Raw genomic sequence first — 143363 nt, forward strand, 5'->3', positions numbered from 1 at the left:
GGTGGAGCTGTTGAAGGAGTGGAGGAAGAGTGTTGGAGCTGAAGCCCAAACACAGAAGCTGATAGAAGTCCTTAGAGCCTGCCAATTTAACTTGACTGCTGATAAAGTGGAGGACAAACTGAAAGAAAATGGATATTGATGGAGATTTACTAGTCAAATAAGGCTGGGATTAACTCTGGGAATCTAAATGACAATGTGATTTAAAGTATTTAAGGAGTGGAAAAACTGTTTGAATATGAAACTGTGCAAAAATAAATGGTCTTCTAAATGTCTGAACAACATGCAACATAGATTAAGAAAATACAGTATGTTTGAAACGTTGATGTCAGCTTGTTTCAGTATTTCAGAGTTGCACTTTATTGTCATTCTATTTTGCTCATAAGTCATGTTTCTATCTGCAGATGAAAATAGAGTCATGGACTCATTTTACTTCTTTCTGGGTCCTGGTCTTTGTACATGGATTAACCAGATAATGTTGACGATTGGTCCTTATCCAAAATCTGTTGGTCCTTCTAAAGTCATGTCGAGGTTGTTGTCCTGGCAACAGATCCACAATCTAAGAGCTGCTCGGGAGCAGGTTTTGTCAGTGTCAACAAGACAACACATTGGATTTAAACGTTGTTGGACCAGGAAGTTGGACTATTGAAGTGTCCTTCCTGGCAATTTTTTCAGAATGTTATCCAGGATTCTATAGCATTGCTCGTTTGATCCTGAATCCGTTTAGTTATGTACAAAGAACAGCCAGAAACATGGACACTTTTGCAGGTGGTGGTTAACACAGATCAGAAATATTAAATGTTAGTCAAAACATCTGCCTTTTAATGATATTCTCCTACATTAAATAGTTTTAAATGATTATTAGAGATGTTACAGGACATTAACACATCATTTTGTCCTGATTAATCAGATGAGTTTGACTTTTTAGGAAATCGGGTAGTTAAATAAAAGGCTGCAGTAATGGTGAATTATTGTGTTGACATTTTGATTCCTGTTTGGATAAACATAATAAATATGACATGTTAGAGGAACTTGAGAGGTGCTGCTACCCACACTTTGCAGCATAGCTAGAGCCGGGCTGGCTGTTCCCACTAGACTTTGTGAGAAATTAAACTAAGTACCTGCTGACTGTATATTGTACTATACTTATAATTTAATAAGTTAATTATAAGAAAAAGTGGTTCTAATGTTTTGGACACCCTATTTAAAATGAATGAGGTGGATAAAACATTAGAAACATCTCTTCCTATAATGCACTCCAGTACGACTCCACAACCCAGAATGACCTCAATAATAAACAGAGAATTATCACCTTTCTGACAGTTTCAACTTAAAGTCTGAGAAATTATAACATCACAACATCCCTCCATGTCCACCATATGCAGTTTCTGCAGAGGACATATATGTCATTAGTGGAGCTGTAATTGGTTGACGTTGTAAGCATTAGAGTGACATATATCATTCTTTTGGTATAATGGTGTGAATATTCTATTTACAGACAATATGTCAAGTGACACATTTTCTAACAGCCCAGCGTGTGCTGCAAAAATCCTGCTTTAACTTACAGTAGAAATTTTAGAAAGTCCGTCCTAAAACAAAACTCGTATATACATATTGGATATGTTTGTTTCTTGTTGGAATCTACTGCCCACAGTGTAAAGACTTCCTTCACGTTTTGTTCTGTGCATAATGTTCCAACAGTCAGGGATGGACAAATTAAGGTAATCTCCAAAAGCTCTTGTCCTTTCTGTCCAAAAGCCCTTGTCTCTGTGTGGAATTAGACAGCAAGTCCTTGAAACCAGAGGCATTTTCTACATAAGCCAAAAACTGCAATGGATGCTGTTGCTTGGATGATTTTTTGTGCTGTTACACTGTGATAATGGGATAATTATCTCATTAGTTTAGGGTAACAACTTCCATTTACCATGATAATGAGATAATATATCTCAAGTTTTAAGAAAACAGGCTTTATTGTTTCAAAATATGAGAAAAATTATCTTGTTATCGCAAGAAAACTAACTTACATGAGAAATTATCTTGATGTTTCTTTCATCCAGCTAAGATCATGCACTTACAGCACTTGTACAATCTGTTCAGCCTATTAATGTCATTGTTGCTCATCTCTGCACTTATATAGCACTTTTTTTACCTATGGGCACTCAGAGCACTTTAGACTGCTTCTTATTCAACCATTCCCACCTGCAATCACACGCATACACCGATGGGGGAGCTGCTTTCAGCTGGCCAACACTCACCAAGAGCAACCAAGTTGGGGTTCAGTGTCTTGCTCAAGGACACTTCAACATGTGACTGGAGGAACTGGGGATTGAACCAACAACTGATAGATTGGCGGTCAACCACTCGACCTTCCTTCCTGATACTTCTGATGCTTGTGGTTATTTGGGGTATATATTCTATTTAATAGTGTTTATTAGCAGATTTACATAAGTTATTCTATCACTGTTGGCATCCTTAATGATCACATTGCATGACAGAGTTGTAGTCATAGGGAGTTCCCTGGTTCAGGGTGTTTCATTTCCATGAAGATGAACTCAGTAAGTGAAGGGAAAAGTCAGAATGGCAGAATCCTTTTCCAAATTGCTGTTTTAATCATGTTCATGTATGATAACCAAATGAGACTACCAGGCCCAGAGGCCTGTGAGTGACATGATTGCTAACTTTTGTTTTAAAGTCACAGACCTCTGTTAAAAGCCAGAAAATGACAAATAGGAGAAAAATAATAATCACCAGAAAGACGCACAAAATGCTTACTAACTACAGAAAACTTATCAAAAATGACACAGGTACAATGCAAAAACTCAAAAAGAGACTGTGAATCACTGTGATTGCCTTAACTGTGGTTGGGTTGTGTCTCTTTTAGTCTGGGGATCCTATATACCAGGACCTTTTATCTTTCTGCATCCAGGGGCCTTTTAGTTTTAACCAATCAATACTATTTCTGTGCCACTTTGCAACTTCCCCTATTCACTACTGTACCTCAACACCATCAGTTCTAAACACCCTAGGGCAATCTCAGAATGGATGCTACCTGTACAGTTTTCAGTTTTTTCTTTTGTTTTTTTTACGTTGTTCATTCTTGTTACGTTTTGATTTGGACAAGAAAGAATTGTGGGGAGATTGAAAAAATGAACACCCTTTCAATAGCTTAAATACAATTAAGCTTTGTCCATATTTTTGCATGATTGACAGATGCCTCTGCCTATCAATGTTCACAATAGATGTTGTTGCTCATCCTGCCCTTTTTTCCACTGGATGACTACTTAAGAATTTGTTTTTCAGCACTATATTCTAGCAGCTCATCAGCTGTTGAATTAGTAGATCTTGCACTGTGCGACTGGAAAATTACGTAACCACTGTAGTGAGCACAGGTAAACAGATCAGGTAAACCAAACGGGTAAACAGAAACATCCTGAAAATAAAGTTGTACTTCTTTAAAGTATCAGAGTTTAAATTCTGATATTTAATTTGCAAATTTATGTTTAAAATTCTGAAAAAAGCTACATTTTAAATTAAAAGGTCAAATGCATTTTTATGACAGCCCTAACCGTCACCCATAATTACAGATATAAATTATTGAAGATAGAATTCATTGAGTCCTAGATAAAATTTGGCATCAGTGAGTATAATTTTTCTAGTCCCCATAAAAAGGAAGAAAACAGTTGACGCTTACAGAAGTGGTTGGCGATGTAGTAAGGTATGTGTACCTTCCTATCACTCCACTTCCCCCCACAGACAGCCAGAAGCTGTGCAGGGATCAGCGTTTCTGTTGGCCTCAGACTTGACAGCAATGTCTCCTTTGATCAGAGTGGGCTCATCCAAGTCAGGGACTCCAAAACCAACACATGGTGATGAATGTGATTCACCATATGATTTGACCTTTGACATTTTACAGGTCAACAATGATTCTGATTATTTGTGGGTCTGATGCTGCCTAAAGCCTTTTCTTCTTATGACAGCATCAAAGTAAGAAAATCACTGGACACTATAAGTCTAAGGTAATGATAGCACTATTCATACTACTGTATCACTTCTGTTGTTTGTCAATGCCTGTGCTACTGTATAGATAATGAGAAATCTGTAACAGATATCGAACCTTCTTGAAGAATCCTTATGAATAACATAATGAATAATATAATGTTGGTATTATAGTCAGTGACAACATTTGTGAAATATAGTTACTCTAAAACCATCAGGGATCTAAACAAAATTATTAGGAGGTTAGGTTAGGAGAAGCTCTGCTCACTGCGTTCTTTTGTTGTCTCTCTGTAGCAGTTCACCAACAGAAAGCTCCCTGGATGTGTCCTCCTTTATGGTAGCAACCTCTTCACATCACCTGACATGTATATAAACAAACACATCAAATATTTAAACACACAAAAATTCAAACCAAAAATTAAGCTGGATGAACTTATAATTTTGTTCTTACCTTCCTGCTTTCAACCACGACATAGAAAAGAAGAGAAAAAATATTGTTAAAGCTCATTGACAAAGACAGGATTCAGCTCTGAACTTTAATATGTGTAGTTTACTGTAGTTTCATAATGTTAAAATTTGAGATGTGATGAATGATTTTAAATCACTGATGGTCATGTTTTTTATGTTAATGAACACAAACCAAAACTCCCCATTAACCACCAATTTGTGTGGCAGTAATCATATATTTTATTTATTAAACGAAGCCTAAATGCCTTATTTTTGTTTCTCATAATTAACTTTTACTGGCATACAGTATCCAAGCCAACATTTATTGTTAAGCTTTAAAAGTTTTAATCGGCTTTAATCATTTCTTTGATTAAGACCTATTTGATATTTGAATATTATATATTATAAGATTATTCAGGATGTTTGTAAGGACGTAAGATGACAAATCATAGTGAGAGAATCCAAAAAACCGAAATATCCATCCAGGAGGTATTGTTCTGTATATAAAAATCAAGGTAAACACCACTTAAACTGTGACTGACACTATAGTTTGTATCTTAGAGCTTTTGAATATTTTTGTGTCACCTGGAGATTTTTCATACAGTTCTGACAACAACCTGTGCAAACACAACAGCTACATTTTTTTCATTCTAAATGGAAAAATCCATTTCAACCTGTGTGAAACACTGCATCTGTCACAGGTTTCAGTTCTGAACCCGAAAATGGTCTGCACTTATAAAGTGCTTTACATTGCTTTTTAATCACAACCACATGGGGAAGCTGCTATGCAGATCGCCAAAGCTCACTGGGAGCTACTAAGTTGCCAGGGATCGAACCAAGAACTGCGGGATTGGTGGACGACCACTGTACCTTCCTGCGCTACAGTCACCCTGTCTACGCAGAGCTCCTTTTTAACTATTAAGGAAAGTTTTCTGAAGAAACTATAGACTTTTATGGTCTTGTTACCATGTTACCTTACATGGTACATAGGGTGAGGGCAGGGCTGATGCATCCCCTTAAGCAAACCTCTGCAAGGACAGCAACATGTGGACCAAACGACTGAAAAACTATCACCTTCCTCAATGTTTCCCATAGATTAAATTAGAGTATGTGGCGACCACTACATACCATCACCAAAGTTTACTTGTGATTAATTTTTTCTTTATAATTTAAAATTGTTAAAATTTAAATAAAAATCAGTTATTTCAATTCCTATCCCCTCCACACACACACCGACTTGTCTGTGCACAGCCGTCAATGCTGACAATTGTGGAAATCCAAGTCTTCAAACAAGTTATTAGCAGACTTGTAAACAGTTTAGCTGCGAAGAACAGAAACACTAATGTTGATCGATCCAGATGAGTATCAAAAGCCATTATTTAACAATCAAAAGGGCAAATTCTGGGGAGGCTGAACAACATTGACAAAACAAAGTTAGAAATGTAAAAGAGGTGAATAGTCTGACTGATTTATCTTCTAATTAATGTTCCAAATATTTCCAATGTGTCTATGCAGCAATCTGAAGCATCAAGATAAGGTCAGGAAGCAATAGATGTAATGAAGATAGAGACCAGATAGAGAAAGAACCAGTTAGTGGAGAAGCAGCACATTAATTTAAGATTAAGTAATTAGGCGGGTTGTGATTATTTTATGTGTGTGTTTAGCAAAGGGGAAAAGTGGTGTAGCTGTTGGAGAGATTTGGGTAATTAATAAAATAAAATAAAATAGTTGATCTGGTATAAATCTGCTGTAAAATTATTAAAACCATGTTATTCGATTTATAATGTTTGGTGTAGGATTTGTGAAATGTTGTATCATGTTATTTTCGAGTACACTAGTGTTGCACAAGACTATTTGTGTAAAGTTGTTGGCATTTTGACTTCTGTGTGTTCTTACTGGGTGCTGGTGTGGTGCTGACATCTTGGAGCCACATACTATAGGACACGTTTAGATCTCTTGTAGAGACCATGTCTTGACAGGTCAGAGGTGGTTTTAAAGCAGAGGAAGTTGGTTTTAATGTGGCTGATGCTGGTCCTGTGTACAGGTTTTATATTTTCATCAGCAATGTTATATAATGGCCTTACGGGAAAAGACCATGACGCTACCTCCACTGTGTTTCACTGATTACCTTATGATCATGAGTAGACTATTTCTTTCTCCAAACTTTGGCCTTTCCCTCACTTTGGTAGAGATTCATATTAGTCTCATCAGTTTATAAAACTATTCCAGAAATTTAGTGGATCATATCTGTAAATACTTAGTCAATTCAAGAATGTACATATCTGTAGTTTAGCAAATTCGCAGAACATTCCAAATTGTATGTTTCTGCAATGTTTGTTGTCCTTTTTCAGATTAGGGACTGTGTAACAAAGGCTGGTTCACCAACAAGATAAAGTGGTCAACTGCAAATCAAACCAATGATTTAGAATCTGGAAGAATTTGAAAGGCTTTGCTGAGCCTTAGATGGAAATGAAATGATTCATGTACTGTTACAATTTTGTTCAATTTGTAACATTCATTCAATTCGGTTTTTGCTTTTTTGTGATTAATTCTTAAAACTGAAAAAAGGAAAAGAAGTGCTTGTTATAAATATATGACTGATTAAACCATTTTACTTTTAGTTTGGATTTGATGAGAGAATAAAAAGTGAGTAACTTTTTTGGATGCCCATTGACTATCATGCTGATGACTTTCAGGTCTGGAGGTTCTGATGATTAGTGACCACAGAGAGACAGTCTTCCTTGTTGAGTTGAGTGTCAAAATAAACCATAGAAAGGTGTGTGTGTTTGTGTGTATACTGAATATATAGTCATAATGTGCTTCTGTGGACACTCACAGCATTTGTAGAACTTTTTGACCCTGTTGATGTCATTGCGGCTCATGTCCTTGGCATTGCCAAGGGGCACATTGGGATTAGGGATAGGAACCATGGTGGGCTGTTTGTTTTTGGAGAAGGCATACCTACAACAGAACAGCTGGAGTTAACCAAAGACCATGCTGTTTAAAGCAAGTAACAACTAGTTGCTCTTACTTGCTGTACTGCATGACATAGTTGTAATCGTAGGGAGTCCCCTGGTTGAGGGTTGCGATCTTCTTGAACTAAGTTCATTTTTGATAGATCTGAATTCAATATGTTGAGGCTTGGCAGAAAGGAGTCCAGGTGCTGGGGAAAGTTCCCAAACTGCACAGCTCTGTGATTTAATTCTGATGGGTTCATGTTCCAAAATACTGCTAAGCTTGTATTTCATGTAGGATCAGGGATTTACCAACATTGTTATTTGGGTTCTTAGAGCTATTTATGTTCATTGGCAGGTACACAGGAGCCACCATACTTAAAGCTAAAAACAAGATGAAAAACATCTAATTTGTCTTTGAAGTGAACCATTCTTCCTATGATCTGTGTCTTTTTACCAACCTATTCATTATCTAAACTGCTTAACCTGTTAAGGGTTGTAGGGGTGTTAGGACCAGTGCAAGCTTTCATTATGCAAGAGGTGGCCTACAGCATAGGCCACCTCTTGCCAGGTCGCCAATCCACCAATCTATGACACCGATCTTTAGCATTAATATTAACATTTTACCATCCCAAAACTCAGGCAGATGTGATCAGTCCCCAGCTTTAACCCTTAGGGTTCTGAGGGTTAGGGTTAGAGTTAGGTTATGGTTAAGTTAATGCCATTTACGGACATTTGTTTTGGGATTATTGTTGCTCTCACCAACTGAACCTAAAGCCTCTTAAGCCTCTCACAGCAGGCCTTCCACCCATGCCTTCTATATTGGTCTACCAGTTTGAGATACTTAACCTTTGCAAGTTTATGTGCCTCTTTTGTCTAATTTTCCCAGAGGATAGTGAGTTCCAACATGGCTACTTTTTATAGAAGTCAGATCTTATGACCAAATCTGGCCTGAGAGTCTTCCTTGCAATGTTACAATTATGTAGCTCAGATATGGCTCTGGGCTCCACCTGAGGTCTTTCTCCCACCCTAACAAAGGTGGTGTTATAGAGTTTTATTAAGATGATTTTCTGTCAGCTTGTGTTATATGTTTTGCATTTAGAGTAAATGTGAAAATGGGCCTTACACATCTTAAATAAAGAAAAAGTAAGTATCTTTCAGCTTTCAGTGAGCATCCCACACATCTCAGCTTCTTGAAGCTGCTACAAAATACAGCATGTTTGGGCCTCCTAGGCCTCCACCTGACATCCATCAGATGACTTTCCCCATTTGCAGTTTTTGCTGGTGCAGGGTTCAGCGTTTTACTCGACCACGCTGTCACTGTTTCCTTGAAACCTGCTCAAGTGACTGAAATAATTAGAACAAGTTGAAACATCAATAGTGGTGATGAGGATGTGGTGTCTGCAGGATCTCACACTCACTCTCAATACTCTTGGCTCTTTCCAGAAGCTCAGAGACAGAAAGCTCTTCTGAGTCATCCTCTGCTCAGTGACACAAACAAAACAATTTTATTTATTAAAATACACAATCCTAAAACTGTGCATGTTCATAAAATATACAGTATCTGATCATTTAATAGATTAAATACCTGTCTGCAAAAGAGGAGAAAAAAAAGGTTAAAGAAAATTGTAGTCAAAAAACACCAAATTACAGCTGGAAGTTCCAAACAATGTGTCTTTCACTTTAGCATTATTGAAACTAAAATGTTGTACAGTTAAAGAGCAAGAGTTTATACATAGTTTAAATGAACATTTATTTCTAAAACATACTTAAAATATGCTCTAACATACACACTGTGACTTTAGGGGCCCTGCGGTGGTTTTACTTAATTGTCAGCCCAGCAGCAGCCACACAGAATCAGCAGAGTCAGGGCAGAGAACCTGAAAACAGACATGTGGCCCGTCCCAGCAGACCTCTAAAAACTGCACAGCTACACCTTCTTCTCAGAAAATAGATGTTTGTACATAAAAACAGACACAACTTTATATATAACAAGAAAGCGCATATTTGACCCTTATATTATGCTCCACACATTTTCAGCTTGTACTTGTGCCACTGAGGCTTGGTCCAGGTTTTTATTCATGTCAAACTTGGTCTTTAAATGCAAATATAGCTTATCTGGGTATTACGACATCTGAAAAATCAGCTAAACTAAAAAAATTCAAGGACAGGTAGAGGCACAGATGGGTGGCAAGTGGAAGCTTCCCACACATTAACCTTAGCATACAGTGACCGGTCTGATTGTAGAGTTTTCTGTTCTATGGGCTGGTGGCTAGATGGGTAGAGCATTGAGTTGGGATCAGAAGGCAGCGGGATCATATTCTACCCCACGAGATGTGGCCCGGCAAAGCCACCAAAGGCCACCTTGGTGCTGCTCCCAAGCCTGAAAAAAATAGGAACTATGTAGTCTTTTACATTTATATTTAGTCATTTGGCTGATGTGTATGTCATTTCCCTAGACTTATGCCTCTAAATATCATGGACAAAATTAATACAAATAAAAAATTTAATGGTCTGTTGATTTTCTTTATTGCCCTCCAGAGTGTGGAACCAGACTTACCTCAGGGCCCATGTTTGTTTTCTAAAGTTGCCAGAAAAGAGGAATATAGCACAGATCCCAAGCCCAGTAGAAATGCAGCATAAAAACTCACATGTGCCAAATCAACATGCAAACAAATGATCCACTGTGGTGACCCTGAACTCACGGGATAAGCCGAAAGGACAAAAATAAATAAATAAATTGCCTTATATAGCAATACTACATTATGGATTATACAATCCCCATTTTCACAAAAGGTAGTCAGTGTGCAACAGTTTTTTTAATGTTTTTAATGGAAATGTGGTGGGCTTTCTTAAAAGACAGAGACAGTAGTTTTACCCACATATCTGTTTTCTTCTTTTATTTGCCCTGTTTAAAAAAGCTGTAAAACATCCACACATATAACTAGATAAAACACTTACAACATCACATTAATTTGTGAACTCTGTTAGTTTGCACATGTTTCATCTCACTCCCAAGTAAAATAGGCAATGTTTCAGAAAAACAAAAACCTGCAACAGTTTCTCACAAACTCTTACATCAATAGCCATGTCACAACATGAAACTCTATTTAGACATTTCTTGGTTTTTTTCTTGCAATATGGTGAAAAATTGTTGCAACAGACTGCATCACATAAGCACAGCGCAATGTCAAACTAATGCTTTTAACTTTTTTGTATAAAGATTTTTTACAAGAACATTATTAAACAAAAGCAACTTCCTAAATATGGCATCCTGTAAACATTTTTTTTGTATTTGTCACATTTTTCTGTATATTTGCTTGTATTCTGTAAATACAGTGTTTTCTGCATTATGTTATGGTTTTTGTATTTACATTTTTTTGCCTGTGCTGTAAAATAAAAAAAAGGGAAGGTTTAATTATTTCAAGATTCAAGATTCAACAACTTTATTGATTCCATATCGAAACTGTGTTGCCTTCTTATAGTTGCTCTCCACATGAAAGTAAAAACTAAGGACAAAACTTCCACCAAACCAAGACAATAAACAAATACAAACTACTGATCAATAAGTAAGAAAAAAACAGCTATAGGAGTAAAAAATAAGTGAAATAAAAAATAATAAATACAAATAATTAAAAACAATACTAAGGGTCCATCTGTTGGCAGCATTTAAGAACATTAGGTCCAGTGTCTTCTCCCCCCGGTGTGACAATCCTCATACTGTGTGAAGTCTGGCTGCAGGGTCTGGCTGTGTATAAAGTCACATGCGCCGTCCGGGGAGGCAGAGGGAGGAATATAGATGGCGATCAGTATGGCGTGTGAGAACTCTCTAGGTATATAGTATGGACGGAGGCCCAACAGTTCATGTCCGGGCAGCACTCAACACTCTTTCACAGTAACATGACCAGTATGACACCACCTGTGGTTATTACATGACAAGGCCCCCTCCTTTCCTCTTTCCGCTTTCCTCTCTCCTCCAATCCGCCCGCACTGTACTAATTCCATCAATACTGATTCATGTGTCAGACATACAGTCCTACAGCCAAGTATCTGTGAAACACATTAATCTACAATCTCGAGAGATATTGTCCTTCCTCTCCAGTGCAGTCAACTCCTCTACCTTGTTCAGAGACCTCACGTTGCCTATAATCAGAGATGCGGCCAGAATCTTCTCTCCCCCGCTCGTCTATTTTCTTTTCCACCCCTGCGCTTTTTACTAGCTCTGCGACATCTCGCTGTTTTCATTCTTATTTCGCCCGGGATGTTTAAAGTCCGAAAGAAATTTAAATTCACGATTTCGATCTGCTGCAACCCGATCAGCTGTTGCGCGCTGGTCACAGCTTGAAGCAAAAAAAGTTCCACGATGGCAAAAACAAACAAACACAAAAAAAACCTCCCTCCATTATCAGAGACGCTTTACACAGCAAATACTATTTATACTATAGTAAAATACTACAGTAAAAATAAGAAAAATGAACAATAAATTAAAGAAAATGAGAGCAACTGCAACAGGCTGCAGCCTGCGCATTTGTTGCAGTGCATTCAGGAATCACATTCAATGTGGATCAGAGATATACACTTTTAAAAAAAAGTAAATACATGTCTCTGTGTCCTTTTATATGGCTAAATTAAAACAAGAGAAAAAAAAATCAAAATCACCTTTTAGTGTATTTTTGCAGTAACCGACAGTGTTGCCAGTAGGTTTAGAGGGCTGCTATGCAAGGCCACTCTTACAGTTGGGAGCAACTTGAAAGACTTCTCTGCCTCCTGAGCCACAGCCCAGCTATTAAGTTAGTTTTCATTTTACTGTAAATTTTTCACTCTAACACACATCTAGTGTGTAAAAGTGGTGACATTATATAACAACAGTAGCACTCTAACATATATGTTTACATATATATATTTAAAGATGATTATTAGTAAGTTCTTGGGCATTTAATTTTAGGTCTCTGGCAAATTACAGCAAGGGATAACAATGTAGAACCAAATTCACCATGAATGCAAAGAACATACAGAGTAAGAAACTAGTTGGACTGTTATAAATTAAAGATTTAAAAGTCAGTGGCAGTGGCACTTGAATCACACAACTAGCAGCACAAACAATAAAAACATGTGTAAAATCTGAGCTGCAGAGTTACAAAACCTATTTGAGGTTTTTATGACTTCTCCAAATTGAGTGCACAGTTGCAATGTGTGTTTGGTTTACACACATTGTTGCAAAGTGTTGTCAGGAACATCAGCCTGGGTAAAATCAGGGAAACAGAGATGTGTCTCTATAAACTGCTTAGCTAACATAGCAAACTGATACAAATAAATTGCAATCTGTCCAGATTGCGCATTTGTTTGACACATCTGTGGCATTTCCTGAATGTGGCACATATAGTAATTTGTGTAAAAACATAATAAAAATCATTAAAAGAGGGGGCACTAACTTTTGCATGTGGCTGTACAATCAAATAAAGAATTTTTTGATCTCACATAAGTGTGTAAATCATTGTGTAGTATGTAAATTATTACCCATCAATAAACAAACACCAACACACACCCACACACACAGTATGTTAATCACTATAATACACATTACTGATGTGTAAAACTGTGCAATAACATGAACTGTAGTGCAATTATTTGATAATTGTACTTGTATTGTTGATTTTCTCTACATTTACATTACATCTAGTCATTTAGCTTTTATCCAAAGCGACTTAAAAGTAAGGTACAAGACAAGCAAAAATCTAAGTCAAGGAGAAAACATCAAAGCGAAGTCCTTTTAGAAAGGTGTTTATATTTCATGAGGTTGTGAGTTTGCTGAGCGTGCAGAGTTTAGTAGCTCGTTCCACCATTGTAGGATCATTGGGCTGAAGAGTTTTGCTTGGTGTCATCTGTGCGGTGCTGGGAACACTTGTTGGCAGACCACAGCGGACGAGAAGAATTGTAGACCTTCTCTTTATTTATATACATTTTTTTAAATACTGTTCAAAAATTTTTGCCTCACATTTTACTGCTGTAACATGGAAATTTCTCCACGGTTGGATGAATAAAGGTTTATCTTATTTTATACACTGGTCCCTGTTCTACAGATGAAGAATTCCCCCTAACAGCTGTAAGTGATTACACAACTTGCCAACAGATAGTAATTCTCCAAGGGTCCAATTAATTGCTCACTATTGATTGAAATATGTAGTGCATATTGTATAGGGGGCAAGGAATGAGTGAGTAGTGGTGATTTCAGACATAGCCAAAGTTATTTGGTCAGGCTTGTAGTTAACAGAAAACAAAAAAATGCACAGAAATATTACACAAACTGTGGTCTGTTTTAGGTAATACCTGCCTCTTCCTGCTTAGGCGGATGTGGCAATTATTATTTCTTGGTAAATAGTTCTATGTTTAGCTGTATGCCATATTAGGAAGAAGGTTAGTTGGCTTTTCCCTTGTATAAGTTGAAACGTTTCTTACTGTTTGCCTCAGGTTGGTTACAGCTGTCCAGTAGCAAAAATGATCTTCCTTTTTGCTGCGCTCAGTGTGCTCCTCTGCTCTGTGCACAGTTATCCCATAGAGGTAAGCATCACATTCTAAAATTATACACGCCTGTTTTTCATAAGTAATGATCAGCTGTGAAGATGTCTTTTATTAATAATAAAAATGATCCGTTTCTAGGAAGACAATTTTGCTTAACTGTGAGAAAAATGACATGGAATGTGTAAAATGCAAAAAGTGAAATGTTATTTAAATTAAAAAAAAATAAACACTAGTTTGTATATTATATTTAACCAAGTTTTTTTTTACGCTGTGTCTCATTACAGGGTTTGCTTGAAAAGAATGATGAATACTATGGTAAGATTTGGCTGCTTTTCGTATGGTAACATGCTGTATCTCTTACATTATGTAACTACAAGCTCTGTTCTGTTCCACAGGCAACACCGTTGAGGATGATGATTTCAGTGTCTCCACACTGATAGAGAAGGCCAATGTTAATGTTGGTATGGTCATGTCCACTGCAACTGTTTTATTTATTTCCTTCTGTGAAATGAAACCAGCAATACATATTAAGATGATCTAATCTTAAAAACTGTACTAAATCATGTTATTATTGCAGGAAAGAACTTGAGCGAACCTCTGGTTATGTTTGGAGACATAGCAATGCCAACAGGTTTACAAAATGCTGACCCCTGCACAGCGCGAGGCTGCCTGTGGCCTAAATCCTCCGATGGCAACGTCTATGTACCATTCCGCATCTCAAACCAGTATTGTAAGTTACATACAGCACTCTGATTTTTTTAATATTAGGGTTCTGTAGAATTGACTATAACTCATGAGGTGCCTGTAATTCATCAACATTGCATGCACACTTGGTGGTAGCAGTACTATGTAGTTGGCCAGTGGTTTTAGTAATTGGTTGCCTACTTAAGAAAGGCTAGTGGTGCTTATAGCTTCACAGTAAACATAGGAGCCACAGTGCTAGTAATTGCAGAATTATTACCAATAGTAAACCAATAATAAAAGTAGTAGTAATAGCATTAGTAATATTAGATGTATTATTAATTCTATGCTTTACATGTTTTTTTATGTTTTATTTTTGCTTTTAATCTGCTTGTGTAGTACTTTGAGATTTGCCGACAAATGTAAAGTGCTTTATAAATAAAATGAATTATTATTATCATTATAATAGCAGCAGCACCACTGGTACAAGTAGCATTAACAACAATGGCATTAGCAGTAGTAGCAATAATAGTTGCATTGCTTGCAGTGGTAGCATAGGTTAAGAGTAGAATCAATACAGCAATAGTATTGTGATGAGTTATATAATTGTGATACTAAATTTTTGTCTTTGTGTGTTTTACCTTTCAAGCCCAAAGAGAAAGAGAAACCATAACCCAAGGTCTTCAGTCATTTGCAGAGTCCACCTGTATCCGCTTTACCCCCTTTAATAGACAGAGGGACTTTGTAGACATCCGGTCTCTTTCAGGGTATGGACTACACAGTGCACATACCACATATAGTCTGCATAGATGAGAAATATACCCTGTTTACACACACAGCTGGATGTTTCATTAAAAAGGTGGGATATTCTCGATGGAAAACTGTAAATGTTCTAGTTGTATTTACTCTGCTTTTCCAGGTGTTACTCATTTGTGGGGCGTCGTGGCCGCGGCCAGACAGTATCATTGAGTCGCCAGGGCTGTGTCTTCCGGTCAATCATCCAACACGAGTTGCTCCACGCCCTAGGCTTCAATCATGAACAGACCCGCTCTGACAGGGACCAGCATGTTCGCATCCTGTTGGAGAACGTTATTCCTGGTGAGTGGTATCACATTCAGTGTCCACCAGCAATTTCATAAATGTTTTTATCATGTAGAACAGACACGGAGCTTTTGCAAAACACATATAACTTTTATTAAATAAAGAAAAATTGATAAATAAAAAAAATCTTTTATATCATTTTAGAATGTATCTGAAGATGTAAATGATGTTCATGACTCTAGAAAAAGCAATCATACATGCAGAAATAGTGCAATATGCAGTTTCTATCATTCACTTCAATTACTTAAATTACTGCATTGTAACAAAACAATGTCAAAAGATGACTGAGCTGTCTGATCTCCTGCAGGAATGGAGCATAATTTCAGGAAAATCCAAACCATTAACCTTGGCACTCCTTACGACTACAACTCTGTCATGCACTATGGAAGGTAGTGCCTCAATTCTGTCATTAAATGTGGATTTCTGTCCCCATCATTTACAAGCATATAACTGCCAGTGACTACAGTCTAGAAAGTTGGGAAATTGTACTCTTATTTGCTAAACATTTAGGATTATAGCTTTTGTATAGAACAGATTGTTATATCTTTAAGCCTCCATTAAGGCAGTGCAAGCTGTACACAAATAAAATATTATCAACTTAACCTGTCATCTAGTGTCTGAATGGGTCCATCTGCTGCTCAGCAAGCAGACAAAGTTAGGAGATGTACACCTGAAATGTCTTTTAATCATCACTGTGTGTTTCTACCATAGGTTCGCCTTCTCTAGTAACAGAGAGCCTACCATCGTTCCCATCCCTGACCCCAATGTAGCCATTGGTAGGGCTCAACAAATGAGTCCTACTGACATCCTTCGGGTGAACCGCCTTTACAACTGCAGTATGTCTAATACTCAGTGCCATACATCGCACCTCTCATCTACATAACTACCTTATTGTTTCAATTTCTATCTGTGCCCTGTTGTTCTAGTCCACCCATTGACTTACACACTGTACTAACAGTCCCCATACCTCTACTTTACTGAGCAAATAAAAACCTATGTATGTTGAAGACTGCGTCTTTATAGAGAAATCAAGCAGCTTTTACAGATGTTGCTTTCTTTTTAAATTCATTGCAGATTCATCCGCTTCCAGAAATGATATACAACCCGTGCAGCAAAACCAGTTCCTCTAGAAGGTGAGTGGGTTTAGATGTTTTTTTTAACTTATTATAATATAAGTAGCTGAACCCAGTTGTATAGTCTCCAGATGGATTTTTTCTTCTCTTACTTTAAACAGATGCAGACAAGAAACACAGGAAAGGTAAATGTACATTTGTGAGTATTCTGATGGGTTACAGCTGAGTCACAGTATGTTAAATTATAAAAGAAAGTTTTATGTAATTGATTCCGTTAAAAAATAAAAGGTTGCAAACGGTACCACACAAAAAGTAAAAAGGGGAAGTAAGAGAGGGGTATAACAGTGAATGAGTGAGGCTGTGGTTATGTGACCTTTGTAAATGTCCTATCAAGGACAAAGCAGTAGTAACCTCTTTTACTGCAATTCCCAATGTAGTTTCTGAAGTAACACACCTGTAGCTTAAGGACTTTACATATTTTAATCTCTGTGCATGTCTGTGTGTGCACATTTACATTTTTGCACTCTTTTCCCAACAGGAAATGAAGAACAAGAAAGCAAGGCTGATGCAGTAATTTCCTCGATGTAAAAGCAGAAACAAATTCTGAGTTTAATTCATGTGCTTCAATGAAATAAGGATCTTGATAAATAAACTATCCTAATTATCCTAATGAGAAATTAAAAGTTTTAGCAATGCGGCTGTCCAGTGACACCATTAACTGTAAATTCATGCTTACATGAAGAACAGATTGCAAGCTTGATGGAATACTAAAAATCTAATAAAAATATATATCTTAGCCTCATTTCAGTCTCTTTATGTGTGCTACTGCCCATAAAAGTGTTTAACTTGGTAAATAACTTTTATGCTTTACCAACATTTACCTCATCAAAAGACTTGAAGTAGAAGTCACTGTAAAACTACACAGGTGATCAGCATCAACAGCTGCTTGGTAAAACACACTGCAGGTGTAGTAAATGCAATTGTAGCACATACTGTTGATAAGCCTTCCCCTGGCCTTGCTCTGAATCACAGACTCAGCATGTACCATATACATTTATGCCTCCAAGCTGGTGACAACCATGGCATAATTGTTGCAGGTGAACTGTACATAAACCTATTTGTCCTATGTTAGATTTGTGCCTCAAGGGAATTTTCTAATTATGCAGAGATTTCCACTTTGACATATGGATGAACTGATTAGATTTTGGTGGTCAAAGGCTACTGTGAGCTTACATCTGGCACAAATATCCACTTGGACTTATCAATGAACTGATTACAATACGAGTCTTGACAGAAATGCATGTAAACTTCAGCTTGAATGATTCGCCAAGGCATAGGACTTTGAGCTGGTAATTATTGCGTTAGGTCACTTTGCAAAGTTTAACTAAATAAAAAATGTATTACATAATGAATTAACCTTTTTCATATTGTTTTGCTTCCTCTGCTCATGTGGCTCGTCTCACCTTGTCTGTCAATTAAAGCAGTCTAGTATACCAAACAGAACCATTTTTTAAAAAATATTTCATAAAAGAAAAGAAAAAACACTTCATCTGTTGACATGAAGGGGGAGGGATTTGTGACTTATACAGCACGATTACCTTATTTTCAGAGAAGAATCATGTCGTTCGTTTTTGATGCTACAGATTAATGGGAAATATGGAGTTGGGGTTTTTACAGCTTTCATTCATCATTAACATATGGCAATTACCATGTTTCTGAAGCTTTTGGTAGTTACATTCCACATTATTACCCATGTGATGTTGGCCTTCTATTAACAAGATGAATCCATTGCTTATATTAAATTATATATATTTGTTTTTTCTCTCAAAATAATAACATTGTTACATCATTAATACTGAAATATTACCCCTCCTCCTTCCCAAAATTACCTGGTTAAGAAAAATGTTATACCCCTTATTAATATTCTTAAACCCCAGTTATTACTTTAGTTATTACTAAGACTTATTACTATTAGTTAGATATTGATTTAGTATTTTGTTGTTAAGATGATATATATATTTATCATAGTACATTGTTATTACAGAAAAATTATAAAGCTCTCCACAGACATTTTTTTATTGTACTTTGAAAAATGTTTGCGTATTAAACATGCACTGTGTATTCAAATAATGTTAAATTAAGTAATGGTTGCACCACTTTCGTAATAATGAACGCAATGATGAAATGTGTTGAACTCAGTCTCTACCACCACGCAGTTTTAATTTACTAAAAGTAAAACCACACCAATTTTCAATGGGAGTTGATTCAATATAAGTCAAGTAGTTTTTACGAGCAAAGGGCCCTGTATAAATAAAGTGAATTATAAATGAGGCCAGGTTAAAGCCCACAGCTCAACTTTCTGCATCTGTGGAAACATAACATTTCCTGTTTCTGTTCTTACAAGTTAACACTTTTAATATTGAGTGTTTAATAATTTCTAAAGATCTAGAGATCAAGTTGTGTAGAAAAGTTAAGTTATTAAGACTTAAGTTATTAATTTGTCACTATTTGAGGGGAAAATGGCATGGTTTAGGATAACCCAATTTAATTCTTAATTCTGAATTTTATTTAGTCAATTTAAAGACTTACTGAATATGATCTTAAGTATGAATTGAGTATGAAAGCAAAAATTACCTGTAAAAGATTTTACGACATATTGTTGTGAACTAAAAACAGCTATTTACTGGCAACTTTAATTGCAAGGAATAGAATACAAGGTAAAGTTGTAGACTAGATTACAATTAGTTATTGTTTTTCTGTCAGAAAACAATATATTGCTGTAATTTTAGATACAATAAAACCCTGTAAAATATGTCCAATTGTATACTGTAATTCTTTTTCCAGTAATTAAGTGCAAATTTTACAAGCCAAGTAATTCCTGTAAATTCTACAGGCAATTTGTTACAGTGTTGTGTTTTATGTTTTCTACAGTACTTTATGATGGTGAGTGCAGCAAGTGTTCTTTTTCCCACCATGATGGTATGGAGGGACTTCTGTCTATGTATGTGGCTGTACATTATGCAACTGATAAGCCAGCAGTTTTTGCTGATTCTTCAGGTGTCGTAGTATTCAGATAAGCCATATTTGGATTTACAGACCCAGTTGGACAAATATAAAAACCTGGAGCCTGTCCTCAACTGTACAGTTCACACAGAGGATCGAAGGTAAGTTTAGCTGCAAATGTAAAGAAGAGGAATGCTGTGTTTTCCAGTGTATTAGGATTTATTGGCCTCTAACTTCATAACCATGTATCTTTGCTCTGAGAAGAAGCTGTAACTGATTTGAGTCGGTGTCCTGCAGGTCTGCTAGGATGGCTCGCATTTCCCTTTTCAGGTTATCAGCTGTAGCTCTGCTGCTTCTTTCTGCCTACTGCTGGGCCGACAATGAGGTAGAACAGTATTAATGTAATAGCATGTTCAAAGCATCTTGTTTCAGACGTTACTGCTCAGTTAGACTCCCTGTCTAATTTGCACTGTCCCAACAACGATAGTTGACAGTATGCTGAAAAAGTAGACAGCTGTAATTTCAGGTTGTTTCTATACATTAATAATTTTATTTTTTTCCCTTCTCTTCCACACTGAAGCTGCAGACAGGTATTCCATTTATTTGATTGATCAGATCTATTTTTTAAACATGCACAGTTTTAGGATCATGTATTTGAATACCAAGTGAAATTGTGTTGTTGGTGTCACTGAGCAGAGGACGACTCAGAGGAGCTTTCTGTCTCTGAGCTTCTGGAGAGAGCCAACAGTAATCTAAGTAAGTGATCGTTGTTAATATTCCAACTTATTATAATAATTTCAGAGACAGGCCATCAGGTTTTAAGTTTGTGTAAAATGTGTTTCAGTCCGTTCAAAAGATGATCCTATCCTGACTGAAGGAGATATCGCCATAGACAGCGGGGCAGAGAAAAACGCCGACCCCTGCACCAGCCAGGGTTGCAAGTGGGGCAAGTGGTCTGATGGGAAGGTCTACATTCCTTATTACATCACCAATCACTTTTGTGAGTGTCAGATAAAGAAAACAAAACTCTTAAAATGAGCGAACAGAGCTATTCTTAATTGAAAAAAAAAATACTTTTAATAGTTGTGAGAGGATAGAATATTAAATGCTGTGTGGCATCAACTTGCCAGCATCACGTGAAAAGGCTATCATCACCCGTGGACTGGAGTCTTTCTCCTCCTTCTCCTGCATTCGCTTCAGGCCTACCCAAAGCAATGACCGCGACTGGCTGAGCATTGAATCCCAGAATGGGTGAGAGACTGATGTGAATGAAGAGTATGAATTGAAAGATGACTTCCCACTCAACTGTTCCTAAACTCGTGTCTGATCCTGTGCAGCTGCTACTCCTATGTTGGCCGTCGTGGTGGGAAGCAGGTGGTGTCTCTGGCCCGCAGTGGCTGCCTTTACCATGGCACCGTCCAGCATGAGCTGTTACACGCTCTGGGATTCAACCATGAACAAACACGCTCTGACAGGGACAACTACATCAAAGTCTTGCTCCAGAATGTTCAGTCAGGTAATTGAGCTGATTATTATTCACAGTGGTATATTAACATGCAGACATACAATATGAGTCAGTCTCATTATGGCAGCATCTGGGGCATCCTAGGGGACATGCAATGCTCTAACAACACAAATACACATTTGGGTATATCAGAAATAACAGAAACTCACTAGTTTGACAGCAGTTTTGTGAACATGACAAGAGCTGGACCAATAAAGTTCTGCATTGTATTGTGAACCTTTCTGTCCAAAATCAACATCTTGAATCCTAATTATTAATATTTTTATTATAAATTTCGTTTCTCTCTTCACATTCCACTCACCCCAATAAGTCAAGGCTGATGGCCGCCCACCCTGAGCCTGGTTCTGCTGGAGGTCTCTTCCGTTAAAGCGAGTTTTTCCTTTCTATTGTTGCCTAGGGCTTGCTCCAGGGGGAATTGTTGGGTTCTCTCTACACATCTTTATAGTCTTGACTTTATTCTGTAAAGGGCCTTGAGATGACTTTGTTTTGAATTTGCGCTATATAAATAAACTTAAATTCAATTGAATTCAATTCAATTATTAAACAAATATCAATTTTGTTCTCTTTGTGTTTAAGGAATGGAGCACAACTTTAGGAAGATTGCAACCCTCAACCAGGGCATTCCCTATGATTACAACTCTGTCATGCAGTACCACAAGTGAGAACAACTGGTTCACCTCAGCCCTGCTATGTGACACCATGTGTGTGGAATATGTGCTGTGGTTCACTCTAACCACTATGTGTTGCATTGTAGGTACGCCTTCTCTAAGAACAACCAGCCCACCATGCTCCCCATCCCTGACCCCAATGTGTCCTTTGGCAATGCTAAGGAAATGAGCCGCAATGACATTGCTAGGCTTAACAAACTCTACGGTTGCTGTGAGTGTCCACATTAGCCTATTATGAATATATACACACCTTGTTGAGTTTAACCTAATCCACATCTGTGTTGTGTTGTCCACTGTTACAGAGGAAAGCTGTCCACATGTCATTCTCTGACAGACAGATCAGAGGGAGGATTTTCTGAGCAACAGATGTTGCGTATATAAACACACCAGTATGACAAAGATTATCTAATAAAATTACTCTGACTGAAACATGGCACTTGCATTTGATGATCTTTCAGCTTCCACTTCATTTAGTTAGCTGATCAAAGTGTATTCACAGGCTTCGAGAAGGGGGTGCACTAGCCACTCTTTAGAAGCTTTATGGATTTAAACTTGCTTTTGAATTAATACACACTGTGAATTTCTAGGCAGATAATGTTAAATACTGCATCTGGAATAAACACATGACTAAACGTGTGCCTATTTGCAGCAGATGTTGAGTAAATATTGTACATGCTGATCTTGCCCAGCTGACTGACTTTGATGGTAAATGGTAAATGGTCTGCACTTATATAGCGCTTTTCTACCTATTGGCACTCAAAGCGCTTTACACTGCTTCTTATTCACCCATTCACACTCACAATCACACACACATTCATACACCGATGGGGGAGCTGCTATGCAGCTGGCCAACACTTACCGGGAGCAACTAAGTTGGGGTTCAGTGTCTTGCTCAAGGACACTTCGACATGTGACCGGAGGAGCCGGGAATTGAACCAACAACTGTGAGATTGGTGGATAACCGCTCTACCTTCCTGCGACACAGTCGCCCACTTTGATCTCTTCATTAAAAACACAGTTCCTTCCTTTTTTCATATGAGCCACTCCATTAATACAGTAAGGATGCCTACACAGCCCTGCAATAACTTCCAGAGTTGTCCAACAAAGAGGCAGTACCAGTCTCTACTGTTGTTGTAACATATTATATTATTATAAAGATATAGATATTATCCCAGAAACACTTCATAATTTGCCAGAAATTAAGCTGGTATTTATGTAATGATTTCTAGGGATTTCAAAAGAAATATGTATTTGAACATGGACATGTGGAAATGTCCATTTGAAAATGTTGATCAGATCATTGTATTTATGATATTTAGGAAAGAAAAGAGATGTAAAAAAAAAAATCTAATGTGTGACCACCACAAGTGACCATTTCCAATTGTCAAGAGATTCCAAGAAAGACTAAGAATACAGAAAGTGTGTTACACTCATTCACAGTATTTCCCAGTTCAAGTTTGTAAATATTGCTGCTAAATGGGTAAAGATGTATAGCATGAAGTGTACATTTTAGTTGCAGGTAATTAATAACTAAATCAAAACTGACCTTTAGAAAGGTATATGAAAAGTTTCCAGTAAAAAATCTTGAAAATACGAGACCTGCAAACTAAAGGATGACTTAAATTTTATGTAATAATCATCATGATATATGTTGTTTTTTTGTGTGTCATTGTTTTTACTGTCTTTTTTTATTTTCTTATCTTTCCTATCTTGTCTTCTCATGGTACTTTGTTTTATTGTCCTCTGCCTGAGTTACATAGATTGTTTGCTTGCTTTGTACTTATAAGTCATTTTGGATAAAAGCTACTGACAAATGAAATACAGTCACAGTGAATATTACAAACAATTTTTATCACTTGTAAATTTAAATTTGTCTAATAAATATCTAATGTTTAGTTAACATTACCTGTTTAAGTATCTCTCTGTTATTCTTATTATTTTCTATAGTTCAAGCTTATTGAGGTCAACTATGAAGCGTCTATACGGTTGTAGACACTAGATGGCGCTACCACCATAATCCGATCAAAGTTGAGCGCTATCAGCTCCTCATAAGCAAGAACAAAGAAGAGAACTTCCTATCTCCCCTGTCTCTCCAAAAATGGCGGACACGTATGGTCAAGTATTGCTGGGATCAGGACTCACCGTCCTTTCCCACCCTCTCATGTACATAAAAGTCCTGATCCAGGTGAGTGTTTGTGCAGACGCTGGTTACACGGTGTTTATGCAGGAGCTGCTCTGGTCACTGTTAGCTAGCGTTTGAAAATCCAGTCTAATTCCACTAGCTAGTAGCCTGAAGTAGCTGCCAAAGTCCATTACAAATAACAGGTTAATGTTGCCTAGGCTGTTAGTAAATAGATGTCCAGTTTAGAAGCTGCTTTAAGAGTTTTGTGAGTCACTATCATCGGCTCTTTGATTTAACATGCTAACAAACCACAGACATAGCAGAGGATGTTTTGATCAATAAATCGCTACATTGTAGCTCCGTCCGTTGTCCCTATGACCTTCTGTTTCCAAAATACTCCTGTGAGCCGAAGCGAGGAGTCCTTGCTGAACTGTAGTGAAACCTGTTAAATTTCTGTATGTATAATATACTTGGACAGGATACGGCTTTGATAAATATTCACAAATAATTAAGGTTTATGTTTTCTAACGAGCTAATCTGCTATATACTGATGTTAATCTGGTCAGTTGCTAGAGATAAGAGCTAACGCCGTTTGAATTATAATGTAGCTAGTTAGTTTGACAGCAAGGGACACTGTTAGCTCGCAGTGTTCACATATTTTAAATATCAAAATATTTTTATTGCGTGAGTTGCGAGCAAAGTATTCGGGGACGTGTCATTTATTGGCTGGTGCCCTTTAGCCCAATTAAACGGCTAATAGTAGCCATCGCTAACTAGCTAAAGTCAGTTTGAATTTAACGTCACTGTTAAGCTTGAACTTGTTTTAGCTAACTACAGTTAAGCCCTTATCTGTTTACATTTTTTTTATAACTCATATTTGTGGTTTATTAAGATAAAGATGAAGCTACAGACAAAATGAACAAAATTGAAAGGGAAAGTTTTCATGAGTTAAAAAGGAATCCGGAAGCATTGAAGAGCCACAGTGTGCTGAGACATATTAAAAATACAGTTCCGATTGTTTATCAATTGTTGTTATAGATATTGTTATTGTGTGGTACTGTTAGGTAGGTCATGAGCCGCTTCCTCCCACCCTGGGGAAGAACCTGTTTGGGAGACAAGTCAATCAGCTACCTGGTCTGTTTGCCTATGGTGAGTCTGAATTTCCCTTTTTCTGAAATAAAATATGTAATGTCCGTTGCAACAAAACAAATTAACAATTATTATTGTCCTGGGAAAACAAAAAGTAAACAAAAACAAACCACGCAGTGGATGAAAACCAAATATTTTCTGTGAAATTTTCACAGTAAATTTATCTCAATGTAACTAGTAGCCAGTGATTACCTTGGAACTTAAACAGTCAAATATTTATAAAAACAGCGTTTGGGTGGGAAAGGGACTGAATTTAGTTGAGGAAAAAAGTTCATATTTAGCTCTGCTAATGCAAATGTGCTTTTGTGCCTTTTTTGTTTTAATATTACTGTTCTGCCTCAAATATTTCTGCTTGAAACGTTTATAAAATATGCTGATGTAAAGGCGAGAGGGGCTTTTTTCAAGCACGGGACCCACAATTCTGTCAGATGTTTGTTTGTTTTTTTGTTTTTGGTTTTTTTTTCCCATCAGGTTTTTCCAAAACAGAACCAGAAGACATTACAATTGCTTATGTTTTGTGTGAATGCCACAGTAGTTTCTTCTGTTTGTCAGGAAGAAAATTCTCTCTAATGATGATAAATGGACGAGTAATTTTCAATCCCTGTGTCCTGAATCTGAGTTTCTTTCTAAACAAAATTATGTTAATATTCACTTTCTAAGCATTGTGTGTTTCTCTGTCAAGCATGGCTCCTTGTTTTTCTTTCTTGTCTTTGTGTTCCCTTTTGGCATGTTACTGTCACTTACTGTGGATTACTGGATTAGTATAAAATCAGCTCCTCAGCCACATTCTGTGCATACTAACAAAACATTGCTCTAGTAGTGGTCTCAAACTCCACATGGAACTTGTGCCAATGGTTTTATTCAGTGCCAGTCAATTTCCAAAGCATGTAGGGTTAGATCTTCAGAACTTCTCTACTTTTAGATGTTGTGGCATCTGAAGTACACCTCTTTTGCAAGCATCATGTTTGTGGTTTGATAGGATAAAGATGAACTGCCTTTAATAACTTATGATGCTCTATTGTCTGAATATTTCAGCAAAACACATCATCAAGATAGATGGAAAAGCAGGTCTCTTCAAAGGTCTTGTTCCACGGCTTTGTGCCGGCACCATTGGGACTGTTGTGCACAGCAAAGTTGTGCAGGTAGGCACCCCCCCCCCCCCCCCCATCACTTCAGAGGAGTAATCACAGCCCACACCTACTTTTGTGTTTGGGGCATTAGAACCAGTTGCATAGAGGCAGTCTTGTGGATAAACACATCAAATCCCTTTTGTTGAAAGTGCTAATTTCTTCAGCAAAAGGTGAACTGAAAGTACCTATCACAAATCTATTATGAGCCCCTGTGGTACTGGAGTGCATTATAAGAGTGGGTTCTAATGTTTTAGCCCCCTCATTTTAAATAGGGTGGCCAAATAATTAGAATTACCTCTTCTTATAGTGCAATTCATTATGACTCTACCACCCACTATGACCTCAATAATAAACTTATAGCATATTGTTCACCTCTATGACAGTTTCAACCTAAAAAGAGAGAAATATTGTCAAAGTAACATTGTAAAAGTAGAATTCATGACAGAGTTGCTGTATTGGAATGCATTATATTGCACAGGTGGTCATAATGTTATGCCTAATCAGTATAAATGTATGTAAGTACACTGAGTATACAGTTGGAAATTTAAAATGTCATGAATCTGCTTTCTTCTAGAAATGTCAGGAACAAGGCACACCTCAGGTAAGAAGGTTTTTATTATTTATCTATTTTAAATTACACATCACAACTTACAATATATCTGTTATTACAGATATAATTACTACAAAAAATAAAAAATAAAGTTTAAAGTATTAGCGTTTTTGATATATAACTTACCCATAGCATGTTGAGAGAATCCAAAAATGTGCAAGATAATATTAGGATGATTCAAGGAATGTTTTGACATCAGTTTAGTTAGAAGTCAAAATCCCAAACTAGAATAAAACAGGTTTCTAAATAATTACCGAAAGTGGGCATAACCTGAAGCTTTCACTCTGACTAGGGACCTCTGTTAGTTTCCATCCCCTGTCTCTCCTGTCATTTTGCATTGTCTGTCTACTGTGTCTAACAAAGGCAAAAATGGCAATCTGAGCTTTGTGTCTGCTGTCCAGGTAATGGGTGGCCAGCAGAAGGCATCTGAAGGCTCCCTAGAGCATGTTGTTAACGAGGTAAGGAATTGGTTTTTTTTTTCTTGCAGTTACTAGCACAATTGCACTTTCATCTGCTTCAAAAAATCAGCATCATATTAAATTTGCAAATGGGGACTTCAAAAGTTAAACTGTAATTACAAACAGGAAAACTGAAGGATGAGCATTTGTGTACATGTCAGTGATTTTCTGTCTTCTCCATAGACGACCAAAGAGATGGTAGCTCGTGCCTGTGCTACCATCGTTACACATCCTTTTCATGGTAGGTCCTCACTACATGGTGCCGTTTCCTATCGGAAAGCTGTTCAAGTGGTTTTCAGTTCATTTGCACACGTCAGAATATCAAGAATGTTTTCCTCAACTTGTTTTTCAGTGATTACCTTGCGGTGTATGGTCCAGTTTATTGGGAGAGAAACAAAATACAGGTAAATTTTTCATGTTTTAGTCATAAACCCAAATTAGAAATGGCCTAATAATTATTTAACAGTGTAAAAACATCCTGTTTTTAGTGGGGTGTTCGATTCTATCATTACGGTCTACAGAGAAGAAGGCATATTGGGCTTCTTTGCGTAAGTTTGACTCCTTTGTATCCCTCTTTTCTCTTTATTTTCCTAGGTATTAGGGTATTGCCTTAATGGTTAGATTTAAATTATTTTGGTCTCAGGTTCTTGAATGAAAAAGCAAATCACCATAGTAGATGATTTAATTTAATATTGCATAATTTAATTGTTTAAAAATAATAAAATGTACAATTTTTACTTCACTAATTATATTGGAAATTAGGGCATCATCAACATGAACACATGGTATGAAAAACAGTATTATTGAGTTGTTTGTATAAAGCTGAGACAATGATACTGTGTGAAGTGACAAGGACAGCGTCTAAGAACAGAGAAAGACATGCAGCATACGCATGTTTTTCTCTGCTCTTAGACGCTTGTTTTGGGAAAAACTGACTCCTAAACAATAGGCAATAAGCGGAATTTGAAGACTCTCCCGGAATAAAGGCAACAAGTATATTATGTCAAAGTCCAAATCAACCTAATAAAGGTGATATGGTAATCACAGCTCTCACCTAGTTTTGTGTTTGGGGCATTAGCACCAGTTGCATAGGCAGTATTGTGCATAAACATAATTACCCTTCAAAATTTCACCCAATTGCACAGTTCGCATCCTTCTCTTTCTTGAATACAGACATAAACCAAATATTTTTAGATTCAGTATGAATTACAATTCTATTTTAAGAAAATGTGTATATATAATTTCTTTTTACTAGAATTGTAACTTCATGTATGAATGATCTGTTATTTTTTTTTTTTGTGTTTTTTCTCCTACTCCAGTGGTTTAATACCTCGCCTGCTCGGTGATGTCCTGTCCTTGTGGATTTGTAACCTGTTGGCACACCTCATCAATACATATGCTATTGATGACTCGGTATGGCATTTCTTGACTACCTCTCAGTGGTTTTGAATTAAATACCCTATTATATATCTGTCAGGCAGGAATTGTGTGCAGGGCTGCACCAGAACCCTGATATAGACATAATCTAGCACTTCCCCCTCCGTACTGTTTGAATCATGCTGGGGTTTGTATTTTCCAGAATTAAAACTGTGAATCTGTTCCTCTTACAGATGAGTCACACAGGAGAAATCAAGAACTGCTCTCAGGCTGTGACAGGGGTGAGTCAGTGAGACATCAGCAGCACACCAGTCCATCGGTTTGTTCCCTGTTTGATCACATTCCTCTTCTGTTCTTTCCTCCAGTTCTTTGCCAGTATGCTCACCTACCCCTTTGTTTTGGTGTCAAACCTCATGGCTGTCAATAATTGCGGGTGAGATGACCACTTATTTCCTATTGTAAATCCTATGTTTGATCAAGCACACTCACGTTTCCACTGTCCTCTAGGCTTGCTGGAGGCCTGCCTCCCTATGCATCAATATATCCCACCTGGGTAGACTGCTGGAGGCATCTAAGCAGAGAGGTAAATAATATACTTACAGAGGGCTATCACTGAATATTCTAAATTAAAATATAATCAAATATTTAAAAAATTACAATTAATAAAAAAAAATAAGGCAGCTGGCTGACTTTCACTGCATGATGGACAGAAGTCACACAATGTCACTTTCAGTGATCAAAATGAGCAAATATTCATATGGTAACAATGGTTCACAACCTAAGTCGGCTACAATATGATACAATTCTTTTTAATAACTGATCAATCAAGCTTTTTGGATTTGACTCAGGCACAAGAACTGTAAAACCTTGAGATAAAGTTGTGACGGCCACCATTTCAACCCCCACACTCTAAGGGCAAATATTGAAAAGAAGCAACAGTTTGTTTCCTTTTTCAATATATCCATGTTCATCGCAGCACAGCTAACAAGGAGTGTGAATGTTCTGTAATTTGTACGTTACAAGTTACATAACCAGAAATTACCCAAGTTGTTCATTTTGTAATATATCGCTAGGCAGGTTTTTTTGTTTTTTTTTTCCTGGTACTTGCAGTGAAGCATTATCAACAAAGGCAACTGTTTTAATCTGTTTAAAAGCAGCTGCAATCCTTTTACCAATAATATACACATATATACAGTCATGGTGGGCGACTGGTGAGCAGGAAGGTAGAGTGGTTGTCCACCAATCTCACAGTTGTTGGTTCAGTCCCCGGCTCCTCCGATCACATGTCCTTGAGCAAGACACTGAACCACAACTTAGTTGCTCCCAGTGAGTGTTGGCCAGCTGCATAGCAGCTCCCCCAGCGGTGTATGAATGTGTGTGTGTGTGTGTGTGTGTGTGTGTGTGATTGTGAGTGTGAATGGGTGAATAAGAAGCAGTGTAAAGCGCTTTGAGTGCCAATAGGTAGAAAAGCGCTATATAAGCGCAGAACATTTTACCATTCATGGCCAAAAATATTGGCACCCTTGCAAAATTTTTCAGAAAATGCAACCTTCTCTCAGAAAATTGTTCCAATTGCAAATGTTTTAGTATTCAACAAAGGAAAAAAAAAATCACACTGAACTCAAAAATGGAATGGACAAAATTATTGGCACCTTGTCAAAATTCTAAGAAATAATCGCTTTTCAAGCATGTGATGCTCCTGTAATTTGTATTGAGACACACCTGTGGCAAGTAACGTGTGGGCAATATAGAAACCACACTTGCAACCAGTTCAAATGGAGGAAAGTTGACTCTGTGAAAGAGGTGTCTGTGGATTTGAGAGAGATAAAATTGTGGAAAAACAGATAATCTCAAGGCTTAACGTTAATCCTCAGAGATCTTAATGTTCCTGTGTTCACTGTGCGGAATATCAAGAGGTTTATAGACCATGGCACTGTAGCTAACTTCCCTGGACGTGGATGGAAGAGCAATTTTAATAAAAAATGACAACGAAGGATTGTTCGAATGGTGGATAAAGACCCCCGATTAACTTCCAAACAAATTCAAGATGATCTGCAGACAACGGGTACAAGTGTCAGCTTGTACTATCCGTTTCCATCTAAATGACAAGGGATGTTATGGTAGGACACCCAGTCTTGACAAGAATGCATAAAAAAGCAAGACTGGAGTATGACAAAACTTATGGGACAAAACTACAATCTTTCTGGGATATAAAAAATATATATATATATTTTTTATGTTTGTTTTTATTAAGCAGTTCTTGGTATTCCTGCAACACCAGTTACCTGTAAACACTCCTTTCATCTCTTCTTTCTAGGGCAACATGAGCAGAGGCAACAGTTTATTTTTCCGCAAGCTTCCAGCAGGAAAAATGTACGTCGTTCACCAGAAGAGATTTTTTTAAGGTCTGAGAGGGGGGAAAAAAAAACATTGCCTTGTCTGGGAAATGGATAGTTGGAACTTGATCTTTTTTTTTTGTATACACTTGTTTACTACAAAATTAATTCTTTAACAACCTGCCATTATGTGAAATAAAATGGTAATTTAAGCAGGTTTTGTTTTATTAACAAAGCTACACGTGGAAATAACAACATGGAACTTTAACGTGTTTGTCCTTTTTAAACCCACAAGTGCAAAAACTACTAAGAGGATGGTTGTAGTGATTTTAATGATCTGTCAGTGATTTCCCCTTAATCCATGTGATGGGATTTATTTGTTGAAAAAGCACTACAGTCTGCATGTGCTAATGTTTAGTAATTCACACGTCAATGACCAAGTGGGACCTCTTATGTGGTATTGTCTTGCTGTGTTAATTCTTGTAAAGTTCACTGTTGGGCCGGCGCCTAATGATAATGAAAAGAAGGCGGTTGTCCAGGAGCAGGTGTGAATGTAGGGAGGCATGGCAAGGAGCCTGAGCTGACCAAAATCTCTTTGGCACTCTGAACAGTCATTCTGACAAACCCAAATAAAAACTGCTTTTTTTTGACTTTGTCCTTTATTTTAGAAGTGTTTGACCTATTTGCAGTGTGTGGGTGGTTGATTGTGTAAAAACATAAGAGAAAAAGGAACTTGCACACAAACAGAGTGGGATGGCAGGAGCTGTGCAGAGAATTGGAGGACAGGGCTGCTAATGCAGGGCCTCAGTGAGTCCAGTGACAAATGTACATCAATCTGCTGCTAAACGTAGTCTAATACAATGCTTCTTCCTGGTTTATTAAAGTACAGCAATGATTTTTTTCTAAATTTACATGTTAACTAGAAGTCTTCAGCTTGATAGCTATATACACAGGTCATTTTCAGACATTTAAGAAAAATTGAGTAACATCAAATTCAAGGTGCAGTTAAACCATAAGCAGCTGACATGGAAGTGTTCAGGAAGGGTTGTAAACATAACCTGCAGGAATTATCATGATACCAAAGTAGTACCAGAGTTTTAAATAAGTGTTTTAACATTTGAGTCAAGAAGCTCTGTCCAATTTCTCAAAGCAAAAATCCTTTTGTTTTACCTGCAGTTATGAAACTGTTTCCTGAATGAGAGCTCAGTCTTAGCTACTCTCACATTTTGATATTACAGTTCAGAAATCAACCAGATGAAACTGTGCAGTGAAGCCCAACCTGTGTCAGTACTAGACAGTACTGGTCTAGAGCCTCTTTTCAATGTGACAGTAATATTTTTAATGCTGTTTAAAAAGGATTGCCCTTTTTTGGTCAATACTCAAATATTAGAGACTAACATTATTACTGTAGGTGCATTATGTACTGCCACTGTGGGACACTAAACTGAGTGTGAATCATTAGCTCCAAATATGATACAGCAGTCTGACAATGTATGAAAGGTTACAATATACAACTGGAAGCAAAATGCAAAAATTAAATGCTTTGTGGAAACATTTAATGCAGGCTCAGTGCTGCAGGCTCATAAATAATAATTTAAGAGCTCGAGGACAACTGACATTTTTTTTCAAAAAACTACACACGTCCTCCTGCCTCCACACTATGTGTTTGTAGCAGAGCTCCCCGTGTCCTCTACAGGTTTGTTACCATTGTGATAACTGTTGATGTGTTGAGTCATCTCCTTGCGGTTGGTTGCCGTCTGGCCACACTGCACACATCTGTAGCGCCCTTTGGTATGTTCCCAAAGGATGCGCCTGTTGCAGGCCATAACTAATTTAGGAAAAGATAAATTCATGTTAAAATAACTTTACTAACAATTTCAAAGTATTTTATCCCTGTGTGAAGGGAAAAAAAGGCACAAAAGAAAGACCAGGCAGCCACTTATAGTTGGTTACACTTAAAGTAAAGTGAGGCTCACCTTGATTCTTCTTCCAGACTGCTGCAAATCCAAGGGGAGAGTGAGGAGCTGATCCTGAAGCAGTGTAGACAGGCTCAGGTGACAAGGACTGTGTCCGCTTCTGATCCTGGACATCAATAGGGGTGGGAGCAGCTGAAGGGCCATCCAAGTTTAAAGGTGGCAGCAGATTAGAGGCTCTGGTCCTGTGCAGGGGAGCTTCCTCTGTAAGCTGCTGGGAAACAAGCTGGGCATGGGAGGACTCTGGGTGGGATAAGGAAGGGGGGCCAATGAGAGGGGATGCAGGAGAGTTTGGCTGAAGAACACTAGGGAAGGAACCCTCTGGGTTTTGGCTGGGTTGCAAATCCAGCTGAGGGGGGTCCAGGTCCTTGGCCATTAAGGCCATGTTTGTGTTGGCCGCAACAGAAGGCAAAGGGTGGGTCGGTTCTGATGGCTTAGTCTTGCCCCTGGGAACTTTGGAGCAGGTGTGCAGGTGAGTCAGGAGGCCACGGTAGGATCGCAGCTTAGTGCGGCAGCTCTCACACCTGAAGAAACACAAATAAACAACTAAAGAATACACTATATCTGAAGGTACTGTGACTGCAGGGACTGAAAGAAAAGGCAACTCACAGGAAGAAGATGTTGGGTTTGTGATGATGCCTCATGTGTTCCATCAGTTTCTGCATGCTGGGAAAGGAACTGCTGCAGCCAGCAGTGGAGCACAGCAACACTTTTCCTGAGCACAGAACAGATTTTAACACCTCTGGTCAACTCCAATCACATCAGAATAAAACATGCAGTTAGTAAACTACCTCCACAATGAGATATTACTTTTGCAAATGTCAAAGAAAAACCTGAAGCATTACTTCACAGACTCCAATAAGCCCAGTTTACTTTAGGTATTGCAGTGTCTTGTTCAAAAGTAGTTATGTTATCTTCATCAACATCCAGCCAGAAGTTATACTGACTACACTCAAGTTGTGAAAGTTTACAGCTAGCACTGCTGTTGTCTTGTGTTACTGTGTAAAAAAACACACGGTGTAGTGATTTGACTTTTACAATCAGAGTCAGTTTGCAATCTTTTCTATGTGATAATCACAACAGTGAAAATGTTTCAATGTTGTCCAGAAGAATGCATGTAAAGATAAAAAAAAAAAAGTCAGTTTACCAGGCAGCGACTGAGCTGGGATCTCATGGTCTTTTATGTGGCTTTCCAGGGTGCTCATGTCTGTGTACACCCGTTTACAGCCGTATAACGGACACGGTGTCCTCTTGTTTCCTGAAATGAAAAAGCAACACTTAACACATAATAACACACAGATACATAACACAGTAGTAAGTAGTACAAACAAAGCCAGTGACGTTATCTACTAAATTAACATGCTAACCAGCTTTCCGAGTTTCTATTTTAGCAATTCAAAAAGAGTGTAATTTAGCCCAGTAACGTTATAAATGCATCATCTATATGCAGTGTTTGAGCCAAATTACAAACCTCCGTTTCCACTGTCATTGTCCTGCAGAACTAGGCCGCTGGTAGCCATGACAGGCACAACAACGGAAGCTAGCGTTAGCTATGTTTCTCTCCACAATAGAGACAGTCACGACGTCATTTCCAGGACTGCAGCTGCTCTGTTAGCTTCCGTAACAACGGAAACTCTAATTTTCTTTAATTCTTTAGTGAAAATGAAGCATATGCCAAGAGATAACTTTCCTATTATTAAATAATTCACCCACCAGCCCCACAGACATTTACCAATTTATTTATAACGATTGGGAAACTACATCTCCCATGTAGCCACAAGAACGGTATTGCGAAGAACACGTGTATTTCCGTCAAGCTGTTTTTTTTGCAAAGACATCAAAGGGCGACTTCATCAATGGTCAATTTTGTGTTATAAAACGTGAGTATGTTTAACAAATTAAGAAGTAATATTTGACCAAAAAAACCAAATACAATAATATACAATAATAATACAAAAATTATACATATTTTTAATTCAAAATAATAAATAATAAAGAGACTGAAGATCCTCATCAATTCCAGTCTACCAAACACAGCTATATGCAAAGATCACTTGACAGGATAACATGACCATCTGTGCTTTGTACTGCATCTAGAGGCCACAGGTAAATACCCAGGGAGTGGGTGTTTCAAGTGGGGAGAGCTTAACAGGAGCCTACATTACATTCATACATATATTACACATGTACTGTACCTGCAGAGGTTAGTTGATGTAACATACAAATACCTAAAAAAGATACTTAAGCATAATACTTGAGTAAATCTAGAGTTTGGTGCCACTATCCTATGTGTGGTTTTAGATATGCAGTTGTAGCAGAAAACAGCAAGCTGGACATTTGTTTTCAATGTGGAATTTTTATTTGTCTAAATTTTTACATTTGTGCATATAGTTAAAAAAAAAAACGTTTTATACATTATAATTTATTTAAAGGTTGACTTCACCAATTTTCAACTTGCTTTCTTTGGCTTTAGTTTACATTCACATTTAGTCATTTAGAAGATATTTTTATCCAAAAGGGAGCTACAAGTGAGGTACAAGGCAAGCAAAAATGTAGGGTCTACATTAATACTTTTAAACTTCCCTATATCAAAATATTTCTCTGCTTTTATCTGTAAAACTCTTTCAGATGAGTTCACCCAGAAGAGTTCATCATTTTCAGAGGAGATCATCTGGGGATCTCCGGAAAAGCCAGTTGATTCATAGATTTCCAGATTTCATAGTAAGAGCAACAAAACCAACTAATCTTAACTGAAGGTTCGCCATGTGATGTCATCTGGAGGCAGGTTTCAGCTAGAAGTAGAGAGATATTTTAATATAATATAGTCAAAAGGAAGTTTAATGTCCTACCCAAACTAAAACCAAAATAGGCAAATTCAAAATCATTAAAGACGTCATTTAATATGGGGTTGGAGACCAGCCAGGCCTTTTAGAAAGTGGTTTTCTGCACAGAAAAAAAACCCCTAAACAAAACATGTTTACACAACTCATCCTCTTAACATGCTGACATGTAAATCAGTAATGATTATATAAAGAGGTTATGCATACATTTATTATGCATAAATGTAAGGAAGAAAGAAGAGCTGGTATTATGGCCATTGTGACAAACGTTTATTAAAAGAACATCCATCATTATAAACAGCATAGATTCACCTCTGTTCTCCATCAGGCTGTTAGACTATTAACATAAAGTGTGCATTATTTATGAGCATCTGCTCTGACAATAGAAACACAACCTAATGTATAATCTATATTTTTGTATGCAGAATTTAGAACTGTGTTATGGCAGTGGAGTAAGACACTAGTTACACAGCGACCTGTTAACTGGAGTCTGATCCTAGAAATGAAGTGGAAGAGTCTCCTGTTCACGTTTCAACAGGAGGGAAGTTTCAGAATGTTAAGACATTGATATTCCTTTTATTATATTAATATTGCTCCTTTTTTCTTACAGGAGGCAGTTAGCTCAGCTTTGGTACAGAAAACATACTGTATTCATTCAGCTGGGTAACACACAAAAAACACTTCACAGCAGTGTTTGTTTTAGAAGTTCACTAGGTGTTCACCAGGTAGTCACCTCTTACCTTATCTTTTGCCTCTTACCTTGCGTTACAGTTTTTGCGATGATGTTTCTGAGTTTAATCAGCAAAAGGGAGAGAATACAGTTAGTGTTTAAAGCACTCTTCCAGCATTGTTTCTTGCTTCAAACTAAGCTGAAATGCAAACTTGATCTACAGTAAAGTCTGATCAACATTGATCTCTACAAAGTTTCTGCATGCTGCTCTGTATGGACTCAGTTTTGGGCATGGTGGGCTAATCCCTGCATATCTAACTTTACGGTTGGGTGTGACATCCCAGTCGGTGCAGTTTCAATACCACTCACTCTCTAGGTAAGTGGTGTTGAAATATATACAAGATATAATTTTAATTAGGGAAACAATTTTCCTAGTTAGATTTGCGTCAGAGAACGCCTATGTCTTTGCCATGTATGTGTGTAACCTGGTTTCAAATCGGCTTTCTCCAACTGTGTATGTAACAAAAGCTTCCACGCAGCAGAGTGAAAAGCTGAATAAAAGATAATTTCCCCCCTGCTGATTGTTTTAATTCAGACAGTCCTCAGTATGTATAAGCTACCTGTGTCTCCCCCCCACTTTTTAACTCTCTCTCCCCAAGTGCTGTCACTGATACCTCACGAACACACACAAAAAACAAAACAGTGTTTTCTGTCAATATACAGTTAAAATCTGTGCGGCTGGCTTCTAAAATAAGTCTGAGGTGGAGGGGGAATCAGATTACTCATCTGCTGCATGTATACACAGATTTACAGTAACCACGTTTCTTAAATGTGTGCACCGTTCCCCGATTACGCAAGAAAGCTGAATTCTCAGAGTACCCCGGCTACTTATGTGGATTGAAATGTTACTGCACATTTTTAAATTCCAAAACTGTCCTTTATATGTCACCGAGATAAGCTGAGGACTGTTTTAAACAGATTAATCTTCTTGTCATTCTAATGGAATTGATTTGACATTACACTCTCTGTCTACAAACAACAAGACTAAATGTAAGACACAGGTTATAAAACAACATTTTTCATTAAGGCCACCAAATCAGTTTGCATAATCTCATGTATCCTGCTGTGAAGTCTACCTGCCAGCTTTCACTTCCTGCTGCCTATCCAGTCTTCATATTGATGATCAGAGAGTGTCAGGAAAAGTAATTATTTCCTAACAAATGTTAGAATGATCATGAGCTGCTGGACAGCACAGTGGACCTTAGGAGATAGAACACATTGCCACTGCTGATGCTGTCCCTGTGAGATGCAGATAAAGTCATAATAAAAGACACCATTTACGCACAGCTGCTTAAGAACAACTGCATCCTATGCAGGTGCTATATTGGGCATATTGTAGTGGAGTACTGGAGATGTAGTCATGGAGACGGCCCAGAGTCGTTAAGAAATGTTTAATCTGTGTTTTAATTGTTATGACAATTTAAACAATATGAGGCAATTGTAAACTACTGTTTAGGAACATAAGATACATGTTGAGTGCCACTTGAATGAAACATTGCATAAAGTTGTCTTAAGTATTAAGTTGAGTAGGCATGGGAAGTGGAATGTAGTAGTACATGTAGTACCAATACATTGTAATGGTTACACAGCCCTTTGTGTACAGAGATACAGTACGTGAAATGTCAGCTGGTGTTCACTACATGTAGAAAAATTGTTATTTTACATTTTCACCTGAAATTGTACAGGTTCACATCCATCTTTCTGTCAAATATAAAAAAAAAAAAAAAAAATTCAGAACACTCAGTAATATGTAAACAGGTCATGCCATAGAAAAAAAATAGTAATTCAAAGCTTTATTCTCATGTGAACTGAAACCTTGGCCTTGTTACGTCTTTGTTGTTGCTCACAGAGTTGATCACATTGCAGAGCACATTTTAAGAGAGCTGGTCTCTGCATTTGCCTTCTGCCGGATGGTTTCTGCAGGATTAAAACAACCAGACAGGGCATCATGCACCTCCACACATCAAACAGTGTCATTAAAGGAAATAGAGCAGAACAAAGCCAGTGCCAAATGTAACATGACTGAGTCCTTGCATGTACACACATACTAAAGTATGTAATCATCTATGTAGTGTACAGTAACACTGATTAAACAATTACAGAAAAATATAAAAATAAAGCAAAACAGGCCGTACCTGCCAAATCTGTGCGTGAGATTTCCACCAGCCCTTCGTATAGGCCTTTGATTGGATTCTCTCCTGCCATCATCACTCCATGAAGCCAGATTAATAGCATCCGGTGACCATGCTCTTTAAAGCTTTTCATACCTACAAGTACAGTTCAGTGTTACATACAATGGATTATATCCATCAGTTTTCTAGATGAGACCCAGTCAGCTTCCCCTGGTCTCAGTTTTTTCATGCTCCAGTAAGTAACTTGTGACTCCATTTACGTACAGACATACATGAGAATCATGAGTCAAGTCAGGACATAATTTTAAAAGGCACAGTATTTAAGCACAGTTAAGGGCAGTGTTTCCTATAGAATATTTTTCAGCCATGGAGGCAAGAGGATAATAGGAGTTTTGTGCAACTACACATAAAAAATTTCTGGGGTGTAACTTATGCAGCACCTTTCATTTGTATATTCCACGGTGAAGTAAAGGGTAAAGTAAAACAAAGTCAATATTAATAACATGTATTTATTGCACTCAAATCATTTCTCCTGTATGTCTCACTGGATGTAGGACATGTAGTGAAATTTGGGCAGTTTGGATTGGTTGTGAACTCACTATTGAACTCATCACTAGATATAAAAATATATATTTTTGCCTGTCTTTTAGGCACGGCATGCTTGTACCAATGTAGGAGAAACACTAGTCAAGGGTGTAACACCCCAAGCCGACTGCTAGCCATTGACCAGTGAGCATTTGTGACTCTAGATTTTGCAGTGTTTTTGAAGTCAATTCAGCATAAGCGCTAAATTTTTAATGTCGGCTTGTGTCTCTGCTCTAATAGGTATGTTTCCAGAGTTCTGCAAAACTCACCTGTCCACTGCTGTTCTATAGATCGTATATGTGGGTCGCTGAAGTCCCAGTGTTGTGCCAGTATCTTCCACTCTCCACGGCAGAGGTGTTTGTTGGCCAGGCTCCACAGGACAGACCGTAGGTGCTGTGTCTCTGGCTGGTGGTCCTGCTTAAAGGTCAAAGGCCTCCCCACCCAGGAGTCCTGCTCACAACCTATTTGATCCTGAAGACAAGAGGAGCTGTTTTCCATACATAAAGGTGATATTTAACTATTAAAAATCTGAAGTTACACAGATGATCCACAACTATTATATGAAAATCAGCAAAGTTTAAGCTAAATTTTCCTGCAGAAGCTGGATGTCAATATGAAAAAGAATCCACAAATCCAAATGACTATGATTACTTAGGAAAGACATGAAAGCAAGTCTCCAGCAGTGAAGCAAAAGGCAACATTGTAATGCCAACATCACATTTACCACCGCCATCATGTTGTACCTTAGAAATCCTTTGGAAATTTTATGTTCTACTATTTTTTTTCAGTGCAACTCAGTATCACTAAGTCAACTGAGGTGACAGTGCAGCACAGCTCTCCAAATAGTGATGATAAACTCACCTTCCCCAATTTATAAAAGCGGTCAGCTTTGATGATCATATCAACCAGGATCACATGGTTTCCTCTGGCTGCCACCTCCAGACATGTTTTACCCTGCTGTGTGTATAGATATAGATATGTAGAGATATATGTAGATAGAGATATATAATTTATCTTCTTCAATCTAGTAAAGTAAAGAATTTGAAAAGATACTACTAGTAGTGCTTTGTTTGTAAAATGATACTGATCTGTTTAAACAATAAGGTATGTTTTCTAACTTTTCCTGTCTTTTGTTACCCCTGTTTATGACACAAGTTGCTCGTATCTAATGAATAATGATCAAATAATTTTAAAGGAAATTTAATTTCTCAGTTCCACTAATTGATATATTGTTTGGTACTTTTTGCAAATAAGGTTAGCACTTTGTAGACAAGTATTGTAACATGACAGAAAAAGCCGGTCAGCCAATTAACAATTAATTGAATTACTTCTTCTACTACTGCACATAAAATAATAATAAAACAAACTAATAATAAATAAAGGTGCAATAACTTGAAAGTACAAAAGCAGTATGTGATGAAATACTTTCTTCTGACCTGAACAGGACTATGTACTGTGTCATACCTTGTCAGTCACATTGAGGTTAACACCAGATATCAGCAGAATCTCGGCCAGGTCTTGCCAGCCATGCTCTGCTGCTATGTGAAAAGCGGTCTGCTGTCTCTGCATGACACAAATCAGTTATGCGTCACTGTAACGGCCCAAAAAACAGATCACTGTGAAATGTGCAGCTGTAGCCTCTAGTACTCACGCTGTCAGTGATGTCCAGGTCGCAGTTTGCATCTACAAGCAGCCGGACAACCTCACTGTGATTGTTGAACACTGCTATGTGGAGCGGTGTGTTATGTTGCTGTTTTACATACAAAGAAACAAGACAAGCAACAGTATTGTATAAGAACATCAAAATTCCAACACCTATCATCTTATCGGTCATCCTAGCTGTTATTACTGTTAATACCTAGCAGTATTTAAATACGGATTAAGCCGTTTATGAGCACAAAGTGTTTAGTACTGTTTTAATTCACAGTTGACTATCTGAATAGGAGCCAGAGCAAGAGTTGTGTCTGTATTCTTCGCAGTAAGTCTAACATATTCCAAATTAGCGCTGGCCAGGAGGAGAGTGGCCCATTTGCTTTTTGCAGATGATGTGGTTCATTTGGGTCCAGCAGAATGAGACCTTCATGCACTGGGACAGTGTGCAGTACTGTGAAGGGGACTGGGATGAGAGTCAGCACCTCCAAATCTGAGTTTATGGTGATCTGCTGGAAAACAGTGGATTGACAGCTGATCTTCTCAGGTTTGGTGTGACTTGTTGCCCAAAGTGAAGTATCTTAGAGAAATGTTCACAAGTTGGGGTAAAATTGATTTGGAGGATCAATAGGTTTGTTGCAGTGTCAGCAGTAAAGCAGACATACATACATACAGAAATCTGAAACAAGCGAAAAGGAGGAATAATAAACTCACTTAATGAGGACAGGCTGTTTATTCAGAAAAACTAAACATATTACATAACATATTACATAAATTATAAGCGACTATTCACCAAATTAAGCTTGAACAGGAGAACTAAAGTGTCAGAAAATAACTCAAAAACCTGATCTCAGAGAACCTTACCCCGGGGTTAGGGAAACCAAGAATCCAAACATGAGTTATGGAGGTAAACCAAGGCTTGTTAAACAAAAAGTCTGGATCTGAGTGGGAGTACAAAAAAAATAAAAATAAAAAAAACCTAGGGAATGGAATTGACAAAGCAGGTAAACCAAAGGATGGCCGTGAGAGATTTATATATTTAAAAAAAAAAAAAAAAAAAAAAAAAAGGCGCCCTCCCTTTTAATTTTGTTTTCAGAGCGGAGGGCAAAAAACAACTAGATCTGCAAATAAATACGACACAAATCAGGAGAAAATAAAACACAAGACAGGAATAACCAAAAACCGGCCAAGCTAGATTCTAGGCTGAGACAACTAAAGAACAAGTATGAATAAGGGGAAGCGGAGCACAAACAAAAGAAAGGGTGGGAAATTGGAAAAACAAAACGTAAAAGGTTTAAACTAACTGAGCAGGTCACAGGGCAGACTAGAAACAAATGTGCACATAAAACACAGCAGGTCGGGCACAGATATGAGAACTAACCAGGTGTGTGGAAATCCAGGAGATATAAAGAACAGCTGTAACAACAAAACAAACAGTGCATACAACAAAGCCAACTAAGGAACATGACACCAAATCTGAGACCAAAAGGTAACAGACAACATATATAGTCCATATATCCAAAGTAAGGAGTCCAAACAACACAGGTCAGGTAAAACCAGAAGGCATGGTGTTCCATTTGGGGGTTATAAAGAGGATCTGGGAGAGAATTGTGGGGAGTACTGGGTCTAAATAGGCAGGTGAACAGGTGTAAACAATTGTGCACAGTGATGAGGGGTGATGCTGGAGGAATGAACTTGGTATAGGAAGTGGGGAAAAGGCCTACAAATTAGAAGTCCAGAATAGGAAGTGAAGCTGAAGGGCCGGATCTTAACAACAACAGTCTGAAATGAGCTTTCTTCATTAGGTGACTGGGAACAGTCTTAGAAATGGGGTATGGAGATCAGACATATGGACAGAACACCGAGTAAAGTCGCCTCTCCTTTGTATATGTCACCCTCGAGTGTTTGTTTAATTTTAGTATGACCCAAAAGAGAAGACGGCGAGGGAAGGTGTTATGGTTTAAAGAAGGTTTAATTAAAAAAATAAATAAAAATTAAAAAAAAGGGCAAACAACTCAAAATCACTCCTTAAGGAGGGGAGGAATAATACATCAAGTGATAACAAAATAAAGTTAAACAGAACATGAATCTAAACACTCTGGAGGGAAAAGATAAACTAAGTAACTGTGTCGGGGAAGCACGGGAACTAACTCAGAAACTAAGGGGAGGCAAAACCAGGGCCAAACAGGTGGAGATAACTAAAGCCAAAACCTAAACACTGAAAAAAAAGCAAGAAAGCAAACTTCAGAGTCCAAACACAAGGTTCAGGTGAGGCATGGAAGGGGAAAGTCCAAAAGCATAGAATATCATAGGAATGTTCTCAGAGGAGGAATGCGAGACAATCTGGCAGCAAACAGTGGGGAGAGCTGGGTATAAATACAAGGGGCCACAGGTGAAATCAAGGTTAACAAGAAACAAGAAGCTAAAGAAACTAACTGGGAAGTGGGACAGAGGAATTAACAAAATAAAAGCCAGAAGCAGGAAGTAAAGCTAAAGAAAACTAGAGTCCAAAAACGGGGAAAGGAGGCAGAAAGTTAGAATCCAGAACTATCTGAAGAGATTATGTACATGTCTCATCTGACCTAGAAATGCCCCAGAATCCCCTAAGGGGGGGCTAGAGAATGATGCTGGGGAAAGGCATGTCTGGGCTACCTTACCAAACTTAGTGCCAACACGAACCCACTCCGAATTGAAAATGAGTGGATGGATAGAATAAATAGGACTCTTCACACAGAGTTGTACCAGCAAATCTATATTATGCTCTCTTATACCAGCTAATAAATGTTCTCTGTGCAGGTATTTTCAGTTTTTGTTTGGTTACTTAATGATTCCAGTTTTTCTTTAGTCTATTGAGGGCTTTTTAAATGTGTGAACTCAATAAAAAAAAAAAAAAATCTATATTTAACTGCAGAAAATCGTCAGCTCTAGGGCACATTTTAGCGTAGAAGACTTTGTTTTTTTCAGTCATTCATTATTCGTTCAACCTCACATTTTGTTTTAAGTTGCCCTAACTAATTAGGAGACAGTGATGCAAACCATCTGTCCTTTCTACATGTAATAGCCTTTACAGCTGCCTCAGTCTTATCCACAGATGTAACAATTTTTGTGTCTCTTTTTTATTTGTAGGCAGGAAGAAAGACGACGCTTCCAACTATCTACAAATGAGATATGGTGTGTAGACACCATTTAAGATATATACCCACAATCCACCCCAAAGTTTATCACTTACATTGTCTACTGCATTTATGTTGATTCCTCCTTCTAGGAGCAAGCTGGCCTCTCTGTCAAAGCCACGGTGAGCCGCATAATGGAGAGCATTCATATTTTTCTGCAGACCAGAGAAAGTTAGGATTTAAACCTTCACATAGTTAAAAGGTAAAAAATGTCCCATAATCTTGTGTTTACTTAAAGTGATGTGTGACTTAAATTGAATAAGGCCTACTTTTGTTTGTGCATTGATGTCACAGCCAGACTCCAACAGCAACTTGACACATTCATAGTGACCCCCATCAACTGCCAGGTGCAATGATGTGAGACCATCCTAAGACACAACAGGTGCACATCAAGGTGAACTTAATTCTAAACTTTTGAATGCACACAATCTAATCTTTTTAACAAGGTGATTAACAACAAAACAAATCACAAAGTGATTCTTGGATCGACCACTAAATATTCTTGTTCAATGAAAATTTGTATTTGAACATTCGTCTCTTCATCACGCTGTTCAGATTTTGATACCATGAGACCAAGATGACACCTAAAATTGACAAGTTATTACCATTTTTTGTTGAGGTATACCCACCACTGTTGTTAGCTTTTGTTTCCAAATAAGAAGCAGTGTAAAGTGCTCTGAGTGCTAATACGTAGAAAAGTGCTATGTAAGTGCAGACCAGTAGCATGTAGTGTTCCAGATTGTTGGTGAGGTCTAGACCAAACCATGGATTCAAGGATAAAATAAAGTTGTAGTTTACTACAAAAAGTCTGTGATTTTTGTGTAAACCAACGTGCATCCATTCCAAAGCATTACACTTTGCTGTCATTCCCTGGAATTTTTGGCGTTCTGGATTGTTGGCTGGACAAAAAAAGTACTGTAAAATGTTTAATATGGAGTCTGGAGATGGTAAATGGTCTGCACTTATATAGCGCTTTTCTACCTATTGCCACTCAAAGCCCTTTACACTGCTTCTTATTCACACATTTGCACTCACAATCACACACTGATGGGGTGGACACCAGGAGCGTCTAAGTTGGAACACTTTGACATATGAAGGGAGGATTGAACCAACAACTACGAGATTGGTGGATGACCACTCTACCTTCCTGCGCCACAGTCGCCAATAGAGATGTGTTGGAAGTTACATAAACACTTAAGTTACGTTACATAAACACTCATCACCTATAAAAATGAAATTACCAGATTAATCAATACTAATCATGAGTTGAATAATGAGCTTCAAAACACAAGGTTGGAACTTGCCAAAATATATAAATTCAGTTTTTAATACCCACACTAAAACTGAATAAGGCTGTCTACTTTCTACTGAATATAAAGCTCGCAGTGTACCCAGTATGTAGTGGTGAAAAGCATAGTGGGAAAAAAAAAAAGCTTCCATAAAATTAAAAGGTATTATAGAGAAAACGCAAACATGCTGCTAAATCACACTCCACAATCCCTTTAATTAGGTACATAGGCCTACATATGATACATAGGCCTGCAGCATGCTCCAGTGCACTCACTATATTCCTCTCATCCACATCTACTCCAGTATCCACCATCTTCTGCAGGACCTCTGTGTGCCCAAGCTTTGCTGCCAGATGCATGGCTGTGTTCTTATCCTGTAGTCCAGACATAACAACACATTACAATCTATTGATTCAGATTCATACAGCACTTTCTCTTTGTGCTGTATGTGTTACATTCATATGAATATCTATTTTACTACTTCATTTGTTACACTTTCTTTCATATGCATTTATTATGTTTGAAACTGTTCAAAATCTAAATTAAAAGAAATTATCCTGGAGGAATCTATATCTGTTAATCTGAACCCATTCATTTCAAGAAGTAATTTTATGTGGGAGCTACACACCTACCTACTTTATGGAGACAGTTGCGCTGTGGTTCGGCTTGACAAAAACATCTTAATGCCACACAAATACATGTCATGTGATTCACATTAACTAATCAACAAGTGAACCACATGTTAGGCAGAGAATTAGCAGGATAAATTAGCTGACATTTTCTTTTGTCCAGTATCTTTACTCAGGATTTAAAGTCAGAAAGGATCCTGCTTTATAATGTTTGTGTTAAGTCTTAAAAATGATGGATGGATTTGAGCTTGTATTAGCTTGACTGAAATGTGGTAATGGCAGTTTGACAAATAAAAAAACTAAAGTACAAAGATGTAGATATTTATAATTTGAAACCAATTTAATAGTTTCTTTTTGTTATGCACAACAGTTAATAAATAAAAAACAACAACAACAAAAACTTGTATTCCGTGCATCTTTGAATACATTCTATTGTTTCATATCTGTATGCGCGTGTCACTACCTTGTCTTTTAAACCATGTGCGCAGCCCATTCCGATGAGAAACTCCACCACATCAAGTTTTCCATGCTCAGCAGCCAGGTGAAGAGCTGTCTTCCCTGACTGATCGGCGAAATGAGAGCAGGTTACACACTATACACATAGTATAGTATTATATATATTATATATATTCTGTTACCAAAACATAAAACATTACTGTAAATACATTACTGTAATACAGAAAAGCTGACAAAAAATTTTAAAATTCACACTTGTACAAATTAGTATGTTGAAAATTCAGATTATTATCAAATTACCTTATCAACTCTGTCCAGACAGATGTTTTCTAGGTCCTCCATAATGAACTCCAAAACTCTAATCTGGCCTCGCTGAGCAGCACAGTGCAGCATACTTTGACCATCCTAGCACACACGTGCACAGACAAACACACACACACAATCTCTGTGAGCTATAAACCAGATAAAAACATCAAGCTTTGAGTATGTAGTGATGATGTAATGAAGCAGATCTTACTTTATTTTCACAGTTGAGCTTTGCTCCACAGGACACTAGGATCTGGAGGATCTTTAGGTGACCGAACCAGGATGCCAGCAGCAGAGCATTCATGCCAAACTGTGGATATGCATTTAAAATGGTTATACGACAGTGAGATTAAGTGTATGTTTATGTATTTCAGCAGTTTCCTTATTGACCTTGGTCTATCCCTGTTCAATTGTGAAAGACTTGTTTTATGCTATGCAGGTTTCTAATAAGGGTTCTTAAACTGACATGTGAACTGCGAAGGAAAGGTCCACAATCTTGTGTTGCAGTTCCAGAAGATGGAAACACAGCCCACCTACCCCAACATGGTGCAGACAGCCAGCTGTAGTGAAATGTATTGGGGGACATAAATTTGTGTGGCTCCAGCACCAGGATTGCCCTTGGTGGCTGGACAGGGCCACACCTAGTGATGTGGGATTCGATCCCGTGGCCCCAAACCTGATGCTTTACCCATTGAGCCACCAGGACCCCTCTGATTTTGATTAATCTATGTTTTCAAAGTGTTCAAAGCACAATAATACTAATAATACTATACTGTGGTTTAAAGGCAAAACACAAACCTAAGCATGAACTGAATAGATTGAGAGTTGTTGAGTGGAAATAGAAAAACTAACGCATATTTTAAAACAAGAAATAGAACTTAAAGAAAGAAGCAACATAAAAATTTACATTATGAACTAAAACCTTATTTTTTTGGTGACATTGGAAATGTTACGTTAGGAAATGAAACAGGTGTACATACAATGTCCTTCTCATCTACTTCAGTGTCGTGGTCTAGTATGAGTCGTAGAGCCTGTTCATTCCCAGCTCCTGCTGCCCAGTGCAGTGCTTTTCGGTCTATCTGTACAGAAACAGACGTGCTCAGTGACACCTCAGCCCTCGGTTTAACTTACGAAAATGTACATTTTTTTTTTTTTTAAATCACGATTGCTATAAAAAAATGTGACAATGTTTCCTAATCCTTTGTGAAAAAAGAAAAAAACTGGGGTGTTGTTTAGAGTGAACTAGACACTGCCCTCAATCTAAAAACAGCTTATGCATGAGACAATCCACCTTTTCACTGCAGATATTTTGACATTCTACAGCAGCACAACTACAGGTGAATGCACAATAATAATTTATTTTTCCATTTATGTCCTGTTGTGCACTTCATAGAGTGAGCCTTGAATAAAAGTATTAGTTCTACCTTTGTGCATTTTGTTGAAATAATTACTTACTGAACTTTTAAAGCACTGACCAAAGAACCAGAAAAGTGTCCATGTTATCCTTCAGCAGGCTTACTTTATTTTTAGCCATGACATCCACACCTTTCTTGATAAGTTCCTGCATTTTCCCTGTGTCGTTCCTCTTTGCAGCATCATGGAACTCCTTTTCTGACCACAGCACTGTGAGGAAGGACCAATAAGTTAAGAAAAAATGTACATCAAACGTTTATTTGAATTGTAATCAAAAACATATGTAAGAATAATATTAAAATATATAAATGTATGCTTTGTTGGCTATATGACAGGTTTAACGCTAATGTATGTTTAACATTGAATAGATAAGCACAGATGTATATACAGCTGTGAGAATCACTTCGTGCTGTACAACAGGAATGTAGGACTCATCGACGTTTCCCAGTAATTCACGCAGTTCCTGATGTGTGTGTTAATCTACAAGCTGCCTTGAGAGGAAGTCAATTCGTAAATATTTACATTCTAAATTATAAATAAAAGTCTGTTACCACTTTTATGAGGTACAATTTCGCCAAAATGATGGTCTTAGCTATTTTTCTTACAGAAAACGACAGCAGTTAAAAACAGGTGGAATAAACTGAAATAAAGCCTGCGTATAATTTAACACCTCACTTCCCGCTGCTGTCCCCTGCAGCGCACGCGCGCACACACACGCACACCGCAGAGGGAGAACCGATCCTGTCCCGTGAGGCTTATCATTACTTACAGATATCGTCTTCTGACACCAGGTCGTCCTCCATCTTTGCCGAGCTTTAAATGCGCCTCTCTCCCCTCACCTGCCTCATTTTACTGCTGGGATTTGTTTCCCAGCAGATGAAAGAAGGCTGGACGATATGCTAATGACATAAAGCTGTTCAGCCCCTTCTGCCAAACACATCCACAGTCAAAGCGCCACACATACGTTAAAGCTGGGATAACGACTTCCTCTCACGACCTTCACAATAAAATCTAGACACATTTTAATACTTTTATCAGATTTTAGTAGTCTGTCCCCCTGAATTAATTAACAATTTAAGAGATACAATAATATCAAATTTTCTTCCTGGTTTGTATTTTATTTCATTTTAAATACAATAACCTTTTAACCTTTGAAAACACATGCACATATTCTATGGGTTTTTAGTCTATTAATATTATGAATTCCTATGTTGAAAAAAATCATTACATGATATAAAAAAACCCATACAAAAATGTGCATGTGTTTTCAAAGGTTAAAAGGTTATTGTATTTAAAATGAAATAAAACACAAACCAGGAAGAAAATGTGATATTATTGTATCTCTTAAATTGTTCATTAATTCAGGGGGACAGCCTACTAAAATGAAGTTGGCAAGTTTGAACAAGGTTTGTGATCAGCCCCACAAGAAACCAATAATGGAGAACAATACAAAGTAAACATTTTTTTTATTATAAATCTCTGAAATGCATTATGTGTAGAATAAATGCCATAAAAGACACAACACATAAACTGGTAGTTTCCTATTTATTTTTGTGCAATTGCAAAGTTTATCAAAGGCAACAAAATTCCATCTAATGTACGAAAATATATTTATATACTAGAAATCGCATGGCATTGTTAAATAGCCTACCATCAGATATTTTAATAGAGCATTTGGCAAAAAAAGTAGGACATTCTTCACTGATGGAAAGAGGGTCTATCCCTCATTAAAACAAGTCTGTGTAAAGTTATACAAGGGATAAGTGAGAAGCCAAATGGCTGCTACAAGGTTTTTGTTATGTCCTATGTACACTATTAAACATCAAATAGAAAAACTGCTAACCTCCATGTGGGGAAAATAATTCTTATTTGATAGAAACATTTGCTTGTAATCACATGTTTAGTCAGAAATTATTAATTTAAGAAAACTCCTGAGCTATGGTGGTACATCATTGTTGTACTAAAAGTGTAAAATATTTACAGTATACTTCATATCACACTGCCAGCTAAAACATGCTTCTAGAAATAATAGAAAAAGTATTTTAAATGAAGTAAAATACGATGATACAATGATTTAAAAGTAAATCATTGATACTAACACTTTATTGCATGTTCTCACAGTATAGCCTTTGTCAATATATTATTAATTCTCAAATTAGCTTTCAAGTTATTTATATTGAAAATGTCTGATATTTCGTTAATAGCAAAAACAATAAGATTAAGCATTTAGCAAACATTTAGCCTTACTTTTAGCTACATTAGTAAAGGTAAGCAAGAAACATAAACCATAAAAAATAATCAGTAACAAAGTATGTCCACTGGCCATTTACTACCTATGACCTCCTTATGTTGCTAAAACCTTAAGCCTCCTTATTCAAATAGTACAGTTTTCATATATAACTGTACACATCTACCTCTGAAAATAATTTAGTAACATTTTCAACTGGTATATGTCAGATTTTAGCAGTGAGCTAAACAGGCTAATGTTATTCCCCTACAAATATTGGGTTTCTTGTTTTTGAGAGGTTTACAAAAAACACTCTCTCTGATAATGCCAAATATTACTTAGAAGGTATAACGAATGGTCAATTCCAAGTCAGCCTGCTGTAAATGACATTCACCAGCTCTTCCTGTTGCTTAAGTTCTTTGTGAGTTTCAGTTTCTTGACCTCCCTTAGGACATGGTCAGCCATCTTCAGCTTCTCCATGGCCTTGGCCAGCAGATCCTCTGGCTTGTCCTGCTCATCACATTTTTCCTGGAGATGGGAAACTCTGCTCAGGAGCTGGCTCGTCTTTTCCATCTCCAGAGCCACTTCAGCCTCTAGCTTCATGACTTCATCAGTAGATATGTTGCTTCCAGCCCCAGATCTTGTATTCTCTGTCACTTGAATACAGGTTGTGGAATCTGACAGCAGATCTCCAATGGAGGCTGATCGGACCTTAGTGGAGGGTTTCTGAGGAGGAAGGGGTGCTGAGCGCCGGCAGGAAATGAATGCTGATTGTACCTTATTTTTTGTTGTTGTCTGTGCCGGCCTTAAACTAACAGTTATGTTACTGCTGTCCTCGCTGACATCCATTACATCCAGAGCAGCTTGGCTTCCTCTCAAGGCAGCTGTGGAAGCTGCCAATACATCTTCACTCCCAGATCCCTCACTTTCATCATCTGAGTGTTGTCCACTGTCTACAGATTTCTCCTCTGCTTTCTTTTTCTTCTCCCCAGACAAGGGACAGAGCAGAGGGCTCATGTTGAGACTGTCACTTAGCATGTCATTCATGCAAGACTCAACTACCGAAGAGATTTCTTCTGCTTGAAATGAACTGCATGAGGTATCTGGGGCTGTTTGCAGTGATACTGTAGGTTTATGTTTTTTGTTAAGTGGGCTAGAAATTTTTTCGAGTGGCTCTGTGGGTATTTGACCGTCATTGTTGGAGCCCTTCTTTATGCCACTGCCTACAATCACCTCTGACTCGTCTTCAGAAACCTGTCCCTTTGTGCAGAGAATCTTATCACCTTCTTTAAAAACTTCATCTGTTTCCATAGCTGTTTCTGTTGTCTTCTTGCCATTGTCTTCTCCTATCTCCTTGCTCTCATCAGCTGTGCCTTGAATATGTTGGTCTGCATCATCCACAGCAGGGTCTGAGGGTTTCTTCTCTTTAGATGGAGGGGTAGGAGGATGGGATGTTGGCCCAGATAGTGAGAAGTCTGCAAGGCTGTTCTTGGAGCTGGGTTTGATGGGTGGGGTTGGTGGTGGACATGACTTTTTCTTGGCATCAGGACTCTTTTCAGACATCTTCTCAGCTTTGGCATCCTCTTTAGTTTCTTCAACAGGTGAAGCACAGGGCTTAGCTTCTTTAGATGGAGGCATAGGTGGCTTCAGGACCTTAGAAATATAAAATCATGTTTTATAGGATATGTTACCCAAAGAGAAATACAAAAATATGTCTACATCTATGCTGTATGACAAATATTAGCATTATATAGACCTTTTTCTCTCGGCTTTCATCCTTATCAGGCTCATCCTCACGCACCAAACTAGGTCTAACATCTTTGTTAGGTGGCATTGGAGGTTTGATGACCTTTTTCTGGGGATGGACCGCTGGTTCAGTCTGAGCCTCCTCCTCAGCATTTGGTCCTGATGGTTCCTCCACAGCTTCACTGACAGTGGACAGAGCTGTTGGTACTTTGGACACTTTGGTGTTGTCTGAGCCATCAACATTGGCATACTGGTTCCCATTAGGCATTACAGCATCCTCAAGATCAAGATCCAAACGGAGGATACCATCAGATGACACATCTGCTACCTAGAGGGCAAAAACATATGCACACACAACATTTTTCGCTCAGAAAAAGGTGCTATACTGTAACAGTTATAATAAAAGCCCAGGTAAAAAAAATGTGTACAACTTGCATCTGTAGAATAGAGTGGTGCTTCTTGGCCTGGATATAGTCAAATTGGTGCACATTTCAAAGTCAATATTTCCACCACATTTCCCAGGCTGTTAGATACACTGTCCTTAAATACACCTTTCTGTTACTGCCATAAATCCCAAACTTGAATTCATCAGTAAATAGAATGTGCAAAGTATGTGCCAAGCAAACACTAACTCAGGTATTATTTGCCTGGATTTTTGAAGTGTAAAATCGCAAATCCAATCTTAAAGGTGCTGTTCAATCGCAAGTGGACTTGCTTTTGGTTAGGCAAAACATAATGTAATGATTTGCAAATCTCATCAACCCATATTTTATTGACAATAGAACATAAACAACATATCAGATGTTAAAACTGAAACATTTTACTATTAAATGGAAAATATTAGCTTATTTTCAATTTGATGGCAACTCAAAAAAGTTGCATTGTGTAGCATCCCCTCTTCCTTTAACAACTGCCTGTAAAGATCTGGGAAGTGAACTCCAGCTGCTGGAGTTTCACGGAGTGGAATATTGTCCCATTCTTGTCTGATGCAGGATTCTAGCTGTCCATCAGTCCTGAGCCCGGATTTTTTGTTTTATGATGAAAGAGAACTTTCATCATGGATGGAGTGCTGGATGCAGTATTTGGTTTTACATTGTCTTGCTGAAATATGCAAGGATTTCCCTGAAAGAAACTTGTGTGGATAGGAGCATTTTGTTTCAACACCTGATATGTTGTTTATGTTAAATTTTGAATGAAATATTTGTTGATGAGATTTGCAAATCATTGCATTCTGTTTTTATTTACATTTTACACATCGTCGCGACTTTATTTTGTAGATTACGCAGTAAATATTAAAAATTAGGCAACATTTTCCAGTGATTACTATAAAATAATGGTTTGCCTTAGTTCACACCAAGCACTTGACCTTGTTTGCTTTAGAAGAAGTGGTTTAAATGTTCATTTAGGTTGTCATTACACTAGCGTGGTTGCCTTGTTACAAACCCAAGGACAAGTATTCGCCCCTGCCTTCTCCCCCACTGACCTGCTCTCACATTGTGCTACAGCAAAAGGTGCCTGAGCACACTTATGTCACCACCATGACTTTCTGTTCTGAAAAAACAAAAAAGCACTCGACTATAGAGTCACAGTATTTCAGATGGCCATTAAACTACATCTATAAAGTGCCCAAATTATCCATGCTCCAGTTCACTTCTTCAAGCGTACCAAGGTACGATACTCTGAACTGAGCAATCACACTAGTTAAATGATCCGGACTTAATCTTACTTAAAGATAAAACTTAAAGAAAAAGAAAAGAAAAACTTAAAGTTTATGTACATATCCATCTGCAAAACACTGCATAATACTAACTTATTTATTCATGCAAAAACTGGATATCCTGCTTTTGCTGCTAATGCACTTCTGATTAGGCCTAAACTGCATTTCGTTGCATTGTACTTGTACATGTGTAATGACAATAAAGTTGAATCTAATCTAATCTAATCTAATCTAGTGCAAATCAGTGAACATTATCAGAGCCACACCATAATGAGCGGATTCCAACATTCCCATACACACAAACCTCTTTCATGTGGATTCTGGTTGGTGGTCGTCGGTTACGGTTCCCTTTGGGCCTTGTTCGAGTGACATGCTCTAAATTACTGCTTTCATCAACCTTCACCTGTGAAAATATACAGCAGGTTAGTCATTCACCTTTCCACAGATGTAAATTTTTTAAAAGTGTGTATATGGATGTTACTGACTGAAATGTAGAGGTGTGTTGGTTACACAGATGTTTACCTCATCAAAGACTTTGTTCTTTGCTCGGTTGATGCCATCAGTCAGCGCACTAATCCAAGCCTCCTTTTCCTCTGCAGTCTGAGCCTGGAGTTTCACATCATGGACCTAAAGGAAAGAGTAGTCTTTTCAAACGGAACATTACAGAACATTTAGTATCAAGTCTCTCTTTTTTTAACGCTGGCACTTCAAGTTTAAATTTGATGTCTGCACCACATTAAAAAAAAGTTGGGTCAGAGGCAGACAAGGGGATGTTTCAGTTGCCCCAGAGTCCATGGTTTCTGTCGTATGATTCTTATCTTTGTGATGCTCCATAGATAATCAATAGGAGACAGATACAGAGTGCAGACAGTCAAACACACACACGCTATGTCTATGAAGCCAAACTGCTGTAGCTATTGCAGAATGAGGACTGACAGGGGCGACTTTGGAGCAGGAAGGTAGAGTGGTCATCCACTAATCAGTTGTTGGTTCAATCACCGGCTCCTCCGGTCACATATCGAAGTGTCCTTGAGCAAGAACTGAACCCCAACTTTTTCTTTAGCACAAAGAATTCCTGTCATTTTAAAGTACTGCCAGCAGTGTGACAGGTGATCCTTATTGTGATGTGATTTAATGGCTTCCCCCAAAATCTAGAATAGATTTTTTAATTTAAAATCCTGATTCTTACATATAAAGTTCTAAAAGGTCAAGCTCCATCATATCTAAAAAACCTCATAGTACCATATCATCCCAGTAGACCACTTCAATCTCAGAATCGAAGGCCTACTTGTGGATCCCAGAATTTCCAAAAATAGAATGGGAGGCAGAGCCTTTAGTTATCAAGCTCCTCTCCTGTGGGACATAGTCATGCTTCTATAGGCTTAGACTGCTGGGGAACCCAGTTCCTGTCCTCCCGTCATCCCTCTCTCCTCTTGTCTCATCCCACAATTGTCACCAACGTATTACAATAATTTTGTGTCTTCTTTCTCTTGTGAGGGTCCCATTTTTAATTCTCTCTTCTTTCTCCTTTTGTTTCTCCCTCTCTCTGTTCCTTTCTGCAGGTGTCCCCGGCTTTGGAGCTGTGTTTTCCAGTGCCCAGCTACTGGTCCTACCAACCTGCCCAAAGTTTTGTTGCTTTTTGTTGCTCTTTTCTTTTCTCTCTCAACTAGTAAAGTGGCTTGAAATGACTTTGATGTGAATAGGAGCTAAATAAATAAAGTTAAATTGAAATTTTATTTAATGTGTCCTACAGTAATCTGTGAAACTGAGAGCCTCTCAAATATGAAGGCAGCTAACTTCAAAGGCAGTTTTCATCCAGCAGCACTGTGTTTTTTTCAACCAGTGATGACTTTGTACTGTCAGTGTGTAACCTTGGAATTATAAGGTTCTATCTGTTAGTTATTCACACACATTTATGTTTTTTTTGCATGTACTTTCTAAATATTATTGTAGTCTATTGTAGTCACACTCCTAACTGTGTCTGCTGTGTTAGTAATTTCAGTTAGTAACATACAATGATGACAAAGAATTTGAAGTACAGACTCTGACAGTGACATACACACATTATAGTAAAACACAAAGGAAGCATCATAACACATTCATAGAAATTTTTTTTAATTCACTTAACATTTTTGGTAAGTATTTCTTAGTAAAACCTCTCTGATCTGTAGAAGCACCACATGTTTCTATAGCAATGTTGTGTCTCCTGAATTTCATTGCTTCATGGTAATGGTACATTTCACAGTCAGAGATACTTTAATATTTTCACTTTCTGCTATATTGTTACTACTTAAAAATATTACTTTGTATATTATAATTTCCCATCTACCCATTATGTGTAAACCCTCATCCTGTTCAGGCCAGGGGTGGGTTTAAGTCTATCCTAAGGGCAACAGGTGGAGTACAACCTGGACAGGTTCCCAGTCTATCTCGGGACCAACACAGCGAGACATATACACACAGACAACCATTCACACTCACACCTACAGGCAATTTAGAGTCACCAATGAAGCTAACATGCATGTCTTTGGACTTGTCTTTTAACTGGAGGATCCTACCAAGCACAGAGAGAAATTAGAAGTACAGATACTTCATACATTATTTACTGTCCCGTTTTTAATGCTCATTACAACAGTTATATAAGTTATTTTTTGTACTTCATCCAAAAAAAGAAATCTAACAACTCTGTTTACTTGTACTTATGTGTCCTGAGACACTCCAACCACAAGTACAAAAGGACATCATCATATTATTACTCCCCCAGCAGTCCATAGTCAGCCATTGATGCCAAATTATTCTTTTTTTGTTAAATGTGATTATCCTAAGAACCATTTCTTTCAAAAAATAAAACCCTAGAATCTAGTAACATTAGCTCCTGTTTTCAAAGGGGAAGCAGCAGTATTTCTCAGGGTTTGTGACTATGTGGTCAGTGTGGCTTCTAGGAGGGCAGCAGCACATTTAATTTAAAGAAACACGAATGAGCATTAAATGTATGCATCACCAATCACTGAAACCCATTGTTTGTCTAGTTAATGTCATATGCTTTATTTATTAAATTTTTCTATTTCACTTTTTGCACTCAGAATAAAGAAAGTGTATGCACGAGTCTCAATCATAGAAGACATTTTTAAATTACAAGTAAATTTTTAATAGTTAATAAACAAAAGTAGCTATGTTAAAAATACTACAGTTACTACAGTACTAAACATAAAGTCATAGTTTTTGATTCTGTTTATTTGGTTCTGCTTTTGCTTTAAATGGTTTTCTCCCCTATCTAACTCTATATTTGTTTCTTCTGTAATTTCACTTCCTTTGCTCCACATCATAGTATACTCCTGAAGTCTCTCTGTAAAGTAGGCACAGCAGGTACATTGTTAAAAGGAATTTGGGGAGGGTTGCATCAGGAAAAGCATCCGGCATAAAAACTGTGCCAAATCAAACAATGACAATGACAAAAAAAAAAATCTGGAGAGGAATTAATAGCTTTAGCTTTCACACTATTAAAATGAGGATTAAAAATGATGCTCCCTTTGCACAACTTGGCTGAAACTTGGCTCAAATGATGGAAAGAATTAGTTGCTGAATTTAGTGGGTCAGCTCGGAGGGAATGACATTTATTTATTTTATTCCTGGCTACATGTTGACGTGTCCTTGGGCAAGACACTGAACCCCAAGTTGGTCCTGGTGGATCAGGTGAGCATCTTGCATGGCAGCCACTGCCATAGGTGTGTGTGAATGGGTGAATGGGTATCAACATTGTATAGCGCTTTGAATAAAAGCGCTATATAAGCATCGTTCAGCTCACCTTATTTCCAGGCTTGGAGGATCGAATCAGTATCAGTCGGTGCTTCTTGTGGAAGGGGCTCTTTAATTCATGACATTTGTCATAGTTTTCTAGGTCAAGCCTCTCTAAGCAGTTCTGTCGGTCCTGCAAGATATTATGGGCAGTATGAATACCTGACATAAATTTTTATTAGTATCCACAAAAAACTAACAACTACAGTGTGTCTGCTGTACTGTCCATGTAGACACAGGCTGATGTATAAGTGTGACCCTGTAATATACTTTTGTAGAGCCTATGATTTATGAAAAAGGATAACAGTCACTTGACACTACTAGAGTGCTTTATGAGGAGGTAGACTTTTAGCAGAAGCTGCAGTGTACCTCAGTTTCATAAACAACAATCTCTGTCCTCTCCACGTGGATGTAGCGGTCCTTATAGCTTGCTAATAGTCTGCCTGGAGCCTTCTTCAGCCAGCCAGCCTTACCCAGGAACTTGGGCTCTGTACTCTGGGCCGGATCCTCTTTCACACCCTACAATGCAAGAAAGGAAGTGACATTTTAAAACATAGCAGTGCACTGATCAGTTTGACTTTACCATCGTTATTTTCAGACAACTGTTTACACTACTGGCAGTAGCCTTGGTGAACTATGTGATAAATAAATGCTGCTCCTCTTGAGAGTTCTTTCTGTTTGATATGTGTTGTAAATCTGTTTTAAATCTAAAAATATCTGTTTATCTAGGGAAGTGTGAGCAATCATTTCCCAAACTTTTAAGCAGAATTTGCTTTTATAAAAAAAAGGATGATTAAAAAAACAATCTATTATTAGAATAGTTGGCAGTGAATGCAATCATCATTTTATTTGAACAACTGATTCAGTGATGAACAACTATGAAGATGAGGCAAATATAGAAGTGTAATCTGACATGGCACAGAAGCGTGGTGCTCCTGCAGGACCTGAAGACAAAACACAGCGATGATAACGGTGAAGAAAATAAATCTACGAGTTACATAACTAGTTAAATAGTGTAATGGTGGTCAGGGTTTTTGTTTAGCTCAGACAATTAATCCCATTACAGCAAATAACGTTTTCAAACCTCATTATGTCCTTCAGGAATAAAAAATCATTTTATTTTTACAAAGGTGCAGTACTTCCCCCTTCACCATACATTTACCTACAAAAGTCAACTAGTGTAAACATGTAAAACAAGGGAACAGATACAAATTATACACAATACAGGAAAATTCCAAATTCTGCTTAAACAGCAAAACAGTTTGGAGTTAGAATCTTACTTCTTATCAGACCTTTTTATTTCTGCCTCATTTTTTGCACTGCCTCTGCCTTCACCTTCTCACGTCTGACTATTTTTGATTTTACTTTGTGCATTTGTGTGCAGCCTACATGATCTGGTCTAATATGTGAGATACATATTTATGAAGTAGCTGAAATTACTCCATTAGCAGCCCCCACCCCCCACCCCCCACCCCCCAACTGCCCCAAAAAAGATCATAAGATCATGACAGCAGCAGCTACTGCTAGGAATCATAAATAACAGAAAGGAAGTGAAACTTTTAACAGTCAGAATGAAAATGGAACAGGGCTGCTCTCAGGTACATCCCACACACTTAAAGAGCAATATTTAGTTAAATGGTTCAATTTACAGTTTTAGAAGTTATTTAGAATATGCCTCTATGGGAAAAGTTGACTAACAGTTTGAAATGGTTAAAATTACATCAATGTTAAATCAATCATATACAAAAAAATAGTAGGAATAGTAATAGGAATAGTTAACAAAACATACATATTAACTGTGAACAGGAATATAGGAATATTAACTGTGAACAGGAAAAGATTTAACTAAACTGTTGGAGCTGGTTTTAAAAGAAAATATTGTTGTGTATATGCACTTCATAATAGGTTTGATTCACTCTGTTTCTATTCTCTGCAACAGTGGTGTCTCAGCTGAACTTTGCCATGCAGCTCGCAATCTGGGTGAAATGCTTCATGGTTACTGTACAGAGCAAAAGAAATAGTTATAGGTACGTCCCCTCAAAGTTAAAATGGTGTGACATAACGTCATATTCTCTACTGTATCCTGTATGTAGGCACCTCAAAAGTTTTTTAAGACCAGCTTCAAAAATGACAAAGAAGAAATAGCTGAAAAAAGCAGGACTACATGACTTGACGATGTCATCATGCGTGAGATATAAAATGCACAATGTTTTGCTGAAATATAGCCCAGAAATGTTAAAAGCAGTATAGAAAATGTCGTTTATTAAGCTTTTTATTCGTGAGCACCACAGAAAGTTTCTAGAGTTCCATTTGGGGCAGCAATGATGGCTGACGACCAGAAAGCGACACTGATGCACAGCAGTTACTTTGAGGAAGTGAAAAATGGGAATTATCCCCCCCACGTTGTAAGAAAGGTAAAAATTTACCTGCAACGTCATTACAAGTCTTTTCAAAATAAAAGATGTAGCTTTTTCAGACAGCTACACACATGACAATGGCTATCTATAAAATCCATTGATTAATCATATGATTTATCATTATGATAAAAATGTCTGATGATGATGATGGAGGGCTACACTGCAGCTTACATTATTTCATTTACACTTTTTTGACAAAGTCACAAATAATTTTTGTCCTTTTTATTGGTTTATTTGATTATAAAAGGGGCAAAGGCAATAAATAGTTAAATCCAACTGTTTAAGCTTTCAATTGTTTTTTTCTTTTATGTCACTATCTGCTACAGAGGCTGAGAAAGAGACGTTTTAGTGAGTGTGGCAAGTTGGCAAGTGAAGTTTTCAGAAAGCCCTCAGGTTTTAGTAGGCTGGTTTTAAACAAGCCCTTTGGCTTTAGGTCTTCTTACCTACTGAGGTAGCTGTTTACACCAAAAACATCCAACCCATGGTCTTATGATCCTTATATGAATATATACTGCGTTGTTAACCAGCCTATGGGTAAATCATAATTTTACATGCACAAATTAAAAAGTTACAAGTACTAAATGTGAAATACTAACTATAAGGCTATGCATTTAGAAACATTATTTTATACTGGACCAGGTCCCCTTGACAAAGACACTCACTGTTATAATCTGTTATAACTGCTTAAATACAACCTGACTACACTAAAGCTGCAGTATATACGTACTTCTGCAAACCCACATATTTCTTTGACTGTGACTTAAGCCCTGACACATGCAGGTGTCTGCAAAATCCACAGCCTTTGTTTCTATTCCAGAGGAGATCTCTCTCATTTGTTTTAAGGGGGAGGGGGTCAGTTTTTCCACTTTCCCTGTCACTGCAAGTCTGTGTGGTAAACAGGAGTGCATCTGCAAGGAAAGGAAGGCCAAGCACGGAGGACAGACTTGTGAAAAGCTTTTTAAAGCCAAAATAACAGCTAGAGCAAAACTAGGATATTTTATGCGAAAAAAGTCAAAGCTAGAAAAGCACAGGGTCTTGACATGAACTTGGAAAACTCCACTGGGCTAAGTGGAAGACTTCAGCACAGTGCAGCGCCGACCAGACCTGCAACAGAGCAACAGTGAGATGTTTCCATTACTCAGGGCTCAGCTGACTCTATAGCTCTGCACTGTGATAACATAAGGTAAGTGGAGAGTCTCTAATTTGGGACTTATACAGGAAGTGTGTTTACTGCACTGAAGCATAGGCAAACCATCCGTTCAGCCATCAGTCCCCACAGATGTTTGTGAAATGTATTAACTGTTCTATCTGTGGTGTTGAGGTGAACAACAAAATGCATCAACGATCCACCTATGCGCAGATTAAAATTATATAATTAGACAAGCTTTAATTCAGTAACAGAAAGATACTGTGCTGTTGCTGAGGTATCTCATGCAAGCTGACAAAAGCTGAGTGCAGCAGACATGTGTTTCTGATGAAGGGTTAGGTCAGAGAGCATCTGGCTTTCATTAATTTGCCACAAGCCTCTCACTTCTCTCCCACCAACCTCGTAGACAGTGGAGCAGTGAACTGGTATTATAAAGCCATTATTAGCCTTAATCCTTTGAACACACTGTGTGCACTCAGGGAGAACTTGCTTTACTTCGAAACCTTGCTGCTTACTTTAAACGTGTGACAAAAGGCCTTTGTTTGATATATATCACACGACAGACCACAGATAGATCTGAAAATAGCTCTAACAACAGAATCAACCCACTGCCACACAGATCTAGGAGGCCACCTTCATGGTCTCTGTGCTGCTGTCATATGAGCACCACTACGCATCTTTCTTTCACTGCTTGTAATTGAGCTCATTATGACCGACAGAATATGTCAAATATGTCACGTTGTGTGAAATTTATAAAATCAAGGTTTTTACCATACTATCATTGCACATCAACACGTTTTTCCTATCAAAATAAAGTCCTATTACAGAGATACTGTGTCTAAGCAAAACTCACATACTGTACCATACAGCGAGCTTTATTCTGAACTCCTAAATGTAAATTAATGAGAGTAAACAAGTTATTTTAATAAATAAGAAATTATAGTTTCCATACAGCAATTAATTATTAGTTTTTACTAATAAGCTGATCATAAAGAACTGTAGTTTAGTTGTTAAGGCAGTCGTCAAAAGACCACATGGTCAGAGGTTCAATCCCCAGTATATGTCGAAGTGTCTCTGGGCAAGGCACTGAACCCCTAACAGCCCCTTCCCCTATCCAGCTGTGCAGTGCCAGTCCAACCCCGGACAAATGCTCTTCACAGTTTTCCAGAACTTGATCTGGAGGGAGCATCGTCTGAACCTGCACCTCTAACACAAAATGGCTTCACAAAACTAAGAATCTAATACAAACCTGTGTGAGTATAAAATCCCTGATGCAATATAAAAACTTGAACCAGTTAAATACTTATAAATGTACTAAAAGTTTCCTTTTCTTTGACTAAATTTTGCAACTCTTTATTTTGATGCTTCTTCTTTTAGTGTCAGATCACGTGGAGGATTTTTTTAGATGGTTGCAGAGTGATATTTTGGATAGTGGAAAGACAGAATAAGTTAATACTATTCATTACAACCATTAAAGTCGACCTTTAAAGATGTAGATCAGGGGTCACCAAGATGGTGCCCGTGAGCACATTTGATAGCTATTGTAAGAAATCAGTAACATGACCTGTGTCTTCACATAGATGAATATCATTAATTTAATTAATTATTAGTAATACCATATAATTAACGGTAACTTGAGCAAATTTGTTATTTCAAAAGTGCGTATTAAACTGGTAGCCCTTCGCATTAATCAGTACCCAAGAAGTAGCTCTCAGTTTCAAAAAGGTTGGTGACCCCTGATCTAGATTCACCTGTGTCAACCGTGAATTCCCTGTGGGTTTGTGGGCAGCTCTGTCTGTTCTTTACATTTATTCCTCTCTGCAAATAATCATTGGTTTGTTGTTGAAGCCTGTTTCTGGCTGCGAATCATTCTTGGAAATATACTAGTACTTGAAAACCTCCATTGGGTTTAGGACCAATTAGGGGGGTATAGTCTGTATATTGTGATGTTTCTTAATCTTCTGGAGGACAACATTCAAATTCAAAAACTGCATCACTCGACCAAACCTTTCCTTAAACTGCATATTGATGCAACTGCATCATTTTCTCCTCAATTTAGCAAACCGACTGATGTGGAGGTTTTATTTTCAAAGAAAGTAAAAGGAAAGAGTTTTTCCAGTTGATTACCTCAGTTAGTTAACACTGTGTAGACCGTGATTCAGTCTATATTTGAAGGACTTTCATTTTTGTAACGATAACCTTGTTTTTATACACAGCCGATAATAAACTGACAGCATCCACTAAACTTTCAGTGGATGAGCTGGACTGTTTTTTTTAAACAATGACATAATCCAGATGAGCTCACTGGATGACTGTGCTTCACATTTCTCTTCCTGCATGCCTCAATCATTCTCCCAGTGACTCCCAGTGAGCGTGAACCTTGAACACACTACTAGCTAATGCATGCACTTCGAGGGGCTTGGCTCGGTTTAAAGAAAATGGGGATGGCATTTGGATCCATGTCAAAAATCAAAAGTGATTGCATAGTATTGTCAAAATTTATTCATGATCCACATGTGGAACAATGTGACAATATTGTCACATTCATCAACAGCATCAAGTATAACAGTGTTTCAAATACTGTTTTGGTACTTTTGAACGTCAAGAGCATTTTAGAGCTACTTAAGTAAAGGTTTTGAAATGGTACGTCTGCTTGAGTACTTTTTAGGCAAGTACTGTGCTTTGACTTAAGCACTGAATCCCACCTCAGCTTAAATGTACCCAAATAGTAGTTTACTAAAAATTAAAAGATGAGGTTAACTAAAGTATAGCTTTTGACCACAGAACAAGGACTAGGACTAAATCAAAGAAAAAAAAAAAGAACAAGTTGTAAAGCACAATATCTGATGTTACAGGTGGATGTTCGGGTGGCGTGGTTTGTACAAATGTCCAGTTTGTGTGGCACTTCCTGAAAACATCACACTTCCATTTACACTTGCTTGTCATACAACTTTATTACTGTTAGACCATTGTGTTTTGGATCTTTTCCAGTTTGCTTCCCCTCCTGCAATGCACCATGACAGCAGGTGAGTTTGTGCCAAAAGTTTCTCTTTTGTGTTGCACTTTCTCAGAATGCTGAAATCTGATGACATTTGGCTACTTCTACAACTGCTTATACTTAATTTTCACTCAGGTAATAAACTACACCTTGTTATAGCTCTATTTTCTATAGTCGGCCTCAGTTGAGAACAGGGCAAGAAGCAGCTTTGTTAGTGGCAAAGTAATGACTGGAATTAGCGAGAGAGATCATATTTCTCCTTAATTAGCTTCTCTCTTTTGGTTTCTCATAAAATCCAGAATAGAATTAAAAACCCTCCTCCTTATACAGAAAGTCCTTAGTGGTCAATCAATAACCTCCATCATATCTTTAAACCCCGTAGTACCCTATTATCTCAATGGACTGCTTCAATCTCAGAGTTCAGGTCTACTTGTGATTCCTAGAATTATAAGAAGTAGAACAAAATAATTTAAACAGGCTGTAAAATCACATCACGACCATGACTCATTTCCTTCCCCAGTGCCTTTACCATCATATCTTGCACCCTCACAGTCAAACAAAGTGAAGGGTCAAATAAACTGCCTGAAATTGGCCAGAGTAATGAAGCGAGGTGTCTAACCGGCTGGCTTCACAATCACTGGCTCATTCACCAGTCGGCCTGTCACGTCAGTTAATATTCATGCTAATGTACTGTGCAGTCACCATTACTATCCTGCTTCCCAACATGGTATGGTAGATTATGATATTGTTTTATAATTGTGCTGCAACCATTAGTCAATTAATTGGTGACCTTATTGAAACACATTTAAACTATTGTGGTAATCACATATTATTTCCTATCTTGTTCAAGTAAAGGTCCCTGTTTGCAACTGTATATGTGTAAATAGGGGCCTAATGAACAAAGCGGGGGCTTAATGTTACAAAGGACAATGTGCGAGACCTATAGAGAAGTTTTGACAAAAACAGACACATTTTCAAGAACAAATGCATGCATTCAAAGATACTTTCCCAGAAATTGTCAGCGGTGCCCCAGTAAGACGGCAAACACACTCACATTCATTGACGCCTGAAGAGGGGGAACGATTAGGAGAGAGGGTTAATTGTCTTCTGCCTGAAACATAATGTAGCAGTCTGTTTCCTCTTTGCTGGATGGGTCAGGCAGACACGTCACACTGTGTTCTCTTGGTCAGCGGGATGGCAATAAAAAGGGGGGTGACTCATAGATCTGTGACAAATGATCACCATGGAAGAGGCACAGTGGTCGAAAGAGAAAGACGATAATGCAGAATATGCAGAGGGCAGTAGAGAGGAGGAGGAGAGCAGGAAATGATAAATACGAAATCAACTGATAAGAGCTGAATAGCTGTCAGTGGGCAACCAGCCACACAGTGGGTACGAATACTAAAACACCTTCCCATTGTACATATAAGGCAGAATTCTTTAGATACTGGTATAATACTGAAAAACACAAAACAATTCTTAAAAAGAGGAGATTACTACTAACATGAGTCACACATCAGTGTCTTTACATTGCCCGGTCAAAGTGAGATTATTGCACCAATTTGCAGCCAAAACATCCAGTATAAAAGGCATGGTGGTTATACCCTCCTCTATGCCATAAGGAAGTAAAACCGTTCTGCCTTAATGTCAGTATAAAATTAGAGGTTTAGGCTGCAGGTTTCTAAAGTTTTTATCAAATTCCATTAGCAGCCACCAGGCTTGTTTCTCCAGGAAGAGAATTATATAAGGAAGCATGTTTGTGAGATAACATGTGTGCTACAAGAGAAAGAGGAAGAATCTCAAAGGGCTGCTATGATCTGCAAGTGTTGGGCCGAAGGCGGCTGACAAACGAGGTCAACTTCTTCCTCTGGCTATACCATACCTGCACATCACAGGAGTCCTCATATCCAAAATGATTGATCACAGCCATCTTTTATGCTGTCATGAATTTTAGTTAATAATGTTTACATAAACAAACACAAAAGTATGTATTTTGTGCAATCCATACTTTTTGTTATACATGTTTCCACAAGAAACTGATTCTGTGAACATAATCACTACAATGATGTAAAAAAAGCTTTGATTTGCTACTAATTATGTCTTACATGTACAAGATAACCAACAGCACATCAATAAGTGTGTTCATCCACGCATATGCATCGTGATTAATAACATGATTAATAAAGACCTACAAAGCAGGTTTTGCACTTTTTAATGAACTCTGCCACTTTCTGTCACCTGCCTAAAGATACCTGTTTGTCTGCTGGAGCAACAGTGATATTACATATTTATTTTTAGTCTTTGCTGCAACCCACTCAAACAACAAAAACACATCTAGCCTCCAGTTTAGCAATGACAAATACTGACATACTATGACATTTTCCTCTGGATCTTTTGCAGTTTCACTGCTATGGAAATCCCCAGCCAAAATGGACATTAATTTCTCACGTCACAAAAATATCCATAGAGTAGGTTAGGCTGGTGATAGGTTGATACAAATGATCTCGTCTGCCTCATTCAAATTTGATCAAAAATTAACACAGAATTAACTCTCTATTTTTCCATACTCTCACTCTTCCAGAAGTAGAGTGTTGAAAGAAAGTCACAAAGGATGTTTTGTTAACTTTATCTATCTGTGTCATCTAAATGCCTCACACCACTACTTACATACTTAATGCCTTATGTTAGAAGTTATAGGATGTTATATGGAAGAAGCGATTGACTGTTGAAAAAATAGCAAATGTAGTGCAGGACTTGAATCTTTCACGATCTACAGCACTGCCCATATCATCCACTCAAATTGCCCCTGTAATTGAAAACTCTCTATAGAGCACACAGTACGGATGAGTGAAGAGCAACAACTAATGCAGAGCGAGACCTTGAAAAGTCATCAGTCAGACCCTGACACCTATGGCTGTGACCTCAGAGTTTAGATGTTCCTGTAAGACGAGAAATTCTGGTGAATCACTTACAAATCTGGAAACATGACTCTCACAATGGTGTAGAGCACAAATGGTCATTTTTAATCGGAAGCATCTTATGTTGGTTCTCTTTCAATTAGAACCAACACACTGTGCTCACTACTTGTTTATAGTGGATGATGCTTGTGAGTATGACAGATAATGTTTTCCTACAGGTTGTGGGAACATTGATTCTAAAAGGCAGCATTTAATGATCAGTTTGTGGATGCAGAGTGAAAGCAGCTACGTATCAATTTCTGATCACACTTAGAACCTAAAGGGCGGGGTGCTGCACCCTTAACAACGTTTGCAGCAAGTTCCCTGCACACTGCATAGTGCATCTCTGACTTCCTTTTTCTAGTAAATTTGCTTCCGCAAAATGTTTATTTTTCTTTGTGGCTTGCAGTTCCTTTACTCTGCCATTTAAGCATCCATTCTTTTATTGCAATTGTGTGTGTAATGAAGGTTCAGAGTTCTGTTGCCCTGAAGTTGCCCAGCATCGCTTATAAAATGTCACAATTCACTTGCTTATCAGCAAAACATAGACGGCACTTTGTGACATAAGCAACTATTATTGTGATTTCGGCCAAAGTACTGCCCACCAAACCTGCTTTATTTGGGAAATTTCAACCTTTGTTAAACGTTAAGTGTACCGAATCACGTTCCCATCCATATTACAATGGCGCTTCGCATACTGTGCAACGTAACACCTAGTGTGCAATCAACATGTCTGTTAAATACGAATAATAACAATGCCGAAAACCTTAAAGGGCTCATCTGAATTAGACCAGGTCAAGATTTCAGTTTTAAGCGTTACAACTGTGCAGCCAAGCGATGTGCTATTATAAAATTTCACATTTTTTGTATGGAGTTCGTAGTTGTTGCTACAGTTCTTGTCGCCAGTTTCTTCTGGAATCTGACCAACATGTTGATCCAACAAATTGACAGGTGGGCAGGTGCTCTCTGCCAAAAAATCTCGAGTTTGTGCCCGCAGCAGACACCCTGGAGTCGTAAGAAAACGCAGAATTAACTGCTTTCTCTGCGGAGTTTTAGTTTGCATTTACTTTTCTACGGGCCTTAACTTTGCCCTAACAAGTTGGTCGCGCCCCTGCAGACTCCGGATCTCTCAAACATCGGACAATTAAGTGTTCACTTCCAAATATCTCAATCTGAGACCTTAAAGTTCAAATACGCTATGCAGCGAAGCAGCGACCACGGTGGCTACTTACATCTTCCATGATAAAGGACCAAAATCCGTTATGTGCGTGTTGACCAGCCTAAAATCACTCGGTGTCGCCCTTATCCTCGCCAGAAACGCTTCACTTCTCCTCTGATGGTCGGCAGCTGACACATTTCCAACAGCGCACCTACAGTAAATGTATAAAAGAAGGAACTGTGTAGATTATGACACTGGGTCTCGTCTCCTTTTCCTCTTTCGCCTCTGAGAAAAAAGTTCGAAGAAAAAAGTTTGGTTTCCGGTTGAGGTCCCTTTTGCTCTCTTGAATCATAAAGTCTGTCGAGGAGGAGCAACCCAACTCGCAGCCTGTGTCTGTATGCGCACCATCAGCGAAGGCATCCTGATTCAAAGTCATCCGGGACAAAGTTTAGCTGTGAGACTGCTGGAAGGGAAACGTGTAGAGAAGGGAAGGCAGCATCTTCCCACTCACGGAATCACATCTCCCATCCAAACATGTCCAGAGTTCACTAAACACCAGGAGAACCCAACTGCCATGGTAACGTGTTGTAATCTGCTCAAATGCTTTCAAATTTTAGCCATTATAACGAAAACTGAATGATGATCATTATATTCCTGAGGCCTCTCATGTTACTACTTCCTGGTACACAAGGTGTGGCTGTGTCTGGGCCTGTGGTCGAAATGAGGAGAGGTTTCAAACTCCAATAGACTGAAAGCAGATATGCAACCAAGTACGTGTACAAAACTACACTTTTGAAGTACTTTAATGGAATATTTAAATTTTTGTAACTTTTGTTCTTACTGAACTACTGTTTTGAAGGACTTATTGTGCTATTTACTTAGCAAGGCTACAATTCTTTCACAGCTTTAGTTACTTTGCAGATTCAATAGCTCAGTACAAAACATAGTAAAACAATAAATTATATTTTAGATTATTATGGAGGTGTACACATTCTTACTGGAGTACTTTACTTTTGTACTTAAATTAACTTTTAGACTGTATATTTTTTACATCACCATGGGTAAAGGATTTAAAGTGGTATTACTAGATACTTGTGGTGGAGTACTTTAACTTGAATTTTGACTTTCTGCCACCTAAATACAAGGGAAACCATACTGAAGGGTGATGCTACTGTGTTCTAAGAAGCCATCACTGTTATCAGTGGTTTATTTTTATCATTTATCATTTATTTTATAATATTTATTCAATCATTTGTAAATAATTGGACACAATTTGGGTTGTCATCTTGTAAAATGCTGCATAGGTATTTATTATTCCTATCTGTGAAGGCATAATGTTGATTTACCATTAGATGCTAATCAGGCTTATAATAAGATTTGGTGCAGAAGATAAGTGGTCAGATAAGTCAAAGAAGTTTTCATAAACTGGCAACTCATACAAACTTTTTTTAACTTACTGATAAAGTTATAGTTATTAATATTATTATTGAAAATATGAATACATTCTATATGAACTATGTATAAACTAATTAGAAAAGGGGGCCTAATTTGATAGTTGTTTTAATTAACCATTATAATCATTTAGAAACAAAAGACAAAAGTAAAAACAAAACAAATGGTAAATGGTCTACACTTATATAGTGCTTTTCTACCTATTGGCACTCAAAGTGCTTTACACTGCTTCTTATTCACACTCACAATCACACATACACACTCACTCACTCATACACTGATGGGGGAGCTGCTGGCCAACACTTACCGGGAGCAACTAAGCTGGGGTTCAGTGTCTTGCTCAAGGACACTTTGACATGTGTGGGCCTGGGATTGAACCAACAGCTGTGAGATTGGTGGACAACCTCTCTACCTTCCTGCACCACAGTCGCCCCTAAATGAGTAACCGACCTTTCAATTACAAATTTAAAATCACTCATTATGCTAATAGTATTACTATGTTAAGTACTATTGATAATAGTATTAATTCTACTATTACTAAGGATAATAATAAGTATTATACAACATTATCATTATACACAGTAAGTAGAAAATGTAATATTTGCAGAATTTACTCAGCATTGACAAGTTTACGCATTTGGAGCCAAACAAGAAAATGTTGAATGGAGAAAAAGAGAATGAAAAGAGGAGGGAAGGAAAGAAGATGAAGAAACTGTTAATAGAAATTGAAAAAGATAACTAAATAGAAGCTGGTATTAAACCATTAAGAAGTAGGTGACAATAAGAAAAAAAAAGAAAATATAAAATATTTGAAAATATAGTTATACTTCAGAGCTCCTTGTAATATCCTATTATTAACTAGTACTTTGATCTTGAAAATAGTGACGGCACTGGCTCAGTTGGTAGAGTGCCAACGACCATAGGGTTGGAGGTTAATGGCCCAATCTTTCCTACCACATGTTGAAGTGTCCCTACGCAAGATACTGAACCAACAACAGCCCATATCCATCCCCAGTGCAGGTCTCAAGCTCGGTAGAAATTAGGGGAGGGTTGCGTTGGGAAGGACATCTACCAAATCAACATGCGAACAAATGATCTGCTTTGTCGACCCTGAATTTACAGGATAAGCCGAAAGGATTAAGTACGTTACTTATGTCAACAACAAAAAAAGTAAAACTTATTGTCCTGTATAGGAGGGATCAAGCGGCCTATCTTCTCGTAATCCGCCGTGTGTGCATATTAACCCAGCAGACAGTTTAAAATACAGTGAGTCTATGTTAACATAACTTCCCAGGCCAAAGTCTATCATATCACTAACTAACTACACCGCCCTCAGGTCAGTGCAGAAAAAGACCTGCTCAGAAGTCAAACACACACACACTGAATGGCAGCCCAGCAATTTAGTTCCTTACCCCGAAATCCTTTTTGAAACAGACTGAACTGTATTGGAACAGCCTTATTGGAAGCAGGGTCACGGTTTAAAACCACCTTATACAGCATTGGTTGCTATCTGAATAAACCTGGTAAAATCTAGTTTCTAAATGTTTTTTTAATACTATTATTTATTCTCGCTCTCTTTCCTGATCACTTTCACACCTGGAAGATGCCCAGTGGCCACTGGAGCAGCTAAGATAAAAGACCTTGCAGTGGAGTTCAGGCCCCCACGGCCACAGTAAAATGTGTTGTTTCAGAATTAATTGCAAACTCTGACTGGTAAGCCTATAAACTGCAAGTGGCACTTTAGAATACAAGAGTGTTCACAGCTTCACTGAGGAAGAGAAAATGTTAAATAATTTATCTATCTATTAGCTAAGTTCATCCAAAAGGAGAAGCAAATCAAGGCTGCTTATTTTGAACTCTCCTGACATGTGATTCATTTTATTTATATGTAAAAAAATAACAAACGGTGTGAAACTGTCCTCTTTGCTGAGTTTGTCATCTGTCTGTTTTCTTTCATTTTACTGGTATTGTTTCACACATGCATTAATGTAATTGATTTGAATTTGATTTTATTATTTGACTCTTGGTCATCTTTATAAGAAAAGCTCTTATATGACTACAAACTGATTAATTGATTGGTTCAAATCCAGTTGTGGCTCATATTTGCTTTTCTGTCTCTCCAATGCTTTATCATGTTGACTTTATTTACTTTACATGGAACATGAAACACTGACACATCCAGTAAATGCAAATGCTATAAAGTACATAAGGTACCCACATTTCTTACTGCTACATATTTAAATAAAAAAAATAAATACAACAACTAAACTCCTGCATGAAGAAAAAACATTTTTTCCTAAACATAGCCATGTTTTTTCTTGACCTTACAGTCCCACTGCAGTAGATTTTATTAAGATCCTTTATTAAGATCCTCTTCTTCCTCTTCCTATTTTAACTGAGGCTGCAGGCCCTGATTTTCTTGTTGAGTTACTATTAGCAGTGGGTGGCACTGCACTTTCTACAATCACTGATGTGACTAATGATGTGCCTTTATTTTCTTTTTCTCAATCCCCCTCTGTAGATGGTGCTCTTGGATCATCTATTGTCACTTTCTCTTCCTTCCATCAATCAAACTCAAATGTCGGACACATCCCTCCCTGAGTACATGGACGTTTTTCTTTTTCAGAGAGGAACAATAGCCACACAGTAAATAAAACTGTGATACTATAAAAATTGCAATTGCAAAGCAATTGCAACCTTTCAAGGAACAGGGGGAAGCGCTGCTCAGTCTGAGACACAGCAGAACACTCCTAGACACAGGACATGACAGTCTACAGCTGTCTCTCAGCTGCTGTCTCATCTCTTGTGAAAACTTGGACTGTCAATGATCTGAGACAACTTTCCAAATGAGTCCATTGTGTCTCCAGGTTCCTCTGTTTGGGTGGTGCTCAGCCCTGACTGGTCAGTGACATCCAGCCCCGCAGATGAGGCCTGATCCAGTGTGCTGATCCTAGGGAGGAACTGGGCCAAAGCAGGGACACCTCGGTCTCGACCCTGCATTCTTTGCCGGGTGTTTCCCAGGCTGAGAAGGACTGTGTGTTTGTCAGATACGTAGATGTTATATCCATCCGGCAGGATCTGCTCTCTGAAGGTGCAGTCATCTTTGCTGTAGATGGGCTGGAAAAGACCAAGACATCTACATGAGTATTTGTGACAATTTATTAACTGATATCTTTGGAATATTGTTTTTGTGAAGACAGTCAACTACCAGAACAAATTGGTCAACTCTGATGTATTCCTTAACTAGCTGCAAATGTTTCTTCTCACACATTTTTTTGTTCATTTTGTTTCCATTTCAGCCTCTTTGTTATAGTTCCATTCGTACAGTATACTTAATACATGTACTCTGCATACAGTAGTCATAAGCTATGAAATGTTACATTCTTGTTAATATTACATATTTAATAGTACTGGGCAATCTAATTACTTTGCACATATAAAATTAATTCTTTTTAAAAAAGCATCCTTTGCAGAATAATAAATGACTGCAAATGTTCATTTCTCAAATAATAAAGCACAACTTTGATTAACTCTACACACTGAGGAATTACAGTACTTGGATTCGAGTAGTAACTTATCATGTCTAACGTTAGCAAGTATTCCAGATACTGTAGATACTGAACATCCTTCAGTCTAATTCTTAGAAGCCAAATGCAGTAAATATGGACCCTGTTCTTGAGGCCCTTTATGATGGGTGACCTTCTGTCAGAAACAAGATTAATGACCTACATTATTTCACCTGAAAAAGTGCATATTGCTAAATTACAGCCCTTCGTGAAGCAATTAGTTGCTCAACACAAAATCAATCAGCAACTACATTTGAAAACTGATTTGTCATTTAAGCCTTTTATAAACACCTCTGGCTCTGGGAAGTTGTGATTTTTTTAACCTATTTTCTTCTTTTCTTCTTTAATTTGTTTGCTATTATAAGACACTAAACAATAATTAAATAAAACCACCAATTAAATCATTGGATGCAACCCTATAATTTAACTACAACACAGTAAAACTTGTACTACATACAATTTATGCACAGGAAACATGTTCACACTGGGTGCAAAACTTTGCATCCCCTTATTATGAAATGCCAAAAAGATTAAAACTAAGTTAGTTTTTATTAACATAATATTTAATGCACAATAAGCTAGTGTTGTTCTTTCATCAGAAATTAATCAACTTTAATTAAAAAATAATTTATTAATTTATCAAGAATGATGCAAGCTTTTTGCACAAATTTAAATTTCACTTTTTACTTTTTTGACCATTTTTGTTAGTTCTGATCATAAAATAAAATTTGCACCACCTGAATGTGTATGATTATCATGTTACCATGTCATTGTAAGGGCATCCATGCCAAAAAATGAAATCTAATTCTTTAAGCAACACATAATAAGAATGCTGGGGTTGCTGGCTGTATTTGTCATCACTTTATGATTCTAAACTACAGCAGGTTTGTCTTCACAGGGCCTCTTTAAAAGAAAAAAAACATCCGTAAATGGTGCCGCAGGTTCTTCGATGGCTGTTTGCTTTGGCAAAGTAGAGGCAGCCAGAGGCCAAGGTTGTTGTTGCAGCTGCTGCTGGATCTTTTCATTCAAGTTTTTCACTTTGCAAACACCACCCTACCATGGACCACACTGGACAAAGGTTGATGAACTGGTCGACTATTTAAATGAATGACTGACTTATGGCAGTGTTTTCTGAACATGCAACTTGATTAAAAACATATGAAAGGCATTGGGGAGTCTCAGGTTAATCTGAAATCTACTGAAATTCTTTTGGAAGATTGTTGAAGCTTTCTTTTTATTATTCTATCCAAATCATATTCATTTTGGAAACAATAAGTTGATCGTCAGCAACGATCAATAGACAGATTGACTTTTTGAATCCGTCTGAAAAGTTTAGAATCTGAATTATTTCAAATGAAATGAATCAAATGAAAGTCACTTTCATTTTTTACAATAATAACATGGAATAATAAATATTGTTATTGTTAAATTCAGGGACTACTCCCATATACATTGAATTTAAAGTTTAGGTTGAAAGTTTGAATGAAAAATTTACCCTTATAACTGAAATATGCAGAGAAATTACTACTAACGTAAACTTGTTTTGTTTGAATGTTTTATTTTGCACTTAAACCTAACCTGTTTAGTTTTACCTTGTATAAAACCTAAAATGGATTAGATAAACAGATTTCCGCACAATTTACTACTAAAGTCACCTTATGCTCATAAAGAGTGCAGTGGGTTCAATCCCTAATCCCAGCTATGTGTCGAAGTGTCATTGGCAAGATGCTAAACCCCAAGTTGCTCCCGTTGGATCAGGTGAGCACCTTGCATGGGAGCCACCGCCATCGGTGTATGTGTGTGAATGGGTTAATGAGAAGCTACATTTTAAAGCGCTTTGGATAAAAGCGCTATATAAGCGACCATTTATCATTTACTGACTACCCAAAATTCAACAGCACGTTACATCATGTCTCTGAAATCTAGAGTGGCATGATGTGTAAAAAAATGTCAGTTTGTTTTTATTTATTGTGGCCAATAGGAGCCTAGAAAGGGCGACTGATGCTGGGGAACTGTAATTGTCTATAAGGTGAGAACGCAGAAGTCATAACGGTCAGAAACTTTGAAAAGTGAGATGTGTTATAATCAGTTAGACTATGCTATTAGAATTTTATAGAGTAAAATTGAACTTTAATGAAAGCTTGACAATAATATCGTTATATAAAGTTATCGGGTCACTCATTCAACATATTATTATTGCATACTTTAATTCATTATATATTTTACTGTATTTACTCATCAACATTTATCCCATTTAGTTTGTACCTTGGGCTACAACCATTCTACTATTTGATTAATTTATTCTGTTGAGTTAAAATAAAAAGAGACTTGTGTTACATTTGGCGATTCTTTGGGAATTTCACATATGTTAAATAATGCACTGTAGTTCAGTCAACTTCAGTTAAATAATGTTTAAATTATTATTTAAATACAATTATTATTTAACTGAAACTTAGTTTCTAAAGTGAAAAAAAACTTAGGAAACTTAGGTGCTAAAGTGTGATATAATTCTGTATAAAATGTTTTACAAGTTTGAATAATATATGTTTGTACAACTATACAATAAGACAGACATTTAACAGTTTTGCACTCTTTTGTCAAATAAATACATTAGTAAATGGCCGTAGGCTCGGTGAGGACCTCTGGATCTGCACAAACAACAGATCTGGGCAGAGATTGTGGTCATGAGACCACAAGACTTACCGATGAGTAGAGAGTTCCATCGCCTTCTATGCAGAGGAACCGCTCAGTCGCTACTCCTCTGATGACAACATGGCCTAAATCCACAGGACGGATTTCCAGCAGACCTGCAATGAGGATGTTCAGTCTAATGAGGGAGCATATTTAGGCTGCAGCAGCCTCACACCCTGCTGCTGCTTTTGTCTCTGTGTGTTTTTTTTTATGTGACTTACTGTGGAGAGTCTGGGCTGGGGAGCCGTGGATCTGTCCGTCTGCACTGATCAGCAGGTGAAGTCCGGGCCTGGCTGCGTACAAGTGCCTGAGCCGGACCACTTGGCTCCAGCCGTGGCTGATGTGGGGCCCCTGGTCCAATAGGGGCATGCAAACAACTCCAGTATCAAGAAAAATATTGGCAATGGACAAAGTGAGCACGAGCAGAAGCATGTTTGGTCAAATTATGAGAGTGAGAGTGTATTTATGTGGTTGTGTCCGCTGTGCTGCTGCTCCCTCCAGTTGGCAGTGCGAAGTAAGGTACATTCATCCTAACCCAGCCCTTTATACAGTGCCCTTATCAGCTGCAGATAACCCTCTTTCCTACATCCAGTTCCCAGAAGCAGATCACAACACACCCCTGCAGGACATCCAACGGAATCATAGGTCCCTTTTGGCCCCTGACAAGCCCCAACTGGATGTTCTGCTGCTCTATGCGAACTTCAGTGCAAATCAGTGTAGGCCATTAAATGTAGACTAAGAAGCTCATATGACCTTAAAACCTTTTAGAAACATAATTACTCTGATACTGATGTATGATCCTCCTTTTAGGAGGATCATATATCAGTATCAGTGTAATTCCTGTATATGTTACTCTGAGAGATTGTGGAGCTTTGATGGTTATGTAAATTAAAAAGTGCACCCCCACCCTGGCAACCTGGAAGTTTTCACTTGTTGTTTTACATTGAATCATGGTCAATTATTATTATTATTACTTGTGTTTGTATTATTATTACAGTTCAAAACCAGTTGGTTATTTGTATTAAATATAAATTAATAAGAAAAGTAATTATAAATGTAGAAAGACTTACAAATAATACATTTTCATGTCAAAGTAACATCAAATATGTGATTGCATAAGTCACCTAATTCCTCACTGCAGTGTAGCTAACAGGCCAGATAACTGCTGGTGTCGGTATAGCCTCTCCCATCTCAGCTGCTGAAGCATGTCCCTCCTTCAGAGGAGCCAGAGGTGTCTTGGTTTCCTTCCTCACTGGTCTCCTGCTTGCACAATCACTCAATTTTTGGGGAAATCCTGCTTTGGACAGCTATCATTTCATAGTGATGGACCTAATGCCAGAGTTGACTGGAGTGTCAACTGACTTTGTAGATGCAGCTGGAAAGTACTACAATTCACTGCAATCAGTTTATCTTAAATTTTCTATACCACTGCAGTAGTAGTACTACTTATAATTATTTATTTTATGTACATACACACACAGTATGAATATGGCAGAACAAAATTATTTGAACAATGAAGTAATAGCAGCAGTGATAGTAATTGTGTAGGTGCTGCTAGTGCTGCAGCAGTCATATTAAGAGATACTAGTATAAGTATAAGTACTAGTAGTGGAAATATTGACTTTCTTGTTAAGAATAAAAAGTAGTCTTGCTGAAGGAAAAGTTCAATCAAGTTAACCTTGGCTCAGGCCTACAGACTTCGTGTGTCTTACACTGATGATCATGTTGCATAATTATGTTCCACAGAGTGAGCCAGAAAGTGTACTCTGTCAAATTGAACACTTTTTATTTGAGGATAGGGTAAAGTCTACACATTGGTCTGAATCAAAGCAGAACTGTGAGAGACTGGGTCATTGCACACTAAAATAACAGCCTTCTTTCCGCTCTTGTCACATTCTGGCCCGGGCTTCCGCTACTCTGCCTTGCATTCATATACAAGTTAAACTGTAATAGAGAGCAAACACCAACATTTGCCAAAAAGCAAACCCAGTCCCAGATTTCACAGGCTTCACTTTTACTTAATGTTTTTGGATTTTTAAATTGATTCTCTTGATGGAATACGGTCCTCTGCTCGTGTGTTAAGACACTTTGATTAGTTTGATTTACCTAAAATGTCTTTGCAGCTTGTGTCACTAGATGGCACCACAGAATAGGTGCTGATGTTTTCAAGCCAGGAAGGAAACATAAGGATAGAAGCAATGTGAGGACAGTCATTGACAATCAGCTTAACTTATTTACTCATTCAACAGTTATCCCAAACTCCTTTACACAGGCATGAATAAAAAGAAACATAATACATGAAGCTGAGAAGAAAAAATCATGGCGTCATGGCTACAGCTGAAAGACAATTAATGATTTGCCTGAGAGAAACAAAGAATAAGATGACAAATTATTTACCTTTTCATAAATAAGACAGCATTTAACAAGTGGAACCTTAAAAATGTTCGAGTTGCCTCGAGACATGCAAAGGTTATTGTTACTGAATATTGTTTAAACTTCTGTCTTTTGTTTAGCTGATTTGATTTGTTCATTTATTGAATGACGTAAAGTAGGTAGTTGTTACTTGTTAACCTGTTTAGTTAATGTTAACTTAATTATTTGATTCCAATTTGTCCATTTACTAAACATTATTTTTTAAATTGAATCCATTTTGAGATCCATCCATTTTGAGAAAGTGTCAGTTTATTTTATCATACTTATTATGTTTGAAGTTCCTTCATCAGGGGTAGTGTTGTTATTATAATTATGAAAAGAACAATAATAATGTGGGTGTAAACCTGCTGCCTTGACCTTTTGGTGTAGACTTTTCACATTGTCCCTGTCTTATAAAAACAGCTAATATTTTGTCATGACAATATACAGTGACTCTCAGTGGGTTTTTCAATCACACGACTGTTACACTGTGACAGGACCACCTGCACCTGGCTGTACAGCCTGGATGCTGCTGGTTTTCAGTTTAGCTGTACACTGTAAATTCTGATTAGTTAACCTTACTTAAAAAAGCATGCAAAACAATTTCTACTGACAAATTCTTATTAAGTGTAGTTCACTTACAATTTAGTTTACCCAACTTAAAAACCAGAGTACAGTACTTAAAATGTACTGTGTCCTCATAAATCAGTATGGAGTACACAGAATTATTATTCAAACAAAGTAATTTCAAATTGAGTGTAATTTGTTCTGTCTTTTAAAAGACACACTTATTAAAGTTGGGCCAACTAACATTTCCTACAACTTTGAATGTCTTCACTCTCCCAGCAGTTCCAAGAATTCTTCTTTTTTCAATTAGCTGTAATTATCTAGTGCTCAGATCAGTCCCAGCATAGTGTAAAATGTTCTTTACATGTACTGCATAAACGGGAAATATATTTACTTGCAGCAATGCACTTTTAAAAAAGTAATCCTCCCTCCGTCCTTAGCAATTGTAAGCAAAGGATTTTCCAAGAGTAGAAAAAGGTTAATGGACTGGGTTTATGAATTGCAATTGAACGCTTTGACTCCATTAATATTTACCTTAATGACTCTGTTAATACCTGCCTAAAAGTTTTCCCAGCAAACTTAGCACCTTTTTGTGAATTGCTGCCCCCGACTGCTTAAGTAGTGTCATGGCCTCATTTTTTGCTTATGTACTTGATTGTTTTAAGTTATCTTCACTCAAAAACAACAAGCAAAGTTTTTTTGACCTTGCAATTACCTCTAACTAAAACTAGTAAGAGGTACATATTGTTAATATCTAACTAAAGTAAACTTAATACCTACGTTAGGATTACTATTGGATTTTACAGTAATTGACACTCCACAAAAGCAATGTGTGACAACAATATCAGCTCACAAGTCATTCATTGGAAACTTTACTAATGTACAAAAGTGTTAGTATCAAAATGTATTTGAAGAACTAAAAATAAAAGTAATGATTATGACAAATGACATATATGATAAACATTGGACTATAATGTGTAAACACAATTATTAATGCAGCTTTAAAAGGTGGAGCTTTAACCATTTTGCATACTGACAGTTGGATTTAATCTTCATTTAATAAGATCAACAGCTTTCGACTTGTCCCTTCAGGGGTTGCCACAGCACAACAAATGCTCTGCAAGTTGATTTGGCATGAGTTTTTATGCCAGATGCCCTTCCACCTGCAATGCTCCCATTTTTGTCTGGGCTTGGAACCAGCACCAAGGTGGCCCTTGGTGGCTGAGTGGGTCCATGTCTGGTGGAGTGGGATTTGAATGCATGGCCTTCTGCATCCTAAACCAATTCTCTACCACGCTGCCATTTAAATCCTCATTTGATAGTTAGTTATAATTGTAAGGATCCGCCTCTTGCGAGTGGGATTGGTTAACACTGCCGCCTTACAGCTAGAAGGTACCCGGTTTCTTTCTAGACTGGCTTCAGCCTTCCTGTGTAGAGTTTGCATGTTCTCCCCTTGCTTTTTTGGGTTTCCTCTGGGTACTCCAGTTTCCAACCACAGTCTAAAACATGAAGGTTACATTAATAGGTAAATATAAATTTTCATAGGGGTGAATGTGAGTGTGAATAGTTGTCTGACTGCCTTTTGCCCCATGACAGCTGGGATAGGCTCCAGCCCCTCCCCCCTCAAAACCTGAACAAGATGAGCAGTTAAGATATTGCATGATGGTTTTCTGCTTCTGAAGGGTAACTGATAAATAAATAAACTGATTCAAAGCTGTCAGATAAATTTTGTTATCTAAGAAATGCCATTTTTCCCACAGATTGTAGCAAGTAAAAAGTGTAGTGGATTAAAAGTAAAAGTAAAACCCCCCAAATTGTACTTAATTAGTTACTTTTCACCACTGGTAAGTAGTATGTGGTACTTCTGAAATCACATTAAATTTAACTAAAGTTCTCATAATCTCTTTACATTTTCTTTATTATTTGAAATATTTTGGATGACCTAATTATAGATTTTCTGGGACTGGATAGCTTCATTGTACTAAGATGTGACATTTGCCATTCCTAGAACTTTCTACAGACACAGTAGAAACATAACCTCTGAATAAAAGTTTTATGTAAGCAGACTAAAACCCATGCACATTACAGTAAACTGTATATGCCAAAATATTTCAATATTAAATGACTGTCAGCTTCCCAAGAAGTGAGAGATACTGTTTTTTAAAGCACATTTTAAAATAATACAGTGTAGATTTCTCTATCATTAAAAGAGGCTCTTTATTTTGTCTATTGTTGTTCAAATTACCACAGTTGCATTGATAAATACAATGTGCTGGTGGTATGAAATACTCTAAAAGGTTACATCACTGTTTGTAAAAATGTGTTTACTCGGATACAGGCTCTGCAGATGAGGAAATGAGTCTTGCAGATGAAACTGCAACAGCGTGGGTTGACCTTCTGACATTTGAGAAGCATGACTTGCTTTGTAATGATGCTGTTTCAGTCAGGACTGGACTGAACTGCCTATTGCGTGAAAGACATTTTAGAATTTAGCCAGATGATGTCAGGGCAAAAAACTGGGCTTTTGTGTGCAGTGGAAACCCCCACATGTTGCAAGCTGATTTTGGTCCTCCCACTTGATGATATAATTTAACACCTAAGCTAGTCCCCCGGATAGGTGACTGTTTGGTGCTAGGACAGGCTCAAGCAGGGGGACGTGCAGTGCAGTGGACATAAGGCTAGCCTATTAGCATGCATACTGGGGTCTAGCCACCAAGAGACTAGCCACAGGAGATGCTGGCTGGGGTCTAGCAAATCCCAACAAGCAACTGGAGAAGCTGTTTTCTTTTTCTTGGTTCTTCTACATTTAGAAGGTTCTTATGATGATACAACCTGCAAACAAAACAAATTTGTGGGTTTTGCCAACAAATGCAGAGAACCTGTATCAGCCATTATTTCAAAGACACTATACTGCTTTCACAAATAATGTATGAAGCACAGGTGGGGAGAACCCAAGCACAGACATGCAGGCAGGCAGGTGGAGTACCTAAAGAATGTACCTAAAGTGAAGACTGGATGGCAAGGGCTCACAAGCAGATAGGCAGGGAAAAAAAAGAGGTACAGGTAACATGACAGTGGCAAACATGAGAATCTTGAACATAAAAGACAAAAAACTGACCCACAATGATCTGGCTGGTGTAAATGGCAGGTGTATATGCTGACTGCCTGAAAGAGGGAATTTGCAAAAAGGTAAGTGAGCAAGAAGGTCAGGGGACTAGGCTTAAAGAGAAAGTTCTCAAGCTTCAAGCATCTTTCGAACTGCTATCTTCAGGTCTGTCCAAAGTGTGGGTTTGGTTGGATCACTCAAGGAGGGTTGTCCTGAAGGTACTCCATTGTTGTCTTGGCTGTTTGATTCAGGTCACTTAGCAGGTTTTCTTAAGGAAATTGTCTCTATTAGGCTGAATTCATCCAAGTCGTAACTTGACCAGTCTCCATGTCTCTGTTGCTGAGAGCCCTCAATAGTTTGATGATGCCACCACAAGGATTCTATGTTTGAATGGTGTTAGCAGGTGATAAGCAGTGTCTGGTGGCAACCAGTTACTTCAAGTGGTGCCTAAAGAAATTTTTTGTCTCATAAGACCAAGGATGAATTTTCCATAGTATCTCAGAGCCCAGTCCAAACGGACTGCAGTATACTTTTTACTCAAAGCAGCTTGCTTCTATCCCATCTTACATACTGTAGGACCTGACTGATGGCATATTGCTGAGGTGGGATGTAGATAGCCTAGATGCTGAGATGCAGGTCTTTTTTCCCATCTCTTCAGCGATAGTAGAAAAGATCTGTTGGAGTGACTGCTGAGTTCCTGATCACCCCTCTGACTGAGGTCCTTCTTGTCTCCTTAATTATTTTGGCTACATGACCAAGAATTGCATTTCAAACTCTGTGATAGATGAGGCTGCTGTGCTCCTGGAAACACTTAAAGCTTTGGGAATGTTTTTTTTACTCTTTTGTACTCTCTGATATGTGTCTCCCCACAATTGCATAAAGGAGGTCTACAGAGATTACTTTGGAGCTCATGGTTTGATATTGGTCCTGACATAATGTTAACCGTGTGACCTAATATTACCTGTTGTGTGCCTTTTTACAGTATAGCATTTCCAGCCAAATCACTTTTATTTTGAACTGTACTATGAATATAGGAACTGATATAATCCATTACTATGCTCATGTAATCAACTCAAAATAATCTCTAAATGGAGTGAGTCCATTTTCAGCTGGGTTGCAATATCTTTTTTCCAAAAGAGGGCAGTGGTGATGCTTCAAAAACTGTACTGCTCCATGTCGTGCACAGTAGAGGGGATGGTGTGGGTGTTCAAGACATCTTATTTAATAAGATTCATGCTGGAAAAAGAAAAAAAAACTAAATGAATAACAAAATTGCTGACTGCAATGTATTTCAGTCAGGTTTCCCTATGTCATACAAATTTGAACAGAATTTCCAGATGCTCCTGTCAAAGCCAAAATGGTAAAGTGACATTTCAGTTTTATAAATTAATATTCAATTCAATTCAACTTTATTTATATGCCGCCAATTCACAACAAATTCCTCTCAAGGCACTTCACAGAAAAAACTCAAGACTATAAAGATGTTTAGCGAGAACCCAACAATTCCCCCTTGAGCAAGCACAAGGCAACAATGGAGATGAAAAATTCCCTTTAACGTAAGAAACCTCCAGCAGAACCAGGCTCAGGGTGGGCAGCCATCTGTCTTGACCGGTTAGGGTGAGTGGAAAATGAAGAGAGAAAAGAAAAGAACAACAAAAGCTACAACAAAACATCGGGCAGGTTGGTAGGACCAGTAGCTCCACACTGGAAAACACACAGCTTCAAAGCCAGGGGACATCTGCAGAAAGGGACAGAGAGGTGGAGACAGAGAAGGAAAAAGACAACTATGGGAGAAAACACAGTTATTATCATACAGTGGTGACAATTCTGGGGGGAGAGGAGAGGAGACAGGGACATGAGGAGGAAAGGAGCTCAGTGCATTGGAGGGTGGGTCCCCCAGCAGCCTCAGCCTATAGCCTGCTGGGGGACCTGACTGTATGACTAAAACTATAAGCTTTATTAAAGAGAAAGGTTTTAAGCCTAGACTTAAAGTAGAGAGGGTGTCTGCTTCCCGAATCTAAACAGGGAGCTGGTTCCACAGGAGAGGAGCTTGATAGCTAAAGGCTCTGCCTCCCATCCAACCTGAGAACTTCTGAGAACCACAATTAGGCCTGCATTCTGAGATTGAAGTGGTCTACTGGGATGATATGGTGCTATGAGATCTTCTATATATGATGGAGCCTGACCATTCAGACCTTTATATGTAAGAAACAGGGTTTTAAATTCTATTCTAGATTTTATGGGAAGCCAATTTAGAGAAGCTAGTGAAAGTGAAATATGATCGCTTTTGCTAATTCCAGTCAGCACTCTTGTTTTAGCATTTTGGATTAATTGCAGGCTCTTTAGGGAGTTACTGGGGCATCCTGAAAGTAGGGAATTACAGTAGTCCAACCTAAAAGTAACAAATGCATGGACTAGCTTTTCGGCATCACTTTGAGACAGGATGCTCCTAATTTTGGCAATGTTCCACAGGTGGAAGAAGGCTGTTCTATGGATTCATTTTATATGTGAGTTAAAGGACAAATCCTGGTCAAAAATAACTCCAAGGTTCCTTGCAGTAGTATTGGAGGCCAGACTTATGTTATGTAGAGTAACGATATGGTTGGACAGCATATTTATGAGATTTTTGCCCCCAAATACTATGACTTCAGTTTTGTCTGAGTTTGAAGTAAAAAATTGTGGAACATCCAGGCCTTTATGTCTTGTAGATAGATTAACTGATTATTTTTGTCTATTTCCATAGATAGATATAGCTTGGTATCTATGGTAATTTATGGTGTGTTTTCTAATAATGTTGCCTAAAGGAGGCATATATAAAGTTAAAAGTATTCGTCCTAACACAGAGCCTTGTGAAACTCCATAGCTAACTTTGTGTACATGGGGGATTCATCATTAACATGAACAAATTGTCTATCAGTTAGATAAGATTTAAACCAACCTAGTGCAGTTCCTTTAATCCCAATTTCAAGTTCCATTCTCTGTAAAAAAAATGTTGTGATCAAATGCAGCACTAAAATCTAACAGAACAAGTATAGAGACCAGCCCATTATCTGAGGCCATGAGAAGATCGTTGGTGACTTTTACCAGTGCTGTTTCTGTACTATGATAAACTCTAAATCCTGACTGAAAGTCTTCATACAAATTATTCCTGTACAGGTGGTCGCATAGTTGTTTTGCGACTACTTTTTCAAGGATTTTTGAGATAAAGGATAGATTTGATATTGGTCTGTAATTGGCTAAAACACCTGGGTCAAGACAGGGTTTTTAAGTATTGGTCTAATTACAGCTACGTTATAGGCCTGTGGTACATAGCCTGTTTCTAAAGATAGATTGATGATATCTAATACGAACTTATCTATTAAGGGTAAAGCTTCCTTGAGCAGTCTAGTTGGAATAGGATCTAGCAGACAGTTTGTTAGTTTAGATAAGGTATGAAATCTTGACAGATATAATATGAAGCAGGTTACTGTCTGCTTTATGCTCCACACATATCTATTGTTTCTGCTTCCCTTAAAATTATATTTTGAACGATTCATGCACATCAGCACTCTGTGGCCACATAACACATAACATTTCCCACATTTTGCTATGTTACAGCCTTATTGCAAAATGGATCAAATTCATTTTACTCAAAATTCTACAAACAATGCCCCATAATGTCAACATGAAAGAAGTTTGTTTGAAATCTTTGCAAATTTATTAAAAATAAAAAACAAAAACAAAATCACATGTACATAAGTATTGATGGCCTTTGCCATGACACTCAAAAGCTCTGGTGCATCCTGTTTCCACTGATCATCCTTGAGATGTTTCTACAACTTGATTGAAATCCATCTGTGGGAAATTCAGTTGAAAAGACATGATTTGGGAAAGCATTCACCTGTCTATATAAGGTTCCACACTAAACAGTGCATTTTAGAGCACAAACCAAGCCATGAAGTCCAAGAAAATGTCTGTAGACCTCTGAGACAGGTGTATTGAGGCACAGATCTGGGGAAGGGTACAAAAGAATTTCCACAGCATTGAAGGTCACAATGAGCATAGTATCCTCCATCATACGTTAATGGAGAAATTCGGAACCACCAGGACTCGCCCGACCAAACTGAGCGATCAAGAGAGAAGGGCCTTAGTCAGGGAGGTATCCAAGAGCCCCATGGTCACTCTGAAAGAGCTACAGCGTTTCTCTGTGGAGAGAGGAGAAACTTCTAGAAGAGCAACCATCTCTGCACTCCACCAATCAGGCCTGTAAGGTAGTGTGGCCAGATGGAAACCACTCCTACAGCCCACAGCCCACCTGAAAGACTCTAAGACCATGAAAAACAGTATTCTTTGGTTTGATTAAACAAAGATTGAACTCCTTGGCCTGAAAGCCAAATATCATGTCTGGAGGAAACCAGGTACCGCTCACCACCTGGCCAATACCATCCCTGCTATGCTTTACTGTGAACTGAATACTAGTACATGTGATTTTTTTCGTTTTGTATTTTTATTACATTTGCAAAGATTTCAAACAAACTTCTTCCACGTTGTCATTATGGCCTATTGTTAGTAAAATTTTAAGGAAAATAATGAATTTTATCAATTTTGGAATAAAGCTTTAAAATAACAATATGTGGAAAAAGTTAAGCGCTGAGGATATATTCTGGATGCACTGTATCCATCTATTTCTTCTGATTGAGTGGATTAGTTGAAGCTTTGGTTGATATGTTTTGTCATATTGTCATTCTTAGTCATGAGTCTATAAGCACTGTCAGACAAAAAAATATTGGTAATGGCAGAAATTCTTAAGCTATTTCACCAATTTTGAACTAGCTTCTTTTGGTTGTTGTTTGGGTAGTACATGTACATAAAAGCCATTAAAAGTCCCATTGACTTCTTTGTATCAAAATATCTCTCTATTTCTAGCTGAAAAAAAGCCTCCAGATGGCATCACTTGGAGGAACCTTCAGTTCAGATGATGTCATCTTGTTGCTCAGACTATGAAGTTAGTAAACATCCTACCTGCCTTTCCAGAGCTCCCACAGATGACATAATCTGAACCCCTGATAATGAAAAACTCCTCTGGGTGATGTCATCTGTTGGAGTTAGTCAGCTAGAAGCAGAGAAATATTTTAATATAGGGAAGTCAAAGAGAGTTTCAAAGCATTAATGTACATTTAAAAGTACAGGGGTGACTTTGGTCAGGTAGAGTGGTCAAGTAGACTGTGGAAGATAAAGTGGTCGTCCACCAATCTCGCAGTTGTTGGTTCGATCCCCGGCTCCTCCCATCACAAATTGTCCTTGAGCAAGACATTGAGCCCCAACTTAGTTGCTCCCGGTGAATGTTGGTCAGTGTATGTGTGTGTGATTGTGAGTGCAAATGGGTGAATAAGAAGCAGTGTAAAGTGCTTTGAGTGCCAGTAGGTAGAAACGTGCAGACCATTTAAAATTTACACCTTAAACTAAAGATATAGAAAGCATGTGTAAAATTGGTGAAGTTGCCCTTTCAAGATTTTCGCCAAAACAAGCTTTTAACATCATGATGGCTTATTATTCTGTTAAGGATGGATACTCAGACATTACTATGTTTTACATAAAGAAGTTAGTAGCAGTATTAAAATTGTAGAGTTGAGCTTTGTGTGTGTGTTTGTGTGTATGGGTGATTGACAGCTGTGTTGCAGCAGGTGTCATGACAGAGGGAATCAGAGGATATTTGAATGCTCCTAGTAAGCACCTGATTTCCCTCTGGACTATCCCGAAACCAGTTTGACCATGTTTGGTTTACTAATTGATAGATTAATAACACTGGCAGTCAGTATACAAGTCTGGAGGGCTGGAGGGGAATAAAAAGGCAGATTCTTTGTTTGTTTTTTTGGGGTTTTTTGGTTTTAGTCCAGATCCATATTTCTATTGCCTGATTTGATATTTAAAATTAATTTGAATAGGCCCTGCCACCATGACACACACACACACACACACACACATACACATACACACACCATGTAATTGCTGTGAAACCATCTTTATTGTACTATTTGACCTAATAAAACATCAAAACACATCACAAGTGTGTGTGTATGTGTGTGTACAGTGGGGGCTGAGGAAGCATTTGACCTTAAATCTCCTCACATATCCATGTGTTTACACAGACACCAGTAAATGGCTGTTAGATTACTTCTTTGTGTTGGCACAGAGGTCGTTGTGAACTTTCACCCTTCACATATTGTCCAGCTTGAAAGGCTCAGATATTTCGTCTCACAGGTGTGTGTTTGTGTTTGGTGCAATGTGTGTACCATGTGCAGCCTGGTGACAATAGGAAAGAGGATGCTCTCTCTTTATCTTTGTCTGGTTTACAGCCCTGGTTTTGTTGAACATAGCGCTATCATTTCTTCATTCTTTCGGGCTGTGATGAAGCCTGTTTTAGACCTGGCTGCAGCCTAATCGAGGGACAGAAATACACAAGCTGAGAAGTGGCATGGACACTTGTCCTGCTCTGGGCAAGGCCACACTGCAGATATGCCATCAATGTGCCAAACAGCCACACGAAGATGAAAGAAAAATATGGAATTGCATAGCATTACATCTGTGTAAGCTAATGTCTGAATCCTGATGTTCTTATGTCTGTTCTTAAAGACACTTAGAATAACCGACAGTAGCTTTAAGGAACGCAAGAAGGAATAATCCAGCTATGTAGACATTAGACATTCATTATGTCTAATTAGACATTCATTATGTCTAATGTCTACATAGCTGGATGGGGCGGCTATAGCTCAGTTGGTAAAGGCAGTTGCTTAAGGACCACAGGGTGAGTGGTTCGATCCCCGGCCCTGGCTATATGTCGAAGTGTCCCTGGGCAACCCTTAACAGCCCATTCCCCCCTCCCCAGCGATGCAATGCCGGTCCAAGCCTGGTAGAAATTGGGGAGGGTTGCGTCAGGAAGGGCATCTGGCGTAAAAATCAAATCAGATCAACCAAACATGCGGACAATGATCCGCTGTGGCGACCCTGAACTCACGGGATAAGCCGAAAGGAGAGTAGACATTAGACATTCATTAAGTAGGAGGCTTGCACAAGATAAATTCAAGCCAGTCTTGCAGCATTGAGTGCCAAAGGAATGAGTTCTAAATCCCAGAAATTTGGGGTTTTGCTTAAGAGCCTGAAATAAGGTCTGTAGTTAAAAAGGTCAAGAGATTTTCACATTTTATTCTTCAACAATAACCCCACTCATGATGTCTTTTAACTTTTACGCTCTATAACTTTTTACTTCTCGTCAAGGGAACCAGGAAAATGTGAACTCTATTTAGAACCAGCAGTTAAGAAACAACATATTTTTGTATTATGGGAAGAAACCCACACAAGCGTATATTTACACGTATAAATAAGACATAACAGCCATGAATTGTACTTTTACAACGTTAAAATTTCAGTTTTTACGATGAAATGGTCAGAACATCAGAACGGTAATAATTCTAATATGTGTATAGTATTGAGGTGAAAGTGTGTATTGGCGTCGTACTGGAGTGCATCATTATTATTATAAGGCTGTAAGTGTTTCTAATGTTTTGGACCCCTTATTCATTTTAAATAGGGCAAAAAAATTGCAAAATCTGGTCATTCTGCGTAGTCAGCTGACGTAAATTTTTGGGCACATAATGTTGCTGAAACCTAGACCTGACCAACTGAACCCAACCCCAGATCATAACACTGCCCCCACTGCTTTGTATATTAAGCACTACAGCATGATCGTGCACCACTTTTCTTACTCTTACTTCTTACTTATGCACCCATCACTCTGGAACAGCGTATATCCTGAGTCATCAGACCACATGACGTTTTTCCATTGCCTTTATGCTTTATGCAAATGACAACAGACATTTTAATCACTATAGTAATAATCCAATGGAGGACTCTTACTTCTCTGCCTAATTAAATCCAGGTGGTGAATTTACTATACCCAGTACTGATGTCAAGAAAACACTCATGAATACAGTGTAACATACACACAATTTTTAATTGGAAAAAGTAATAATAATAAAAAAAAATAAAATCTTAAAAATTCAGATAATGACAAACCCTACATTAAAGGGATCATGACTTTATTGTCAACTTTTCTTAAGTTAGACTTTCCATGTGCACAGCACATACAGTGGAACATTTTATAAGGTCCTGTATAAAACTACAGGACAGTATAAAATGATAAAAGTAGTTGATACAAAATTGCCATAAGACCACAGGACTCAGAATCTACAGTATCATATCATCACTTTGCAATAAAAAATCCTTTCCCTGAACATGAATGTGTATTGGCTATATTAAAATTGTAATGGTTTTATTTTGTCCCGAAAATAGTATATCTAAAGATGCACACCCTCATACACACCCAGTTTCCCATATTTTCACTCACTTAATGTTTGACATTTTATCATTAAACGGTCAGTTCACAAAAATGAAAAAAAAAAAATTACACAATAATGCCAGTTACTCTGGAGGTATTACAGAACATCCTCATAATTACATGTAATGTTTTCAGGGACTACCCCATTGTTAGAGAGTAGTTGCAGTCTTTGCTGCAGAAATTAGAGCTACTAACTAGTTCGAAACAGTAGCATTGTTCTTAAAGAGAGACATTGCTTGACTAACCTAAAAGTCATGGTTTGTCTTTAGTCATTTGAGTAAACTGACCCTGTACCAGCGACTTGTGGGTTGCTGTTGTGCAGTGTGACACAACAAGGAGTGTATCTGAAGCTGTGGTCAGTGTACAGTGGCATTTCACACAGTCAGCAGTGACAGTTACCCTACTGTGAACCATTTGGTCCCTGTGAGCAAAAAATGTGCTACACCAGTCACAAACTGCTGACTTATGAACTACTGGGCTATAGCTTAATAACCAAATGAGGAGCTGGAGTAGAGGGACAGTCCTGGGTCAGTGACAGAGGGCAGAAAGGCATTCTACTGTAAACATGATGCCCGCCATGCAAAGCAGTGACACCTGAGAACACTGAGCCCAGCTGTGAGCACCAGTAACACCTGTAAGTGCTGCACTGCTGCTGACCAACTGAAATTCTGGAAAGAAGATTTAAACTAGCCCAAAATGGACAGAGAGGTAACAGACAGTGGCCCTTGCATTTATTTAATCAATTTGATACGTATGTCACACTGCTGATCCTGCAGAGCCTGGATGAATGTCCAAATAGACCATACTGGTCTTTAGGAATCACAGCCTCAAGCAACCACACTGACAGTTTGCATGATATTTGCTTGAGCTATTTGCAACTTAATACCTAGCATGTGCATTTAGTGTGCCTGGTCTCTGCTCCAATGGATCACTACTTCTACTGAAGGCATTCTGGCTCAACAGAAAAAAACAGTATAACTGCAAACAGTGGTCAGGCAGGTGAGAATACATAATATCGTATGTGGAATGTTAAAACTGAGACTTCAAACCTCCAAAATAAAAAACTGAATGCAAAAAAAGAAGGCACAGCAATGAACGGACAGGTCAAACATAGACAAGTGGTGACAAAACCTCCAAAGAAACCTTAACTTTAACCAGTCTCTCTTTTTTCGATTTACCTGGGTAGATTTATTCATTGCACCACAGTGAGCCAATCAAACCCTTCACACGGAAACCTCAGCGCAGTTAATTTAACCCCCCCCCCTACATAAAAAGGAATACCAGCACCTTCAGTTACTTAGAGGTTATATTTACAAAATATATAAAGAAAAATATAGGGTTACTAGTCCTAGCATATAGTACAGTCCAACAGCTGTCCGTAGATATTTCTCCCATGATTATCCTTTCTAAAAGTAAATCACGGGGTAAAGATAGCTGGAACGTGACAAGGCGCAACTAGGACAACATGGCCACCAGAGCTAGTCTGCAGTCAACTGAAGAGACTCACAGAGAGACAAGAACAAGGAGAAAAGAGTCTGGGAACTATGGAGAGTAAACAGAGACAGCGCATAGGGCAAGAAATGCTGTAGTAAACCGGAGTTAAGTTTGAAAAGTGGAGTTGGTTTCGTAAAAGAGAGGAATTGGAAATTAGTCGTACCGGACCTGCACCAAAGTTTGTATCCTCCAACAATTTATCTGTGAGCTTATTTTATCCTGACTGTATTGTTGTTTGTCATTCCACAAGGAAATGAGTGCAGGGGAAATGTACTTAGTTAATGACAATGATGTATTGCTTTCAAAATCCCTTTAAGGAAGACTGTGCTTCAACGTGCTATATTCAGGAATCATACGCAACGTTTTGGGAATAATTGTGCCAATCAATTAAGACTGACCTAAGATAAGCCTCATATTTACACGGGTTGAACCAACAACTTAAAGTAATTGGGGAGCTTTAGATGTGCCAGTAGGCCTTATGCTAAGCTAAGCTAACACCCTGGTGTCAGTGGCTGTAGCAGTGGTAATTTCTAGCAAGCAAAGCCAATCATGTTTCTCAGAACTACTACTTAATTGTCTTTCAAATCAAAAGCAGACTTTCCAAATAATATTGGGCTAAACTGGTCAAATTCTGATCATAAAACACAAAATTTGTCTGGTTTGTGACACCTGGAGTCTGCCTGGATCCTAGTGGACTTGGCAGGTGACAACATCATTAATACTCAGGGGTTGGAAACATGAAATGGCCTTTTAACTTTTTTGAAGTTATTCAAAAGTATTGAAATGAAAGCTGATATTTAATATTTTCATAGTGAGACAATTTTTTGCACAACACTGGCAATATAGCAAACATCTGTCCAGGATCCAGCAGGCAGCCTTATTTTTTCCACTCCAACAGTTACTGGACAATTAGAAATATCCCAACATAAAGAATAGTCATATTCCTGAGTCAAGGCTACAGTTTCTCTGTTCCATTTCAGCACTTTGACCTTGCCTTTAAGCGTCCAAATTCCCCACTTACATAACGTCAAAGAGGATGCCTCTGTATCGGCAGTCCTATAGATCTGACTGAGATTGACGGCAGAAAAGTTCAGAGTTCACTCCCCCTGGCAGAGCTATAAACAGACCAGTGGGAGGTTGTGGGGGTTCATTAACTCCCCGCCTTCTCCTCTCTTCCTTCCCACTTCTCTCTCTCTGACAGTAAGATGATACTGTTTCAATTAGGCTCATGTGCCAAACAAACGAGCTGAAGGTTTGGGCAATCATTGCCAATTGTCACACCAAAGACCCTTACACCTCATTTCATTTTTTTGTTAGGTTAAGACTCAAAAAGGTCCTATTTGTTGAAAATGATAAAGAACATAAAAAGTCACGAATGTCTCCTATGCAGTGTTTTTTTTTCCCATCACTGCAAAGACAAACAATATGAACAAAGGATTTCATTCAGTAGCAGCAAATATCTGATAAATTAGAAAATGAAAACATAAATACTCTGTTTAGTGTCTTTCATACCCTCCTCTCAGTCCCCCACAGTGAAAATAAAACCCCTCCTAGAAAAAAGATTAACAAAACTTGTTAACAATATATTTAAAAAATGAATATATACATAGCAAAGGATCAAATATGATACACTAGCATGAAGCTTGGAGTGAAAGTGCATCATGGTTTGGAGTTCCCCCCCCTCCATCTCCATATTGAGGTGAAGTCTATTTATGAGGCCACTAGATTCTTGGCAAGAAATGTGTCACTGTCATGGTGGGTGACACTCGGTTTCCTCTTTTTGTTTTGCCGTTCTTACTGAGGCCAATGTACATCCTCGGGTACGTCACCGACTCGTAGGCATTGTAGTTGTTGGCGAGGAGCTTCTCTCTGAACTTACACTCGTTGTTGTAGTGCAACTGAAAGAGAACACAAGCAGATAGTATTTGAAAATGTGAATTGTTTGAAGGCTGAGTCAAAACAAAGATGGCGTAACAAATTTTTCTGTTTTTGGAGGGGGGGATTTCAAGTTTGTATTGTTTGCTGTGATTACTATCAAACAATTGCTTTATTTCTGACTACGGGGTTATTGTACAGCAACTGGTTCAGTCAGATTGACAGAAAAATGTGATTGTGAAATGATGAATGATGTGAGTGAAGCAGGACTTAGGACACCATGCTCTCTGATTGTGCTCTGGAAGAATAGCTGGTGAGCTGGGAATCAGAACTCTCCAACTAAATCTAGTTATTAACTCATCTTTAGGCATTCACGTTGTGGTATTCTTTAAAGGACTATTGTCCACCTTTGGGGATCAATGTCAGGACTGGGTGCCACCAGTTCTTTCTGTAAGTATAACTAAGTTTGTGCGTAAAGGGAGTCTGTCCTAGCTCATTTCAAGCTAGTTACAGGATTACAAAATATCAATTTTAGTGACAGCAAACCAGAAATAACCACAATGAACGCAACTGCTTCTCATATCTATGCATAAATGGAAGAGAATGATGTTTTCAATTCTAAAGTATCCATGCAGTTTCACATTGCTGGAAACTTTCACATTACACTAAGCTAACTTTGGCTATTAAGTCCATCCTTTGTTGCTACCATAATGTGTCATCACTTTAATAATTCCTTCTTCAATCTGAACACATCAAACGTTAGCATGCTAACATAAGTTTTGATGCGGTTATCTAAATCAAACCTGGCAAAGTAAATAACAACACAGGTGGCAAGTACTGAAATTAATAAAGTACAATTTTGAGGTAGTTTTCAGTATTTCCAGTTCTACTTTTACTTTACCATACTTTTACTTCACTACAAATAAAAGAATTTTACTCTATTACAGATTTTATTTGCAGAAGTATTATAATCAAATAATAAATCATAGTGTATCATCAACCTGCTGTTAGGACATAAAGTACATAAAGTTTGCTCCACTTTTCTATAGCAACCCAATTTTTTTTATTTTTTCACTAATTATTAGACATCCATACCATATTGTTGATGTTGTTATTGTCAGTGCCATATTCAACTGTTTCAACTGTTACTTATTATCTTTTGCTGTACATTACAGCTACTTGAATTGCCTATAAGAGACAAATAAAGTTTTCTGAATTGAATTGAATTGTATTGAATGTCATTATTTTCTTCTTTGCCATATGTTTTCCTTTTAAAAGTCTGTAGACATAGGCACATTTCTGTTTTCAACAGTAAACATAGTCACTATTGTGTAAAATACTTTGCTTTTATAATGAACTAATGTAATTTTTGATTTTAGGTGAATTTTAGAGCATGTACATCAATCTGAGTGAAGAATTCTAAGCATTAGAAGCATTTTCTAGAGAAGTACAGCTTCCTGGGGTGTGTGTTATTTTCTAAATTAAATTACCTGTCCATTTGTAAATTTATGATAGCCTTCTGTTAGGAAACAGGTGAATTAAATTGCTCAAACTTTTCTTTGAGAGAGTTTTTATCAAATATTAAAAATTTCCACAGTAAAAGCTACTTTTACTTTTTAAAAAATTGTTTGGAGCATTTGATGAAAGATTTTCAGCAGGCAAGCATTTTTTTACATTTTTGTAAATTTGATTAGGTTTACAAAAAGATCCCTGAAGAACTCAGTAGTTCCTAACCAGAGATTGAGTCTTAGTTATGTGAAGAAAACATTTATCAATTAAACAATTGACAGACTTTTTATTTTTGATGTGAAAATCCTGACTATGGTGGTCATGAGAGACTTTTTTTGCTGCTGAGGTAGTTCAACAAAATGTACTAAAGTAACAAGTGAAACCGGAAGCCTTTGTCTCGATCAAACCTGTGTGTGTGTGTGTGTGTGTGTGTGTGTGTGTGTGTGTGACAGTGTCAGGGTTCATACACTCACAGATCCGTACAGCTTTCCTCGCCGGTTCATGGCTACAAAGCGTCCACTGTTAACACCCAGCAGAGTCACAACTCCTCTCTCCACTGGAGAGATCTGCAGAAGACCTTCAGGGACAGCAAACCACACACAGAATCAAAACTGGTCTGATGGAGAGACGCACACCTGTTGCTTCACACAGAAGAGATGCTGACATTATTCTTAGTCCCTGAATTCTCAGTCCCTAGCAGTCTATTAGCTATTGCTGCAAAACAAAGACGGTTTCACTTTTACTTCTCTGGAAACTTATTGGATGTAGCACTAATCAAACCTGATCTTGCTGTAAAATGTATTTTGTATTGACAAAAAGACATTACAGGTATGAAAAGTTGTGTGATGCGTGGATTTGAACTGGGGATATGTACACATTAAAGAAAATGAAATCCTGAATAAAATACTCACAAAAACAGACATCTTTGTGTGACTTTTGTGACTTTCAGAAATCACAGTTTGTCAGTGGTGAGTCTAAATCAAGTTCTTTTGAAAATCAGTGGAGGTGATTGGAGAAATATCTGAATGTTTACTGAGACCCCTTCGGCTGACAAGATGCTGGCTTAAAGCAGACTGTATGTGTGTGTGTATATCTGTGTGTGTGTGTGTGTGTGTGTGTGTGTGAGTGTTTTCTTTGTTCCTGCTCTCATTTGAAAATACTTTACAGTGACTGCAATTCCTCACAGAGATTTTCTGTAATGTATCTCCCTGAATTGTTATGCCTTGTCTCAAAATAGTATAGAGGCAACACACACACGCGCGCGCGCACACATACACACACACACACACACAAGAAACAACAAGCTTTAAGTTCCTCGGGGCAGTCTGACAATTCCAGAGCTCATCTTTTAGGGCCACAATCCACAAACAGAGACGGCAGGGATTAAATTTGACATGTTGCTTGAATAAATGTTTGTTATTCCTCGTGTCTGCGCATGTGAGGCGGTTGTGTGACTGTGTCTGTGTCTGGGTCGGACCGCTCGGGTTAATCTGGTCTGTCTTAACAGATGGGTCTATGCGGTGTGTCCTAACTTTAGTTGCTTGCTGGCCTCAGGCCTGGATCACAGCGAGCTCTGGTTACAAAAGGCGCAGAGCAGCAGCACATCCAGTGTGTGCTCAGCGGCACTACGGAAGGAGTCCAGATGTGAGCACTTATCAATATGTGTCATTCATTCGCGAGTTTAGTGTTAGTTTTGTGTTATGTTTTCATTAGAAAGTCCTTGTTTATTCAAAAAAAAATATTAAACTGATCAAAGCTTACTTATTTATTCTATAACGCTTATGGAAGTTACTCAAAGCGTTCATATATAAATAATCTGTAAGAAAGTGTTGCGCCGACAATAAACGTACCAAAAGCGGAGTAATCAAAGATATTTAAATTATATATATTTCACATAACTTACTGTAATGGTTTTCGTTGTGTATTCCCGTTATTCTACCATCCGGCAACACCTGAATATGAAAGCCGATTCCCACGTTGCAATAGAGGCGCCGCAACCTCTTTATGCCCAGAAGATATTCGCTGTCCCGGCTGATCTCCTCCCGCTTCTCCCCCGGGATCCGCGCCAGGGATCGTGAGTAGAGGGCCTCCCAGCGCTCCGCCGTCCGGTTGAGGCCGGGGGCGCATCCTACTAGTCCCGTCACCAGGCCCAGGACCAGGACGGTTCGCAAGGCCGCCAGAGAACCCATCCCCGCTGTGGCTCTGAAAGCAGCCTCACGGCGTTTGCCTCTCCAGTGAAGCGAGAATAAAAAGAAGAAGCAGCGGCGCGGCAAAAAGGAGCGTGTGGAAGTTGCGCTCATTCCCAGACCGACAGGCGCACTGGCTTTAGCGACATTGATCTGGACGCTGTGCAGCCATGCCTCTATATTTATACCTGAGGACACATTACATCACTGCTCCGCACTTAGAAGAAACCTACAAACTACACTTTCACATTCAGCCGCCAACCAGAGCCGGAGCCGGGGGAGCTTTATTGAAATCAAATAATAGCTGTGTTATCTGAGCTCAAAGCAAGAGTTTGTAGAAAATAAATGAATAAAGGCGTTGTTATAATAATAATAATAGAAAAAACTTCTTTGTGCAAGGCTTTCACTATCAGCAGCAGAATATCATAATTTATGTATGGGAGGATGTAAAATAGGAAACGACAAGTTAACAGACCGTGGTTTCGAGACAGGAGACAGTTCTATAAATGAACAATAACAGGAAAAAACACAGGTCCAATTCAACCAAATGAAAAAAAAGCGCTAACTTAAGACTGGTAGGAGGGAAATCATGTCCCGGGTCCTTATAGAAAACAATGGTAAGACTAAATAGAGAGTTTGCAGTGTGATAAGTTTGCTGTCATTGTTGGTCCAGACTTTACACAGTTGTGACGTTACAGTTATCATAGTGTATGTGTCACCCCAGCATGTAGGCTATCATACTATCAGTGTTTATAATGAAATAAATCAACTAGCAGGGACAGGAATAGCTCCTGAAAACAGTTAACCTGTTTCGTCTTTAGATGACAATGATCTACATGGAGACTCAATGTCTTAAGGGCTTCTGTTGACCTTCATCAAAGTAAGGAGTATTAAAATGATTTGGTCAGTGTGTTTAAAAAGCAACACCAACTCTTTCTGTGTATATTATGATAACCTACTGTGTCATGGGAGCGTGACGTTGATGTGTCACCCTTGACAATCTTTCAGATGCAGCAGTGAATGCTTTTGATGTCCTTTGTAATAAACCAAATTAAACAATTTCCCTCTTTTTATTTTAACCATTTTATCGCTGCTATTATCCCTTCTGAATCTACACTAAGCACTACATTTACCCTGTGGGCTGAGTGTCCCATTATTAATCCTCACGACGACTGAAGGTCTTTATCTCAATGAGGACTGAAGGTCTTCCCCCCCTGTCAGCCCAGAGACAGAGATGAGTCCTTTGATCTGTGGGGTGGCTCGGTCCCGCTCCTCATCGACCACGCATGAAACGTTTTCTCACATTCACATTCGGTTGATCCTCAATGTACAGCAAAACTGTCTTTGTGTGTGGCAAAATGGCTCCATGAATGCAGCCAGACCTGAGAGACAGTCCTGTGTTGGTGTGGAGGCCACACGGATGATGACTTTCAAGCCCTAAAATGGTCGGCATACTAGCAAACCAAAAGGACTCAGACTGGATGACCAAAGGCGCTTCAGGATGCATTAACCCAAATAATAGCCAATGGAATACTTGACCTCTGCGACCACTGATGGACTAGTGGATTGTGGGACCTCAAGAACAACTAATAGACTGCTGGTCCTCCAGTACCACTGCTGAGCTACTGAACTGCTGAACAATCGTTGAACTGCTAGACTGCAGAGTAACTGACAGATTACTGGGCATCCAAAACACATTATCGATACCCTACAACAACAAATAAATTGCTGGTCTAACAGAACCACTGCTGGACTTTCATTGCCTTTGGGCAGCTCAACCACGTCACTGCCTAGAAAGGAATCTGTGCACCACTAATGTCCTGGATGGCTTGAAATCCATCAGTTCTCCATGACAGCTGACAAGTCTTTTGTTCGCCAGGCAATTGATCAATCCTGAATATAGGACCACTGAACCTTCTGGGTTGCTGTTGGACCCTTGGACTTAGAGGAGCTAGGTGGGCTGATTGCTCACAGGATCCCCAGGATGAATGATTGAAAAATTGGCCTCCAGAACCACTTGAACTGGCTGGCTCATCATCCCCTGGAAATGAAGATCTGTGGATATTTGGGAGCTGTGCAGACAGCAGGTCCTGTACTGTCGCTGTCCATGGTTCTGTAATCTCCTGCTATCACTTTAAAATAAAATTAGGTTGAGATGTTTCTCTACAGTCATGCTGAGATTTGTCAGTTCGGTGTGGCTTTACTTTTTGTTTATGTTGTATTAATGTCTTTGTGGTTTTAGTTGCCAGTGAATTACGCGAGGGAAAGAGGTTTTAGATTTCACTAGGTGACAGCTGCAATTCAGAGCTTAAAATGTCTCAACATTCAACACAAGCATTCACTGGCTCACTCATTTATTCATTTCAAGTGCAGACACTGTGTCCAATTCATGAATACAGAACAATGATAATACTTTGTGATTGTGTCCCTTTGTCCCTATATTTTTTACAAGGAAAAAACACCCTCAAAAGTTGGAAGAACCTCTTCGGAATTAGGTTATTCACACTTTATTTGATACCTTCTTATTTATTTTTATTTATTATATATTGTTTATTTCCTTGCATCATCATGTTGCCGTTTAAAAGAAAAACACCAGACACTGGGGCAATAAACATTTTTCTGTGCAGATATCAACACAGATTCACGCCACATGTCTGTATTCTAGTCTCCAATGTCGAGTGCTATGTATACCCAAACATATATTGCAGTCATATTCTCGTATGTCTGGACGTTGTAAATGTAAATATGGCAACACTGTCATGAGCGAATTTTCCATTCTTTACTTGTGTTTACCTGTGGTTTAAAATTTTGGATTTACAGTGACATCTTTTGTTCCTTGTGTTAGTAGAAATATATATATTTGAATGTGGGGTTTAACAGTAACATTTTATAACTTTTGCTCTTGTGTTACTGCTAGAAACTAACTGGGTGTGTGCTGTGTTCACTGGCTGTGATCTGCCTGGAGAGGACACTCAGCTGCTCTCACTAACTGGTCAAATTAGATACTCGTGTGTGCATGAACATCAGTGGAGACAATATTTGGTCTCTAGGGGTCGCTGTTTACATGTGAAGACAGCTGTAGTGCATCTGAGGGCCCAACGCTTAAAACACCATTACACCTTCTATGGTACACTTCTTGGTTTAAAAAAGTACTTCACTAAATTGGCAATTTATGTACTTTTAAACAGTGTGTATAATGTAATAACTTGTGCATGAAGGAAACAGTTCTTTTTCACACGTTAGTAAGAGTTCAACCTTTTCTGTCTGAGTTTAGATACAATCAGGTTCTAACATGTGCTGCATTCAGCAGTGGAAGCAGGATTCTTTCTGCAAACAATTAGTCTGTATTAGATGATAATGATGATCATGCTTACAACAGCACAATATTAACATAAAAAATTCATAATATGCTCAGTGAATGTACAGAAAGAGACAAAGTACCACTTTCCAGTAGTGGAACAAGTATTTAGATCATTTACTTATGTAAAAGTGGCAACACCACAGTGTAAAACTGCAAGTAAAAGTACTATGTTCACAATGGTACTAAAATACAACTGTACAGTATAAGCTAAAAAATTAAATTATCAAAAGTACGTATCAAGAGTATGTATTACTGTGTTCATCAGTGCAATGCTGCAGCTAGTAATGATGGGGCTTATTTAACAGCCATTGAGACTGTATTATGACCATATGTTTTAAACTGAATATTTATAATTTGAAAATACTCTACACTCTGCTGTGTAGCTTGTGAATTTCACAGCAGGGATCAGTAAATTCTAATAAGTATACTGTATGTTATCAATCTGAGAAATGTATTTGAGTAAAAGTACAAAGTAGAAGGAAATGGAAATACCCAGGTAAAGTATCAATATCTCAAAATTTCACTTAATTACAATACCTAAGTATTTATACTTAGTTACTTTACACCACTGCCAGTTTGTAACAATTCACCCAATTATGTACAAAGAGTCACTTTATTAGTGGGTTGAAGCTGGTTGGACTGTGTGGATGTGTAAGCCTTTAATAATAACACAGTTTAAGTTCAAAGGGTTCTGATGGTGATTATGTTGGAGAAAATGCATTTATACATGTCTGTAATCCATTAGTAAATGTTTAGCAAGTTGTTAATGAACAGAGTTGGCCCCCTGATCCTCTGTAGTATCCTAATTCAGTCAGTCAAAAGGAATTTTCACAACCCAGAATGCATTTTAGTGATGGTTTATATTAGTGAATGGATGACACCATGGGTTACATCTTGCATGAGAGTCTCTCTGTTAGCTTTTCAGTCAACTTCCTGAAGTTGTGTTTATTTAAATATTCTGTGTTTTTTTTCTGTAAATTATTGCATCACATTTCTCTCTGTGGAATTCTTATCTATGCACCCTCGTCAGCCCAACAGATGTTACAGATGAATGCTGTTTTTACTGATCAGCTTATAAATTGTACTAAGTCAAATCCTTCAGAGGGATGTAGAACAGAAACAACATGTAGGAAGGGTAATTTTGCTACACAAAAATATACAGCCAGGGAGCAGGGCCACAAAAGGCCCTAACTGTTCTAAAGTACTGCATTCCATGAGTAATATTAGAGTATGGCATTCATAGCAAGCCATATCAAGGTGTTACACACTGTATGACACAGTTTTGATTTAGAAGAGCCTGCCTTGTTTATCCACTCTGTGGGTTTTGGTTGGTGTTACAAAAAAAGAAAAAGAAAAACCCAAAAGTCTCAGGCGGCATCGCTTCCCAGGCCCCCCTCGGGAGGAGCTATTGTCCTGGCAAGGAAGCCTCCCCAGCCCACAGGTATAGAATGACAAGGCTTTATATGCAGTTACCTATAGACAGGAGCGAGGGAAGGCAAAACCTGAATGTTCCAAAGTGTCCGAATGCTGCTTGTGATGAAGATTGCATTGATTGTCTCTGGAGCTGGGGCCGTGGTTCAGCAACAGGTGGGTATTTTAACAAATGCTGCAGGAAGAGATGGGTAGTGTCACATATTGAGGAGAGGTGCAACTCTGAAAGCACAAATGTAATAACCCAAGTTGGACTGTGTAACACTTACACCTGTCTACTACTGCTCTGCACAGGAGATATATGGCTTCACAGGCTGCTCTCCATTTAATCATCAAAGTTAATAAGGGCAAAAGTGACTAGAATTTCCCACAAGTCATTTTAAAGACTATGTGCGTGAAGTATTAAAGGTTCTGAAAAAATACAAAATAATCCGTAGTTCTGCCTTTCACAGTCAATGACAAAATCACAGCTGGTATTTCATAAATAAGCTCAATCTGTATGAGCTGTGTATGAGTAGAGAACTGTGAAGGAACATGCTGAGCTAAAGTCCTACACACAAATACAGAAACTGGGACTTTATCGATTAAGAAATGTCTTCCACACCTAAAACCATGAACTTGTTTTCACTTTGAAAACCAGATTTGAGAAGCAAATACAGCCTCTGGCACTTGAGAAATAGCAAAAATGCAATTTTTCACTTTCCCTGTTTGGTTTAGGTACTCAGGTTGTTATTTGTAATGTCAGAACCATTTTCATATTGCCATTGAGACAAAATGTCACGGAGATATTCTGAAAGAAGACAATGACCTACACACATTGGCTCAGCTTTGCGATTGTGTCTGGCTGCATTTAAACTCTCGACTAAACCACAAAACCCTTTAAAGGGAAAAAAGAAAAAGAGATTCACGGTCTGTGAAGACAAACTGTCAGTAAAAAAGAAAAGTTGGAACAGCTGTTTCCTTGTGTCATTGTGTTTTATGTTGGAACCAGGTTGTGAGTGAGAACTATGGAACATACAGCAACAATAGTAAAATATAGAAATCAATAACTTAAAACACGGGCAACAAATAAATATTCATATCATTAGTAAAATATACAAAGTACTTCTTTCTGTTTACAGACAGTAGACTATCACATTGTAAGAATGTCACAAAAAACAACAGCAGATCCCATCTCACACTGATTTTCTTAATATGAATTTGACCGAAAAGTGCTTTGCTGTGTAAAGTCCTCTGTTCAATAGCCACCGTGTTCTTTAGTACTTCTAAATATCATTTCAGCTCCTGACAAATGAAAAGCTACACGTACTGTAGGCTATTTACGGCAACAGAGCCACTGGTAAAAGGTTTTAGCTCTGTGTGAAGTCGGTGGTCAAATCTTTGCTTGTAGGAAAGTTGATTTTTTTTTTTTTTACAAAATAAGATGGAAATGTAACTATGTTAATACATTTTTTACAAGACAGTAACTTTTTGAAGAGTCAGACATAAGTAAATAGAACATTATACAGTGTGTGTGTCTGTGTGTGTGTGTGTGTTTGCGCGTGTGCGCGCGTGTCCAGTTAAAGTCTCCTGCAGGAGGAAGATGTAAAGTTTCCCATCACTTGGGGAGGGCTTAGCTCTGTCCTTCTATAGATTAATTTTTCTGTGCATCAGCCACAAAAATCCAGGAGGCAGCATCCAAACTGATCCTCCACTGGGATCAAACTACAGTATATGTGCTGAGTGCCGGGGCCCATCGTCACTGAACCACGGGGTGAGCCCCCCCACCCTACTCATCTGCTCAGTCAACTGGCAGCCGGCTCCGGTCTTTCCGCGCACGGTGTCTGCGTCTTCGGCGTTCCCCGCGGCCGCCGTGGTGATGTGTGAGGTGCTGCGCGCTCTGGCTGTCTCTCAGCCGCCTCACCATGTCATGGTCCTTGTTGCCGAGCACTCGAGGCAGGAAAAGTGACGCTTTGTCCGTGCTTCGGGTTTTGAAGCCTCGCCGCGGCCTGCCCTTGCCATTAATGGAAACGTACCACTGGCGCTTAGCGCTGGCTCGGCGCTTGCCGCTTCCGCCGCCCCCTGGTGGCAGCGGCTGCTCTGTAGAGTGGTGGCGGGACGCGTAGGTGTTGTACCCCAGCTCATGGATCCGCTCCACGAACTCACACTCTTTGTTGAAAACTTCCTGGGGAGATCAGATGGAAGGAAACAGTGAGCCACATTTGTCACGCAGCTTTCCCAAGTGGTTTTGATTGACAAGGCGAACAGAAGTGTTTGAGATTAGGAGTCATGCTACTAGAGCTGCTCAGATATACAATCAAGTTTACAGTAGATACACATGGTACACATGTCACTATGAAATCACATCTCTGCGCTTGTGAGGCCTTTAACCTTGTGTTAAACGTGGGAGCTGGAGGTGCTGAAGAGGACGTGAATCATGAGATGATGGGATGAAATGTGTACTCACTGAGGCATACAGTCGTCCTTTATCATTCATGGCCAGATATCTGCCAGAGAAAAGGCCTTTTATGGCCACAACACCCACATCCACCGCGGTGATTTCCATGATGCCTGCAATACACACAGTTACATCATTTACAGTTTATTCTCAGAAAATGTCATTTATTAATGACACCACTCACACAATAATACAATAACAAACGCTTTGAGGATGATATAAAATCAAAAACACAACAAAGTTAGAAATGGGTTTTAATGAAGCCATTTGCCTCCTCTTTTTTGCATCATTCAGTGTTCATCGGCTTTTTTAATCAGTGCTTGGTTAGTCAATGTCCCATTGAGCGCTACAGAAAGGCTCTAATAGCCACTGATTAGATAAATACAGCTTTGTCCCGCCCGCATGTTAGTACTTCTAATAGAGATTAACATGTATGTTTGCAGCTTTGCAATGACAGAACACACACGCGCACGCGCGCAGGCACTGAGTAGAGCTCTAAGTGATGGATGTATGATTAATGTAATCAGAACGCTCTAATAGAGACATAAAGAAATATCAAGAGCAGTATTTTCAAATAAAAAAAACATTTATATATATATTTTAAGCACCAGTTAAGCACTGAAAGTTGCGCTCATTTATTTCCATTGCACCAATTTGCATGAAAACACTTTTTCATAAAAATTTGACGCACTTCAATAAATAAATTGAATTTAATAACATTCCCTGTGCTAATTAGATCCGCCTTTGTAATGTGTCCTGCGTCCTGCGTCTAATAGTGCAGTTCCCTGTACGAAAAATTTGCCGAATACTCACTTAACGGGTTGTTTTCCTCCAGTGATCCATCTATTTTCCCGTTAGGATGGATTTGTAAATGATATTTAGTTGCGCAGTAGAGTTTCCTGCGTCTTGGTGCTCCTCCGAGGTGCTCATACACTCCTCCGCGGCCCCCGGCGTCCCTCCGCTGCCGGGGGTCGCAAGCCTGGCCAGGGGCGCAGCGGGCCCGGGGACTAACAAGATCCAACTGGCTCAGCAACACCAGCAGAGGTAGCATCAGCATTGTGGCATGGCCGGTGAGAGACGATTGTAGCGAAAAAACGGATAACTCCTGGCCCGCTCTCGGGGTCCCATTAAAGTGTCGGGGCCCCAAAGCTGGAGAGCCCCGGCACTGTGTACATCCGACAACGAGAGGACGACGCTGAAGACACAGGGAGGACAGGAGGAGGACTCCGCTCCTCGCCTCTGCTGCTGCTGGAAGTCCCTCCCGTGAATCTGACTGAGAGCCTCAGCTCTGACTGAGCGCAGATATAAAAGAAGCTTGTGGCGACAAAAGGCTGAACTCCGACCAATTGATACAAAGGAAAGGGGGAGGCAAAAGGTATCAGCCCTGTGTGAAGTGAGAGGCTGCGGCGTGGATAAAATTACACAGTGGCTGAGTGGGGCGCAGCTCTCTCCTCTGAACTCCTCTTCTGGAAATATCCTAAAAGAGCAATTAGACATCCCAAATTATAAAGGCGGCCTGAGCCTGCGTCAGACGCAGCAACAGGTGAGGAATAAGACTGTGGTTGGGGTTGTCCTGACAAATAATTCATCTGCCTTCTTCTTAATAACCTTTTCAGCTTAATGTCAGGAGAAATTAATTGACCTATGACACTTTAGGCTACACAACCTGAGCCCTTCCCCTTATTTCTCTCACACTGCAGGATCTTATGTATTTATTTATTCGAATGTATGATTTTACAAGAACCCCCCCCCCCCCCCCCCCCCCCCCCCAAAAAAAAAGTTAAGTACTTTGACTTTTGGGTGGTCCACAATAACCTAACTTATAAATACATTCATCCCAATCTAACAGGTGCTTTTCATGTTACAAACCAAACCTGTCATGAAAGGCTTAAGTCAATATTAAGTTTGTGTAATTAGTAATTTGCCTTGAATTAGAGCTCCTGCTGCCAGTTCTGGATGTGACATCCAAAGTTGTTCCAGAGGTTAACTTCTTCTTCTTCTTCTTCTTCTTAGAAGTTAAAAGTTCACAAGAGTCTTTGTTCTGAGATGTTTATGTTTGTTTTCCTCCTCCTGACCTCCTGCGCCTCGCCAGCTAATTCTATGGGTTGTTCCTGTTAAAGTTAGTTTGTGGAAAAAAAAAGATAGATGAATGTTCTGTCGCAGAGCTCTTTCCATGTGTTCATCACACTACAAAACCTCTCTCTTGTGCATTATTCTTTATCCCTCAGCGGAGCAATGGATTGTCCCAGACTTTTCCCATCCTAATGCCCGGGCTCTGGCTAGGCAGCAGCCGGTGGGCGGAAGAGCAGCAGGCTAAATGACTACTGGCTAAATTGCTTCCATCTTGGTCACATTATGGTTTGCATTCTGGTAATTAGCACCATCATCTACAAATCTCTCTGCCCTTTGGCGCTGCTCCACTGCTGCTAGGCCTCTGCTGAGAATCCCCCAGAGAGTCGATGGTTAATTTGTCTTCCCCTCCCATACATCACCCAGCTAGCTGCCTCTGTCACTTTATTTACCCCAATGATCAGAAAAGGAGCAGCTCTTTTAATTACAAATGTGTGCGCATTATGCCTCAGAGACCCCTCGCAAGTCAGACAACACACCAAAACATCAGCCGAGCCGTGTGTAGCAGAGGTTGTTCTGGTGGCCATTTCTAAGTGAGACGCTCTTGATGTGGTTAAGCGCTGGAAGAGGGTGGAACCTCAGATGTGGTGTGCTGTTTCTCTCAGAAACTATTTTAATTACGCTCCCCTCCACGCCGCCCACAAAGCATCCCAGCAATAAGCAGGGCAAACGCTCTCAATTTGTGAGGTACATGCACACATGCAAACAGACACACATATTCGTCTTCGCATCAGGATAAATGTGTGTTGTTCTTCTTCATTTTCAAGCTTCAAATTCCAGTTATGACAAACTACTACATATATTATGGTGTCATTCAGATCTTTTATCCAAATGGATTTGAGGGGATTCCATGGTTAGGGGTTAGCCCCATTTATGACCTCAGAGCTCCGTACGAAACTCCATGATTCAGTTACATGGCGCTCCCTACACAGCACACAGGAAGTCCAATTTTATATTTTCAGCAGCGGCTTGCTTCTTCAACGGTATTTTCATGGTCTCACACATGTCTACTTTCTGGCGGACTGAGACCAACATGTAAATCTAGCATTTTTACAGACTGTGCTTCTCTGGTCATGTTCTTCCATCAAGCTTATGGAATTGCTTGCACAATGATCAGCTCACTCCCCTGTGGAAACAATGGACCTGAATTTTGCTGCTTGTCTAGGCAAACGTTTTACAGTTTTGGGGCCAACAGAGAACATCTGGCATTGCAGAGATATCTTTGAACATTCTTCTCAGGATGTTTTTGTAAGAAACACTATGGGACACAGTCAGGCCTTCACGGGTCTGAAATGTTGGACCGAAGCTGAAACAGATCGTTTATTTTTTCAAAAATTAGTCACCACGCAAACTTAAGAAGTGTGGCAATAAAACAAGATCCAGTTCAAGAAAAACAGGTCTCAGGTCAGGTTGAATCCTCAGAACTTAATGGACCCATAAAGACTTTTAAGGTACAAAGTGCTAACATGCCAAATGGGGTTAGGTAAGGGTTAGTGCATTGGAGTGCATCTCAAAGCATCTTGAATCATCACAGAACGATCATTTCATTTCAGCTCACGTTTGAATGTTGAGGAAACTTCAAGCACAGCAAAAGAGTAAAAAACAGAGTGAGAGAAGCTGTTCCATGCCACAGCTCGGGTACAGCCTTCAGAACCTCGTCTCAGTTGTTTGGCAGAGGCAAATCAACTGTGTTTGGGAGCTTTGTCTGCCTATCAATACAAAGTTGACTAATTGGTCCTTCAGTGTGGCCAGGGAGCCATTCGAGTTCACATTACACTGCATCCTTGCATTCCTGACCGCCTCCCAATGTGGCTGGAGTGATCAGATCCCAGCACGTTCTCAGAGGGTTTTGGGTGCATTCACACCTGTGCTTAGAAGCACCAGGACAATGAGCAATGCTTTTGCTTTAAGAGAAAAGCTCAGCCAGTTCTTGACTATTTACCCAACTGAAATATTTCCAACCAGTACTTTTGCCATCATCCACTTGACAACTGAATTCAAACCCAGCCACATGAAGTGCCCCAACACAAAAGCCAAAAGCATACATTTTAACTTTCCCCCTTTCTCTCCGTCAGCCATGAATGAAAGCAAGAATTTCAGGGCTCCTTTTTTAATTGACCTCCCCAAAATTCTACCCCCACCACCACCCCAAAAAACCCCTCTTGGCACAAAAGAGTTTCTTTTCTGCAATAATACAAAGGTTATTAGCCAGGTCCTTTTCTTGGCCCCCCCTTTTAGTGGAAGAAAAAGGAGGTACCAGTAATCCAGAGCAAATCAAAATGACCTTTGAACCCTTTCTGCTGTACTTTTTCTCATGGGCAGATTTCTTTGGTGAGGCGGTGATCAGAGGGCTGAACCCGGCCGCTGCCTCTCGTCTCCTGACAAATCGCTGCTGAGCCTCTTTTGTCCCCATGACTTTGATCTCACCTGCTTGTCAGGCGCTTCAGAAAGAAGTTTAGTACAGTTCCAGCACATGGCAAACAAATTGGCAACTATTTTATTCCGCCTCTCTGTTTTTCCCTCTCTTTTATTTCTGCTTGGCCCAGTTCACTCTTCAGAATAAGCATGTAAGTTTGGTTAATGGTGTTTCTAAAGCTTCCAAATACAGCTAAAAGTCACAGTTTACAACAATTTACTTGGGTATTGTTAAAAAGTCCTTTTAGCTTGTATTAGAAATTACTAAAGCAAATTCTGGTGGAAAAAGAGAGAGTTTTAAAACAGTGTGGGACTATTTACCATTTTTTTACTTTTAGTTTCTTTCTGTGGAACTCATTAAAGCCCTGTCGTTGTGAAGGATGACATTTTTTGCCAATCAGAAAAATTGATAATTTGCCTTTTATATATAGATCTGGTTGTAATATATTCTTTTCTTATCTTGATTGGATTTCAGTATGCACTAACTGTCTCCATCACAGACATCTTTATGCTAGATTTCAGTAGCCTTGCAAAGTAGGCTAACATTACCAATCACAAGTCAATCTGAGTTTGTGGAAAGCTCACAAGCTCCACACAATTACAAACAATGTTGTAGTGTTTGTGTTAACTGCAATGATGCTGCTGCCTTCACATATGAGTTAACAATCTCTAGATATTGCCTAGGCTTGTTTCATTATATATCAGCAATAGGCAGAGTTAGTTAAATTGAGACAATTTAGGTTTCAAAATGCTGCTAATGTCATGGGTAAAGTGTTGGATAGCAGTGGTTCAAAACTCTATTACTTGATCCAGACTGAAATATCTTGTAAATCTGGTATAGGAAAATTGTTCCTAGTTTCATTGTACTTTTTTCACAGATGTTCATTGTACCCAGAGGATGAACCCTACTGCATTTTTTTGTTTTTCCTCTAGGTCCTGATGTTCAACATCCATAGTTTTTAGTAAAATACAATAACAGAGTGGATTGTAATTGTGAGTGCCCTCCTTGTTTTCCACTTATCCCTGCCCTGGCTGATGACCTGGATCGGGTTTATTCAGTCAATCAGAAGGAAGATACCAGTTGACTTTAAATTACTTTACTCCAGACTCTTCTAAGATGTTCTAGGTTCTGACTGACTGAACACACCTAATCCGGATAATCAATTCAGTTCAAGTCAATTCAATTCAACTATATAGCGCCAATTCACAACAAAGTCATCTCAAGGCACTTTACATAATAAAGTCAAGACTATAAAGTTGTATACAGAAAACCCAACTAGGCAACAGTAGAGAGGAAAAACTCCCTTTAACGGAAGAAACCTCCAGGAGAACCAGGCTCAGGGTCGGCGGCCATCTGCCTTGACCGGTTGGAGTGAGTGGAAAGTGAAGAGAGAAAAGAAAAAGAGCAACAAAAGCAACAACAAAACATCGGGGAGGTTGTTAGGACCAGTAGCTGCTTACTGGAAAACACACAGCTTCAGGGACATCTGCAGAAAGGGACAGTGATAGGGAGACGGAGAAGGAGAAAGACAACTTACGGGAGAAAACACATATAGTTAATGTCATACAGTGGTGACAGTTGTGGGGTGAGAGGAGAGGAATGGTCTGCACTTATAATGCGCTTTTCTACCTATTGGCTCTCAAAGAAGAGGAGAGAGGGACAAGAGGTGGAAAGGAGCTCAGTGCATTCGGGGGTGGTCCCCCAGCAGTCTAAGCCTATAGCAGCATAACTATAACTAAGTATAAGCTTTATCAAAGAGGAAGGTTTAAGCTTAGACTTAAAAGTAGAGAGGGTGTCTGCTTCCCGAATCTGAACTGGGAGCTGGTTCCACAGAAGAGGAGCTTGATAGCTAAAGGCTCGGCCTCCCATTCTACCTTTGGAAATTCTGGGAACAACAATTAGGCCTGCATTCTGAGATCAAAGTGGTCTACTGGGATGATCTGGTACTATGAGGTCTTCTATATATGATGGAGCCTGACCGTTCAGAGCGTTATATGTAAAAAGCAGGGTTTTAAATTCTATTTTAGATTTAATGGGAAGCCAATGGAGAGAATCTAGTGAAGGTGAAATATAATCTCTCTTGCTAGTTCCAGTCAGCACTCTTGCTGCAGCATTTTGTATTAATTGCAGGCTCTTTAGGGAGTTACTGGGGCATCCTGAAAGTAGGGAATTACACTAGTACAACCTAGAAGTAACAAATGCATGGACTAGCTTTTCAGTATCACTTTGAGACAGGAAGCTCCTAATTTTGGCAATGTTCCGTGGGGGGAAGAAGGCTGTTCTAGATTTGTTTTATATGTGTGGTAAAGGAAAAATCCTGGTCAAAAATAACTCCACGGTTCCTTGCAGTAGTACTGGAGGCAAGACTTATGCCCGCTAGAGTAACGATATGGTTGGACATCATATTTCTGAGATTTTTTGGCCCAAATACTATGACTTCAGTTTTGTCTGAGTTTAGAAGTAAAACACTGTGGGACATCCAGGCCTTTATGTCTTGTAGACATGCTTGAAGCTTGATTAACTGAATTTTTTTCATCTGGTTCCATAGATAGATATAGCTGGGTATCATCAGCATAGCAATGGAAATTTATGGAATGTTTTCTAATAATTTAGCATAAAGGAGACATATATAAAGTAAAAAGTATTGGTCCTAACACAGAGCCTTGTGGAACTCCATAGCTAACCTTTGTGTACATGGAGGATTCATTATTAACACGAACAAATTGAAGTCTATCAGATAGATAAGATTTAAACCAACCTAGTGCAGTTCCTTTAATCCCAATTTCACGTTCCAGTCTCTGTAATAAAATGTTGTGATCAATGGTATCAAATAGAGCACTAAGATCTAACAGAACAAGTATAGAGACTAGCACATTATCTGATGCCATTAGAAGATCGTTGGTGACTTTTACCAGTGCTGTTTCTGAACTATGATGAAATCCTGAAAGTTCATAAAAATTATTGCTCTAAAGGTGGTCACATAATTGTTTTGCGACTACTTTTTAAGGATTTTAGAAATAAAGGGGAGATTATAATCAGTAGTGGGTAGGGCTGGGTTAGTTGGAAAACAAGTGGAGAAGTTAGGGTGTTTTGTTTTTATGCAGTTTGTCTTGTAATTTAACCTTACCCTGTGTCCAGTGCAACCCATTTTGTCTTTTAAAGTAACGTTATCCTGAATTTGTTTTTTTTACCTAACCCTAATGCAGATTTGCGTGTACGTAAAGTTGCTCCTTTAGCGTCAATTAGTGGTGCTCCCAGAGCGTCAAGTAGTGATGTAAAAGGGTATCTGTCACATCAATGTTAGAAGCCATTGTTCCCATGGGATCAAATGGTGGCACTCCTGGAGCATCCAAAAATTATGCTAAGCGTTCCTTTGGCATCAGTATGATACGCCAAATTCTGTAAAAAATTGGCACAATTTGATGCCTCGGAAATTGTTAATATCTTATGCTGTGGGATGAGAAAGTGTTGGTTACACTTAGATGTTACAATGAAATGTGACCTCTGCATTTCACTCGTTGCCCTGGAGGGTGTAGTGGGCACCCGCATGCAGTGAAACCAGTGCTGATTTTCTCACTCAAGGACACACCTGGTTCATGGACTGGGATTAGATCTTGGAGACTTCTGCATTTCAAACTTTTGCTTTATCTGTAAGCCATCGAGTCAAAACTTCGGTTTGTCCAACATGACACTGCTACCATCAGCCTCAGCTGTACATTGTGATTACAGGTTATTAGCCAATGTTAGCATGCTAACTCACATGGTCAACATGGCGAACATGTTGCAATAGTTGTATGGATATTAGCAATTTGTCATTAGCATTTACCTCAAAGCTAAATGAGTAAAGCCGTTTTCAAACCTGTAGTACGTTTGTCCTGGTCAAAATCAGTGCACTAGTTTCCCTTTGGATCAGTTTACTTTCACACATAGAACAATCCAAGCAAACCAAAATACTGTACATCACGAGAAGTCATGCAGGTTTTATATTGTTTGCTGATAGGTAAATGGATCTAGGGTTGCATTATGAAAGCAAATATGGGAAGCAGAATCAGTTCTGTAGCAGTGAATATTCCTTTGAGTAAAATGTTGGTATGAAATGTGGAACAACTCTATAGTTAGCTTTTCTTTATAACTCTGGTAATTATCTGGCCATCTAACAAAACAAAACACTGCAGCAGATGTTCAAAACATTGTAACAAAAAAACATCTAACAACTTTGTGCCAGGTAGACATGACATTACCTCACCTAAAATGAAATACTCCAGTTTGTTTAGGACTGGACCAAGACCACATACAGTGAAGGGTTATGGTGCAGTTGTTTTGGTCTGCACCCAGGTGTGATTACTATTGTCCAACCACTGTCCAACCGGATTAAATGAGGTAGATTGGATAATGCCCTTAATGTAGATTTCTTGTAGGTGCGATCACACTATATAGGTGTCATTTTCACTGAGCTGAGATTCACACTCATTAACATGTATTTTCCCTTGTTGACACCAGTTTTAAAAGGAATGTATTGGGTCAGTGTTCCACTGATGTCCTTACTTTCATCAAACCATGTGATGTTGGACTTAAGTCTTAAACAAATGCATACAGTAGCTTTGCAAACAGCAACAGACATGAATTCGGCTCTCATGTACACTCTGCACATCAAAGTTAAAGCGTGTCTTTATGAGGATATAGGACAAACAGCGAGGCCTGTTGGTGTTTCCCATGTATTCATCTTGATATAAATTGGTTCCCATGCAGAATGGAAGAAATGTAAGTGAGCAGACAAATGCTGAAAGAGCTGAACATTGGCCAGAGGGCAAAGGAAACCACAACAACAGGTCTTTTTTCCATTTTTAAAAAGAAGTGAAATATTGCATTAGAGGATGGATGAAAATAGCAACCTCTGTAATGTTTTTCTCCCTTTCTCTTTCCTACACACTTTCTCACTATTCTCTCTCTCTCTTTTTTGCACTGTCACTCTTTGTCTCTCATTCACTCACTCTCCCTCTGTAACCAGATAGGTCTGTCCTATACTCCTACAGCTCTTTGATTGTTAGCTGCAGGTTTCAGATGCCTGCAGAGTGGCTGCACCTTCCAACAGGCAAATGATTGTGGATGGATGAAACTCTAGAGGCCATCAATGGCTGTGACACACACAGGAACACACACACACACAAATTCACATGCAAGAATCACACTCACACACACACACATGCACGCACTATGATGCTATGATGCACCACCACCATGCTGCTCCATTATTAACCACAAACAACTAATCTTATTTTAATGTATGATGTTATTATCATCATTGTTATATTGTATAGCATTAGTCATCAGTCCGAGCTACAGAGTCTCCCCTCTCCCTCCTGGCTATGTGTTAATTTGTCCTTGAGCAAAACTCTGAACCCTAAATGGGTCCGGTGAGCACCTTGCATGGCACCTCCTTTCATCATTTGAGTGCGTGACTGTCTGCTTATATAGCGCTTTGGATAAAAGCGCTATATAAGCAGAGAATTTAGTATTTACCATTGCGGAAGAGGGAGTTTTTGTTGCTGAATTATATTTTATTGCATCATACACTAGACTAGACTGCTGTCGAGTTTATTAGTTACACCTAACCTAAACTAAGCATATAATTAATTCTGTGTTAACTTACTGTTAACTATGTGTTCATATGCAACTCATGGTGACTTTCTGTATCCTACTTTTGTTTAAGGTAATAAAAACACGTATGGGAGAGACAGTAACATGTACCATGGCTGGTAGAGCAGTACGAGTAACGAACAACCCGCCTTTGATTGCTAATTACTGTTTATGAAAAGTACATGTTGATGTTTCTTACATGTGATTTCCATTTTTTTCAAGAGCTGCAAATTTGTTGAAATATTGAACATTAGCTTTTTCGAGGAGCTCATTTGAAACTGAATGTTGTCTCCTTTCCCCATAGTTTGAGACTATTGAGGACAAACCCCTGCTGCTCCACAGGGGGCGCTGCATGAAAAAGCTGCTGGCTGACAGAGTGAAAGATGGATGAGATGGTTCTACCCAAGTTATTCACTTGATTACGAATTATGCAGGCCTTCAAGGTATATGTAACTGAAGAGGTTCTAGCACAAGTTCCTTTTGTCAAGGAAATGCACGCATTGGACACCAGCAGGACTAAATAACTGAAGGAATAATCAGTGTTTTCCACTGGGTTTATTTGAAAGGATTCCTGCAGATCCTCTGCTTCTCAGTGTGATGCTTCCATCACTCAGTAAGCTACTGTGCCAGATGACAGACATCTGTCTCGAAGGTACTTGAGAAAGTGATCTGTTTACTTTTGTTTTTCCGCTGACATGCTGCAGCTATGTTAATGTCTCTCTAAGGCAGGGTGCCAAAGCTTTTTTCACCTGCAGGCAAGTACTGAGTCTACAGATATTAGACTCTTCTAATCACAGTTCTGGAACATTCCTGACGAAAGGTGCTAAAATCAATACTTCTAAAATGACAATATATAAAGAACGTCAGAACGCACAGAAGGTCAGCAGCATAACGACTTTAAGAAACTAGCATTAAAGCTAGATCAGTTTAGTATTATTAATACTGATGCATATACTGCAAAATGTGAATTTCATACTTTTTTGCCACTGTCTTCTGTCATTTTCTATTATCTGTAAAGACACAGGGTTGCTTGATCTACTTGGTCCCAGTGTAAACCTAAGTGTTCAAAAATCAAAATGCACCCAGAATGTGGGAAAAACAAGTTCTAACTCTAATCCTGATTTACTTTTTCCATTTATCACAGGCCAGTCGTAAGCCTGCCAAGTTGACTGGAATAACCTCTTGTTTGATAACAGCAGAAATGGCCCTCAATGCTACATGGATGACACTGAATTGTTGAAACATCCTACTGCCTCTACTTCTCACCTGTCAGTTTGATGATATGACCTTTGCCGTCCATGCCCTACAGCTATGTTTCCTTTAATCATCTTTATAAAACCTACTTTTATGTCATGGATTTTCCTAAATTGATGAATGATTTATGTTCTTCTTTTTCATTGCTGTAAAATACATTATAGCTTTGTTTTGAAAGGTGAAAATTAAATACAGTGAATATAATTACATGGAACTGGTTGCTGTTAAACCGATTAAGGAGGAGGTGTATAAGGGATCCCAGCAATGATCAGCGGGCATTGAGAGGAGCTGGGTGGAGAGGGAGGAGCAATGAATCTGCAGAAGAGGAAGGAGTCAGTGTGGAAGACAACTTGGGTTCTGAATATATCGAGAACTGATTGCAATCTGGATCTGAGCTGTATGGGCTTCAGCATGCTCTAAAATAGGCTGATGTTAAAAGCTTCCTTAAAGGCATCATGATTGCACACATTCTGTTCAGAAAATGAGCTCTGATCTCCTGAACCCAAGTGAAATGCTTTCACAACCACACTCACTTTCCACTTTGATACATAAAAGGCACATTGCTTGTATCTAATTAATACTGAACATTGGCACTGCATCTAATTTTTGCATTGTACATACGTCCAACATCAACCTCAGTGTAGAAAGTTAACTAAGAGAGAGCCAATAAGTTCTTTCTTGGTGTAAGAAAAGGCAATTAGATTTATTAACTGAAAATTTCAACTGTAACAGTATATGTACTGGTGTAAGGTAAATAAGCTCTCCCCGCTCATATTTAGGCAACTCAAACTGCTTGCTTCTTGTTCAATTTCAATATGGGAAAAGAAATTAACTTTGACTATAGATACTGTATAAGGCACAATAATTCAACCACACAACATGACATTCATCCATAGAACATAAATTATCTCAATATTGCAATCTGATCCTTCAGTGAGTGCATGAGACTTTTCTTTAACCTGTAACCAAGAAGAGTAGAAAAAAGGCGAGAAGAATCCCAAAAACTTTTCACTGTTGACCTTACCAAAGACAAGAGAGGCAGGTGTGATCACTGTTGGAAAGGCAGATGGTCGAAAACTGCTTTTGTTCCGAATGTATTTATGTGTGTGTGTTTGTATGTGTGTGTGTGTAAGGGTGCTCCTGCCCCCCACACACACACTGAGGTAAAGGACTTAACAATGTGTGTGCGTTTTGGGTGAATATAGTATGAGATGATCACAGAGATTTGTTGGCAGACAGAAGCAACGTTCAAGTTAACGACGTCTACATGTATGGTGCAGCATGGTGGGCTGTCTAATGAAAAGCAGACTGGTGTGTGTGTGTGAGTATGTGTGTGTATTTGGTGAGCTGCATACCTCAGAGAGGAGGTGCAACACTATATTGCTTATTATTCCCCAATAAACAGAAACCACTTCCTGTTTCCAGACTTCATGCCAACAGAAAACAACGGGAGCTGCTGTCATGACACAGGTTCCACTGATGGTATTAGTGTGAGCGGACCCACACCACACATCTAAATTCACCATGAGCTACTTCAGGAAACACAAGCTGAAGCTTCTGGAACAGACCCCAGAATACCCTGACCCGAACATCACTGATAATCTGTGGTAGGATTTTAAACATGATGCTTCTGTGAAGTGGCACACTGCACAGTAGCAATGCTGCAGGGGCTGTAGTCTTCTACTTCTTTCTCTTAAAAACTCAATAAATAATATGTCATTAGCACAGGGAGACACAAAGGTTTGTACTTAACATTTTATTGTGCTGTGAATGGTGGTGTTAATAGGAAAAGATTTAATAGAAGGTACACTAGCCAGACCAAAAAAACCCAAAACCAAACAACTAAAATGCAACATCTGTCAGTCAGAAAAAGGAGGAGGACAGATTTATTGGTGCAAGATCACGAAAAAAGCCTTGTGATTGAAAAAGAAGTTCCCAATTTAGATTAAATTCTAACCCTCTGCTTTGGTCATGAGCTTTGGCTTGTGAGCAAAAGAAAGAGATTGTGAATGGAAGAGGCCAAAATGAGTTTAGTTTGGAAGGTGGACGGGCATAGAGTAGAGATACCTGGACTGAGTTCAGAGTAGAGCCACTGCTCCTTCCCATCTAAAGGAGCCAGTTGAAGTGGTTTGGGCATCTGACCTGGATGCTTCCTGGGTGCCTGGATTAATGAATGGTAAAAACACTCAATATAGAGTGCTGTTCTATTTTTGATCATTGTCCTTTGGATGGATTCTTTTGTTTTATCATTAATTCATGAACTACACTTACTTTGGTGATTTTTGATTTTTACTCTTGCAGCACAAGCAGGTCAAATTCAGAGGGAAGTAGAGAGTATAATGAAATATTTTTATTTAGTTTTGGAGCCTTATTGTTTTCATAGAATAAGCCAACATATCGGTATAGGACAAGTCAAAGTTAATGGTTTAAACCTAGTAAGATATTAAATATTGAACCTCAAACTGTGTAGTGGTTTCTCTTGTGGCCTGACAGGAACAGGAGGAAGGGGAGTACATGAGTATCCCTCCCCAGGTAACCCTACCTGTCCCTGAGGAGGGAGCGTTCCTCCTCCTCTGCCCATACACCACACAGTAGCTCCTCCATTAGCTGCTGCAATAGTCCTCCAGCACCGCTCCTGCCATTTGTTGGCCCTTTTGTTGTGATACCTACTTAAAATATCAAAGCGGACAGAGCCTTCAATGAGGCATCTGAAAACTGAGAAACACTGGTTTTATGTGTCAATGCAGTACAATCCAACACCCCCCGCCCCCGTTCGGCATGTCATTCATACTCTGTCCCTCTCTCTCTCCATCGCTCTCTTTCTCTCTTTGGCCCCAGCTTGCTCTATGCAGGTATTCGTCGCTGAAAAAAGCTTAGGGTGGGACATGAATGGAACAGAACAATAAGTAGAGTCAGGAAATCAAAGGCTTTAAATGCAGGAACCAGGTCAAAGGCACTGCCATTCCACTTTCGTGTGTGTGTGTGCATGTGTATTTGTGTATGTGTATGCGCACATTTCCAAGCCAATCATTGCTCTCACAGAACAACTATGTGCACCAGATCTTCCTGACCATTTCCTCTCTGAGTGATTAGGCTGACCAGACACAGCCTAAATGGCCTTTTCTGTGTGTGTGTGTGTGTGTGTGTGTGTGTGTGTGTGTGTGTGTGTGTGTGATTAGGGAGCAGACCATTCAGGACCTGAGGCTATTCACAGCACGAAGCCAGGCAGACATTAGTTTCAACGTGCAACATGTGTATGTGTGTGTGTGTGTGTGTGTGAGTGTGTGTGTGTTCGACCCCAGGCCCCCCCAAGTCCTTTGACCCCTGTGAAATGGCTCTACGAATGTAAATTGCATAATATTTCATTTCTTTCACTTTTTCGTGTTCAGTCAAACACAATAATGGAGGTCGAGTGGACAAAGTAAAGTCAATTGATGAATTAACACATCACTAATAATTTATTACGGCAATAATATTACTTCTCCCAGTAACAAGTGTTATAAAAAGATGCAACTAAAATGTCGGTAACAGTATTACAGTTACTCTCCCACAAAGTAGCTTGTTATTATGTTATTTTTGGTGCCACCACAACAAAGATTGTTCTCCCCTATGTTCTCACTTGTCACTATTATCAGTACCATAAGCAGTAAACTGGTGTGAAGGATGGAATTGCCTATACTCAGCAGCTGGAAAGGGTCCCATTACTGTGATTTTGTCAGGACAAAAGTTATTTCATTATTTTTCATTATGTGAAAAACACAAACATCTTAAAAAACTTATTAAGACGGAAAAACAACTTAAAGCTTATGGCTACATGTGTGATGCTGCTCATTTCCACTTATGACTTTTTAGGTATCCAAACCCTTTTGGTCAGTATTTAGCAGATGCACCTTTAGCAGCAGTTACAGCATTGAGCCTGTGTAGACAAGTGTCAATCCAATTTAAACATCTAGATACTGCAGTTTTTCCTTATACTTCTGTCAGCTTGCATGGGGATAGTGAGTAAACATCTATTTTTAAGTTCAGCCACAAATTATCAAGTGGCTTGAGGTCTGTGCTCTAACTTAGCCACTCCACAACGTTAACCCTGTTGCTTTTAAACTATTTCTGTGAAGCTTTCGCTGAAAGCTTGCGGTCATTGTCTTGGAAAACAACTCTATCTTTATCTATGTTTCTACATATTGTATCAGGGTTTTCTCTGGGATTTCTTGGATTGTTGTATTGATCTTATGTTCTATATTTACAAGGCTTTCATGATGCATCATGGGGGGGGTTGGTGTGTTTGTGATGATGTGCAGTGTTTTGTTTACAACAAAAAAAGTCCAGTCTGATGGTCAAAAAGCTCAACTTTGACAAAATAACCTTTTATATAAATATAAATCCCAAATATTGAACAATGACCAGGTTTAACATATCATTTCAGAACCCTAGAACCCATCTCAACCAATGAGATGATTTCTGCTTCCATCAAACTGCCAATCCGCTATTCCTTTTAAATACCCAGCTGTTTATTAAGTGTTTAACAAAGCTTTAGTTAAGTGTGTGAAAAGATCTTCAGTTACAACTCTGGGACATAACATGAACCTATAGATCTCCATTTGATCTCCAGTTGATCTAAGTTGATGAGGAACCAGCATCAAGGTACTCATTCAGCTTGTTCACTGCTAATCCCTCTGTGTTATCCCAGCTTTGCGTGTGTGTGTGTATGTGTGTGATGTGGTTGCTCCTGCTCTATTAGAATGCGTTTCTGATGTCTGCAACATGACCATGGGTGGTGCTGTGTGTACACCAATGTGTTATAGAGTGTCTTTCATGCTTATGTGTCTGTTGGTATGATTGAATGACATTGGTTTGACCTTCATGACAATTTCCTGTTACATATTAGACCACATAACATACCACATATTAGACCTCCTGTAGAGTCGGAAACATTCTGCCTATGTACGATTTGTTTGAGTGTGTGTTATAAAGACTTGGTAGCTGTGAATATGGTAAATGGTCTGCACTTATTTAGAACTTTTCTGGCTATTGGCACTCAAAGCACTTTACACTCCTTCTTATTCACCCATTCACACACACACCAAAATGTAATGTTTTTGATTTTATTCTGGGGCTATTCCAAAGAGTTTAGGCCTTATTAAGGCCCCACTTACTATAAGTTGGTGTTGTTCTGATTAGTCAGCCTTTGGGCTGAGCAGAGAAACTGTGTATATTATTAACCCCAAATGGAGGTGAGTTTTTGGACAGAAGATGTTTGGACGTAAGGAGTTTTTAAGAGAGTCCAGAGAAAGTCTCTAGGACATCCAAAAAAGCCTCAGAAATGTTTGACAGAATTGACAGAGTGAAGATTTTGTTTTGTGTGATTCCTTTTATATATTATCTAGTCACTTTTTTGGTTTTGCCATTGTTTACTAAAGACACCTGTTTTCAATATTTAATGGTTTGTTACTGTGAATGTAATTTTTTGTCCTTAGTTTTAAGAATTATATGTTGTTGTAATAGTGACAGAAAACACTAACACAACACAAAAAACTGATTGCTCAAAACTCCTACATGTAGCCTGCTCCAATTTCCATACCCTGTGGGACAATCAAGACAGAAATTCATTTGAAAGCTTTCCTACACTGCCCAAGAAGAATGCAGTTGAACTTGTTGACCTATGTTAAACCTCTACCTTATTCTTGTGAAAATGACAAACCAAAGATGGCTTCACAAAGCAATGGACATAATGTGTAATGTAATTACCATAAGTGATGTTGACAGGAGGTGGTTAGGATAGATAGTGGGAGTACAAAGTGTGCGGTTTTGTTTAAAAGCAAATAAACACTTTGTGACTAAACTTATTATTTAGTACTTTTTCTATTAAGCCAGCCCAGTCTTTTTCTAACCTTAACCAAATGCTGAGAGTGCTTAAAATTAACTAAATTCATTGATGCTATGGTCACAGAAATAGGACTTAATATCTAATGATGAATATGTTCGCTTTTTTGGTATAGAAAACATTATTTACTGTAGTTGCAGTTGTGTTCCCTATATGTAACATATTGGTATTTGCAGTTTGGCTGTTTCATTGTTTGTAGTAATCGAGCAAAGGGACTTTATATATATATATATATATATATATATATATATATATATATATATATATATATATATATATATATATATATATATATATATATATATATATATATATATATATATATATATATATATATATATATATATATATATATATATATATATATATATATATATTTTACTACCACACTTCACACTGCACTCAGCCTGGTTTGTCGTATTTCAATTTGTAAAGAGTAGGGATTAACTGTAACTTACATGAGCTTGTATCACCATCAAACACTTCAGATCCACTGTTGCTCATTCTCCACCAATTCTTCTTTTCTGTAGTTTTCCCTCTGATTTCCTAACTCCATCATGTAGTTAGTGGCAAGACAGATTCCCACATGACTTTGTTCTTGGTTTAAATATATGTAAAGGAGGGGGAAACAGTCTGTCTTGTAGCATTGTTACCCTTATAAAACAAATCATATGATTACCTTTATTCTTGTTTTGCATTGCCCAGTTTTTAAAGTCAGCTCTAGCACTAACCTGCAGAGGACTGCAGATTAACAGGTGCTACATCCATGGCACATCTCACCAGGGAATCCTTTTAACGTTCTAATGAGCTTTACTCAGAGGTGCATCACTTAGCAGTTCTCACCATTAGCAGTGTGTTTGTTTGGAGGCATAACAGAGCTGAAGGTAGGGAATCCTGGCAATAAAGTGATCAGAGCTTTGAGGGCAGTATCTCAAATCGTCATCGATATCTCAACATTGACATAGTTAAACCTAATGGTCCTGAATGGATGAAGTTTGAACTATGTTAATCCACTGATTTTTCCCACAGCACTAACAGCTGTGAACAGTTGTTCTTTAAAAAAAAAAAAAAAATAGACTCCTATTAAATTTGTATCACCTATGTCCTCTCAGGATAAACTATTATAATTTTAAAGACTGTATGACTTGTCAATGAGTGTATCATCACTTCAAAACTTCAATTTTTCTAGTAATTTGTTTTATGACCAAATGCCTGCAAAACTAACAACATTTCCGTTAGCCTCAGCTAAACTTTTATTGCTGGGTTCACATCACATTATTGACATCAGAATTACATGCAGCCATTCTGGACAAACCAAACTGGCCAGAGTCAAAACATTAATAAACTTTGGCAGAATGGCTGCAAATACACCAAATACAGGCAGTTACATTTAAAATCACATAAATGTCAGTCTCATTTTCTTAAATAATCATAATATTAGCATCCCTCATACGGACACTCTAACCTTTGCCTTTATTCACAGGTAATGTTAGTCTGCAAAATGCATTAGATTCTTAGTCTTATTAGTCTGTCTTGCTGATGTGGTTTTATTAGTGATGCCTCCCTTAGCTGCATGCACAAGAAGGAATGTATGTGAATCACGTCAGCTTTACCACTAACAACACAACTGAACCAGTTTCATATACCAGTTTTTAGTTTGAACTTTGTACCAGTGAGCAAAAGATTTTAAACAGAGAAGTATAAACTATTAATTATTATTGTTATACTTTCACATAAACTAAATGGACTTTCTTTCTGAAGTTAAAAGTTTTATTGTGTTAGCGTGTTACTAAATATCTATGCCGTGTTTTTGAATCTTAAAAATCACAAATCAAACGTTTTTGATTTGTAGGTTTTTTAATTTCAGACAGGTCCAAAGCACAGACAAACAAGCTAATCCAGGTTGCAACTGGAAGACACTGACTGTGAGTGGAAACAAATCAAGTCTGTATGAAGATTGTTGTAATATAAATTTAGAAAATGGAAGAAGCTATCCTATGACACTATAACAACCTAATGAACTAATTTTATTATAGCTATAAACTGTCTGAATGGATCTGGTTTCACATTGTAACAAACTTATTATTAAACATTACCATGCACATTATAGCCAGATTTCTCTTCTTATGGGTAAAGATGTGTATTAACAGTGGACATACTTTGGAGTATCACTGTAGTTGGAATATTCCTTTAGTTTTGCTCTTCAGGTGCTGCTTGTTGTTTGTTCGGCCCGAGCACCTCACCTTGATTTTTCCTTCACCTCGCATGCTGCACCAGTTTCTGTGTGTATGGGTGTGTGTGTTTTAGTGGGTGTGGTGGCTTGTTTGAAGTCCGTTCTTATTGCGTCTGTGTGTGGTGAGACAGACTGACAGACACACAGACCGACAGGGATGGACTGACAGACTGTGACAGGCCAAACAACAGGTGTGTCTTTTGATTGTAACCCGCCGCCATACGAACGCCCTCTTTACCTTTAGCCCTGCTGATTCTTGTTTTCATCAGCAAAAGAAAAGACTTCTCCTCCTCCCTGTCGCTAACTCTTTCATCTGTGGGACAGACAGAAAGCCTCTCTCTGTGTGCCTCTACTGTCTCTCTTCATTCATGCTCTCATTTCTTTACTTAGTTATGGCTAGACCCGGGCTGTACATAGCTTTGCCCTGTTACTGAACATCACGTATCAACCAATCACAGCCCTCCCTTGTATGATAGAGCTCAACCCTGCCCACATGGGGTAAATACATTTTAATCATGTGTTTACATGTGCAATGTGCAGGAAGTGCTCTGGTTTTTTACTAAAATCCAAGTAGTAATATTACTGTAAAAATTTTCAATTTAATGTTTTACTTAAAAGTACTTAATTGTTTTTATCATCTGCTCTGTACCAAAATTGGTTATTTTATAATATCCTATATTATATTTCTGGATAATTTGCTTTGATGCATTTACGTGTTCATCACTCTGGTGAAGGTGGAGCTGACATTTTATCTATTTGTTGTTTAGAATTTTTATTAGTATGAATCCTCAAAGGAAATTATGTGCACTATAAGTTTTAAACTGCAGAGGAATAAAAGTACACAGAAGCACCAAGTAACCTTAAAAAATAAAGTACTTGAGTGACTGTAGTTATTTTCAACTGTTTTTTGAATATGGCTCACAGCTCAAAAACTAATATCTAATATTTTATTCTAATTGAAGGTGATCCTATTTCTGTTGGTCTTTGCCTTCCACTGCTTTCAGACGTGACTAGTGTTTGTCCTGGACTCACTGGATCGGTTGTTCCTAATGCATACTCCTGCTCTAGACTGCATTCAATTATTCATTCATAAATTATTTAGTTGTTTAGCAAGTGTGTCAGCAAAATCCAGCTGCTTGCTGTGTCACTGTTTGCTATATCTGTAGGGCAAGAAGTAAAAAGTTCTGCTCCATCACAAAATCTGTCCTTAGCTAAATGTCCGAAACAGAAATCTACTGGGAGACAGACCAAGCAGAAAGCTAAAATTCACATCCTCCTAACCTTAAGAAAAATGATGTGACTCTTAGTGATTTTTTTTTTTTTTTTTTTTTTGTAGATATATGTTCAATAAATTATAATGTGAAAAGGACATGTTAAAGCATCCTGTGGTACAGAATCACAGCCAGCACTGGCAGCAGTAGGGAGATATTGAAGCGAGCCTCACACATCTGAGCAACAACAGTACTTCAGCAAATCCTGCTTGATTAGTAGTATTGCAGTGTCATCATTCGTTGACATTACATAGCAATGTCTGAGTGTAGAAGAGCAGCGAGAGGGGCATCTGGGTAGAGCAGATTGATTTACCAACACATTCTCATCCCACAGCGGCAGATATTGACACTTCCTAAGGGATCAAATTGTGCCTCTTTGTACTTCCTGTGGCGTATCATATTGACGCCATAGGACCCGATTTTGCGTTTCTGTTGGACGCTCCAGCCCCACTATCTGACGCCCTGGGAACAACTGCGTCCGGTACTTACGCTGTAGTTGCACCTTGGCGACTGTATTGGACGCTCCGAGACTTACGTTAAGTTAAGAAACAGTTACGGTTAGGTACAAAAATTCAGGCTAAGGTTAATTTATAAGGAAAATGACGTAAAAACAAACGGCAACAGCGCACATATGTTTCCTTAATATAGTAACCACGTGCGCCATGTTGTGAAACAATAATCAGTAAAGCTAACAACATCTCGCACTAGAGATGAACCCCGGACTCCCATGGAAAAATCCTGTATCTGGTTGGACCATCCACCACCCCAGTCCTCATCCCTATGAAACCTTTTCTCTTCTTATTTTTGCCATCGATTTTGGTGTCAAATATTGAAGCTCCGAGGTTTCTATTTAACTACAGTGAAAGCACCGAGTGTCAATCACCGACGCAAATGGGCACCTTTAGCGACAGCATGTAGCGCATGAAGGTCCTGACAAAGTGGCACTTTTTAACAGCTCGAGGATAAGAACGGGCTGGATTCATAGCGTCCTCTGCCACCACTTGCTAAAGGCACATAATTTAACTTTAAAAGTACCTATGCTACATATACAAATACTGTGGAAGAAATAAAAGTCCTTTACTAAAATGTTCCTTTAGTTAAAATGCAAACATTAGTTTAAAAGATAGTTGATGTACAGAGGGAAATGTATGCAAAAATAGCAAAATAGCTCATTACACATCAATGAATATTATTATTGTATTAAAATGACTGTGTTCATTGCTTTATTGTTGTAGCCGGTAGTACTGAAACTTAACGTTTTTCCACTGTATTCTATTTTATGAATCTTATTCTGAAAAGAAATACATAAAGCTATCAAATCTTGTAGAGTAAAAGCCTGATATTTGTTTTGGAAATGTAATGAAATACATTGTGAAGTAGCAGAAAATGGAAATACTCACATAAAGTAGGAATATCTCATTGAATACACATTCCAAACTGCTTCTTGTTGCTCACACAGCTCAACTTTCTTATCCTTACTTTTAGCTGCTTTTTTTTTTCACACACTATTTTATTCTGTATTATGTGCACAGCTGCTGCACTTTATTCCTTTTGCAGTTTTTGGTTATGTTTCAAGATTTTGTGATGTTTTTTTTTTTGCTGCCTTGTTGGAAAAATAATTTCCTCTTATGGGCAGTAATGTCCTGAACTGAACTCGACAGAAACATTTAAGGGCCAAGTGTAGTGGTGGGACCACGTTGGGTTACTGGAGTGTGATAGAATGGGAAGGAGAGAGGGAGACAGAGATGAGGCAAATGACAGGCTTTGCTGACCCACACTGGATCTGTCAGCTCACTGGAGTGGGCTGAGGGAGCTGATGCAAGGTCAAAATTGTACAGCAGCCCACAGGAAAGTTCCAGATACTCCAGATGGCTTGTCTGCCCTTCAGTCTGCTGGTTTGATAGTGTTAGTACCTGTTATTAGTGTGTCAGTAAAGAGATTAATGTCTTGACAAGGGAAGCATTTTGTCGATTTTAGGTTTCAGCTGTTGTCTTATAATCAGTATTAATACAAACCTTCTCAAAGGTAACTGATAGCAAGGGAAACTGAATGAAGATCTATAATAATAGCACCCATTGATGGAAAAAACAATGGGCCTACCAGGCACTAGGAGGTCAGGGGCCTCTGAAGTTACTGTTATTGTTAAATGACTGATATTTCTTGTTTAAAATGTCACACTTAAAAGACACAAAATGATTACAAAAGCTGCAAAACCACCAAAGAAAACCACAAAGTAAGAAAAAAAACAAGGACAAAAAAACGGCTGAAACTCTCCAAAAGAGGTGCAAAAGAACCAAAAACAAAATGAGCAAAAAACACTAAAACAGATGTAAAATTGAGACAAAAAATACAGGGACAGACGCACTGTCTGTGCACCGGGGCACATTTTCTCATTGATACGTCCAAGACAGAGAGACCATATCATACACAGACCATTCATGCTCACATTCATTAACAAATGTTAATCCAGCACTATACATTTGATTTCCACTTGCTAATGACTAATTAGAGACACCGTCTTCTTTCTTGAGGCTTCACTGGCAGCTCACTGACTGGGAGAACTGGTCTGGAGCAGTGGAGTCCAGTAAGCAAAGCTACTGTGCCACCTAGCTTCAGAGTGTGCCGCTGTCATTCAGGTCACACACGCTTTACAGTGGTGTCTGAGTGTTTCCACTGGAGAGAAGAAAGACATGACACTGTTTGTGCCTGCTGAGTGCCCCTGAATGTCTCCATGTTTTATTGTCTTCCTCCAGACTGACAGCAGACAGACTGCACGGAAATAACAGGAGGTTAGCGTATAATGTAATGACAAGTGAGAATGAGCTTAAACCAAGGGCATAATTTCCAGTGAGGAAGGGGGCAACTCAGACTTTTTTTTGGCCCTAGTATTTTGCCAGACATGCTACATACAAGTAGGTTGACCTTCTTGGGGGAATTTGTTAAGTTTGTGTGCAGCTTAAAGGAAAACCTGCAGACATTACTCAGGGCCAAAATTAGTGTTTATACTTCACCTGTATGTTTTTTGAATAAAACTACTTATGATTAATTATTGTTATTGTTTTATTTCTACGAGATATATTACAGACTAGAGCAGACGAAGCTGAAAAAAAAAACGCAGTAATAATCTGAGCAACACTGTCCCAACTGTGTGGATAAATGTTTTGGATGTTGTGAACAACCAGGAATTTAACTGGAGTCTTTATCCTGTTCAGATTTTATAAACCAAGCAGCAGAATTTAAGAAACATCAACATCAAAACAATAAGAAAACATAAATCTGAAACATACTGCACATCTGAAAAGAAGCTTTAGTGTAAGATTAGTGTCAGAGACCAGCAGAGAGGCAGCTGAGATTATGAATTACATGTGTGAGCTAATGGGAACAAGTCGGGTCTGTTTCAGTCTGGCTCAGTTGGAGTTAACAGTGGGCAGAATAAATCACAGTGTGTGATATGTAAAGACTCTAATCTGAGGTCTTCGTTCTGTAGGCTCCACAGTCCTACACACCTCTCCATTTCAGCCCAGCTGCTGGTTGGCATTTCTTTTTGTTTTGGAACACGTGACAGTTGCTGTTCTCCTCGCATATGTGTTATATCTTGTCTTTGTGGTTTTCAGTTTGACTTTCTGTTTGTCCTGAGCTTTAAGGGGCTAAAGAGACAGATTTTTTTTTTCAAAAAATGGATCCACATACAATAGTCAGAAGAAGAAACTTTTCAGGAAGTTGAGAAGAATCTGGTTTGGGCTAAGATTATGTTTGTCAATAGGAAGTTAGGACACATTCTAGATTTTAATGCTGAACAAATACTGTACATTAATAAACAATTCTCTCTCTCTTTCACAAACTAACCACAACTTTCTATTGTTAAAAACATTAATTAAATGAATAAACTGTGATTCATTTCATTCAGTTTCAATACAAAATTCAAGCTCCTCTGCTGTGACACTGTAATTTTCAAATCAACATATACATTACATACATACCAAAATTATGCTCTTCCATCACTATTAAAAACTTGATCAGTATTTTATTCACCTCCACAGACGTTAGCTGACCAAGAAATTAGGTAAGTAAACTTAAATGCAATTTGACCAAAACTGATTAATTTGAAAATAAAAGCAGTTTGCACAATTTTTGTTATTATGGAAAGAAACATGAGTTCAGGGATCATTGTCCGCATGTTGATTTGGCACAGCTTTTACACAGGAGCCCCTTCCTGACTCAACTCTCCTAAAAATTCTACTGGGCTTGGGAATGGACTGTTGGGGGTTCAGTGTTTTGCCCAGAGACACTTCATCATACAACCAGGACCACTGACCCTGTGGTCTGTGGACGTCTGCCATACCAACTGGGCTACAGCTGCCCCCTAATGTACAGATGTAATGTTCTAAACTTTCATCTCATATTAATCTTTTCTTCTTTCGTGTACAGCAAACACAAATTAACTGGCATTGCTCATACACTCACACACATAGATGTGCTTGTTTACACACATATAGATGTGCTTTTTCAGTAGGTGACACTGTGTGAAGGTTCAAAGATGTTCCACCTGCAGCAAAGTTCAAAGCTGCTCCACTTGCTGTTGATCCCACTGTAAGGAAATTGGAAGGCTCAGGCTGATGCCAAACCACAGGCGGGTGGAGCAGATGGATGTGTGTGTTTGGGAGTGGATGGGCTTTGATCGTGAAGCTCTTATACAGCACACACACACAGACACACTTACAGGAGAAGAGCAGGTGATGGACGAAGTAAATTTAAAAAGTGCTGAAGCAGGTGTAACAGCGAGAAGTGTGAGATTTGTTTTGTTGTCCCATTATTCAGATGGAGCCATCTTGAACTGACATGGCTTCTCAAGAATAACAAGAGTGGACTGTTAAGAGATCAAGAGGAGGCACTGCCTCGCTCCAGGCTCTACAGTGAATAATTAGAGACAAAAGTAAACACTATTTACCTCTTCAAAGATGGGAGGGTCAAATCTCAAATCTTATCTCCTACAATCCTACAGTGATTCACAAGGTGGTGGAGATATAACCACACTGACAACTTACACTTGCATTTTATTTTTTCAAATCCATCCTTTATTTTCTTTTTCACAAAAAGTGCTGTGTACTGTGTGTTTACCTTAATCAACCTGCCTCCCTCCTCTCACAGTGTCAGGTCACAGGATATTTTGACATCAGCTGTATATGGTGTTCAAACTGACACTGAAAGAACTGGTTTTAGGTTCCCTGCCCACAGTTTGAAGTAGAGCTCCAGAAATCTCACATTTCACTTGAGTATTAAAATAAAAAAGGCATTTGCATTTCTTCTTGAGACTAATGGAACATGTGCTGTCTGTCCAATCTTAAACTGACCAGAAAGTTATTAGCTGCCTTCTGTGTTTTGTGTTGTTGCAGTTCTGTTAGTAGTATTCTTGTTGTTTACTAATACATACTACTAGACAACTGCACACTGGCAGCAGCATTGTTCACATACTTTTATGTGAAGTTTTTGTGTGTCTGTAGGATTTAAAGGGTTGCCAAAAGGGGGCAGAATCAGCTTTGCCCCAACATATTCAAACGACTTACTGACACTTGGAGACATTTAGGTTGGGATCAAAAATGTCAACAACGTCATAAATGCGTCATAAACATCAAAAGTATGTAGATATAGGAAAAATGTCTTTCCTCCCATCCTTTCTATAATTTTTGTGATTTAAACCTACTGCTGAGATTGTTTCATACTTAACCACTGACAATAAGCAAGATTGCATCTGCAGCTTTAATTTCTGACAAAGTTGGTTTTTGGCTGCTGTGTTGTTTAGCTTGCCACTCAAGTTAAGGTTTGGAGGGTTATTTTAGCTGGTTGGTGGTAGCAGTACTGAGATTTGATTGGGGTTGGCACTGACATTACATTCGATACAGTTGTTACAGAAACCTTGGATTAAATCATAGTCTTGTTCAATGTAATATGTTTCAAATCCTCTAATATTACTCTACAATTCTCTACACTCTAAATGTTTGCTACAATTACAGCTGCCTTTTGAAGTCTTTTGAGATATGTCTCTACCAGCTTTGCACATCTGGAGAATGAAACCTTTGCCTATTCTTCTCGGCAAAATAGCTCAAGCTCAGTCAGATTGGATGGAGAGCATCTGTGAACAGCAATTTTGCCCTATATTTGGCTCCATCCATCTTCCCATCAACTCTGACCAGCTTCCCTGTCCCTGCCGAAGAAGAGCATCCCCTGTAGTGTTAGGTTTCCGCCAAGTCTATCATTTTGCATTTAGGCGAAAAAGTTCAATTTTAGCCTAATCTGACCAGAGCACCTTCTTCCACATGTTTGGTGTTTCCCCCACATGGCTTGTTGCAAACTGCAAACTGGACTTCTTATGGGTTTCTTTCAACAATGGCTTTCTTCTTGCCATTCTTCCATAAAGGCCATTTCTGGATTGCACAGCTAATAGTTGTCCTGTGGACAGATTCACCCACCTCTGCTGTGGATCTGTGCAGATCCTCCAGAGTTACCATGGGTCTATTGGCTGCTTTTTGGATTCATGCTGTTCTTCCCCGGCCTGTCAGTTTATGTGGACGGGCCTTGTCGTAGGTTTGCAGTTGTGACACACTCGTACAGTGCTCTATGAGATGTTCAAAGCTTGGTATATTTTTTCCAATACTACCCTGCTTTGAACTTCTCCACAACTTTATCCCTGACCAGTCTTGTGTGTTCCTTGAACTTCATGATGCTGTTTGTTCACTAATAAAATATAAAATCAGAATAAAATACATTTTTATTTGTGGTTGTAAAAAAATGTAAAAAAGTTCAAGGGGAATGAATACTTTTGCAAGATACTGTAGCCATTAAAATATGAATAGTATATTGTTATAAATAAGAATCAGTGAGCTTTAAATTGACCAAGATTATTGTTTGTTAATGGAGTTGGCTCTGAAAATTATAACCTTATGTGTGTGCATGTGTGTGTGTATTGTATGTGTGTGTAGCCAAGTCCAGGGTGACTTGAGTCAGTGACTCTCTTGTTTTCCTCTAATTGATCAGCAGATGGCATTGACAAATGATGAATAGGTTGGACATGGTACACCCCTCACAATCTTAACACATGCAGGCACACACACACACAGAACGGCGCCCCTCTTGGTGTCATCACTCTTGTCATACAAGACTCCTAACACCCCAGTGGCATGGGAGAGTGAGCGCATCAAACCACAGAAGAACAGCCCTCCTCGCTTCACTGAGACAGAGAGACTACACAAAGGCATTAGAGAGAGAGAGAGGGAGAGGGAGAGAGAAAGACAGAGAAAATGAGGAAGAGGAGATTCCTTACATAGCTTCCCACATTTGTATGCACCGCTGCCATCAGAGAAATGAAGGTATCCCCAGATATCCCATCCCTCCTAGTGCTTTCATCTGGCATTCAAAGGTAGCTCTTTCCTCTTTAGGCCTATTGAGATGCCACCACCTGTAACTGGATGCAAGGTTTTCTGTCTTTTGTCCCCCCCCCCCCCCCCCCTCCACACACACACACACACTCACACACACACACTAGGAGTGTGGGATTGCACAAGTACATGAAAGAGGGAGTCAATGAGTGAAAAGGTTCACGTCTCCCTCTGACACAATACCCTACACAGGAAAGACAAGATCTGTTCATTTTCTATGATCAGACATCCAGATTGAAAACATCCAGGCATCACTGGTTATCTTCAATAAATCAAGCATTATTTTATTAACATCAAAGAAAACCACAAAGCAAAAGGGGTCTGGTGTCTCAATGGGTAGAGCATTGGATTTAGATACAGAAGGTAGTGGGATCAAACCCCATACCACCAGGTGTGGCAAACAGCCAAGGGCCACCTTGATGCCAGTCCTAAGCCTAGATAAAAATGGGAAGGTTGCAGCAGGAGGGGCATCCAGCGTAAAACTCATGCCAAATCAACTTGCAGAACGTGTTCCGCTGTGGCGACCCCTGTAGGGACAAACCGAAAGCCTTTCAAAGTCACCAAGCTAGGGTGGAACACATCAGAGATTAGTTCAGTGTTTGATTTGAATAATTAGGCATTGTTCCTGTCTGTAACACCCAGTAAACTCCTTCTTATGGCTTACCATATTCCAGAGCTGACATTTGGTTCCTTACTAGTACTCAGGGACCTATTGAGCCAAACAAATAATTTATAAGAAAAATAGTGGAAAAAGTTGTGTATAAACAATAGAAAATGTAAAGTTGACATCATACAATGTTAACTGTTGGGGGATGACGGTGCCATCTTGTAAAATCTCCGCTGCCTTTCGGTTGGTAAAGTGGAAGCTGTACCTTTTATTAGTCTTCATCTCTTTACAATCCCCACAAAAAATTTAGAGCCCTTCAAACATTCCTTACTATAGTAATCAAGTGGGGTCACAGGGGGCTTGAACCTATCCTAGCTGTCATTGGACAAGAAGCAGACTACAGCATGGATGGGTTTAAAGTCTATCTCAGGGCCAACACAGAGAGACACATTCACACTCACATTCAAACCTATGAGCAATTTAGAGTCACCAATTACCATAACACACGTCTTTGGACTGTGGGATAAAACCCATGCAAGCATGGGGAGAACATGCAATCCCCACATGGGAAGGCCGTGGCCAGTTGGGGATCTGAACTAGGGACCTAACTGTGAGGCTGAAGCGCTAAACCCTCCACCACCATGCTGACCCTGTTTTAATATGTTATGTTTTTATGTTTTTAGTGGCTGCTATTGGCTATTGGTTGAAACAAACATCTTTTCAAACATCCCACAAGGGTCAATTATAGGGCCAATACCTATGTTTAAACGTTTTTTGGTTGGCAGAATTGATAGGAATTTTTCATATGCTGATGACACACAGTTGTATGTCTCTGAGTCCTCAGATGATCTAAGCCATAAACCAACTGTATTGATAAAATCCGGGGGTGGAGGTGGATGTCTAGAAACTATACACAGCTCAGTGAAAATAATACAAACACATATTCCTACATTCCTACATTCCTAAGTTCCTTTGGTGTCAGTATTGCATCCCCAAGAAGCACCACTCTTTGACAATATAGAAAAATTGTGCCTTCTTGTCAAACCTCTCACCATGGCGTGTTCTGTTAAAGCTCGGAAAACATCACAGTTTGGTTGACTATATGCAAGAACACAACTGTGTTATGATTAGGGACACTTTGTGCCTTTTTACAGTTAGGGAATGAGAATGAGCTGGAATAAACATAATCAGATGACCTGAGTCACTAATATGTTTAGTTGTTTAAGTTTAAAACTTTTCTTTTTTCTTATATATACAGTAAATTTATATGTATGTTTGTGTTTTAGTTGTTTTACTTTTTGCTGTATCATTATTGTTACACAATAATGATTTTTGTTTCTGGAACCTATTGTGCTCTGTAGACATGACACTGGACTGTCCATCCTGGAAAAGGGAACCCCTCATCTCTTCCTTGTCATGAGGTTTCAAACATTTATTTACATTAGATAAATAAAGATTGTTTTAGGCTTTTTCCTTATTCAATTCAAGTGTTAAGTATGAAGGATGTTGTGTTATGCTGATATTAATCCCAATTCATTTGACTTTATAACACTAACCATTTGCTTTTATGGTGATATGAAGCATGTTGAATTACCAATGTGTTATATAAATATTTCACTTGACCTTATTTCTAAAAACTTTCATCTAATTCAGGACTTTGTTATAAAATTTATGTCTTAACCCTACTCTTTGTCTCTGACCACCTATGGTTGCTCTCACACTTCGTGTGGGCTGAATGTTTGTAATGAGGGGGCAAATTACTGTCTTAGAGTTTGATGGAGAGGTCCCCTGCTGACACCCTGACACACACACACACACACGCACACACTCCGGTCCCCTCAGGGCTATCCTCGACCCCCTGCCAACTGTAAAACAACAATGCTTCCAACTCTTTATTGATGAGACAGCTGTGGTTTTCACTGACTTGCTATTTCCCTCCAGCCGTTTAAAGAATTGTTCTTCTCCATTTTCACAGGACAGCTGATTGACATTTCTCTAGGACTAGAGTCCCTATATTTTAAACCACAGAAGAAGAAAGGACAGGCATCAGGAGGAAGTCTGAAAAGCACTGATCAATGACTTTAACGTGCTTTTGTACCAACCATACAGCATAAATATGTAGTAAAACTTAAACAAAACCCCTTAAACATAAATTATATAATATTTAACACTAGTTTGGAAAATACAGTTTAACACGACACATTCTTATTACAACAATTGTTAGTGAGCTGCACATTGAATATAATATAATATAATATAATGTAATGTAATAACAAATTTTTGTCTGTGTGTGTTTTGTATGTGTGTGTGTTGCTTTCTGAAAACATTTCCAGCAAATAATTTAAACTAGGTAATTAAGCTGAAAAGTTTTAAAGTCATCAATTTAAACCAGTCAGTGTAAACCGAATAGCAGTACTTAATAATTACTGTCAAACCAAGTGATAGATGTTTCCTCAGGTTTGACATGGAACATTTCACTGCTGGTAAACAGGCTGGAGTGTAATTTCCAGCAGTGAAACATGTTCTTCTCCAACAGCATATCCACCCACCTTGAACCCATTTCAGTGATGCAGTGGAATTCTGACATTATCCTGACTTTTTTAGGAGTCGGTGTATATGTGAACGAAAATGTTGGAATAAAATGCTGCTGAAATTATCTGGATTATATCCTACGAGCCCCAAATGTCCATATTATGTGTGTGAGCTCATGCGAGTAGCACACGGCTCTGTCCTCAATCGTTTGGAGGATTAAAAGCGATCAAGTGTTAATGCTGTTTGTATGACTCATTTGCCCTTTTAGTCGAAGGATTTTTTTTTTTAAATTAGTTGCACAGCTCAGATGTGCTGTAAACAAAATACTGTTTCCCAAATTTAAATTTTTTAACACATTGTGCGTGCTGATTGTGCACGGAAATCGAGTGGATTTTCACAACTGACAGACATCCAGACAGACATCCCTGCATGGTAAAAGGTGCAAGTGGTATGTTTCTATTTTTTTTTACCAGAAATAACATTTTCAGATGTAACTGTAATTGATTATTGTACACTTGTTTTGTGAACCTGTTACTCCCAAATGCTGGCAATAACATTTTAAATTATCAGATTTTGCAATACAATGTCAGCTTGTACAGACTACAGCATTGTTAACTTTGTTATGGTTAAAGGAAAAATCATGGTCTGGGTTACAGAGGAAGTCTTTGTTAGGATTTAACCCCAACCTTTTCCTTCCTTTAGCCAAAGACTTTTTGTTACCTCATGTTTTTGTTACCTAACCACACTTGGGACTGGTGTCACACCCTGGGCTCTGGTGTCACAGTCCTGACCTTTGAACACCAATTACATTACCTGAGACTAAGCAGAGTAAGTCCACAACAGGCATTTCAGCTTGTTTCTGTCTTTATCTCTGTCCACTCTGTAAAGGACAGATGAGAAGCCTCAAGAATTTCTGTGAGGTGACAGGAATTTGATCACAGAACAAACAATATTTTCAAGGCATGAGGGCCTGTATTTACTAATTGACGCAGAATCATGTCTAAAAATTTTACTGAAACTAAAATTATTTCACATATAAGTTTATTAAGAAGCCCCCTGCTTTAACTTTTAGTGAGAAGTAGGACTGCTCCTAGGAAAGGACATGACATCACTATTTTATTATTTTTATTCAGAGCAGGAAAGTATAGATTGAAGTGATGTGTTGTAGTTTTGAAGTTGAAGTTTGCAGTTTTAGTTAATTGGAAATTGAAATGCTGAAGTTTATGCTTATACACAAACATATCAAGACAACAAGTTTTAGTCTAATTCTTGCTTCTGATACTTGAGGTGTGTGTGCATCCGGAACACAAAAGGATAATTGATAATTAAAATGAGTGCTAACCCTGTGATAACATTTTTATCTACGTCCTCTTGTTGTTGGAAACTCCAATGACTCTAGTAAAACTAGAGCTTTGTGTAACTGTACCTTGTTTTTGTCGATGTAAAAGGCTAAATTTAATAAAACAGAGAAATCAATGAAATTTTTGTGATGTTGTAGGAGGTAGTTTCATTTTTATGGCAAATCAGCCATAAGGTATAGCTATAGTGCTTTTTACACTGCATTAACATGTTCTTTTTCACTGGAGAAGTGCATCCCACAGAAAATTGTTAAAAAAAAACAATAACTTTTAACAATAACTTGTCCAGACAATAACTTTCAAGAACAAGAACCTTCTCTTCTTTTGCAAACCTTCCACACTTTGTGCTGTCTTAACACCATCTCCTGGCTACCCCTAACCAGATAAGACACCTCCAGAGCTCTTCTACATTTTGAGGGAGGCAGGAGTGATTTCCTAAGTAAGGTTACGTTGTTAAATTGCTCCTACTCCTAAAAACAGGAGTGATTTACTACTCTGAGATGTCTAGTAAATACAGACCCAGAAAAGAATGAAATTATATCACCAAGATAACACATATATAACACAGCTTTGTTTCCCCATATACCCTATATTGCCAAGCTGGCATTTTCACATCTATACACATAGGAGAGTGTACTGGAAATAAAAACATTTCAATAAACAATTCACTATTTTCAAATGGCGGTTGATATCATCATCGAGATATACTGATTGATTGTTCGAATGAGCAAATCAGTAGAGAACCAAGTGTTAAATTTGTGCTAATCTCAACTGAACATTTCTCTGTGAGATTATTTTTATGATGGCGTGGCTATCTGGAGTAAAGAATTTGAAACCTTCTGTGCTGATCAAAAGCAGTGTGATGTGTATGGCTTGTATAGCAGCAGTGCTATCTTCTGTTTTTTTCTTCATTTTGAATGACAATACAGACCTGGAAAGTAATGTACTTCCTATCATGCAAGTGTCAATTGACCATTGGCTGTAGTCTTTCCTGTGTGTTAAAGTGTCACTTTTTGGCCCAAAGAAAAACAGGTTTATTCAACTAATTTTCTGCCAAATGATGGGCGCCATCCTCCAGGTTAACATCCAGCTCTGCTTAATGTGCATCCATGGCTGCAGTGGTTTGACAGTTTGTCAACTCTTCACACTATAATGATCATATTGACATTGCAGTAGCCGCTCAATCACAAATTGTTGATCAGACAGAAATCATAAGTGATGAGACATCGCCAGAGTCAGCGATCTTATACTGTAACAACAGAAAAGCTTTAACAGCACCAGCTTTCATTGTGGTCCCTGTATCAGAACACGTGAGGGGGCTAATCAATTGAAATATTTTTTATATTTTAATTCTAATATGCTAATATCAGATTTGTGCTATAAGGAGTAAAGACAAATTGCTTTTTAAAGAGTTTTCAAGATAAAAATGTTACAAATATATGAACCGTTACAAACACAACTATTATTTCTTATAAGAGAAATTCCTAGAAGACCCATCCTAGTGAGCATTCTCATGGGAAAACGTAACACCTCAGGACTTTTTCCTCCCTCTCTCCCTTCTTCTCCCCCTCTCCCCTTTTTTCCAATAAAGCAGAGAGAGCTGAGGGGCCATAATGGTGGCGAGGCAGGTCTGTTTGATCCACATGCCGTGCTACCTTCAGTTTTCTCCATTCAGCCTGTATGGACGGGGATCAGTGGAGTGGACCGCCCGTCTGCCCAAAGGGACAAAAGTCCCCCTCCTAATTGCTGCCACATCAAATGAAGAGGGGCATCCCAAATAGAAGTCCTCAGATTGATGGAGAGGGGGAGAGAGGAGGAAAAAGACAGCATGTTATTCTTAAAGCTGCTCACTGGTTTCACTCCTCTGCCTTTGTTAAACATCAGCTGACAGAGTGTGGTTATTTGGTGAAGATGTGCTTGTTATCCAGGATAATGTTAAATCTTAAATTTCAATTTGTAACATAGATTTTCATGCATTTTTCAGGACTGGGCTTTAATAGCACTAATTCCTGAGATAGTTGCAACTTATATTTTTCAAATTTTGTCTCATAAGCATATGTTTAAAGAATATCAGGAAGTGAAGGTCAAAAGTGTTAAAACCATGGATGTACAAAGAACTTTTACAAAGAACTGGATATAAGATTAGATGTTGTTGCCTAGTTCACTTTCCCAACTTCAGTCTTTTGGTTTTCAGCCATGAAAATGTACTGGGTTCACAGAGCTTGCTCACTAGTGCTGGTTGGGTGTTTTAGACTTTTGGAATTTAATTGGACTAAACCAGATGAAATTCTGATAATAAAATGAGTTTTTGAAGATAGATTTTTTTCAGCCATGTACAGTGGCTGTTACATATATCAAAAACTTGCAGTCTAATATGTCTGATGCTAATGACATTAAGAATCTAATAATGACAATAATACTAATAAGAGCTTATTGAAATTAAAGCATGTTTTTTCTTAAATGAATTTTATTTGTCTAATTGCTGAAAACTATTTCAATGTTGTACCTAAAGGTTACCATAGATTAACAGTTTAGCCACTATGCCAAAGAGTCAAAGCTCAATGATCAGTGAAGCGAAGCTGCCCAATCAGCTAAATGTCTGTATATTGTTGTCACATTAGATGAAAGTTGACTGCTAATTATTATTATTATTATTATTATTATTATTATCATTATTATCATTATTATTATTATTATTATTATTATTATTATTATTATTATTATTATTATTATCATCATCATTATTATTATTATTATTATTATTATTATTATTATTATTATTATTATTATTATAATCATCATCATCATTATTATTATTATTATTATTATTATTATTATTATTATCATCATCATCATTATTATTATTATTATTATTATTATTATTATTATTATTATTATTTGATGATAATAATAATAATACTGTTTTCTGCTTGTGTTTGCTAAGCCATTAGATAAATCAACTTTGTGGTGATATTATGTCAAAGTTCTGTTTAAAGTTTATAATGTAATGAATTGTACATTAAGTACATATACAGATTCAGGTTCTGTTTTTTATTGCATTAGAAATATTAGAAAACTCTGGTTACTGGTTTATGTGTAAATGCAAAGCTTTTTAAAACAAAATTTTGTTACAGTCTAACATACTGGAGGGTATAGAGAAAAGAGATAAGAAGTAGGATTAGGGGCAATTTTAAAATAATTTGCACATTAGCAGCTCATTTTTACAAAGGACTTCTTTCACTTTTAAATTGTGTTTGGTGTATTGGTGTAATAAAAGCTGAGTGATAAAACTGACATCATTAGGTAAATGGGGTTTTGCTGAAGATCTGTGTTTCTCTTTTGTTTTATTTCTCATTAAAGATGAGTTTCTTGGAAAGGACCTAGAGAGACATTCCCAGATTAGTTCTGCCCGTGCGACTGCCTGCTATTTCATTGGGAAGCAGACGGTGGCTGACTGACTGCCTGTTTGACTGGCTGCCCTCTCATTGTCCTTCAGCAACGAGGAAGATCAGTGGACCAGGACTCTGCAACAAAAGACTTGGAGCCACAGCTCTGTGTGTGTTTGTGTATTTGTGTGTGTAGCTGTCACGGCCCAGTGATATAAGTGTCTCTGGACCCCGGTCGGGTCCCTGCATCGCACAGGGACAGAAAGAGAGAAAAAGCTGTCAGTTCAGAGGACCTTTTCAAAACCTGCATCACTTTAGAGCAAACAGGCCCTGAAAGTCACAGTCCATATAGGACCAAATGGCCGCTGCTCAGCTTCTGGATCAAATGATTTGTTTCTTAAAGCACCCTCCCCTCCCCTTGCTCCCACACAGCCCTTCCTTTTCCTCAACTCATGCATTCCTGTTTTCCAATTGTGTTGTCTTTGTGTCACAGCAAGGCTTTGTTGGGGCTATGGATGACTGTTGAGGCTGCGGTGCAGTTTCAAAGTGTTTATTGATGTGCAATCTTCACATGATGTTGGATCTTGTTGTCAGAGGTCACAACCTGCTGGTGTTCCGGTGTGGCCGGAGTGGTTCTCCGATCTTGATCCATGCTGGTGGGTCACGCTAGGCCTTTGAAAGCAACAAGGCAAACAGATCTTTTGGACATTGGCTCATCCATCAGGCACCCTTAAGACTGTATCAGCCAAGCATGCAACACTGTCACTCACAGGTAAGTAAGCTGTTGGAAGCAGGAAGCACGGTCACCGAAGAACCTGATGTAAATTTGAAGTGGTTTCCAAACATGGGGGTCAGGACCCCTACAACATTTTTGAGATGAATTTTGGATTGTAACATCGATCCAGGTATGGTATGAAACATGTTGATGAATTAAACTGTGTTTAATCTTTGGGCCTTTTGTTAGCTTTTTTCTTGTAAAATACGATTATTTTAATCTCTCAGGCCATAAAAAGTTCAACATTTGACTCAAACAGCTTGTGAAAAATAAAGGAGCCAAAAAAGAAACATTGCTTTAAAGAAAAAATATCACAGTATTTTTAACAGTTATGTCCATTTGCAACCAACACAATAATAGCAGACACATTGTGTCGTTTCATTTGTACTCAGTCTGAGGGGGAAAAGCCAAAATGTTTGAAACAATTCATGTCCAATATATGTTGTTTTTTGTGACACACAATTCTACACAACAGATGGAAAATGGAAACCTAGCATAACAAATAGAGCCATAATTATGTGGAGAAAATGGATGAAATAAACCCAAGTTCTGTTGCCAACCCAACATCCTAGATATTTGATAGTACAAATTTAACATAAGGTCTTGTAACTACTTACGTGCAAAGCAAAGCTAATGTTTCTTGACACTTAAATTTAAGGTAAGTGTTATACAAATGGTAAATGGTCTGCACTTATATAGCACTTTTCTACCTATTGGTACTCAAAGCACTTTACACTGCTTCTTATTCACCTATTCGCACACACACACTCACACACCAATGGGGGAGGTGCCATGCAGCTGGCTAACACTCACCGGGAGCAGCTAAATTAGGTTTCAATGCCTTGGTCAAGAAAACTTTGACATGTGACCGGGGAGCCAGGGATCAAACAAGCAACTGGGACATTGGTGAACGACCGCTCTACCTCCTGCGCCACAGTCGCCCCGAACTGAAAAGTGTTATAATAGTGTGAATTGTACAAAGCCCATTTCCAAAATGTGATGCCGGTCTTGACTGCAGGTAGGCCATTTTAACACCTGAACTCTTTTACTGTGGATCCATGCTGTTGTAATATGTGCAAAATGTGGTTTCACATGATGTTGCTGAAATCTTGGAGCAGAGGTTGCTCCAAAACCTTTACACTGTGTAATACTCAGCATTAATGGGGCCTTCACAGATGTGTAAGGCACGCATGCTGTCTGATTTAATGCACCCCCCACATCATCTCAGATGCTCCTTTTTGAATTGTGTACTGATAACAAGTTGCATGATTCTTTTCCTCTTTAGTATTGAGGGTGTGGGTGTTTTTTGTTTATATATGGTTGTTTCTTTGCATGGTAGAGTTTTAATTTAGTGGATGCAAAGACAAACTGGTCACTGACAGTGGTTTTCAGAGGTGCTTCTTAGTCCATGAAGTGATTACCACTACAGAGCCATGTCTGTTTCAAATACAGTGGCACCTAAGGCCCAGACGATTATGACCAATTTTTTTTGGGCCTCGTTGCA

General features: G+C 38.5%; 10 protein-coding genes and 1 long non-coding RNA gene across 18 annotated transcripts in view; 5 read left to right on the top strand and 6 right to left on the bottom strand.

The window, feature by feature from the left end:
* fadd (Fas (tnfrsf6)-associated via death domain) overlaps nt 1–965 on the top strand; it is a 3212-nt gene extending 2247 nt beyond the window's left edge. Inside the window, exon 2 of the mRNA XM_067494821.1 lies at nt 1–965. This exon is cut by the window's left edge and continues 139 nt beyond it. Within this exon, the coding sequence (XP_067350922.1) occupies nt 1–139 (139 nt within the window). The 3' untranslated portion in view covers nt 140–965.
* A 12850-nt stretch (nt 966–13815) lies between these two features.
* On the top strand, nt 13816–17570 carry LOC137109242 (low choriolytic enzyme-like). 5 transcript variants are annotated; one of them, XR_010912290.1, is made up of 11 exons: nt 13816–13952; nt 14198–14228; nt 14309–14374; nt 14491–14643; nt 15244–15361; nt 15514–15692; nt 16003–16084; nt 16407–16531; nt 16770–16828; nt 16900–16967; nt 17307–17570. XR_010912290.1 is itself a non-coding variant. In XM_067494840.1 (11 exons), the coding sequence occupies exons 1-9, from the start codon at nt 13890–13892 to the stop codon at nt 16823–16825; spliced, it is 873 nt and encodes a 290-aa protein (XP_067350941.1). In that variant the 5' UTR covers nt 13816–13889; the 3' UTR covers nt 16826–16828; nt 16930–16967; nt 17307–17570. The 5 variants fall into 5 exon arrangements, 3 of the variants coding, with proteins under 3 accessions (XP_067350941.1, XP_067350932.1, XP_067350956.1); XR_010912288.1 differs by having other exon boundaries at nt 16900–16953; XM_067494840.1 differs by having other exon boundaries at nt 16930–16967.
* Nucleotides 17571–19741: 2171 nt separating this feature from the next.
* LOC137108384 (hatching enzyme 1.2-like) lies at nt 19742–22397 on the top strand. Its single transcript, XM_067492869.1, has 11 exons — nt 19742–19747; nt 19865–19932; nt 20069–20156; nt 20352–20361; nt 20468–20527; nt 20616–20771; nt 20902–21022; nt 21109–21287; nt 21873–21954; nt 22051–22175; nt 22267–22397. Coding segments are annotated over exons 1-11 (897 nt in total). The 3' UTR covers nt 22269–22397.
* A 1601-nt stretch (nt 22398–23998) lies between these two features.
* Nucleotides 23999–31796, top strand: mtch2 (mitochondrial carrier homolog 2). Its single transcript, XM_067494914.1, has 13 exons — nt 23999–24149; nt 25151–25235; nt 26271–26377; nt 26940–26966; nt 27377–27433; nt 27617–27674; nt 27786–27837; nt 27922–27981; nt 28753–28846; nt 29044–29091; nt 29176–29243; nt 29318–29393; nt 31128–31796. Exons 1-13 carry the CDS (start codon nt 24063–24065, stop codon nt 31212–31214), a joined length of 906 nt encoding a protein of 301 aa, XP_067351015.1. The 5' UTR covers nt 23999–24062; the 3' UTR covers nt 31215–31796.
* Nucleotides 31278–34729, bottom strand: znf414 (zinc finger protein 414). Its single transcript, XM_067494903.1, has 5 exons — nt 34591–34729; nt 34267–34377; nt 33729–33834; nt 33123–33643; nt 31278–32974 (listed from the first exon to the last, which is right to left on the bottom strand). The coding sequence occupies exons 1-5, from the start codon at nt 34637–34639 to the stop codon at nt 32805–32807; spliced, it is 957 nt and encodes a 318-aa protein (XP_067351004.1). The 5' UTR covers nt 34640–34729; the 3' UTR covers nt 31278–32804.
* ankdd1a (ankyrin repeat and death domain containing 1A) lies at nt 34590–49282 on the bottom strand. 4 transcript variants are annotated; one of them, XM_067494873.1, is made up of 16 exons: nt 49092–49282; nt 48429–48532; nt 47890–47988; nt 47121–47219; nt 46904–47008; nt 46611–46709; nt 45794–45892; nt 44499–44597; nt 44286–44384; nt 41058–41156; nt 40871–40969; nt 40268–40363; nt 39676–39877; nt 38825–38956; nt 38505–38606; nt 34590–38390 (listed from the first exon to the last, which is right to left on the bottom strand). In XM_067494873.1, exons 1-15 carry the CDS (start codon nt 49123–49125, stop codon nt 38545–38547), a joined length of 1527 nt encoding a protein of 508 aa, XP_067350974.1. In that variant the 5' UTR covers nt 49126–49282; the 3' UTR covers nt 34590–38390; nt 38505–38544. The 4 variants fall into 4 exon arrangements, with proteins under 4 accessions (XP_067350974.1, XP_067350984.1, XP_067350968.1 ...); XM_067494883.1 differs by having other exon boundaries at nt 34590–38606; nt 40268–40360; XM_067494867.1 differs by having other exon boundaries at nt 34590–38606.
* Nucleotides 49283–49771: 489 nt separating this feature from the next.
* On the bottom strand, nt 49772–68968 carry plekho2 (pleckstrin homology domain containing, family O member 2). Its single transcript, XM_067494915.1, has 7 exons — nt 68559–68968; nt 58177–58326; nt 57818–57940; nt 54535–54639; nt 54317–54415; nt 52306–52623; nt 49772–52202 (listed from the first exon to the last, which is right to left on the bottom strand). Exons 1-7 carry the CDS (start codon nt 68565–68567, stop codon nt 50940–50942), a joined length of 2067 nt encoding a protein of 688 aa, XP_067351016.1. The 5' UTR covers nt 68568–68968; the 3' UTR covers nt 49772–50939.
* Nucleotides 68926–72580, top strand: LOC137109343 (uncharacterized). The gene is made up of 3 exons (XR_010912293.1): nt 68926–69062; nt 69177–69255; nt 72459–72580. It is a non-coding gene; the product is annotated as an uncharacterized lncRNA (long non-coding RNA).
* Nucleotides 72064–76886, bottom strand: fgf19 (fibroblast growth factor 19). Its single transcript, XM_067494916.1, has 3 exons — nt 76416–76886; nt 76207–76310; nt 72064–73054 (listed from the first exon to the last, which is right to left on the bottom strand). Exons 1-3 carry the CDS (start codon nt 76624–76626, stop codon nt 72734–72736), a joined length of 636 nt encoding a protein of 211 aa, XP_067351017.1. The 5' UTR covers nt 76627–76886; the 3' UTR covers nt 72064–72733.
* Nucleotides 76887–90348: 13462 nt separating this feature from the next.
* On the bottom strand, nt 90349–98367 carry fgf4 (fibroblast growth factor 4). Its single transcript, XM_067495951.1, has 3 exons — nt 97435–98367; nt 96005–96108; nt 90349–94045 (listed from the first exon to the last, which is right to left on the bottom strand). The coding sequence occupies exons 1-3, from the start codon at nt 97829–97831 to the stop codon at nt 93869–93871; spliced, it is 678 nt and encodes a 225-aa protein (XP_067352052.1). The 5' UTR covers nt 97832–98367; the 3' UTR covers nt 90349–93868.
* A 2984-nt stretch (nt 98368–101351) lies between these two features.
* Nucleotides 101352–106531, bottom strand: fgf3 (fibroblast growth factor 3). The gene is made up of 3 exons (XM_067496018.1): nt 105760–106531; nt 104956–105059; nt 101352–104673 (listed from the first exon to the last, which is right to left on the bottom strand). The coding sequence occupies exons 1-3, from the start codon at nt 106001–106003 to the stop codon at nt 104290–104292; spliced, it is 732 nt and encodes a 243-aa protein (XP_067352119.1). The 5' UTR covers nt 106004–106531; the 3' UTR covers nt 101352–104289.
* Nucleotides 106532–143363: the final 36832 nt, after the last annotated feature.

The sequence above is a fragment of the Channa argus genome, chromosome 2 (genome assembly GCF_033026475.1).
Source record: "Channa argus isolate prfri chromosome 2, Channa argus male v1.0, whole genome shotgun sequence".
NCBI lineage: Eukaryota > Metazoa > Chordata > Actinopteri > Anabantiformes > Channidae > Channa > Channa argus.

Bases quoted from the DNA above. Each gene is read 5' to 3' on its own strand.
- LOC137109242 (XM_067494840.1), top strand. From the start codon at position 13,890: ATGATCTTCCTTTTTGCTGCGCTCAGTGTGCTCCTCTGCTCTGTGCAC. The intron at 14,375-14,490 runs GTATGGTCATGT...TTATTATTGCAG, and splicing joins GAAGGCCAATGTTAATGTTG to GAAAGAACTTGAGCGAACCT. The intron at 16,532-16,769 runs GTATGTCTAATA...AATTCATTGCAG, and splicing joins GAACCGCCTTTACAACTGCA to ATTCATCCGCTTCCAGAAAT.
- LOC137108384 (XM_067492869.1), top strand. The intron at 20,772-20,901 runs GTGAGTGTCAGA...TCAACTTGCCAG, and splicing joins TTACATCACCAATCACTTTT to CATCACGTGAAAAGGCTATC. The intron at 21,023-21,108 runs GTGAGAGACTGA...GATCCTGTGCAG, and splicing joins AGCATTGAATCCCAGAATGG to CTGCTACTCCTATGTTGGCC.
- mtch2 (XM_067494914.1), top strand. From the start codon at position 24,063: ATGGCGGACACGTATGGTCAAGTATTGCTGGGATCAGGACTCACCGTC. The intron at 27,434-27,616 runs GTAAGGAATTGG...TCTTCTCCATAG, and splicing joins TAGAGCATGTTGTTAACGAG to ACGACCAAAGAGATGGTAGC. The intron at 29,244-29,317 runs GTGAGATGACCA...ACTGTCCTCTAG, and splicing joins ATGGCTGTCAATAATTGCGG to GCTTGCTGGAGGCCTGCCTC.
- znf414 (XM_067494903.1), bottom strand. From the start codon at position 34,639: ATGGCTACCAGCGGCCTAGTTCTGCAGGACAATGACAGTGGAAACGGA. The intron at 34,378-34,590 runs GTTTGTAATTTG...TTTTCATTTCAG, and splicing joins CAATGACAGTGGAAACGGAG to GAAACAAGAGGACACCGTGT. The intron at 33,835-34,266 runs GTAAACTGACTT...TTCTGTGCTCAG, and splicing joins CCCAGCTCAGTCGCTGCCTG to GAAAAGTGTTGCTGTGCTCC.
- ankdd1a (XM_067494873.1), bottom strand. From the start codon at position 49,125: ATGGAGGACGACCTGGTGTCAGAAGACGATATCT. The intron at 39,878-40,267 runs GTGAGTTTATCA...TCTTGTCTTCAG, and splicing joins GCTTTTATAAATTGGGGAAG to GATCAAATAGGTTGTGAGCA. The intron at 38,607-38,824 runs GTACGGCCTGTT...TTAATCCTGCAG, and splicing joins CTCACGCACAGATTTGGCAG to AAACCATCCGGCAGAAGGCA.
- plekho2 (XM_067494915.1), bottom strand. The intron at 54,640-57,817 runs GTGAGCTGAACG...TCTTTCCTTTAG, and splicing joins CCTCCAAGCCTGGAAATAAG to GTCCATGATGTGAAACTCCA. The intron at 52,203-52,305 runs GTCTATATAATG...TATATTTCTAAG, and splicing joins ATGAAAGCCGAGAGAAAAAG to GTCCTGAAGCCACCTATGCC.
- fgf19 (XM_067494916.1), bottom strand. From the start codon at position 76,626: ATGCTTCTGCTCGTGCTCACTTTGTCCATTGCCAATATTTTTCTTGAT. The intron at 76,311-76,415 runs GTAAGTCACATA...TCCTCATTGCAG, and splicing joins CCCAGCCCAGACTCTCCACA to GTCTGCTGGAAATCCGTCCT. The intron at 73,055-76,206 runs GTAAGTCTTGTG...GGTCTTTTCCAG, and splicing joins ATGGAACTCTCTACTCATCG to CCCATCTACAGCAAAGATGA.
- fgf4 (XM_067495951.1), bottom strand. From the start codon at position 97,831: ATGAGCGCAACTTCCACACGCTCCTTTTTGCCGCGCCGCTGCTTCTTC. The intron at 96,109-97,434 runs GTAAGTTATGTG...CTGTCCCTGAAG, and splicing joins ACACAACGAAAACCATTACA to GTCTTCTGCAGATCTCTCCA. The intron at 94,046-96,004 runs GTGAGTGTATGA...GTTCTCTTTCAG, and splicing joins GAGGAAAGCTGTACGGATCT to TTGCACTACAACAACGAGTG.
- fgf3 (XM_067496018.1), bottom strand. From the start codon at position 106,003: ATGCTGATGCTACCTCTGCTGGTGTTGCTGAGCCAGTTGGATCTTGTT. The intron at 105,060-105,759 runs GTGAGTATTCGG...TGTGTATTGCAG, and splicing joins GGAGGAAAACAACCCGTTAA to GCATCATGGAAATCACCGCG. The intron at 104,674-104,955 runs GTGAGTACACAT...TGATCTCCCCAG, and splicing joins AAGGACGACTGTATGCCTCA to GAAGTTTTCAACAAAGAGTG.